General features: G+C 33.5%; 10 protein-coding genes and 1 non-coding gene across 12 annotated transcripts; 6 read left to right on the top strand and 5 right to left on the bottom strand.

The window, feature by feature from the left end:
* The first annotated feature begins 12,178 nt into the window (after positions 1–12,178).
* LOC18106196 (kinesin-like protein KIN-5C) lies at positions 12,179–19,999 on the top strand. The gene is made up of 23 exons (XM_024587220.2): positions 12,179–12,453; positions 12,544–12,673; positions 13,061–13,219; positions 13,324–13,673; positions 13,756–13,894; positions 13,989–14,086; positions 14,171–14,327; positions 14,917–14,986; positions 15,082–15,158; positions 15,285–15,338; positions 15,441–15,521; positions 15,598–15,709; positions 15,784–15,870; positions 15,956–16,131; positions 16,301–16,462; positions 16,562–16,669; positions 16,957–17,115; positions 17,196–17,279; positions 17,348–17,553; positions 17,644–17,745; positions 18,001–18,110; positions 18,631–18,782; positions 19,469–19,999. Exons 1-23 carry the CDS (start codon positions 12,395–12,397, stop codon positions 19,670–19,672), a joined length of 3,036 nt encoding a protein of 1,011 aa, XP_024442988.2. The 5' UTR covers positions 12,179–12,394; the 3' UTR covers positions 19,673–19,999.
* A 110-nt stretch (positions 20,000–20,109) lies between these two features.
* LOC7467572 (pentatricopeptide repeat-containing protein At2g33760) lies at positions 20,110–22,357 on the top strand. Its single transcript, XM_002323386.4, has one exon. It carries the CDS (start codon positions 20,250–20,252, stop codon positions 22,122–22,124), a length of 1,875 nt encoding a protein of 624 aa, XP_002323422.3. The 5' UTR covers positions 20,110–20,249; the 3' UTR covers positions 22,125–22,357.
* Positions 22,358–43,170: 20,813 nt separating this feature from the next.
* On the top strand, positions 43,171–47,116 carry LOC7467570 (beta-fructofuranosidase, insoluble isoenzyme 2). Its single transcript, XM_024587594.2, has 7 exons — positions 43,171–43,459; positions 44,764–44,772; positions 44,890–45,746; positions 45,837–45,995; positions 46,168–46,412; positions 46,523–46,613; positions 46,722–47,116. The coding sequence occupies exons 1-7, from the start codon at positions 43,276–43,278 to the stop codon at positions 46,941–46,943; spliced, it is 1,767 nt and encodes a 588-aa protein (XP_024443362.2). The 5' UTR covers positions 43,171–43,275; the 3' UTR covers positions 46,944–47,116.
* Positions 47,117–53,724: 6,608 nt separating this feature from the next.
* On the top strand, positions 53,725–57,742 carry LOC18109467 (beta-fructofuranosidase, insoluble isoenzyme 2). The gene is made up of 7 exons (XM_024587570.2): positions 53,725–54,028; positions 55,396–55,404; positions 55,504–56,360; positions 56,451–56,609; positions 56,795–57,039; positions 57,145–57,235; positions 57,341–57,742. Exons 1-7 carry the CDS (start codon positions 53,845–53,847, stop codon positions 57,533–57,535), a joined length of 1,740 nt encoding a protein of 579 aa, XP_024443338.2. The 5' UTR covers positions 53,725–53,844; the 3' UTR covers positions 57,536–57,742.
* Positions 57,743–68,008: 10,266 nt separating this feature from the next.
* Positions 68,009–70,262, bottom strand: LOC7465258 (ubiquitin-60S ribosomal protein L40). The gene is made up of 5 exons (XM_002322782.4): positions 70,081–70,262; positions 69,911–69,997; positions 69,711–69,813; positions 68,307–68,373; positions 68,009–68,211 (listed from the first exon to the last, which is right to left on the bottom strand). Exons 1-5 carry the CDS (start codon positions 70,181–70,183, stop codon positions 68,185–68,187), a joined length of 387 nt encoding a protein of 128 aa, XP_002322818.2. The 5' UTR covers positions 70,184–70,262; the 3' UTR covers positions 68,009–68,184.
* Positions 70,263–73,106: 2,844 nt separating this feature from the next.
* On the bottom strand, positions 73,107–82,455 carry LOC7467569 (uncharacterized). Of its 2 annotated transcripts, none has more exons than XM_024588130.2 (8): positions 82,250–82,455; positions 82,066–82,152; positions 81,863–81,965; positions 76,303–76,673; positions 75,985–76,223; positions 75,349–75,461; positions 73,709–73,849; positions 73,107–73,600 (listed from the first exon to the last, which is right to left on the bottom strand). In XM_024588130.2, exons 1-8 carry the CDS (start codon positions 82,350–82,352, stop codon positions 73,345–73,347), a joined length of 1,413 nt encoding a protein of 470 aa, XP_024443898.1. In that variant the 5' UTR covers positions 82,353–82,455; the 3' UTR covers positions 73,107–73,344. The 2 variants fall into 2 exon arrangements, with proteins under 2 accessions (XP_024443898.1, XP_006373840.2); XM_006373778.3 differs by having other exon boundaries at positions 76,303–76,634.
* On the bottom strand, positions 73,107–105,777 carry LOC18106193 (uncharacterized). Its single transcript, XR_008057602.1, has 5 exons — positions 105,477–105,777; positions 105,157–105,395; positions 104,513–104,625; positions 102,407–103,026; positions 73,107–73,229 (listed from the first exon to the last, which is right to left on the bottom strand). It is a non-coding gene; the product is annotated as an uncharacterized LOC18106193 (transcript).
* Positions 86,790–96,625, top strand: LOC7467567 (uncharacterized). The gene is made up of 3 exons (XM_052447947.1): positions 86,790–87,119; positions 95,681–95,919; positions 96,446–96,625. Exons 1-3 carry the CDS (start codon positions 86,888–86,890, stop codon positions 96,560–96,562), a joined length of 588 nt encoding a protein of 195 aa, XP_052303907.1. The 5' UTR covers positions 86,790–86,887; the 3' UTR covers positions 96,563–96,625.
* Positions 88,768–90,338, bottom strand: LOC7470253 (40S ribosomal protein S9-2). The gene is made up of 3 exons (XM_002322777.4): positions 90,175–90,338; positions 89,501–89,882; positions 88,768–89,178 (listed from the first exon to the last, which is right to left on the bottom strand). The coding sequence occupies exons 1-3, from the start codon at positions 90,200–90,202 to the stop codon at positions 88,995–88,997; spliced, it is 594 nt and encodes a 197-aa protein (XP_002322813.2). The 5' UTR covers positions 90,203–90,338; the 3' UTR covers positions 88,768–88,994.
* A 4,960-nt stretch (positions 105,778–110,737) lies between the features above and the next one.
* LOC7465257 (40S ribosomal protein S9-2) lies at positions 110,738–112,308 on the top strand. Its single transcript, XM_002323382.4, has 3 exons — positions 110,738–110,901; positions 111,194–111,575; positions 111,898–112,308. The coding sequence occupies exons 1-3, from the start codon at positions 110,874–110,876 to the stop codon at positions 112,079–112,081; spliced, it is 594 nt and encodes a 197-aa protein (XP_002323418.1). The 5' UTR covers positions 110,738–110,873; the 3' UTR covers positions 112,082–112,308.
* A 470-nt stretch (positions 112,309–112,778) lies between these two features.
* On the bottom strand, positions 112,779–117,543 carry LOC7467568 (sorting nexin 1). Its single transcript, XM_024587692.2, has 11 exons — positions 117,335–117,543; positions 117,069–117,212; positions 116,861–116,996; positions 116,621–116,754; positions 115,613–115,687; positions 114,794–114,953; positions 114,537–114,670; positions 114,335–114,403; positions 114,136–114,215; positions 113,506–113,566; positions 112,779–113,210 (listed from the first exon to the last, which is right to left on the bottom strand). Exons 1-11 carry the CDS (start codon positions 117,344–117,346, stop codon positions 113,004–113,006), a joined length of 1,212 nt encoding a protein of 403 aa, XP_024443460.1. The 5' UTR covers positions 117,347–117,543; the 3' UTR covers positions 112,779–113,003.
* Positions 117,544–121,329: the final 3,786 nt, after the last annotated feature.

The following is a 121,329-nucleotide window of genomic DNA, read 5'->3' as shown; positions in this document are numbered from 1 at the left end:
TTTCTCTCCTGGATTCTTCTGAGAATTATCCTCTGATTGGTTGTGTGCATCCTGTCAACACCCATCAAGATGGTTAATCAGTTATGGACTTGCCTTCAATTGAAACATACCCTTCAAGTATGTTCGGTCATCCACTTTCATGGAGACTATCAAGTCGTCCAGACATGCCTCTCATAACTTGCCGTAAAAGGCTCTTTGCTGCATTCCCGATGCTCTTCTCAATGGATTCCTCTTGGCTTGTCAAATCAGCTTATAAAAAGAAATGATTTGGCATCATCAATGATGTTCATCACCCATATTCATGCGGTGAAGTGCATCTTTAGGTTTCAAAACAAATGGCCCCACAGTCAGCCTTAGTGGGTGCATCCTTCCAACATTCATTCAAATACGACTATGTGATAACATCGTTCAAAAGTCATAGCCATGTTGGGGATGGTAAACCAAGATGAAGATATGAAAATATCTTTCAAGTGCAGCGTTGCCCATCAATTGCTGCTGGGATTGTCTTTGACTAACATTGCCCCCAATATGATCTGAGTTTGCTTGTTCATCTGATTTTCTTTCTTTGAACACCATTGCCCTCAGCTCACTGATTCATCATTTAATCGTCTTCCATTGCCCCCTAGCTGATTTGAATACTGTTTGTTTTCCTTCTCAAGGTCCACTGTATTGCCCCAAGTGGTCAACTTGTCAAGGAGTCTTGAGAAGTGTTGATGTCATTTCTGTCAAGGATTTTGCAAATTCAATCGATGTTTTTCTTGTTTGACAAATCTTCCTTGTTCTGGAATCAAATCTCATCTTTCAAAGATCATGTCTATTCAAGTCTTATTGAAATGAAATCAAAGAGATGTCAATTTTTGAAAAGACCTTTTGAAAATCAAGCTTTTTTATCAAAGACCCAACACACGTTATTCGAAATATACAATCCTTTGATTTCATGTATTTTGAAAACAGAAATTGACCCGTTATAAGAATAAAATGGTTTTTTTTTCATTGTTCTTTGTATCCATTTTAAACTCTGATTTTGGGTATATCTTTTGAGGGTCTGTGATGAGGTGACCTTCTGTGAATTTCAAGAAACAAAAGGCTCAAGTCAAAACTTGAGGATTCATCAAGAAAGATTGTTTTCTTTTTTTAGCACCAATTTTATCAGCATGCATAATAACCAGTAGCTTAATCCATGAAGTCACGACCCTTATGGAACAACTCTTCAAGTTTTGAGATCACCATTTACAGTTCAGATTGCTTACTTGATTAAAAAGGGCTTTTAAAAGCATGTAATGTAGGCTATGGTTCATGGCTATGAAAGAAAGGAATTTCAAAAGCTCAAAAGGTGTTTGAGGGTTTCAAAGACCTAAGATCAACATCAATTATTCATCAACTCTCTTTCTCTTGTTGTCATTGTAGAAAAAGTGACATATAACCTTGTTAATTTCAGAGATCAGAATTCTCTTAACATAGGTCATATTGCTAATCCAAATTTCTTTGATGAATAACCAATATAATCTTTTTGAAGACATCAGAGGCTTTATCCTAGACACACCAAAAGATATGAAACTTGATTTTTTTTTTAACTTTTGGCATTTGTTGTGTCTTTCTTCAATTGAAACCTCTTTTGCCCATCTTAGAATTGATAGGCATTCTCCTTCCATTCCACTTTTTTTTGCTTTTACGTAGCCTTCCTCAACGTTTTCTTGGATGGCCCTCAATCTATGGCTTTTCTTCTTCTAGCCCTTTCTCAATCATTTGACTTTTGTTCTAAGCCTTTCTTTTATACATTAATCATATCAGTGCCTTCAAAATATCTCTCATTTGCCCCCAGTGTGGGGTGTGATCCTAGTCAAGGTTTCTTTTTGAAAGAAAATACTTTACCAGGCTCAAAATGAGACTGCAAGGGATAATATTTCAAGAAATGTGAAAGGATAACAAAGATGGCCTTTTCTCATTTCAAGCAAGGTCGGTTAGAACCGATAAATTTTGACCTCGTCCAGTGTAATGATTTGGACTTGTAATAATTATGATTCACGAGTCCATAACTACCGAATCCACTACATGTCATTATGCATACTGCTGAAACTTAGCTATATGATGTGTGGTTCAGTTTCAGGAGGTATGAGTTCAAAATTGTTTGGTCACCTCATGTCATTTTCAAGCATCGAGTCATTTCTGCAATCAAAATACTTTTAATCTTCAGGATTAATTAATCTTAATCGTATGTTCGAGCTTGATCAAAATATTTTGTCAAAATAGCGTTTGAAAGAAGCATCGCTTGATTTCAAAACAACAAGAAGACAAAGAGAAGACCTGTTTCATTCAAGGATGAGATGTGACCCCAAAACAAAATGCAGAAGGGCAAAAATCCATAACAAAATGATTGACAGTTTAACCCCTTCTTAGATCAGCTCCTCTGGCAATTTTTGTGTCTTGCCAAGCAATTGCGATCACTTGTCATTCTGAGGATATTCTGGTGAAAAAAATGATCGATGATATCATCTTTCACAAACTAAGCTCGATTTTTGAATCTCTTGCATCTGTTCAACCAAAATGGCCGAGGACCCCACCATGACAACACATCTCTTGTCTGGATTGAACCACCTAGAAAACGGTGGTTGCATGGGTTTTGTCGGAGTCAGGCAAAATTCTAGAATCTGGCCGATGCTAGTCGACAAACTTAAGGGGCAGAGGGATGTCAATCTTGGCAAAGACATTTGAGCAATTGATGCTACAGTGAGACCCGACTAAACCACATAACTATGGTTTCCCATCTTCAGAGTCATCTCCTGATTCTACTCCCTTCACAGTTCTGAAATCCACGGTAGAGCTTTCAATCTTTCCCATCTTGATAGTTAGCTCTATTCTTTTGGCAATCCTCACAACATCATGTCAATCTTCCAATGTTGTTGTTGTTGTTGTTTTAGGATTGTTGGAAACCTCTCAATAGCTAGGTAATCCTGGCAGCATACAAAAACAAAAATGTGGGGAATCACACATTGTCAAAACTGGAAGAGAACCTGATGAATCGAAAACTCTTCTGCCTCATCTTCGATTGCTCACAGACAGTGCAACAAACAGACACCTGTAGAGGGAGTTCTCCTCTATTGAAGTTTCAGTCTTCTTCATGTTGTTTAGTCAAGGCTTGTCTTTTCTCCCTACTTTGTATTTCAATGCTGACACTGGCAGGAGAAAATTGTAGACGATCTGAAACTACCACATCCCTTCTTGGATTCCCCACTTGCAGAGCCACAAACAGATTTCTGTAGAGAGAGCTCTGCCACGTTGAAGTTTAATATCTGCTTCTGTTTTTTACAGATCAGCATCTAATGCTGCTGGATCGGAATGGTGCTCACAATAGAGATGGTTGGAAAAAAGGCCAATGCACCAGGTATAGAAATCTAGCAGCTATTGGGTGCTTTTGGAAGATATGAAGGCTTTGAACGACTAACAGTGCAACTGACCAAGAACCAAGGTTGTCATTAGCTAATGACTGGAGGCGTTGCTGCCGTTGTTCATGACTGAAAAAGAGAGATGCAGCTTCAATGGGACGCGGACAAGCAGTGTTCCCACAGAAGACTGTGCAGACATTCTCTTTCCATTTGATGCTCAACACTTGTTCAGGGAGATCTGAGTCTAGCTACTTCACCTTTGATGCTCTCAACTTCATTTTGATAATGAGCCTCTATCTGACAACTTCTTCGCTTCTATCATCTCTCTTCATTCGCGTGTAGCACAGCTTGTGTAGGGGACCTAGTTTTCATCCCAATACATGCATGATAAATGTATGAAATGTAATCTATATGATGAACTGACCCTTCTAGGGGTGACATATGATCACAACTCTTGCATGATGAAACAAGAATCTTGATTCTTGCACAAACTCTACAATGAAAATTTTCTGAGCGACGGTCATTGTGTCACCCACAAGTCTTGAATTCAAGATGCTTCAAGAAGGGCTTGCTCGAATGTAAAACAATGTATACGGAGCATACATCTTAAAGACAGGTTCTAATCTTTTTAAGTGAGACAAAAGGTAGGTTTACTACTTGGTCTCTAAAAAGGGTCTCTTGTTGTTCCAGTGATCGTCCTCGTGGAGGCAATATGGGGGCTTGTAGGCAATGAGATGGCACGTGTCCAACTATTACAAGTCTAAGCACTCAACGAAGAGTTGGGGTTTACACAAACTTAAACCCTGACTAAAAGTCATAAGGTAAGCTGCTAGTCCCCCTCTTAACCTGAAACTTGTGTGTGCTTACAAAAATTACAATATGTGATGCATGAGACAATTCTATACAATGCATGGATAAATAAAATAAAATAAAATAAGACAAAACGCAAAAAACTTAAACACATCAAATACACAAAGCTTAGTCCAATATTGTCAGAAACAGTACCTTCCCCAGCGGAGTCGCCATTCTGTTGCACGTCAAAAAATCAGCGCGGCATCGGCTGGCGATTTTTCTGTTGTTATGCGTTTTGCTTGATTTGATTGGTTCGTTGGAGTCGCCACCTAGTAATTGATTGCGGGCTACTAGGAAACCGAATGTACTGGTCTTGTCAGAGATTCATGGGTAAGGGACTGGTTGTGGTTAGGGAAGGTATTGGCACCCCTAACGCACCCTACCTGAGGTAAGCTGCTTCGTGGACTTGATGTGTTAAAGAAGTTTTAAAAAATTCTGTTCTTTCATCGAATTTTAGAAATACAACTTACGTGTAAGTTCATAATTCTTTATCCGTGAGCAAATCAAAATATTAAATTCTTCTTTATTCTTGCAATTTTATCATACAAAAAAAACATTCATAAACAAAATACAAATCACACATTTCCTTTTCACTATACTTTTCTTTTCTTTCTTTTCCTTTTCTTTTCTTTTTTGTTCTTTTTGTACATCACATTACAAAATTATAAAAAAAATTTAAACACTAAACAAAAAATTACATTACATAATTTAAAACATTACATAATTTAAAAATTACAAAATAGTCCCTAAACTCCAGAAATTGCAGAGGGACACTTCTGGAACTGCCTGAACAGTTCTGGAAAAATGGCGGCGCGTGAAGCCACGCGCCGCCGCTGACAGTGCCGAAATGGGCGGATCTGCCCTGCTTTCTCCTTTTCTCTTCTCAGCCGATGGTGACCTGCAAAATCAACCAAAAACGCAACACAGGCAGTTGATTTTAGTCGTTTTTCTTTGTTGTTTTTTAGATCTGCTCTCGGGTTCTTCTCCCGGATCTGTCCCGTTCGGGTCTGCTGCTATGGATTTCATCTCCTTCTCCTCTGCTTCGGACGGCGCTGCTGGCTGATGGTGGATATGTGGTCGGGCATGGAGATCGGAGGAGAAGCTGTCGTGGCCGGCTGTTGTGGGGAGGAGCTACTGCTGTTGTGGTGCTCGCTGGAGGCCGGCGTTGATGGTCCTCCTTCGTTGCTGTTGTTCGTGGGTCTCGCTGCTGGAGTTGGGTCGGCCGAGAGAGGGAAGAACGGTGGTCGGCCGAGAGAGCCAGAAGAAGAAGGAAGGTGCTGGGAGCAGGGGAGTGAGCAGCCGAGAGAGGGGAAGGTTCCAGCGGCGGTTATGGCTGGAGAAGAGGGAGCGGCCGAGAGGGAGAGAGGCAGAGGGGAAGTGGCCTTGTGTGGGGAAGCTGTGAGGGGGGAGAGGCAGAGGTGGAAGGTCCAGTGGTGGTGGCTCAAGCGAAGAAGGAGATGGGAAAGTCTTTTGGGGGCTGCTGCTTGTGCCGGCTGCTGAGGGGAAGAAGAAAATCAAAAACAGGGGGGTCCAAGGCTGGCGGCCGGTCCTCGATAGGGAGAAGAAAAGGTTTAGTTTTTTAGGGTTTCCCTTTTTTGTGTTGCCTCTCCCAAATTACAAAATGACCCCCCCTCCTTTGAGTTTTCAACCCATATTTATAGGTAAAATTTTGTTCAGGCTTCAAAATTGGTCCCTCAACTTTCTTTTTTTGTAAATTTTGATTTTTCTTGTTTTTTTGTAGTTTTTTGAAAACGAGCAATATCAACGTCGACTCAATGAGGAAAATCAATGATTTTAAAAATGACGTGTGAAAAGTCGAACGCGTTCCAAAAACCTTTGAAAATTTAAATTCTTTTTTAGACGACGTTGAAAATGCTAAAAACGATGCAAATATATAAAAAACATATTTTTTTGGATTTTTGTTGTTTTTCGCTATTTTTGGATTTTTTTCAAAAATTTTATCAAATAGGTGGGTCAAAAATTGGGTAGCAACAGTTCTAATAATGTTCGTTGACAACTTATAGTGATATAAAGGTAGGTTGATTGAACAAACATATTGAGTTATTATCATAGGCTAAAAGAGTAGTTCTTTATGATAAGAATACAAGAAAAAAAACTAATGGTAATTGTCATGATGTGCACGACATCGAATAGTGAAGCTGCCTCCTGGAATTGAAAGGGGTTTTGGGTTTAATCATAAAGTTATGATTTTTAGAGAGTCTCCACCTAATATCATGGTCACTAGGAAACCTAATGGTCTATAAGAATCTAGGTAAGAGACTAGTTATACAAGAAGAAAACGCATCACCTCTAGTGCACCTTACCTATGGTAAGTAGCATTATTAATTGATTATTTTTCTAGGTCATGTTTCTATTCTTTGATCTATCTAAGATTCAAGGAAAATCTCCTTTAATAAGGAACTCTCTATCTTATCGGGTTAAATATTAGCCGATCTAGGACCTGAATTTTAGCATTGCACTTAATTCTTATTTTGTATCTTTAATATATAAGAGTGTACTTTACAATCTAATTTTATACCCTCAAATAATAAAGTCTAAAACTAACTCCTAATGTTTATTGCTATTAATTCATTTAATTTAATAAAAGAAGTATGCATTATATTATAAAATCCATGCCTCAAATATTAATTAAAAAAATTAATTTTTGTGAAATTTTTGGAATTTTGGTCAAACCTTAATAGATAATCATAAACTGGTTATGATATTTATTTTGTATTTTCAAAACATGATAAAAATGCGATTTTTTTTTTAAAGAAAATATGAATGAAAAACAAAACTTTAGAATTTGGCCATATGCATGAAAAAAAACATATATTTTTTTGTATATTTGAAATTTTTTCAAGATTCTAGAGAAAAATTAGGTGTTTTTAATATCAGGCTTGTATCTTACAGTGTAAGTCTACAACACGATATTATGTAAAAACTAGTGGAAAAAAATATGTGAGGGACCCATAAATAACTTCAAAATGGTTCCTGAATGTTTTTAGAATTTTTGAGATTTTTTAAGGACTGTTTGGCTAAACAATAAAATAAGTATAAACTAAAACTAAAGAAAAAGGCAATAAGGCGTGTTTGCCAAACACACCCTTAGCTTAAAATCAGAGGCATTGAAAATATCTTAAGGCTATGTTTGGCAAACATGCCTTAAGGATTTAAATGAGGCCTTATTTCCTTAACAAAAATGGCACAAAATCAAATGCACCCTTAACTTTTTGGTTAGGCCTATAGGCCGGAGGCCCAAGTCTATAAGTACGGATTGGGATTAAGCCCAACTTAACCTGATTTATTGGGTTGACAGACGACCCAACAATCATTTTTTATATGGGTTTGACTTAGCCCAACCATATGGGTTTAACTGAAGTTTAGCCCATACAACTTGGTCACAACCCTAGACTGGTGACCTTGTTGTAACCTCTACAAAATGTGAATTATCTCACGTTTGCATGCTATTTTAATAATGAATTAACATGAAAAGAGAAGAAGAGTTACCTGGACAAAGGGTGCTGGTCACTAGATGGTGGCTCAGTCATTGATGGTGGTGCTTGATGATGGAGGTTAACATTGGTGCAGGTCCACCTGGAGGCACTAGTGGCGATGGAGAAGTTGCACTGGATGAGGAGAAACATTATGGAAGTTGTAAAAGGGGCTGATGTTGCTTGATTTCCTGGGAGAGTCTTGGTCATTGGCTGTTGGTGGCGGCTACAGTGGTGGGTAGTGGTGGTCTAGACGGGAGGAGCTCGTGGCTGCTCACAGTGGCTATTAAAGTGGAGAAGAAAGAAAAAAACCAATTAAAGGCTTTGGTTTTTGGGTTCTCTATTATTACTAAGACTTATGGTTGATATGAAGGTGTTTAAGGTGGTGGTGATGATGTTTATTGAGGTAACCATATTGGAAAATATTGGGGAAGGTTGTTTTTTTTTTTTTCCAAAGAAAATTGGTGTAAGGGGGCTTTTCGTTTCTATCTTTCTTCTTTCTTTTCCTTTTAGTCCCCCACTTTTCATGGCTATCATGAGGTTGGTATTTATAGAGGGTAAGGGACATCACATGGTAATATATCATGGTTGTTCATTCTTCTTAACCTTGATGAGAAACCCCAACAACCTTTGTTGGAAAGGTTGGTTCTACATACGTTTTTAGACCATCTTTGTAGACATATATCAGAGCAAGGGTAGGATTGAAGTAAGTTTGGTAGGGTCCTCGTTCATCAAAAAAATAAGGAGAGCAAACTTTTTGTCATTGAAGTCAAACTAAAGAGGAAATATAGCACCTAAAATTCCCTTTCACATAGGCTGTTTCCCCTTGTTTTGGGAAGAAGACAATGAATAATTTCCAGACGATGTGTCGTCTGACTTTTTTTTTACTTAGCATTGACGAAAACAATGTTATTTTGGTTAAAACACATTGTTTCTTTTAAATGAAACAATGTTGTTTTGGCACTTCTATACTAAATCATGTCATAAACCCCTTTTTGATTTCAACACTTAATCTTTGAGTTTGATCAATTAATTTCTAAATTGAATTATGATTTCAAGAATTAATTCAATTTTTCCCTTGCAAAATTTGAAAAGGACACTATGATTTTAACATGTTTTTTTAACTTGGTCTTTGGTTTTGGATATTTTTAATTTCATTCTTAATTAACCTTCAAACTTCTAATTCCTTCAATTTCACCTGTATTTTTAATCGAATTGGATCTCTGAATTCACGTGCTTTTTGTAAAAAAGTCATTGGTCTTTAATTTCTTCAATTTGACTTTTAATTGACCCTAAATTTTTATTTTCTTGCAATTTTGTCCCTAATTTCACCCAATTGAGCTTGGAAAAATTAAATATGTTCCTCTAAAATTTCAATATTCTCAATTAAGCTTCCAAACTTAAGTATTCACCAGTTCAGTCCCTAATAAAATTAATTTGACCTTTTAAAAATCTAATTAAGTCCTTGCACTTAATTAAATCTTTAAATTTGACTCAAACTAATTCTTAAACTTAATCAAACCTTTAATTAGGCGCATGATTAAATCAAATTGGATTATCAAAAGTTTGTAGACTTAATTTCTATGCAAATTCATCTGATAATCATTTAATTTAATTTTAAATCTGTATTTTCTTTCAATCTTAGGTTTGTTGGGGTATAATTAGGCTTCCAATTTTGTCCAAAATCTTAGTTTGCTTCCTCCACGCGTTTGAAACTCTTCGCAACTTGTTTTGTTTTTTTTTGCCATGTTACCATTCTTTCATTTTTCATTTTTTTTTGTTTTCATTTTTTTATTTTCATTTCATTTTTTTTTGTTTTATGAAAGAAAAAGGCAATTTTTTTAGGAAACCTAAAATTGAGTTATTACAATAACAAGGATGGTGATTGTTTGACAACCTATTCATGATAGGAATGATGTCTATTTAGTAACTTGTTGCATGTAAAAATAGTGGCTGATTTGGCTGCTCATTATATATAAAAGTGGTGACTATTTTAGTAGCGTATTGAAGTGAGTCTAAGGATTGTTTTTGAACAGCAACTTGATGTGTCTAAAGGGCTATTCCGACAGTGTATTGAAGTCAATATAAGAATTGTTGTTGGATAATAACTTGGTGCATTTTGAAGTCTATTTTAATAGCATGTTAGAAAAAGAGGGGGGCTGTTATAACCATGTAAAAGGGTGTAAGTATGGGCCAATTTGAGCATTGTATGTGAAAGAGATTTGAGGACTATCCTGGTGGCCCAATGAGACAAGAATACATGCATCTATGTTTGTACATTATTGGCAATATGGTTGTCAATCCAAGAAGACGATAAGTGTATTGATGTACGTGAGATCAAATGTACATAAAGTATTGTTGTAAGATGAACAATTAAGAATGTGTTACCTTAGACCAAATTAAGTTAAACCAAATATTAAAGGATTAATATAGATAATGAAAATTGATAAATTATTGATTATACTTGTTTGGAATCGTAAGATGATACCGGTATAATGTTTGATTACTTAAGAGCATGCATGATAGAGAGTACAAGGGGGAATTCACTTTCGATCCAACATATGATATAGAGTAAGGTATGTAGAAGAGGCTTATGCCATTAATAAAACCTTGGGGTGAGTTACAATGGATTAGGTTATCGAGACAGATTCTTGAACGACATGTAAATTTCTGGTGGAAAGATATAGTTTGAAGTTACCTTGATTAGGTGATGATATTGTACTCAAGGTTAGTAGAGATTATGGTAAAGATGATGAGTTGATTATGTTACTCTTGAAAAAAATTATGGAGGTTTGTTTTATGGAGAACCATATAGATGTTGTATCTAGTACATCATAATTGTGTTGTGATAAATATCTTATTTAAATTCATATGTTTTGCAGGTTTTTGTTCTAGGATATCACCCGTTGAGACAGGGTACTGATTTTCTAAGTTACAATACCAGGTAGATCATCATAGTGTATTTTACTTCAAATGGATGAGAATTGTAATATGAATAAATATTTGTAATGTAATTGTCTCTTGATGAAAAGTTAAGGTTAAATTATTTAATGTACTTGGTAAATTTTAATAGGTGTGTACTATTATAAATTGATTGGTTGATTTACTGACCTGAGTTGTTGCTTTGTAAAAATTGAGTCTCCATGAGTTGTTATGCAGGTTATTTAAGAGAAGAGAATAATTGTTAATGACTCGAACATAGAAGACTTTGCCGAAATTTTATCAAAATAAGATTACTAAAAGCATAAGATAAGAGAGTGATTATATGATTGGATTGCCAATGCATGACAAAAAAACAATTACCCTGTTTTATCGAAGATTAAGGCTCGTAGTAACATTATGACATTGAAAATTTACAGGGTATTACATGGTTGATTTTGTTAATTGTAATTCGTTTTAGTTGTTGGTATATTAAAAAAAATGTAATGTAATATTAGCTTTCAAAATATTTTATTTTGAATAAGATTTAAAATTTTGAAATTTTATTTAATAGTTTTTTAAACTTGGCTTGGAAATTATTTTAAATCGTTTGAATTTTTTTAAACATTAAAGATTTGAAAATTATAAGCAAGAAATGGAACGATTCTATTGATTCTTCACTTTATCTTCATTTTTTTTTTGACAAACAAAACGAATATTAAATTCTTAACTTCTCATTCGTCATTTCTCTAATCTTTTTTGTGTTTGGTATTGTGGTGTATTATTTTTTTTAAAAGTGTTATTCGCTTAAAAATATATCAAAATAATTTTTTTTCAGATTTTTTTAAATTTTGACATCAGCACATCAAAATCATCGAAAAACACAAAAAAAATATCAATTAATTTTTTAAGTAAAATGCACTTTTAAACAGAAGTTATCACTTTCTCAAACATCAATTAATAAACACTCTTTTATATGACTATAATTCAAACTTCAAAGGGCTATTTGAATGAATAACAAACAATAGATTCTCAACCTCTAAAGATGAAGGTGAGGCCTAGGTGGATTGAAATTATAAATTCAATTGGGATCAAGAAAGTAAAAACTTACTTAATAATAAAGTAAAAACTATTTGATAATAAAATTAAAATAAAAAAATTATAAAGCAAGAACATAACACTCTAGCAATAGACTCATATTGTATACAATGTATATTCATGATATTTTTTAAAAGTATTTTTTACTTAAAAATAAATCAAAATGTTTTTTTATATTAGAACATTAAAATTATTAGAAATTATTAAAAAAATATTATTTTAATATTTTTTAAAACTAAACACAATTAAAATACAAAAACAAACAGTATAGTATACACACACAGAGGGTCTGTAAACATCTATAATATTCCAAAAAAATTGAAATGCATTCGAATAAAAGGAAGACACAGGGACAAAATTGTCAAAGTACAAAACCCGAACAGCTACCATATAAGGACAATGGAGGCCCCGATGCATTTCAAACCGTTGGATTTCATTTTGATTTCGAAAGCGAGCGGGTCTCAAAATTCAAATCGCATCCCCATCTCCATCCCGCTCTCACTCCACATTTTCACACCAAGAAAAGACACAGAGAAAGGAAGAGAAGAGAGATCGCCAGATCGATTAAGAGATTGATCTCTCGAGAGAAGACTGGATCTAGCACCAGAAGTACGCGCGATTCTCTCTCCTCCAGGAAGACAACCAAAAATGTCAGGTCGACACGACAAAGAGAAAGGCGTTAATGTGCAAGTCCTTCTTCGTTGCAGGTAACTTTTTTATTTTGGTTTCTTATACTTATTTTCTTTGTTATTTCTGCTAACAAAGTTTATTATTTTTGTCTGGTTGCGATGTGTTAGGCCGTTTAGCGAGGACGAATTGAGGAGTAATGCTCCGCAAGTGGTAACTTGCAATGATTACCAGAGAGAAGTTGCGGTTTCGCAGAATATCGCTGGGAAACATATTGATAGGGTTTTCACTTTTGACAAGGTGAAGTTGGGATTAAATTTGTTTTTTTTTTAATGTTTAATTTTATTTTTGAAGTTTGGAAAATAACTGTTAGTGGATTCTACACCTCTTTTTGGTTTTGGTGCTTTTAGGGTTTGATTTTATAAGTGGGTCATTGCGGTTAAGGGATTTTAGTGACAGATTTTACTGCCCGGGTTTGTGATTGTGTTCTTTCTGCGCTGGTAGTTTTGAAGTTTAAATGGCTATGTGAATAATGCCTAATTGTATGTTGAATTGTTATCTGCTGGGTTATTTATGTTGTTGTTGTTGTGGTTTGCAGAATTTCTTTTTCTGATATTGAATTTGGTGGGCTGCTTTGATTTCCTTGTTTGTGGCAAGGTCTGATAATTTGTTTAATGCTGGATGTAGGTTTTTGGTCCTTCAGCACAGCAAAGAGATCTTTATGAACAAGCAGTAGTGCCAATTGTTCATGAAGTTCTAGAAGGGTTCAACTGTACCATTTTTGCTTATGGTCAAACAGGTACAGGTAAAACTTACACCATGGAAGGTGAATGCAAAAGATCAAAGGTATAATATGGGACTATCTAATTTACATGTTGGTTTGATGTTTTAAATTTACTATTGTGCAGTTGTCAGTTGATGATTTATTTATGTGATGTAAAATGTGACAGAGTGGGCCTAACGGAGAGCTGCCTCCAGAAGCAGGGGTCATACCTAGGGCGGTTAAACAAATTTTTGATACTCTTGAAAGCCAAAATGCAGAATACAGTGTGAAGGTCACATTCTTAGAACTATACAACGAGGAGATTACTGATTTGCTTGCTCCTGAGGAAATTTCTCGAGTTGCATTGGAGGAGAAGCAAAAGAAGCAGTTGCCTCTCATGGAGGATGGGAAAGGTGGGGTTCTTGTAAGAGGTCTAGAGGAGGAAATAGTAACAAGTGCGAGTGAGATATTCACTCTACTAGAAAGAGGATCTGCGAAGCGTCGAACTGCAGAAACTTTTCTGAACAAGCAATCAAGGTAACGGTTCCTTTTCTTTTCTAATGCTCAAAGGGTGATTATAATGTTCTTGTTGTATAAAGAATCCGTCTTCTTTTTACAGTCGGTCACATTCCCTCTTTTCTATTACAATACATATCAAGGAAGCAACACCTGAAGGTGAAGAACTAATCAAATGTGGCAAGCTGAATTTGGTGGATCTAGCTGGTTCAGAAAATATATCTCGGTCAGGTGCTAGAGAGGTATACAATTTTATTCTGAATTGTTTTTCTGGGATGCCTAGTTAAATTTAAATTTACAACCATCTGATGCTTCGTAATCCTTATTATTTAATAGGGACGTGCAAGAGAAGCTGGTGAAATCAACAAAAGTCTACTTACTTTGGGGCGAGTCATTAATGCTCTCGTGGAGCATCTTGGGCATATCCCTTACAGGTTTTTCCTGCTACCCCAGTTATTATGTTATATCCTACGTTGATTTTTCGTTTGACTTCTATTTACATTCTTGAATTGCTCCAGGGATAGCAAGCTTACTAGGCTACTTCGTGATTCACTTGGAGGAAGAACCAAAACATGCATTATAGCAACTGTATCACCAGCTGTTCATTGCCTGGAGGAGACATTGAGTACACTGGATTATGCACACAGGGCTAAGAATATAAAAAATAAACCGGAGGTTAGTTGTACTGTTTAGTGTTTTAGTTGTTTTAAAAATATTTCTTTAATTGCTCTCAAGTTTTATATAGAAGTAAATGCGCACATGACCACTGGCCATGCACGTAATAGGACCAGAAAATTGATATAGTTGATAGAATTTGGGCGGGAGACTGTCTTTGTGAAGTTTAATAGTTTTTATGTTCCATTGACAAATGTAATTCCTGAATGAAGTATTCTGTTATGCAAGCTAGTGTATTTTACTGCATGCCTATTTGTTTGAGTTGGTTCTGCACCCTGGGATTTTTTCAACTTCAAATTTTAATGTGAAGAATGATGCTAAGATCTCAAAAGACATACATTTATGTATAGCTTAGAATTGCACCTTGCTTTTTAGCGATGAATAGGAATATGTTGTATATATATTTATTCTCTTGAAGACGGATTGGATTGAAATTTAGATATGGTAACTGTTTTGTTGCCTTTCCTATTTGTATTTTCAACCTGCAGGTGCTTATTGGAGCCCTTTATATTATTGAACATTTAAATATAGCTCTATTAGGTCGTAGTTTTTTTAGTCGGTTCATCTTTTATGCCATGACTGTTTGCAGGTCAACCAAAAGATGATGAAATCAACTCTTATCAAGGACCTTTATGGAGAGATTGAAAGACTCAAGGCAGGTGAGGTGCTGCCAGGGGTGATAAAGAGAACATTCCATTGTAATTTATGTTGCCTCAGTTAGCCAAGTTGAAATAACTGTTGCCATCTTGTCCAGAGGTTTATGCTGCCCGTGAGAAAAATGGTGTTTATATTCCGAAGGAGCGGTATTATCAAGAGGAAAGTGAAAGAAAGGTATTACTTCCATTTTACAGAGTAGCTTTGTTGCTGTAATTATATTTATGCCTTCATTTGGCCATTGGATATTTCACTTGTACTAAATCATTTTTTTTGCTCTCGTCATGTCTTTACCATGATCAGGCAATGGCAGATCAGATAGAACAAATGGGAGTTCTGATAGAAACCCACCAGAAGGTTAGTGTGTGGCATTTTGTTCTCTACACAAGGTGTGAATTTATAATTTTTTTGGTTTGAAACTGAAATTTACAAGAATAATCTATGTCATGCTACAAACAGCAATCTGAGGATTGGCGGGACAAATATGATGCCATGGTTCATCAATGTTCTGATTTGAGCAGCAAACTTTGTGCCACTGAGGTGAGTTGGGTTGATTTGTTGTTTAGCGTGGTTCTTATGTTTGAATGGAGTTTTATGAACTGTTAAAAACGTGCAGAAAAACTTCAATCAAACTATCAAATTGCTCACGAGTACTGAAGAAGAATTGAAGAAGTGTCGATATAGTTTGAAAGAGAGGGATTTTATCATATCTGAGCAGAGAAAAGCAGGCATGATTAACTATTATTCTTACATTTTATTGATGTTTTAATGTTTTAATATTGCTCTTGAATTTTCAAAACAGAGAATGCTCTGGCTAATCAAGCTTGTGTTTTACGGTCTGACTTGGAGAAAGCACTTCAGGATAATGCTTCTTTGTTTCAAAAGATTGGTATGTTGTCTTTGATGTGGTTTGAAAGAGTCAACTTTATGGCTATGCAATTGACAGTTGTGGCTATCTACGAGATGCTGTGCAGGTAGAGAAGATAAGCTGAGTTCTGATAACAGATCAGTGGTTAACAATTTTAGAACAGAGCTCTCCCAACAGATCGTTTCTCTCTGTAACATGGTAGCTACATCAATATCTCGGCAGAATGAACATCTTCAGTGTGTTCAGGACCTTGGTAATTCTTTCTTGGACAGGCATCGTAAGGTATGAAGAGTATTTGGTTACAGTTTTCCAGTCTTGTTTTTCTTACTGATTTTGCTATCTGAATTATTGTTGCATTGTTGTTATAGTACTTTAGATTTTGATATTAAGTTGATATTTTTTTTTGTTTTTCTTAATAATCTTACCATCCACGCTTGTCATCTTGTTTCAGTCAATTGAGGAATTGAAGAAAAAACTGTCATCTTCGAGGGCTGTGTATATTTCTCACATTGAGGCAGTGCAAAATGTGGTCCGTTTGCACAAGGCCAGCTCTATAGCTGGCTTAGAGGAAATTTCTTTGTTTGCTTCTTCCAGTGCAGAGTCTATTAAAGATGTAGGTTGCAATTATTTGAATATTTTGTTTTATCATTTTTTCCTTCTTTAATCATTCCATCAACATTTATGTATTTGTTTGATTTTCTTTTCAATTCAGTATCTAGCATCAGAGGCTGGACAGGTTTCTTTCATATTCGATGAGTTTCAGAATACTCTATCAACTCACCAGGGGGAAGTAGCTCTTTTTGCTAGGGAAATGCGTCAGGTTTGATCCTTTATCTTACCTTGTGTTTTTTGTAATTTTTATTTTGGTTTGGGCAGCCAGTCCTAATTTCATTGATACCTAGTGCATGTAGTTTTTTAGTTCTTAATATTTTCCCTAAACACTTAATTTATCCGTAACTTGGTCTTTGTACTTCCTTCATAAGCTTTGAAAACCTGCTTACTGTTGTCCAAATGTGTACTTGTTTTTACCTATCCTAGTTGGATCTTTCAATATAACTTTTGCTGTTTCTTATTTCTTGTTACTTTGCTTTCATTTGGGTCGAACAGCGATTCCATGTCAGTAGCGAGCAAAGAAAGGAGGTTTCTGAATACATGAATGGATTTCTTGATAAGATTTTGGAACAATGCAAAAATCTGGAAAATCATGCGGTGCAAGCTGATGCAGTACAAATGAAAAATATTGATGATTTTCAGAAGGCTTATGAGGTGCGACATGGTAAAGTAACTAAAGATACGAGTGAATATGTTGTCTTCTGCCTTGCCAACTGAAAGCTTGATCCGTACAGGAGCAATCAAAATCAGATGCGGAGAAGCTTGTTGCTGATATCAACCATCTTGTTTCCAGCCACCTTCAGCATCAAAAAGAGCTGGTATTTTCTCTCTCATCTTTAATTTCATACTAGATGTATTGTTCAGATGCTGATGGTTAAGTTAATAGGTGGATGCAAGGCTTGCTGATCTCAGAGAAACTGCCACCGGAAACAAAGCAGTATTGGATGGACATGTTTCTTCGATGGAGTATGTTTCAACAGATGCAAAACGAAAATGGCAGGAATTTTCTATGCAGACAGAGAATGATGCTAAGGATATTGCAGATTATTCAGCTACCAAACATTGTAGAATGGAGTCACTCTTACAGCAATGGTATGTATGGTCTTCTGCTTGTAGTTGGAATCAATATCTTTGATTCTTTGGTTGGAATTGATAAAGTCTGTTCCCTTTTCTTTACTTTAGTGTAAGCACTGCTGGATCAGCTTTCAAGCGCTGGGAGAAGACACTTGACTCTGTGAATGAGATGGGAAACAATCATGTTTCAAAATTGGTATCCCTTACGAGGTACAAATGCCATATTCTCTCGACATCTTCAATGTTTAGTTATTCTTGACACATTCACTGTCTCATAGAACCTACATGTGCATCTTTATAAGGATTGTGGTTTTGGCTCTGGTCATAGAATGCATGGGTCAATATATGATTGCAGCTTTGCCCTTGTTGTTCTGTTGTTGCATCTAATTTTCGTAGTTGTGTCATTAAGTCAATTCCTCATCCTGTCTAAATTCATCCCTTTTCCCTTTCAATGCCTTGGTGAAGAAATGCATCTGACAGCATAGAGCAGCATGATGCGGAGGTTGGTTCTGCACGGGTTACAGCTGAGCAAGATGTGGCAAAGAATTCCGAAGATGTCCTCAAGCACATTGACAGTAAGTTGTATATCTTTCCTTTTCTTCTTTCCTTTTTTTTTTCCTGGAGTATAATAATCCTAACCTTTCACATGGTTAAGATTTCTTTGAAATATTGTATGATAGGTAGTTAAATTGATTAAATTACAGTCTTGTGGCAATTCTATGGAGAGTTTTACAGTGATTCTGAATGTGTTATTTTTGTATTTTTTTTTTTGACAACGACTCTTCCATTAAATATCTCTGTTCAGTATTCCAAATTATCCAGTCTTCTATTCCTTCTGTAAGTGTAGAAGCATGATTTTTGGAAAACCAGATACGGTTTGGAGAACACTGCGCTAGATGTTTAACGTAGTTAATCTACAAGATATTTTTCTTTGAAAGGGATTCTGACTTGTTTGAGCTGGCTTTTTAACATACGCATGCAGATTTAGTTATGCATAGTAGTTGAGGATCAGTGCATTTTGACATGCATTCACATCGAGTTTGTTACTTTATGATTAGGGGCGTGAATTTAATATTGATGTGAATCTGTTTACAGGAGTGTCAGAGGAGGAGCAAGGATCTGTGTCTAAAATCTTGGAGGCTGTTAAAGCTCACTCAAACACGCTGGAGACTTTCAGGGAGGATCACTCTGGTGAAGCTGCAGCTATCGATGATAGAGCAAAGGAAACATTTGAGCAGCAATATATGGTAAGTTGGTTGAGCACACCTGCGCCCCTGTTCAAGTAGTTGAAGGGGAAATAGATCAACTACAAGTTTTAGTAAATAAATGAGAAAACTTAGTTTGATCTTCTTCAGTCTTGGAGATGCACTATTCACGTCATTAACAATTCAAGTGGATGGTGGTGTGTGATTCTGCTTGGATCTCGTTGAAATTTTGCCAATCAATACTGGAATCGACTGATGTGTTTTGAAATTCTTAAATCACATGCTCTAGGGGGTCTAGTCATGCTCATGCATTTATTTCTACTACCGTGTTGAATTACCAAATTGAACCCCATTTAGATGCAAAAATGCATCATTCATGTTATGAGCATACCTGTTGTTTCAGCGGAATATGTTTTACTTGGGCGTAGATAGAAGGATGAAAGTCTTGCTTGCTGAGCTCTGTTGCCAGACATGTAATGAAATTAACAAATGCATGAAACTAACATCCGAATGTTTGCATCTGAAAGTTTAGGTGACGAATAACTGATTAACTGTTTGGGTTATTATTCTGTGTCAATTATTTATCCATGGTAGGAGAGAGTATCTACTAATAATTTACAGCTTTTTTGTTAATGCTTTCGTTTTCCAAAATCTAGCTTGGGGTGAATTTATGGCCTCTACAAAATAAAATTACAGTCACTCGATACGTCTCTTGATCTAACGTGCAGGATTATGAGCCTACAGGCGCAACACCGTCGAGAAGTGAGCCAGATGTTCCTAGCAAGGGGACCATTGAATCACTTCGGGCAATGCCAGTGGAAAATCTTCTCGATGAATTTCGAGAAAATAATACATATGAATCATTTGAGGTCAAAGAACTGAAGCCCTCTCTAATACCACGGTCACCCCTTGTTCAACTGAATCAGCAATAGAGTGGCTGTGTTCCATTAATGTCCCTCCAATGAATGCCGATTTGTATACACACATGATTGAAAATTGCAAGGCTGCAGGAAAGGGTGCGGTGGGGAGGGTGTATTGCTAGTTTCTTGTCTAGATTAATAACTCCCTTCTTGGGATTTAGTAATTTGTAGCTTAACAGAATGGATATTGTAAAGTGAGGCATAAAACTACACATTTGCGGTTCAAGTTTTATTTTCACAGTGGTGGCTCTGCTCAGTTCAGTTCTGCTTATGTTAACGTATTGCATTCTTTGATCACTCAGAGCAGAAATTGAATTTTTGTTGGGCAGGTTTTATGAATCCTTCTGGTTATGAATGCTTTTGGGTCGATGTCCCTGTTGCTTTTGCTGTTGAATACATCAAATTTTGCAACCTTTTCTTATTTGCGTCAGCTGGGTTTTGAGGGTGGGGTATTTCACAGGGCTCCCTCGCCTGTAAGCTCACCTTGGGTACATGAACATATCAACAATATATTTGTAGCTATCATCAACCTCTCTCTCTCTCTCTCTCTCTCTCTTCTTTCTATCAACAATTAACTACTGCTATAGAGATGTTCAAACTAAAAAACCAAGCCATCCTTTTCTCTAACCATGGAATGCTTCGTTTCTTCTCAGCTTCTACAGCTGCTGCAGCCATCTCAGACGCCATACCGCAACCTCAACAATCCACCTTAGATTCCAATGCCCAAATGAAAGACATGATGGATCCTGATTTTTTTATCTCCACACTCTTCAAGTGTAGAAACATATTCCAAATCAAACAAGTTCATGCCCAAGTAACTACCACTGGTATTATTCATGACCTCATTGTTGCTAACAAACTCCTATACATGTGCGCAAAACACAAAGATTTGGTCACTGCTCATCTTTTGTTTAATAAAATGGAAGAGAGAGACCCAGTTTCTTGGAGTGTTATGATTGGTGGGTTTGTAAAAAATGGTGATTATGAACGTTGTTTTCAGACTTTTAGGGAGCTTATTAGAGCAGGGTCAAAACCAGATAACTTTTCATTACCATTTGTTATAAAGGCTTGTAGGGATACAATGGGGTTGATTATGGGCAGATTGATTCACTCCACGGTTTTGAAAAATGGGTTACATTTGGATAATTTTGTGTGTTCTACTTTAGTGGATATGTATGCCAAATGTGGCATGATTGACAACGCTAAGCAGCTGTTTGATAGAATGCCTAAGAAAGACCTTGTAACTCGGACAGTCATGATTGCTGGGTATGCTGAATGTGGAAAACCAAACGAATCATGGGTTTTGTTTGATCAGATGAGAAGAGATGGTTTTGTGCCCGATAAGGTTGCGATGGTGACTATAGTAAATGCTTGTGCTAAATTAGGTGCTATGAATAAGGCTCGGTTAGTTCATGATTATGTATGTGCTAGGAGATATTCTTTGGATGTTGAATTGGGGACTGCGATGATTGATATGTATGCTAAGTGCGGAAGTATTGATTCCTCTAGGGAAATTTTCGATAGGATGGAACAAAAGAATGTGATTTCGTGGAGCGCGATGATTGGGGCTTATGGGTACCATGGACAAGGCAGGGAAGCTCTTGAGTTGTTTCATATGATGTTGAATAGTGGAATAATACCGAATAGGATCACGTTCATTTCCTTGTTGTACGCTTGCAGTCATGCAGGTTTGGTCGATGATGGTCTTCAGCTTTTCTCTTTGATGTCAGTTAGTTATGGTGTGAGGCCTGATGTGAAGCACTACACTTGCATGGTTGATCTCTTGGGGCGTGCTGGGAGGCTAGATCAGGCATTGAGATTGATTGAGAATATGGAGGTTGAGAAAGATGAGGGGATATGGTGTGCTTTCCTTGGAGCATGTAGAATTCATAGACAGGTAGACTTGGCAGAGAAGGCAGCAAAATTGCTTCTCTCGCTACAAACTCAGAACCCGGGGCACTACATATTGCTTTCTAATATTTATGCAAATGCTGGCAGGTGGAAAGATGTGGCAAAGATTAGGAATCTGATGGCCAAAAGGAGGTTAAAGAAAATTCCTGGTTATACTTGGATTGAGGTGGATAACATTATTTATCGATTTGGTGCTGGAGATAATAGTCATCTTCGATCAAAGGAGATCTATGAGATGCTGAAGAGTTTGAGTCAGAAATTGGAATCGGCTGGTTATGTCCCTGATACAAACTCTGTGTTACATGATGTTGATGAGGAGGTTAAGCTTGGAATTTTGCATGCACATAGTGAGAAGTTGGCAATTGCATTTGGCCTTATTGCCACCCCCGACGGAACTCCTATCAGGATTACAAAGAATCTGAGGGTTTGTGGTGATTGTCACTCATTTTGTAAGCTGGTGTCAGCAATCACACAGAGGGATATCATTGTACGCGATGCTAACCGATTTCACCACTTTAAGGAAGGGATTTGTTCTTGTGGAGACTATTGGTAATTGGTTCAAGGACATAGGCTTTTCTATTTTCCTTTTCTAAGCTATTTTCTTTCTGCTGTGATTTTGAATTTGCGGAGAGGGAAAAAAAATAGCTCTGTATTTTTTTTTTTAAATTTTTCTAGAATTCCTTCACAAGATTGTGAAAAAGATCTTTCTCGTTTGTTTTGTGTGGATTGCAATTATAATTTTTTTTACATTAATTAGATGGTGCAAGCGTTAGAGTATATAAGAAACCTTATCTAACAACATAAATTCTAATATTGAATTGGATTTTATTTAATTGTTTAAGCTTCGAGGTTAAATTGATTATTTGATGCAATATTAATGTTTTATTAATAAAACGATCAGGAATTTGAAACTTATCACCTATTCTATTTTCCATCTGATAAAATTAACTGGTAAAATATTATTTGAAGAGTTCTCAAAGTAGCTGTTAATCCAACAGCATATTTGAAGAAGTATGAAACAAATCTCCATGTATCTTTTTTTGTGTGTTCAACTTGTTTGCTTTCTATCTTACATACCAGTATGGGACTTTAATGATATAAAAGTGTCGGCTCAGTTAATTTATTGATGATTCAACTGAGTTCCAGAAAAAAAGAGAGCCTGCTCTCCATTTCCTAAAGAAGAAAGTTGCTTTTATTTTGATCTCTATGTATGCTTTGTAGCTGGATTGGCGGTCTATTAAGCTGACATTTTTGCAGCAGCTAGTGTTCATTTGAATTGCAAAGTGATTGCAAACAAGAGTACACTGCATGTCGTGCCTTTGGCAGAGCAGTGATGGTACAGAACTGGTAATTGCATGCTTTGTGGTGCCATCATTGGTATCTAACATTAATATGGCTATGGTAAACAAGATCAAAACCATACATGCGCCGTCATAGGGTTAAAAATCTGAGCTAGCTAGGTTAATGGAATGGTTTCCTTGAACATTAAGAATTTGATGGATCCACGATCAGTTATTGCAACCAGCGGCTTCGTTTCTGAGTTTTCTTATTTTGGGCCACCTTGAATTTGTGAAGAAATAAAATGGTGTCTGGATTTCCCAAAATTTGTGAATTGCCACGTTAATCTATTGTGAATTGTCCAAACTCAATTCTAGGTTATTTTTTAAAATTCATTTCTTTCCAAAATAAAAGTAAAATAAAATAAAATAAAGGCTGACAATATGGAGAAAGCAGGCTGAAAAATACAACTACAATTTTAGAAAAAATTCAAGGCCTAATTGTATCCCATTATGCCCAAAAATAAAAAAACAATGCAAATCCAAGGTCATATTAAATAATTATTGGACGAATTTGCATAAAAATCAAGTCCAAGAACATAATTAAATTTTTAAGAGGCCAATTTAATTTCATCATGGGCCAAATTAAATTTTAATTATGTTTAAGAATTAATTTGAGTTTAATTGAAGAATTTAATTAAGTGCAAGGATTTAATTATACTTTAAATGAGTCAAATTAATTTTATTTAGAGCTTAATTGGTAAACAAATTAAGTTTGGGGGCCACCACCTCATAAGCATAGATTCTCTTGTCACATTGCTTGTTAGGAGTAATACCTTTCGAGTTGTAAGCTTGAATCATTTTCGCCAAGAGACAGATTTTGCACAAAAGATGAGTCAATGTCCCTTCTCATTAATGCTTGATAAGTTCATTATATTTTTTTGGAAATACAAAATTCACTAGTCTATTTCTTTCACCACCTCTCTAGCCAAAGGTAAGAAGGCAAAGTCGCGGTTCTTAATTTTTCCCAAAAAGGCATTGGTTTCAGCTAAACTTCGGCGATAGCGAATGATGTCCCCTACCACATTTCGCGCATTGATTCTAATAATCCGAGCATGTGCAGCAGCTTCGTCCATTTGCTCGTCTGTCTTGGTCATCTTTTTTATGAGCAACATATTGGTTTTGTTCAAAGTAGCGTTGTTGGCGTCGATTTGGTCCTTGTGTTTTTCCATTGCTGCTAGCTTTTTATCCAAATACTTCATATTTTCACGTTCCGTGTCAAGTTTTATCCTCAGAACTTTTATCTCATTCTTCTTAATTGCTAACTCTGCATCAACAGTCTCAAAACCTTTTCTTTTACTTTCCTCTTTTGCAATCCCAGTCAAACGGCTTTCCAACTCCACATATTTCTTGTTCAAATCCTTATACTTCCCAATTCTATCCATTAGCTCAAATTGAACTTGTGCAAATTTCTCTTGGTAACATTTTGCGCTTCCTTGACAGTTATTAAAGTCAATCTTCAATGCTTCAAGTTCAGAGCAACTTTGCATCCAATCCAAGCTCATCCCTCTTAGCTCCTTCTCACTTTCTTCCTTAACAATCTTCTCCTCACCTAGCTTTAACTCAAGCCTTGTTATTCTCGCACCTCTAGATTGTATTTGCTCATCTAGAAAAGCTCTTCTCTTATCCCCTTCCAGCATCATTTCTTCCAACATTGCCTTGTCTTTTCTGCTTTTGCTCAACTCTATCTGAAGTTTTTCCACTTGTCTTCTCAGCTCCTCTTCATTGTTGACCCTTTTCCTCTTAATAGGCTCTTCTACAATTTGGGGAGATTTGACTCCTACACAAGGTATGGCTGAAGTAGCTAAGTCTCTCCATCTTGCATATCCTTCACTTGCACTTGGATCCCTCAAACCTTCCATCTCAATCAAAACCAGATGCTTCCAATCTCGTTTGATGATCTCCAAAACTTCTTGTGCAATGAGATCTTTGAACAAACCAAAGAATTGAGCAATTCCCATAGTACTTGGAACAAACTACATGCCCTCAAGTTGTCTTACCACAACGGGGCATGAGCATAACTCATGTCGCACGTGTGCGGCGTCGCGACGATCGCCCTCCACACTCAATGTGTGTGTATCTGGTAAATATAGGGAGATAAGGAGTTCTTGTCTTTTTATCATTGGAAAAAATAGAATGGGAGTCGCCACCTAGTATTCTAGTCACTAGGAACCCTAACTGGTCTCAGAGATCAGGTACGAAGACTGGTTGCGTAAAGGGAAGGTATTAGCACCCCAAATACGCCCTACCTAAGGTAAGCTGTATTGTTTTATTTGTCTGATCAAAATCTAAGGGTTGGTCGTGTTTTCTAATTGTTGGTCCTGTCTGTCTAAGATTTAAGAAAAGCCCTCCTTAATAAGGATGTTCTTATCTTAATGGGGTAAAACCTAACCATTCTAGCGTCAAATAAAAAAAACTACGTTTTTAATATCGGGAGTACGTTTTACGTATAAATTCTTAATCCTGGATATTAACAGAAAACAAAATAATTTTTTTGGATTTTTTTTGAAATATTGGCCAAGTTCTCATGACTTTAATAAACTGGTTATTAAAGCCAAAATGCATGCTAAAACATTTTATTTTTTTTGAAGTTTTCTTTGTTGTATGAAAATAGAATATGAGTTTTTTTAGCTTTGAGAGATTTAGCCGTATGCATGAAAACAAAAACATGTTTTTTTTTAATGTTTTGACAAAAACCGGATATTTTAATACCGGATGTGTATTTTTACGATGTAAAAATACAAACCAATATTAAGCAAAATTTAGTAGAAAAATACGCGGAAGAATCAGGGATTTTCAAAAATATATTTTTTTTTGAATTTTTTTTTGGACCAGGCTGGACCCGGCCCACTCATTTTGGGCTGGGCCGGACAAGTCCAGCCCAGTGAACAGTGGAGCACTCTCCACTGTTCACATGCAATGTGAACAGTGGAGAGCGACCGGAGAAGAAGCAAGAGATGGGAACTGACCAGGCAGCGCTGGTGGCTCGCGGTGCTGGTCGTGGTGGCGCTGTCGTTGCGGTGGACGACTGTGGTGGCAGACGATGGTTCTTTTTATTCTCTCCTCTGCTTCGCTACTTATTCTTCCTCTGTTTTTTGTTCGTTCTGTAAACAATATTCTTCCCTCTCCGCGGTGGTCTCGGGCGGTGCAGCTGGTGACGGCCAAGAGGAAGAATGCCGCGGCGGCCGGTGGTTTCAGACAGTGGTTCTCCTTCTTTCTTTGTTTCTACGTGGCTTCCTTTGTCTATTTCTGTTTTTGCTTCTTCTTCTGTTTCTCACGGTGCAGGGGTTGTTATCGATGACAGGGAGGATGGTGGCAGCTGGCGGTGATGATGATGGGGGTGGTGGCGCTGCTGCTGCTTCCAATGGTGGAGAGAGAGATGCACAAGTTGCTGTAGTTTCTCCTTTCTATGCAGATGCACAGGCTTCTCCCTTTTTTCTTCACGAGCGTTGCAGCGAAACTAGCAGGGGAAAAAGATGGCAGGAGGCTGAGGGAGAATGACGGTGGCGTTAGCAATGCTGGGGACGGTGGCGGCGCTGGTGTTGCTTCTGCGGTGGACACTGTTTCAAAGCTGAGGGAGCAGAAATGGTTGTCGGTGAGGAAGGTAGTTTTCTTCTCTGTGCAGAGGCGTAAGCCTCTTTTTTTTTTTGCTGGTCGCTCTTCCCTTCTCCAAAAATGCCCACCCCTAAAAGCTGTCGTTGGTTTCCACCCCCATTTCTGTTCTTCCCTGCCTGTATTTATAGGCAGCCAGGAGAAAGGTTCGCCATACCCTGTTCAAGTGCAGGGCATGGGTCTCCGTCTCATTTTTCTTCCATAATGCTTGCAGGGTATGGTTGCGTGGGTATGGGTCATGCGGGTTTTTTGGGCAAGTGGGGTGGAGAGAGAGAGAAGGAGAATAGCGGGAAACAAAGATTTAAAATCTTCTTCTTCCCTGCCTCTGCATGCGCAGGGAAGAAAGAGAATAGTGCTAAAACGACATTGTTTCGGCTTTTTTTTTTTTTTGAAGAGAATGAAAACAAATTTGGGAGTGACCTAAAAATGGGTTATGACAACTCACATAACCTGTAATCCCTACCAATGGCACCTAACGTCTTTGCCCACAACTCATCAGGACTTTCACTGCCGTTACCCATGGGGCTCTCCACTTGAAATCACTATTAGGCAAACCTTCTAATTTGTCAAACTAGCCTTGGTTGTCTAGTTCTCCCTATTCTTCTTCTTCTACTATCTTCAGGGGTCTTTGGTTGAACCACTAAAAATTATTGAAGACATGCCTTTTTCGTTTTAATATGGCTAACCATCCAGATATACAACAATTGCGTGCAACATCTCATAGCTCCTTTTCTAGTCCTCTTACAATGGTTAAGTGTCAGGATGGTTTCAGCTAAAATAGCAGCCATTGGATTGATTTGTGTATTCTCATACTCTACATAAGCAGTAGCAACATCCAGGCTTACCACACCTGTTTGGCTTGGGAATAACACAAGACCAAATATGCTCAAGGCAATCAATATCTTTTTTTTTTTTTTTTCTGATCCTGACTTTTTTTCCATCTCCGTTTCTAGTATCTTCCATTTCAAACCGGTAGCGTTCTTCTCTAAAAACTTTTCCAAATCAGAGATTTTGAGCAGCCTTGACAGTTCGGGGATGATCTTGTCAGATCTCAAAGGAAAGTAAACCCTATGCAGATGGTTTGGAAACTCAGTCAACATCCCATATTCCTCCATAGTGAGACATAAGTCTATGCTCCTAAAAGAAAAATATCGATAGTCTGGATCCCAAAAGTGAACTAGAGCTCGCACAGCTGGGCTTAAAACTTCTACCTTTGCAATCTCTACCAAGCGTCCATATTTCCTAAGAAATGCAATCTCATCCACATTCTGGAAGTGAGCTATTAACTTGTTCACTTCATTCATAATGCAATTCAGGTTCTTGATTGATGATAGCTTCTTAGCATCGCTTCTAGGGCAGTCTCCTTCAGTCAATTGTGACAGTTCAAAATTTTTCTCATATTCTATGATGGAAAATTTAGCAGTGGTGGCCATTTCGTTCACAAGTCCTGCAGTTAAAAATGCCTTGGGTTTAGACTTGTTTTGATACAAAAAGATATTATAGAGCATACACCCTAAGGATATGTTCTAGTTCCTTTATGTGAGACATATGGTAGGTTTACTACTTGGTCTCTAAAGAGAGTCTTTTGTTGTCCCAGTGATCACCCTCGTAAAGGCAATATGGGGGCTCAACAGATAATGGGATGACACGTATACTAATCACTACCAGTCTAAACACTCAACAAAGAGTTGGAGTTTACACAAACTTAAACCTTGACTCAAGTCATAAGGCAAGTTGCTAGTCCTCTACTTAACTTAAAGTTTAATGTGTGTGCCATCAAAAAGATAATAATAATAAAAATGATGCATGACATGATGCCATAAGATCTTACCCATATCCAATATACCATGCATGACAGGATGTAAAGACGCATACTAAAGCTTTTAAACAAAGTCTTATTCATAGCAAACAAAAAAACAACAAAACATAACATCAATAAAAAAATTACCAAGCCTAGTCCAAGGGTTCCAAGTGGAGTCGCCATCCTGTTGCACCCTCGCATGAGCGCGGCGTCGTGACAAACCCTTCCTGGAGCGGGGAATTTGATTTCAGGATTTTTGTTTTTGTGAATAAGGGAGTCGCCGCCTAGTATTATGGTCACTAGGAAACCTAACTGGTCTTTCAGAGATTCTAAGGCAAGGGACTGGTTGTGTAAAGGGAAGATATTAGCACCCCTAGTACTCCCTACCTAAGGTAAACTACTTGGTGTTTGGTTTGCCTTGCTATGGTGTTGGTGTTCTCTTATCAGTTTTCCTAGGATAGGTTTGCTATGATAAATGGGCTTGGATTCAAAGTCTAAAAGCAAGAATCCTTGGCCAATATAGATCATACCTTTAGATATGTTTACAGAGTGCCAAGAAGAAACCGATGCAGATCTCTTAAAATCTATGTTCGATTTGAAATAAATTTATAACCTATGAATTAAAAGATAGCTAAGATAGAATCTAAGGAGATTCAATGTGCTTTAAAATCTCATTTTTCCCTTAGTATTTCAAGTGTTCGCGACTCGTAAATCGCAAGGAAGAGGGATAAAAATTTAGAAATCTAAGAAAATTCAGAGCGCTTTAAAAGCATATTTTTTCCTTAGTATTTCATACTCTCACGGCTCGTAAACCGTGGAGTTAAAAAAATTGAAATGTCCTCAATTATAATCGAGGCTTCTTTTAAGGATGTGTGATGACTTATTATTCCTAGAAAAATATTTTGGATATTAACCACTTGGAGTTTCTTTATCCAAACATTAACAACGATAATAATAAGTTATTCCCAATAATATTTTGGATATTCATCCCTTTGAGATTTTTTATCAAAATATTAACGGTGAATAATAGATGAATTTTCCTAAAAATACGAATTTTGTATTTTTGGAATATTGGCCAACACCCTTTGGAGTTTTACAAACATGTTGTAAAATCCAGAATGCAAGAAAATAATTTTTGTATTTAAGAAATCCATGCTAAAACATATATATTTTTTAAAACTTCGAATATTTGTTTTTTTTAAAAGAGGAAATTCAAAATATGTTAGGGTATTGGCCGTATGCATGAAAACATTTATATATATATATATATATATATATATATATATATATATATATATATATATATGTATATTTGCCACATTGCGTCGAAAACCGGGTATTCTAAATATGAGGTCTGTATTTTTACAACATAAAAATACAAAAAACAAAACAAAATAAATACATGAGAAAACCAACGATCTTACTCGTTTTTTTTTGGGGCTGGGTTTAGCTCGACCCATGTGGCTGGGCTGAACCCAGCATGCCTAGCCCGGTAACTGGCCCAAACCAGTGACCCGGCTGGGCACAAAGGCATGCGTGAGTTTCCTCACGCGTGCCTTGGCTGATCACTGTTCAAGTGAATTAATTTTCACTTGAACAGTAACAAATGCACTAAGGACGCATGCAGAAACTAGGAATGACAAACCTAGAGGCGCAAACGAAGAAGCTGCAGCGACGTTGAGGGCGTGATGGCTGATCTATCCGTGTTCGTTTGTTTCAGCCCTTTTCCTTCTGTTCTGTGTTTGCGCCCATCTCTTGTTTTTTGCATCTTCGTCCCTCTCTCTCTACTGGTTCATGCACTTTGTTCTCCCCTGTTCTGCAGATTTTACTTGCAGAAAATGGAGCAAAGACCGAAAGGCAGTCCCTGCTTGCCTTAATCTTTTCTGTTGTTCCTTTCTAATCTCCCTCTCCTTCCTCTCCTCTGTTCTCTCTTTTGCCTTTTTTGTTTTTTTTCTTTGCCTAGTGCCACTTGCCTCTCTCTTGTTTCTCTTCTCTTTCTTTTTTGTTTTGTTTTTTCTCCTCTTTTTTTTTGTCCCCCTGCATTTAGGTCAATAGAGGAGGCTTATATATAGCCTATATGCAGCTCCATTTAGGAAACAAACTACACTAATCTAGGATACTATTCCGGGTTACAATCAGCTCAAACAAACTAGGAAAACATGTTATTCTGATTGATATTCTAATGATTCTAGTGGTTATTTTCCATGATTTAAGGGTGCTGAGCTCCTTTTTGCCCTCCCACAGCTGGTAACGTGAGGCCAATTGTTTCCTTCAGTATGAGGCAGGAAAAAAACGTGGTTTGCAACTCCAAAAATTAGGTGTGATGATAAAGTAAACCAGCAGGAATTTGCAGAGAAAAAAGAAAAGAAATTAGGCGGGAAGGTTTGTGCAAAGAAAAAGGAAAGAAATAAGATGGGGGAGGGGTTGTTCTCAAAATGACAATGAACAATACCTTGCTAATTAAATCCTATGGGGCTGTTACATACGCAGTATAGGTTTAAAAATGAAAGATTTGAACGACGTCGTTTGAAGAAGCAAAAATATTCCCATAGCGTGGCAGCAAAACAATTGAAATTATTATGAAGTTTTCTGATCCAGTCATTGTTTTTTTTTTTCAAATCCTTCAACGTAACCAAATAACATCCCAAAATTGGTCATTAATTAACCCGATAAATCCTTGAACATTTAATCGAGTCCCTCGAATCAGACTTGCAAACTCGGGCTGGAATCCTTCTTACGGCAGGATTCTCTACTTTCACGTTAGATATTCAAACATGAATATCTTGAGCTTATGATATCGAAATCAAGCGATTCAAAAGCCCAAATTCATCTACACGTACAGAACTGCAACTTTCATGATGGATCCAAAGTGAGATAAAATCTTTTTGAAGAACAGAATTGCAAAAACTCGGGTTGGAATTCTTCTCGCGGCAGGATTTTTTGCTTTCATGCTAGATATTCAAAAGGAAATATCTTGAGCTTCTGATATCGAAATCAGGGGATTAAAAAACCTAAATTCATCTACGCATACAGGTTTACAACTTTCATGAAGGATTCAAAGTGATATAAATTTGTTTTGAAGAACATAATCTGGCTGCAATCTGGTTGGTCAAAAGGATCTCCTAATCTGATTCAGGAAACTGACAATGCCGAGCATCCCAATCTGACTGAGAGTCTACCATAAGAATAGTGAGCCGTAGGACCTAATAAAGGTGTAGGTCAATTCTTTAACATGTCATGAGTGGCAGAATATAGCTGGGATGGTCAAATATTGCACGAAACCAAGTCAGAATCAAAGCCTAAGTTGGAACAAAAAATTGCGACAGCAACAGAATCAGTTTTTTTAGTGCAAATTCTAAGGGATTTATCCGACCTTAAAGGCCAGATAAAGAATGAATGAATTTAGTATTATGAAGACTCCTAATCAGTCTAAGGAACCTGATGATTTTGGCAGTAAAGGGGGGAGGATAAAGGGGGCAGAAAACAGCTCAAACATGGTTCGAAAAACATTTTTTTCTTCTCTGCTTTAGTCAATTCCTCAACAATCATGAACTAAACTCCTGCATTTGGCTCAAAAGAGGTATACATCGTCTCCAACACGTGGGGTCCAAAAATAAGTAACAACACCAAGGATCAAAGAGAAAAAAACACGCAAATCTAGGGCTCAAATTGAAGTTTCTTCAAGGACCCATTTGCATAAACTTTAAAGTTTGAAGTCGATAGGGGTGCAGATTAGATAAATCAGAAAGAAAAGGACCAAACCGAACTTTGCCAAAACGACGCCGTTTTGGTTATTGTTCATCTTCTCATTCAATTTTCTCTGAAATGACAGCTCAGGGAGGCTACGTTGCAAGTGCATTTAATGCCTTTAACGTCCACCAAAGTTGACTAAACTTGCACGTAATTGATCACCTGACATGTCTCTACAACCACATATGGCCCGTTCAGGCTGAATGAGAAAGAAACGGCCTCGACGGCGGCCTAAAAAAGCTAACTCAGGCAGCCTTTTCCTACAGATTTAACAGCTCACGATGTACATTTTGAACCAACAGTTGGGATCCTTCCCAGCCGAACCAAAGGCCAATATTTGGCACCATTAAAGAAAAATTGTCCCTCTTCCGCCCCCTATAAATATATCTAGATAAATTTTGGTAAATAAATATATAATGTTTTTTTTAAGATTAATCATTAACTTATATATATGAATTTTTGAAGTTAATAGTAAAGTTTTAATTCAAATACATCATCCAAAATATTAAAAGAAAAATTTAAAAGTATATAAAATTGAAGTGAAAGTAAAAATAAATTCACTATTGAAGTTACATCCTTCGATGTTTTATGGAATATAATTCATCTATAATCGAATCTGAATCGATATTGTAGCAACCCCTCAACTGTAATAAAATAACAATCTCATGTCAAATGGAAAACAAAGTAATTAAATTTTTTTCATCTCTCAATTCCTCCTTCCTTCACTTGATTCTTTCTTAGATTAGTGCTTTATAAGTTGGACTTTGTAAGTTTACAAGGTTATTCTCTCACTTTTTTTTTTCCTTGCATTTTTTTTTATGTTTTTCCCTTTCTTTTCTTTCTTTCTCTCTCGCCTTTTTTTTTTTTCGTATTCTACTTCTTCCCAGTTGGCAACATATAAAAGGAAGAACTGATTTGTTTTATTTTTGAATGGCAAATAACCATTTTACCCGTAATAAGTCGTTTTGTTTTTATTTGACGGTTTTTTTTTGTTAGCACTACTAAGCTCCGTTCATCCTAAAATTTTAACCAGATTTTAGTCAATATATTTTAAGACCCCTCGTAAATTTTCAGCTCAATCTGATGGTCGTATTGAAAATTATGCCTAATAATATAAAACTGGTCAAATTGTAATTTTTCATCAAATTTCTGAATTTCTTCAAAACTTCTGAAATTTTAACTCAAGCTAAAGCATCAAATTAGAAGGTTCCACATAAATTTTCAGAATTTTTTGATAACTCAATCAAGAATTATGAATTTTTTTTGTACATAAAACTAGTAAAAAAATATTGATAAAATCTTGACCTGAACTATAGCCCACCCAAGCTTTTAACATGCGTTCGCCCTTGATTACATCTCTTCAGTTTCTCCGGGGTCTCCATCACCTCTACTTAGTTTCAGTAAATTAAAAAATTGTAAGAAGATGAGTGATTACGATTGACAAACTACAAAATAGTATGTCCATAACAAGTGTCCATGCCGACTTGCCTCTTTCTCTTTCAGTTCAAGTTGCCTTCAACTATTGTCTTTGTTTTAGTTTCTTTTGGTGGAGATCGTTGTTTTCCATGTTTGGCATGGAAGAAGGTGTTTTCCATGCTCTGGCATGTTTCTTTTTCTCCATGTGGAATATTGAAGGATGGCTCTATGCTAACATTTCCTTAAACCTATGAACATTTTAAGGATGGCTCTATGCTAACACAAGAGGGCTCTATATCCAGCCATAATAGAAAACTCCATGAAGCGTTTAAAAAGGATTCTCTGCAGGGGGTGAATGCTCTTGAATCTGATGGAATCAATATAACCTGTAGTGGGAAATCGATAATGAATACTACAAAGCTCTTAACTGGATTTGCAATGTCAAGAGAAATAAATGGAAAGATAACAGCCTTCCTTTCAGCTTAGCCAAGTTAATTGACTTGAATGTTACCTATCATCATTTCGCTGATTTTTATGTGTGAATTTGCTATACCGACTCTTCTTTTTTCCATCGTAAATACTCAATGAAGATGAAAAGTCCTTGTAATTATCATGATTTTATTTTACTTTTTATTCAATTGACAATTTTCTTTTTATCAATTTTCTTGGTTTATTTCATTAAACTTATACATTATTCTTTTGATTTATAAATAAATCTTCTTATTTATGCTAAAAAAGACAATTAATGGTAATAATGCCTATATACAATTATTTGTTTTACAGTAAGCAAAAAAATAACCTGACTCGTAGATGAAATGAGCAATAATCTCGTAAGAGATTTGGAAACAATCACATTTGTTGGGTCTAATCACTTAATAAAAAAATAAAAAATATAAATACTGCTTACACTTTTATATAAAAAAAACTCTCTAGCACTGTCAGCATGTTTTTACAATAATTAGATTCAATTTAGAGATTCTGTAATTAATATTATATAGGTATCGTTTCTATTTTTATAATGTTGAGCGTCATTCTCGGACTGCATAATTGAACTGAGAATTAAAAATTGATCATAATTGGTGCAAGATAGAGGTCAAGCTACAAATTGAAGCAAGGTTCTGCGCACATGGTCATAATCTGTGTCAAGTCCTCCTTTTTTTTTTGTTTTTACGTTGAGAAAATTATGATACGAGAGAAAATTCAAGATAATGTCCTTCCTAGCCTATGACTAGATAAAAAATGCCATCCTAGTGAAGGAGAGATTTGCTCACACTTATGTAATATAATACCAATCAGCAAGTTATGATTGGTTGGCTGCTGACAAAGATTATAGGAATTAATGGTGGTATTTATCGTAACTTCTGCTTTTTTAGCTTTTTTTTTTTAAAAAATATTTTTGACGTATAAAAATATTAAATTGATGGTTTTTTGATGTTTTTTTTTTTTATGAATTTGATATAGTAATGTTAAAAATAAAAATAAAACTCATTTTAATATATATTCAAACAAAAAATTATTTTGAAAAACTTCTTACACTGCAATCTCAAACATTCTAAATCTAGGTAATTAACTGCAAGGTCATTGGAACAATTTATTTAGGAAAAAGAAATAAATACAATAAGACAACGAAACAATAGAATTTTTTTTTATTGTTCTCCAAACACCAAAAATAGTTATATGTGTATAATATTATATTTAAAATATTTATATTATGTGTACTTACATTTTAAAAACGCTCATTTTATATAGCATAGTTAAATACTGAAAAATATTTTTTTAATTTATTTTTCATGACTCTCAAACATTAAAATAAAAACTGTTTTGTGTGTGGCAAACCTGGCCACTGTGCACCTCAATGCTGAAATAGAAAGAGAAACAATAATTCTCCTAAATCTAAGGTCGACATGGTTGAAGGAGAAGACATCATTGTTGCGGTTGTTTTTCAAGTCATATGGTGACTAATGAGAGAAATTGGGTGGTAGACTTTGGTGCTACTAGGCATATATGTGTAAATAAAACATTCTTCTTCACCTATACATGTTTTAAGGATGGAAAATAAGTACACCTTGGAGACTCAAGAACTGCAAATATTCTTAGAAAAAGCAAAGTTCTTTTGAAATTGACTTCGAAAAAAACGTTAGCTTGGAATGAGGTGCTGCATATCCTTAATATAAGAGTAAATTTTACCTTTGTGGCTTTTTTGAGAATTTAGGATTAAAGTGTCATTTGAATCTGATAAGATTATAATGACTAAGAACAATGTATTTATGGCAGGGGCGGAAGCAAGGGGGGGCAAGCAGGGGCCCGGCCCCCTTGCAAGACATGTAAATTTTTTATTATTACTGGGTAAGTATGAGGAGGAGTTAATATTTTTTTATTTTAAAGAAGCGGGCTTAAACGTGTGATTTACTTTTGATTTTCTTTCACCTTACTCTTTACCTGCATGGAAAGAAAACAATATAAAGATATTAACTTTACAGAGCCACCAACTCTTTACCTACATGGAAAGAAAATAATATAAAAATATTATTTTGATAGAGCCATCAATTTATCCTAATATAAATTTGTAGTCAATCAAAAATAAAAATGAAAACACAAATTGCGAGCAAAATTTTTCTACAAAAATATTAAAGCAGAACCACTAATTAATTTATCTTTCATCAAACAAAATAAGATAACTTAAATTTAAAATCTATTTTTGTTTTGTTTTGAGATGTTTGTTAATAATTTGATGAAGTTTTTTTTTATAATTCTACTATTTTTGCTTTTTTTTTTTCTCAGATCTGCTAGTTCTACCAATTGTCTTTTGAATTCTTGTTATAGTGATTTTTTTCTAATTAATTAGATATGTTTTATTGGTTTGTTTTGATTATGCTTAGATTTTTTTTATATATTTTGTTTTTAGCAGAGCCACTAAAATTATCAATTTTTCTTACGATATATGCTTTGATTTTAGGTTGAACCATGAACAAAATAAGAAGAAATGATTCTTTTTTTGAAAAAAAAGAAAAAATATTGATAATTCACAGCCTACTAAACGAGCTTTTTCAGCGATGAAAATTGTTAAAACAAGACTTTACAATCGGGTAGAGGATGATTTTCTTGCAAATTATTTGATTGTCTATATAGAAAAAGAAATTGCCGAAAGATTCACAATTGATATGATAATCGATGATTTCTATTCTATAAAAGAACGACGAGCACAATTAAAATAAATATGTAAGAATCATTCTTTATTATTTTTTGTTTTATTTCTAAGTTTATCAAACATAAATAATGCTTCGCTTTAGCTAATGTTTCTTATATACTTTGTATGTTTATATTTGATAGGTATAAAAATCAACAACATTAAAGTGATGGATGCATTATGAAGATGAAATTAATTTCATTGCTTTTACTCAATTAGATAGTAAAGGTTTTATTTTACAACTTATGTATAATAAATTAAAATAAATATTATATTTTATTATATTAATTTTGACCCCCTCTAACATATAATCCTAGCTCCGCTCCTGATTTGTGGGGAATTGATCGATATTGTAACCATGAACTTTTTGTACTCAATGTTGCTAATAAAATGAATGAAAATGCATCTTCTTCTGCTTACTTCCTTGACTTTATTGATCTATGATATGCTATATTAGAATATGCTAGTTTATTTTATTTTAAAAAATAAATTCTTTTGGTTTAATTTCTGGCTTAAATTTTTTATCTATGAACAAATGTGAAATATGTGTTGAAGCTAATATTATTAAGAAAACTTGTGAATATATTAAAAGAGAGATTGAATTACTTAGTTTAATACACAAACTTAAAAATTTAAAGAGGTAAGAAATATTATGTTATCTTAATAATGATTTTAGAAGAAAAACTTGTTGAATTCTGAAGCCTTTGTGTTGAAATATTATTTTTTAAAACAATATCCACTCAAGTTATATTTTATTTATGGTTTTTTATTGTACTTTCTCACAACAAAATCTTGTTTCAGTAGTTAAAGCAGAAAACGTCGGTAGAGCTCCTATTTTGGTTCTATTCCCTACTTTGATTGGGTCTATTTTTATATATGCATTTACGACGAGAGAATTAGAGAGAGGTTGCAGAATCATTTTTGTATTTTTGATTGGTGTTCTTTCATATATATATATATATGCATGCTGTCCTTGCTAGAAGATTCGAAAATGATGTTGCAACAATTATTTTCTTTCATCTACTTTTTTTTTTCCTTCTATTTTATTGTGTTCTATTGTGTTTTTACTATAGATTGTAATAGTGCGTGCGCAATTTTGGTTATGGAGCTGTTGGTTGGATGGGTAATTTGAGTTTTTTCATGGGTGCGTGCGTGTTTTGAGACCCCTTTTCTTTATGTTAGTGCTTAGGGACGTGGATGAATAGCCACTGAGTTTTGTTCTCTCTCTTTCTTTTTTCTAACGGAGGCAACATGATGCTGTTTTTTAATGAAGCTCGCTACGTACTGAGAGAGGTTTTTGGGGTAAACATGGCATGCTGTCATCTCAAGAATTAGGAACTTTTGTAAATCTTGGTGTTGTGCTTAATATTACCATGACTAGTCATGAATCTGAGAAGTTCTCTTTCAATTTATTTGGTTGCTACGTGTGAGTTGGAAAAATGGACAGAAAGGCAGTCACTAGGGTATAATTCTGCTTTCTCCAGCTTGCAAGCCAAGAGACCATCAGAGCAAAACGCTTTGAGAAGATTGAAAGCATTGGCTTATATAGAAAAGCAGACCCGTAATCCTCTTTCTAGAATTACTTTTCTTGTAAAATGATGGAGACAACTTATTGTTAGTTATTAAACTTGTTTATCAAGATTAAGTGTATTGAAGTTAGTTCAATGAATAATCATCCACATTAGAAATACTATGAATCTAGAATTACTATGAATCTAGTAGTACAATGAATCTAGAGTAAGTATTGAAATGTCTAATATTAATTAAGTACTTTGAAGATTATAAAAAACATTTTATAATGTCAATATATATTGTATGGATTTGATAATGAAAGGTGTGAGAATACCATTGTTTAGTGTATTGTATTCCACCAAATTATGTGAGTTGTGATCCCTCCTCTGTTCAATCATTTGTTTTTTCCAACACTTATTTGAGAGCAGAATAAAGAGCTTTGCACACCAGTGCCTACGCTAGATCTGCAAAATTTATGTATCATACCATTACATCTCTTCAGTTTCTCCGGGGTCTCCATCACCTCTACTTAGTTTCAGTAAATTAAAAAATTGTAAGAAGATGAGTGATTACGATTGACAAACTACAAAATAGTATGTCCATAACAAGTGCCCATGCCGACTTGCCTCTTTCTCTTTCAGTTCAAGTTGCCTTCAACTATTGTCTTTGTTTTAGTTTCTTTTGCAGGAGATCGTTGTTTTCCATGTTTGGCATGGAAGAAGGTGTTTTCCATGCTCTGGCATGTTTCTTTTTCTCCATGTGGAATATTGAAGGATGGCTCTATGCTAACATTTCCTTAAACCTATGAACATTTTAAGTGCAGTCTTTCAATACACAAGAGGGCTCTATATCCAGCCATAATAGAAAACTCCATGAAGCGTTTAAAAAGGATTCTCTGCAGGGGGTGAATGCACTCGAATCTGATGGAATTAATATATCCTGTAGTGGGAAATTGATAATGAATACTACGCACAAAGCTCTTGACTGGATTTGCAATGGCCATGCGGCCATGCATTTCAAGAGAAATAAATGGAAAGATAACAGCCTTCCTTTCAGCTTAGCCAAGTTAATTGACTTGAATGTTACCTATCATCATGTCGCTGATTTTTATGTGTGAATTTGCTATACCGACTCTTCTTTTTTCCATCGTAAATACTCAATGAAGATGAAAAGTCCTTATAATTATCATGATTTTATTTTACTTTTTATTCAACTGACAATTATCTTTTTATCAATTTTCTTTTTGTCAAATGAATCATAAAAGATGGTTTTGGTCAGAAAAAAAAAAATCCCAAAAAGTTTCCTGTCACGTACGGCGCACAAACATTATCTTATATTCTTTATTGATTTTTCGTGTTAAGATTACCAAATATCATTTATTTTTATTTAAACTTTCTTTTATGGTTATGATAAACTATTATTCACGAACATTTATTTTGGTTGAGAAATGTCACGGAAAAAAGGAATGTATTAATACGAAGAAGGTTTGATTAAAAAGATATTTTGTTTTTTTTATCTTATTTTCAAATTGTTCAATTTTTTTTTATATTTGTTTTGGGTGCTCGAATTTTGTTTGAATATACATGTCTCAGAAATCTATTTATAAAAAAAATACATTAATAAAAAAAAGGAATTCTAATAATCATTAAACGTATATATACATTATTCTTTTGATTTATAATTAAATCTTATTTATGCTAAAAAAGACAATGGTAATGATGCCTATACAATTATTTGTTTTACAGTAAACAAAAACAATAACCTCGTAGATGAAATAACCAGTAATCTTGTAAGAGGGTTGGATATAATCACATGTTGTTGGGTCTAGTCACTTAATAAAAAAATAAAAAATCTAAATATCCTTAATACTTTTATATTTAAAAAAAATTTAGCAAACCATCTTGAAGATGATCCAGTGATAAGAGTTTGGGACTAAGAGATTTGCTTCTCCTGTGATTTCAGGTTCGAGCCCTGTGGTTGCTAATATGATGGCCACTATAGGCTTACATGGTCGTTAATTTCAGGATCCGTGGGATTAGTCGAGGTGCGCACAAGCTGGCCCGAACACCCACATTAATCTAAAAAAAAAAAACCTCTAGCACTGTAAGCATGTGTTTACAATAATTAGATTCAATTTAGAGAATATTCTATAATTAATATTCTATATATTGGCATCGATCGTTTCTATTTTTATAATGTTGTGCGTCATTTTCGGACTCCATAATTGAATTGAGAATTAAAAATTGATCATAATTGATGCAAGATAGAGGTCAAGCTACAAGTTGAAGAAAGGTCATGCGGACATGGTCATAGTTTGTGTCAAGTCCTCCTTTTTTTTTGTTTTTACGTTGAGAAAATTATGAGACCAGAGAAATTAAATTCAAGATAATGTGATCCTTCCTAGCCTATGATTAGATCAAAAATGTCATCCTAATGAAGGAGAGATTTGCTCACACTTATTTAATATAATACCAATCAGCAAGTTATGAGTGGTTGGCTGCTGACAAAGATTATAGGAATTAATGGTGGTATTTATCTTAACTTCTGCTCTTTTAGGTGTCTTTTTTTTTTAATTTTTTTAAGTACATAAATATTTAATTGATGTTTTTTTATGGTATGTTTTGTTTTATATTTTGATGTGGTGATGTTAAAAATAAAAAAAACTCATTTTAATATATTTTTAAATGAAAAGTTATTTTGAAAAGCTTTTTATTTAGAGACCGTACGTTTGGGAACGCGGTTGAAACGACGTTCCCTTAAATTTTAATTTTTTTGGGCTAAAAATTAGTTTTTTTATATATTTTCAGATCATTTTGATGTGCTGATCTAAAAATTAATTTTTTAAAAATAAAAAAAAATATCATTTTGATATATTTCTAAGTGAAAAATACTTTGAATCGCAACCGCTACTAGAATCTCAATGGAACAATTTATTTAGAAAAAAGAAATAAATACAATAAGACAACGATACCAATAGAATTTTTTTTTATCGTTCTCCAAACACCAAAAAATAATTATATGTGTATAATATTATATTTAAAATATTTATATTATATGTATACTTACATTTTATAAAACAAAAAATATATATAAATATATGATATAATAAATTTTTTTCCCTATCTCTACACTTTTCATATCTCATTGTTTTTCATATAAGTGATCAAATAATTACATTTAATGTTTTATATAAATTTTAAAAAAAAATCAAAACAGTTATTTTCCATACTATAGTTAAATACTAAAAAGCATTTTTTTAATTTATTTTTCATGGCACTCTTACACATCAGAAAATAATATATTTTTTAGAAGATTTTATAAAAAAAAAACCACCTTAAAAAAAACACTTTGGCCAAACGTAACAAGAAAATGACGCAACTAAAACAACAATACTTAAATCCATAAATCTAAATCTTGTCACGTTTTTTATTTTAAAATTAGCACAAAGAAATTCTTTTTTTTTCCTCCCAAACTGGAACTGGTCGCACATTTCATTATTTTTTTTCCTGTCTGGCACAAAAAGTATAGTAGTTAGGGTGATGCATCTACTGCTTTATAGTCGGTACTGATATTTATAGTGAATCGAAAAAGAGAAACTACAAAATTAATTGTTTTTTTCCGATCACTCTTCTAGTCTTAGTCTTAGTCTTATCTTCTCGTAATGTTACGAGAAGATAAGACTAACTAAGATTGGACAAAACACTTTCGTAGTTTCTCCTTTTCGAGTCACTCTATAAATATCAGCACAGACTACACACTCTACAGTAGCTGCTTACTATGATTGCTTCACCTTAACTATTATGTTTTTTTTTTTCATTTTAAAAATATTTTAAAAAAAATTTAATTTTTTTTATTTTTTTCTTTGTTTTAAATTAGTATTTTTTTTTTATGTTTTCAAATCATTTTGATATGTTGATGTCAAAATAATTTTTTTAAAAATAAAAAAATATTATTTTAATATATTTTTAAAAGAAAAACACTTTAAAAAATAATCGCTATCACATCTCTAAACATTCTCTAAAAATCATGTCGTGCTTGTATGACATGTTAGAAAAAAAAATTCTAAATAAATAGCAAAGCGAGGACCGATATTTGAATCTTTCAAGTATCAACTTGAAGTTCAAAACCCTTGCCTTTTTTCTTTTACTTTTGAACTAAAAAAAGTTAAATTTCTTGCTCATGGCAAAGACTAGGGAGAAGGAAGTTTCGGGACATTATTTTTCTTCCCAATATAGACATTGGGCTTTTTTACGATAAATATTCTATATACCACTAATAATTTTTTATTTAAATTATTTTTTATATCAATCTTATTATTAAGCTATGCATTTGAGATTTTTCATCGCCTTGCCAAACCCAGGCACACGGGTGTGTCGTTGTCGCCAAACCCAGGTGTTGTCGCCAGGCCTGGGCACCTTGAGTGTGGCGTTAGGTGCCTTGGGTGTGGTGTAGTCACCAGACCCAGGCGCCTTGGGTTTGGCGTGGTCACCAGATCCAGGAGCCTTGGATGTGTTGTTGTCGCCAGATCCAAGCGCATGAATCTGGTTTGGTTGCCAGGTCTAGATAACTTAGGTCTAACATGTTTGTCAGATCAAAATAATATGAATCTGGTATGGTTAGCCGACCCAAAAGAGTTGATGATTACCCAAGTCTACAATAACATATGTTTGACATTTCTATCCACCATTACAATAACTATTTATATTATTTTCTGATCGACAACATGTTTACCATATCTAAGTAAATAGCTAAGCGAGGACGGATATTTGAATCTTTCACATATCAACTCAAAGTTCAAAACCTCCCAAAATAAAAACTAACCATCCGCTAAGTCAGCAAGTAAACGGCAAATCCACAAACTAATATTTGTAAAGGTCAACATCGTCTAATTGGAGACTTCTTAATTATCCTTTTCAGTCTCTAATAAGAGCCTAGAAAACCTCTATATATATCCACTCTCCAAGCACGTAAACTCTCATTCTTAGCTCTTTCGATATTATTCATTGCAAAAAAAAAAAAACTCTCTTCCTTCTCTGCTCTCTTTGTGATTCCTGGTTTTCTCTCGTGGACGATAATCATATATATATCAATGATGGCTATGCCAAACACTCTCTCAGTTCTTGCTTTGTTTGCTTTGTTTTTTGTGCTAAGTAACAATGGAGCCGAGGCTTCTCATAAGATTTATCCTCAGTTTCAGACTCTTAGTGTTGAGAACGTGAATCAAGTCCATAGAACCGGGTATCACTTTCAGCCTCCTAGGAACTGGATCAACGGTACATAAGCATCTTCTTTTCTTTCTTTCTTTCTTTCTCCCATACAATGCAAATAGCAATACCTATAATATATTTCTTTAAAAGGTAAATAATATACGTTGCCTTTTTAATCTTTTTTTATGATCTTTTTGTTTTGTCTGTCTTAGATTCTTAAGTGTAGTAGGGATAAAGCTTTAATTGTTAGTCAAGATTTCAAATTTGATCTCCACGTGCATTTTTTTAAAGAGATATATTACCTTAATTGTTAGTCAAGATTTCATATTTACTTATTACTCTATTTTCTTGTCATGAATTATTATTTTAATTAAAGTGAAGATTTGAATTTTCAACTTTTTTTTTTTTGCAAATGTTTTTAATAATTAAAATTCGGGGGGTAGGCAGTACGTATATAGTAGGGATAAAGCTATATATATATATATATATATATATATATATATATATATATATATATATATTAAGGTGTCCATATTTTGTCATGTCTCTCTGTTTTTGTGAATGAGATGAAAACTCCTTGGATATTAGACAAGAAGATGGTTGAAAATTGGACATTAAAGATGAGGTTAGTGGTTATATAGGCAAATTAATATTTGCATTGCGAATGTTCTTTTTCGAACAAGAGGTAGGGATTTATATCGCCAAGGTTGACATTGAAGGCAAAACCCTAATTATGTATATATATAATCTATGTCTTTTTGTTTCTTTGTAATCGTGTTTATTGCCTGCATAAAATTGGTGGGTCCTTTTTGGTCTTCAAAAATAAATGGCCGGGCACCATTAATAGAGACAAAATGACTCTTTAGTATGCACCATAAGTATATTCAGACACAGTTTTCATATGACTCTATAGTATCTATTACTTGAATTTATTGCGTTCACATCTTAGGAGAGTGAGATCCAAACTTCACCTTAGAAAAGGGGAAGAAGCACACGCATTGATGAGCCAAGCTTAATAACTTGGGCATATGTTGTTAAATAATTATTATTATGAAGAAAACTAGGGAATCTGGTGGGATAATCCTATATGAATCATTGCCAGGACAGATTATTAATTGTTTTCAATGGCATGACATGAGGTTTTGATGTTTTTGTTTGCCTTTAAAAAAGTTTGTACCATTTTTTACTTGCTGGGAACGTTCCTCACTAGTTCTGTTCAGCTGTTGTGTCAAATTTTATGCATTGATTAATGTTAGTGTGAAAATTGACTTCAACAATGATGGCTAACTTTTGTTTTTTTGTCTCCTTCTTGGGTCCATGATGCTTTTGGGTGCGGCTCAAATTGATTGGGGAAAATTTATCGACAATAGATCCAAATGGTAAGCCAATTCAACAAGAACCTGATTGGTTTCATGGCCAATTCAACAAGTATATTCAGACAGATTTCGAATCAATCCTAATCCTGATTTTGATTGTTTTACGTGTGCTATGAGCAGCACCTATGTACTACAAGGGGCTATACCATCTATTCTACCAATACAACCCCAAAGGCGCAGTGTGGGGTAACATTGTTTGGGCTCATTCAGTTTCAAAGGATTTGATCAATTGGGAATCCCTTGAGCCTGCACTCTACCCTTCTAAATGGTTTGATAATTATGGATGTTGGTCTGGTTCAGCGACAATCCTTCCAAACGGTGAGCCTGTTATATTCTACACGGGTATTGCCGATAAAAATAACAGTCAGATCCAAAACTACGCAGTACCCGCAAACTTGTCGGATCCATATCTTCGTGAATGGGTTAAGCCCGATGATAATCCGATAGTGAACCCGGATGTTAGTGTAAACGGTAGCGCGTTCCGTGATCCGACCACTGCTTGGTGGGCTGATGGGCATTGGAGGATTTTGATAGGCAGCAGGAGGAACCATGTAGGGGTGGCATATTTGTACAGGAGTAGGGATTTGAAGAAATGGGCCAAGACCAAACACCCGTTACATTCAGTTCAGCGTACAGGTATGTGGGAATGCCCAGATTTTTTCCCTGTTTCATCATTCGGTGAAAATGGGCTGGATCCTTCAGTTAATGGACAAAATGTGAAACATGCATTGAAGGTTAGCTTAGACTTGACAAGATACGAGTACTATACACTGGGTACTTACGATAATAAGAAGGAAAAGTATTTTCCTGATGAGGGCTTAGTTGATGGTTGGGCTGGTCTTAGGTTAGATTATGGAAACTTTTATGCTTCTAAGACATTCTTTGACCCAAGTACGAATAGGAGGATTTTGTGGGGCTGGGTTAATGAGTCTGATGCTGTTCAACAAGATACGAACAAAGGGTGGGCAGGAATTCTGGTAATACTTGGTGGAATTTATTGTTAACTTTTTAGAAGTCATTTTTATTGGTTAATAACATTTTATGTCTTTTTTATTGCGTTGTTGTAGTCGATTCCTAGGAAGGTATGGCTAGATCCAAGTGGAAAGCAATTGCTGCAGTGGCCTGTTGTAGAATTGGAGAAATTAAGAGGGCACAATGTTCAACTGAGCAATCAAAAGCTCAACCAAGGTGATCATGTTCAAGTTAAAGGCATCACTGTTGCTCAGGTTTGTTTCTTTGTTTGCTTTATATTTTTCTTTTTAGAAAAAATTGGACATTTAAGTTCAAGAAACAATTACTGAAAAAATATATCAAGTCAATGTTTTTTTTTTTTACCTTGAATGATAGTGAAGTTAAGCTAAGATTTTGCTGATTAATTGCTCTGCATATATTTTACAGGCTGATGTTGATGTAACCTTTTCTTTCCCAAGCTTGGACAAAGCTGAGCCTTTTGATCCAAAATGGGCTAAGCTTGATGCACTTGATGTATGTGCCCAAAAGGGTTCCAAAGCTCCTGGTGGACTTGGGCCATTTGGACTCCTGACATTAGCTTCAGAAAATCTTGAAGAATTCACTCCTGTCTTCTTTAAAGTATTTAAAGCAGTAGACAAGCATAAAGTTCTGTTGTGCTCTGATGCAAGGAGGTTTGTGTGATAACTTTTCTTCTCTTCTCTTCTCGGGACACATGTTCTCATCCTAATTTTGTCATCAACCTCTACTAAACATGGTCTGTATACCTGGCTTCTTTAAACAGCTCTTCCCTAGGTGAAGGACTGTATAAACCATCTTTTGCTGGATTTGTTGATGTTGATTTAACTGACAAGAAACTTTCGCTCAGAAGTTTGGTATGATGGTCCTTTCATTATCCTAGTTTGAAACAATACTTGCTCTTGTTATGTTCTCATTTACTTAACTATCTTAATATACTTTTGGTCATTACTCGTTCTTTCCAGATTGATCACTCTGTTGTAGAGAGTTTTGGAGCTGGAGGAAGAACTGCCATCACATCCAGGGTTTATCCAACCATTGCAGTCTTTGAAAAGGCTCACTTGTACGTGTTCAACAATGGCAGCGAGACCATCACAGTGGAGAATCTTAATGCTTGGAGTATGAACTTACCTGTGATGAATGTCCCTATAAAGAACCGAGGGGGAGAGAATCCACGCAATGAATAATAATAAGGAAATGAATTAAGAAAACCTAATATTTATTTTAGGAAGGATAGTTATTTGAACATTGCGGTGTTGAGATTGTGTAGTACACCACAAAGAATAATTCATCCCCTTTTGTTCTCGTGTAATTCTCATGTATATATATAAATAATCCTCGTTTTATTTTTTCTTTGCAATTAATCTTTTTATTTTTTATTAATATTTTCTTAGGTCTTTCTTCAAATATATTTCTATAAGAAATATAATATTTTATAGAAGTATTTACTAAGACAACCTAGATCCTTTCATACATTATGTTAGATTAAAAACAATAATCACTTCAAGGTCTTGAAGAAATATTTAAAAAATCGTAAAGTAAAAGAAATATAAATGAATGGAAAGGAAAAAAAAGTATGGATTTTATTTTCACTTTAAAGAGATTCTATGAAATATATTTATTTCATACATTTTTAATTTAGATAGAAATCAAGAAAATCTAAAGTATTACAATATCAAGAAACATTTACATTTTTGGAAGTGAAACGTGAGTAGAAGTTATAGACAACTCTTCATACTTTGTATCTAGCAAATTTTATTTAATTTTCTTATATTATTGAAAATTCTTGAAGAGTCTTTTCAAGAATCATCTATCTCACTAACAAATATAAAAAAAAGACTTAAATGATCCTATATTAAAAGTTAAATTAACAAAATGATAGCGTCATAATAAATGCAAAGGACCTACATGTTCTAAGACTTTACGATGAGTGAAAATTTAGAGGGTTGGAAAAGCAAAAACCTTTAGGGTTGATTATGTAATTGGATAATTAGAATTGAAAATTATATTTATATTGAATGATTTATTGGATGTTTTGATAATTTCTAATTTATTGACTGCAATTTCTAACCAAAAGGAAATTTAGCTTCCATTCTCCAAACTTTTACAAATGAAAAATCTTCTCTTTTTTTTTTTCTTCTTTTGTTTTGTCTTTTACTAGCTCTTACAAAAACAAAATTGATTCTTGAGAACCCTCACATTCTTATATCATGTTGAGGTATTATAGAAGAAAAAACTACAAAATTTAATCCAATTTAGTGTAATCAATTAACATGTTGGTTAACTATATTATAAAATATAGGAAAAAAAAATTTCTATATAAAATTATAGATACTCTTTCTAATCTTTCATTTGGCATGCAAAATTGATGAAGCTATTGTGAATGCTAGATTTTATATTTTTAATTTCAAACCTAGATCTTTATTTAGTGATTGAAAATTAATTTTCAATCAATATTTAATCCAAATGGGTAACTACTGAAAATATTGTATAAAGAAGAAACTGTTAAAATCATTGTATAAAGTAGATTTTAGAATTGAAAAAAAATACTTGAATCATATTAAAGATGTATCCCAGGGAGATATGATTTCATTTTCTTGGTTCATTACTTTGTGCTTATTTAAATTTCATTACCTTTTCACGTATGTACATCTTTGCTTGCTTAAATGACTTTGTACTATAAATATTGTAAAGAGTGGACAACTATCATAACTTGATTTTGACCTCCAATTCCAAAAAAAATTCAAAAAATTTTAAAAATGTAAAAAAAAATGTAAAAAAGAATATGTTTTTGATGCATTTATTCCTATTTTATAATTTTCAACGTCTTTTTTTAAAATCAAATTCAAAGAATTATGTTTTTGATGTATTCATATCCATTTCATAATTCTTGATACTTTTCATATCGAATTGACATTAAGTTTTCTTTTCTAAAAAATCCAAAAATAAAATCAAAAGTAAAACAAGAAGCAAAATAAACAGAGTTCAAGTGGAAAACAAGAAAAATAAGGGATCAAAATAAAAAGGAGTACCTTGGGGACCAAATAGCTAAAGAGAAGATGACAAGATTTGGGCATTATATATAAATGAGTGACATGTAGAGAAGGGGAGGCAACCACACATATAAAAAAACATTATTTATCATCTCTTCCACCAAAACCCTAACCAAAAAAACATCATTCATCTTCTCTTCCACCAAAACCCTAATAAAAAAAACATTATTCAACATCTCTTCCTCCAAAACACTAGCCAACATAAATATTTTTGAGATAATATGAGCTAAAATGTAAAGAAATAAACCCTAGAAGAACACTATTTATATTCTCCTACTTTTCTCTCATAAAAACCCTAACCTTGTCTTTCTCTCTCTAAAGTCAAAACTTCCCCATTGATTTCTCTCACACACCACCATTTTCTTCACCTCGAAGCCCTTTATAAAATCCCTTGATCAATCAAAACCAATAACCTCTGTATCATCTCTCAATTGAAGAAAAAAAAGAGAGTAACACCTATTTCATCAAAAGTGAGAGAGTCATAACCATCATGGCTCTACATTGTTAGATCTTTGTCATTGATGAGAGGTGGCCTACACCTCCATCATAGGAAGAAGGAGCATGGCCTAGCACACCCTACGGGTTCCTCTACATGTTGTTCAGACACTAGTGGCACGTGGAACAAAACGTCAAAGTTGACAGCTCCTTCCTAACATGTGACAATCATACGTCGCCATTGATTTTCTTCTTTCCAACAAGTTTTGCCATTATTCCATACCCTTCCAATCCTTTACCCTTAGAAAGTCCATTTCAAACCTAAAACCTCTCTTGAATATTTATCTTGCTTTATTATCGATTTTGATATGTTTTGTGAAGAGATTCTAGGAGGTGTGATGTTTATTGGATTAATTTTGTGTTGGAATGATATTGGCCAAATCTTTTAATCTTGCATACTCATTCTCATGTGTAAGGATTATGTGGAATAACATGCTTAGACTTGATTTTAGCCTTGTGTATGTGTTTGTGTCTATTAATTATTGTAATCTTATACATGCAAAATTAGGGCTCTTATGTGTTTATAATGCATTTGGTGGATGGTTACCCTTGTTCAATTTTCATCCATTTTATTAGTATCACATGATCCTCATCATTCAAAACATAAAAAATAGAATTATCACCATCAAATTATACATATGGTCAACCCTCTCACATATTAAAAAGTAAAAAAAAAAAAATACATTCTTGCACTTTTTTTTTTAATTTACACATGTTTAGCTAACTATTGATGTCATTTCAGTATTTTTATGTATGCATTTAAAAAAAATCTAAAGATATTTTTCATATTGCATGCATCCATTTTGGGTTTTATAGCATATTTATAAAACTCATAGAAGTTTGACCCAAATTAAAAGGTTTTCAGAAAGCTGACATCCCAAAAATTCTTTCCTTTTCAAATTCACGATGAATAAATGTTTTGTTATTCACTCGTAGTATTTGAGAAGATAGACTTATAGAGAACTGTTATTTTGAATATTACAGAGAGTAACGCCTCTGCTTCTTTGTTTCAAATATACCATCATTTTAAAATTATTTTTCGGTCTAATATTCATCGATAATACCTAAGTGTCATTCAAAAGTTTTAATAAAATTATCAATCTAATATTCATCGATAACAAAATGATGAGTATTGGTAAAAAAATATAGTCTAATATTCACCGATTACATCTAAGTATGAATCATGAGTATTAAGCCTTTTATTCAACAAACATTGCGAGTGAAACTAGGTGTTATAGGAAAAGTGAACCTCATCGAGGCACCATCCATAGACCTTTCCTAAGATTCAGGATGGGTTTAATGAGCCCAATATAGGCCCATGAATCCTTTACTAACATGACTTAATTGGCAATTAGTCACAGGCCCTAATCAGGAGTGACTGACCTTAAAAATATCAATTCACCAAGTGTTATTGAAAGATAATAATTGAGAGGAAAAAATGAATCGGAACATAGAATGGCTAAGTTTAATCTTCAACCAAGAGTTTGACTTATAGCAATAAACCTAGTATCACCATGTAAATAGACCACTAGTAGATAAGGCACAACTATTAAAAATAAAAGACAAGATTAGTAATAAATATAGGATACTTTAGGGTGATAGTATCTTCTCTCCAGCATGATTAGTCCCTTACCTCATATCTTTGAAGATTAGTTAGGGTTTTTAATAATCATAATACTAAGTGGTGACTCCTCTTTTTATTTTTACCTCATTCTCAAACAAGCTTTTATTTTTATGAGCTCGATACGATGTCAGGTGCAACAAATTATATTTCTCTTGTATTAAAATTTATTTTAATTTGAGAAATCTATTTCTTCTAGATTTTATCTCTATTATTGATTTTTTTTGTACAAAGATTCTTCTCTAGGTTTTGTCGAGTATAGCAAGATGAAAGCCTTTTCTATTCCTAACTAGAGAATACTGATTCCTTATATTTACTTGGATATAAGATGTACAAGTCATATCGTGTGTGTTTGTTATTGGTGAAATAATATATCTTTATAAAATAAATTGTCCTTTAAAAAAGTGAGTGAAATTAGACATTGTGAGTGTGTCATATTTTTACTAAATAAATCAAAATTTTCTTCACATATGATTGTACACTAAAGAATATTAAAATGTAGAGAAATTCTACTCCAGTTTTCTCTTGACAACTGAACAATCATATGCACCAAATTAAATGAGTCCTATTATACTTAGAAGGACTACTTTAATATTAAATTACAATGAACCTTTTATACTTCACTAGCTTTTTATAAAATAAAAAGTTGAGGAAATTTGCTTAATTTCATGTTAAAATTGTTTTTTACGATAAGTTTGGGCTTATTTTCATGTGTTGGAAAGCACTTAAATATCATATGCAAATTCGATGAGATTTTTCAACCGTCAAATATCAAATTAATGGAGGATTAACATGGTCAAATATTGATTATATTTGAGAAGAAATTGATAAAATTAAAAGACTTGAAATTCAATTGATCATAAGGTAATATATTGGGATTAAATTGAAGTTTTTTACTTTTTTATTTTTTATTATATATAGATGAGTGACATGTAGAAAAGAGGAGGCAACCACACACATAAAAAAACATTATTCGTTCTTTTCGGGTAACATGTGCAAGGTCGTCTAGCGATCAAATGCCTCCTTCCACCACAGCGTTTGATTCATCTCGGCATCGTCTCCACGATGAGACAGCATGTGTATCCAAACATCTTCTAGTTTGGCTCTCGGTGACCTTTTTTTTTTTTTCCCCTTCTTTTATCTCTCCCCTCAATTTATTTGCTACACTTAAAAACATTTAAAAAAGCCCTTTAGTTGTTTATTCCTTTAGATTTGGTCTCTATTCTTTTGATTACTATTTTTTTTATTTGAAATAATTTATAAAATTAGAATTTTTTTTCAGTCTCACCCCCTTCAACTTTTTTCAACTTTCAAATTTGGTTCTCGGTCTTTTAATTGTTATTTGTTTTATTTGAGATATATTCTTAAATTGATTTTTTTTTTACAATTTCATCCATATTAAGTTTTCTTCCCCTAACAAATTTGGTCTTCATTCTTTTGATTACTATTTTTTTTTACTATGGTAAGTTTTTAAAATTTATTTTTTTATTTCATTCTTCAATATTAAATTAGCTGAAACTAGGCTTCTTGATTGAGTTTGGATCTAGAATTTCATGGGTTACTTGTTTTAGATATTAGCTAAAGTTTAGGAGGTTCATCTGTGTTTGTTTTTTTCTTTTTCTTTTTCTTTTTAAGCTCATGTTTTTTCAGTTTTATCTTTTAAAATTTATTCAATTGAAGATTGAGCTCCATTATTTTTATTTTTTTTGTTTTTTATAGAATTTTTCACTAATTTTTAAAATGACATGGATTATCTTAGTTCTTTTTTTTTTTTGTAGTTCTTTCTTGAATTTACTGGCAAATCTTTTAAATTGATATTTTTTTATGATTTCATTCTTTAACATTAGATTTGTTGGAAATTAATTTTCTTTTTCAATTTCATCCTTCAAGGTTAGGCTACGTAATTTTCTTCAATTTCCTTTCTATTTATTTATCTCGGTCTCATCACTTAGACCATGAGTTTGATGAGTTAGCCTGGATTTTCTTGGTTTTTTTTAGAATTGCTTTTTTTTTAATTTAATTGTTATGTCTTGTCCTTCAGTATCGGGTTATTTTAGAATTGAGTTTTGTAATCTTTTTCGATTTGTCTTCTATTAGATTATCTCATTTGCATGATTTGAGTCGTAGAGTTTAGTTTACTTACCTGGTTTGATAGGATTTTTTTATCTTTTTTTTATTGATTTTTTTTTTCAATATCATCATTTTATATTAGATTTATTTGCAACTAGACTCATAACTTGACTTGACTTGTATGTTTATAATACTCATTTTGATTTTTGTTTTTTTGTTTTTACTTTTTAAAATATATTTTTTAACAGATAAAAAAGTGTTAGGGAACGTGACACAGCACGGGTCAACAGATTTAGTAATAACTATATTTATGAGTCTATCAAAAATATATTTAGTTGTAGACTTGTATGTTTATCATACTCATTTTGATTTTTGTTTTTTTTTAATTTTTAAAATATATTTTTTAACGGATAAAAAAGTGTTAGGGAACGTGACACAGTACGGGTCAACAGATTTAGTAATTACTATATTTATAAACGTTTATGTGAATATTGTGATTTACAATCCAAATAAATAGCAAAGGGAGGACCGATATTTGAATCTTTCAAATATCAACTCGATCGAAGTCCCAAAATAAAAACTAACCATCCACAAAGTCAGCGAGTAAACAGCAAATCCACAAACTAATATTTGTAAAGGTCAACATCGTCTAGTTGGAGACTTCTTATCCTTTTCAGTCTCTAATAAGAGCCTAGAAAACCTCTATATATATCCACTCTCCAAGCACGTAAACTCTCATTCTTAGCTCTTTCGATATAATTCATTGAAAAAAAATAAAAACTCTTTTCTTTCTCTGTTCTCTCTCTTTGTGATACCTGGTTTTCTCTCGTGGATGATAATCAAATATCAATGATGGCTATGCCACACACTCTCTCAGTTCTTGCTCTGTTTGCTTTGCTTTTTGTGCTAACTAATAATGGAGCCGAGGCTTCTCATAAGATTTATTCTGAGTATCAGACTCTTAGTGTTGAGAACGTGAACCAAGTCCATAGAACTGGGTATCACTTTCAGCCTCCAAGGCACTGGATCAACGGTACATGAGCATCTCCTTTTCTTTCTTTCTCCCATGCAATGCAAATAGTACTATCTATAATATATTTCTTAAAAAATATAATATAATATACGTTGCCTTTTTAATCTTCTAGGGTATGACCTTTTTGTTTTGTTTGTCTTGGATTCTTAAGGGTAGTAGGGCTCCATCTCGATTCAGTTCTTCTTCCTAAGAAGATGCTATTAATTTGACATTCTTTCTTCCTTTCTTTTTGCCTGCATCGTGCTTACATAGTCCAACTCCACAAGCGCTTGTTCTAAGAGAGATATCACTTTAATTGTTATTCAAGATTATTTCAAATTTACTTATTACTTTATACTCGCATATTTTTGCAAATTTATTTGGGACAAAGCTATCAAGATGTTCCTTTTGGTCTTCAAGAATATATTGCTATCAGTCTATTTAATTCTCTTCTCCTGTTGTACTCTTTTATATCTGTCATGTTATTATTAATTCATTGATTATATATATTATTTCATCGAAAAATATATGGTTTTGAGGTTGTGATTCCATGTATATAATTTCATCGAAAATAGTCTTATAGTAACAAATTAACCGTCGCCATAAGTTAAATTTGTACACGACAATATGCGGGTTCGTGAGGTTTTGGACAAACAGGAAAATAGCACATGTCTTTAGATTTTCTACACAATTAACCTTTTAAACTCCGAAAAGGTGGCACCAAAAGGTACTTGGATGCGCGGAAGTCTTTCTTGTCCATTCAGCATCCTACATGCAGCCGTGCAAATAGTGGGCTATCGGTGGTGCTAATCCTTACAAGGACCACTTTTTTTATTCTTTTTTCTTCTTTGCAAAGTTGACGTACTGGTCTGTGATCCTTTCCTTGTTGACATTGAGGCAGTTTTGTATTGGTTACTCTTTAAATAACACTTGCTCATATATACTTGAAAAGGGTTGAACAGACTTCATCATGTTGGTTTTCTCTTTAAAAATAGAAGGAAAGATTCAAGAAGAACTGGTTTAGACTGGGGCACATGCTGTTAAATAATTATTATGAAGAAAAGTAGGGGATCTGGCGGGATAATCCTATATTAATCATTGCCAGGACAGATTGTGGCCAGCGCAATATTAAGATTTTCAATGGCATGACATGAGGTTTTGATGTTCTTGTTTGTCTTGAAAAAAGATTGTACCATTTACTTGCTGGGAACATTCCTCCCTAGCTCTGTTCAGCTATTGTGTCAAATATTATGCATTTATTCATTTTTGAGTGAAAATTGGCTTCAACACTGATGGCTGACTTTTGTTTTCTTCTTCTTTTTTCCTTTTTGGTCCATGATGCTCTTGGGTGCTGCTCAAATTGATTGGAATAAATTTATCAACAATAGATCCAAACGGTAAGCCATTCCAACAAGAACATGATCGGTTTCATGGCCTCCAGTTTTTTAATCAATCCTGATTTTGATTGTTTTATGTGTGCTAATATGTATGAGCAGCGCCTATGTACTACAAGGGGCTATACCATCTATTCTACCAATACAACCCCAAAGGTGCAGTGTGGGGTAACATTGTTTGGGCTCATTCAGTTTCGAAGGATTTGATCAATTGGGAATCCCTTGAGCCTGCAATCTACCCTTCTAAATGGTTTGATAATTATGGATGTTGGTCTGGCTCAGCGACGGTCCTTCCAGATGGTGAGCCTGTTATATTCTACACGGGTATTGTGGATAAAAATAACAGTCAGATTCAAAACTACGCAGTACCCGCAAACTTGTCAGATCCATATCTTCGTGAATGGGTTAAGCCTGATGATAATCCGATAGTGAACCCGGATGCTAACGTAAATGGTAGTGCATTCCGTGATCCAACCACTGCTTGGTGGGCTGATGGGCATTGGAGGATTTTGATAGGCAGCAGGAGGAAACATAGAGGGGTTGCATATTTGTACAGGAGTAAAGATTTTAAGAAATGGGTCAAGGCTAAGCATCCGTTACATTCAGTTCAGGGTACAGGTATGTGGGAATGCCCAGATTTTTACCCCGTTTCATTATCCGGCGAAAACGGGTTGGATCCTTCAGTTATGGGACAAAATGTGAAACATGTATTGAAGGTTAGCCTAGATATGACAAGATACGAATACTATACAATGGGTACATACGATAAGAAGAAGGACAAGTATTTTCCTGATGAGGGCTTAGTTGATGGTTGGGCTGGTCTCAGGTTAGATTATGGAAACTTTTATGCTTCTAAGACGTTCTTTGACCCAAGCACAAATAGAAGGATTTTGTGGGGTTGGGCTAATGAGTCTGATGATCCTCAAAAAGATAAGGACAAAGGGTGGGCAGGAATTCAGGTAATGCTTGGTGGAATTTATTGTTTACTTTTTAGAAGTCATTTTTATTGGTTAATAACATTTTATGTTTTTTTTATTGCATTGTTGTAGTTGATTCCAAGGAAGGTGTGGCTAGATCCTAGTGGAAAGCAATTGCTACAGTGGCCTGTTGCAGAATTAGAGAAATTGAGAGGGCACAATGTTCAACTGAGCAATCAAATGCTTGACCAAGGCAACCATGTTGAAGTTAAAGTCATCACTGCTGCTCAGGTTTGTTTTCTTTCTCTGTTTGCTTTATATTTTTCTTTTTAAAAAAATTAAACATTTAAGTCCAAGAAACAATTACTTAAAAAATATATGAAGTCAATATTTTTTAAGTAATTATTTCTTACCTTGAATGGTAGTGAAGTTAAGCTAAGATTTTGCTGATTAATTGCTCTGCGTATATTTTACAGGCTGATGTTGATGTAACCTTTTCTTTCTCAAGCTTGGACAAAGCTGAGCCTTTTGATCCTAAATGGGCTAAGCTCGATGCACTTGATGTATGTGCCCAAAAGGGTTCCAAAGATCCTGGTGGACTGGGGCCCTTTGGACTCTTGACATTAGCTTCAGAAAACCTTGAAGAATTCACTCCTGTCTTCTTTAGAGTATTTAAAGCAGCAGACAAGCATAAAGTTCTTCTGTGCTCTGATGCAAGGAGGTTTGTGTTATAGCTTCTCTTCTCTTCTCTAGACATATGTTCTCATCCTAATTTTGTTATCAACCTCTACTAAACATGGTCTGTATACCTGGCTTCTTTAAACAGCTCTTCCTTAGGTAAAGAACTATATAAACCATCTTTTGCTGGATTTGTTGATGTTGATTTAACCGACAAGAAACTTTCGCTCAGAAGTTTGGTATGGTCCTTTCATTATCTTAGCCTGAAACAGTACTTGCTCCTGTTATGTTCTCATTTACGTAACTATCTTAACATACTTTTGGTTATTACTCTTTCTTTCCAGATTGACCACTCTGTTGTAGAGAGTTTTGGAGCTGGAGGAAGAATTGCCATCTCATCTAGGGTTTATCCAACTATTGCAGTCTTTGAAAAGGCTCACTTATACGTGTTCAACAATGGCAGCGAGACCATCACAGTGAAGAATCTTAATGCTTGGAGCATGAACACGCCTGTCATGAATGTTCCTGTAAAGAGTTGAAGGGGGGAAGAATACACTCAATGAATAATAATAATAATAACAAGGAAATGAGCTAAGAAACAATAATCGTTATTTTGGGTAGGATAGTTATTTGAAAACTACGATGTTGGGACTATGTAGTAACACTGCAAAAAACAATCCAATCCTACTTGTTCCTTTGTAATTCTCTTCTCATGTATATAAATAATATTTCTTTTTTCTTCACAATCAATTTTTAATTTTCAATTAATTAATATTTTCTTTGATATTTCTTGAACAAACATATTTCTATGAAGACAACTTATACTTTCTCAAGGATCCTTTCTTGTATTATGTTAGACATTAAAATAAAAAACAAAATCAGTTCAAGTCTCGAAAGAATATTGAAAATATTGTGAAATGGAAAAGATATGAAAAAATAGAGAGTAGAAAACAAAGAATTAATTCCATTTTCACTATCAAGAGATCTTATAAAATAGATCTTTTTCATAAAATTTTTTATTTAAATGTGGAAATCAAGAAAATTTCAAAATTATAGATTGTCTTTCTAAATAGTTCTTTTATTTGGCACTCAACATTGATGAAGGTATTGTGAATGATAGACTTTGTACTTTTATATCAAACCAAATCTTTAAGTATAGATTAAAATTAATTTTCAATCGATCTTTAATCTAAATGGGTGATTGCTGAAAACTTTGTATAAAATAGTAATTATTAAAATCATTGTATAAAAGTATATTTTAGAATTCAAAATTAGTTGAATTGTAAAAGTTTGAAACACGTAATTAATGAAAGCATCTAAGTAGTAAGTCCACCCAAAATACATTCTAAGGCTTTTTATGTTTTTACATTTTAAAATTGTTTTTGAAAAAATTTAAAATTTTTGTATTTTTTTCTTTACTTCAAATTAATATTTTTTGTTTTGATGTTTTCAGATCATTTTGATGCGCTGATATCAAAAATAATTTTTAAAAAATAAAAAAAAATCATCTTGATGCTTTTCCAAATAAAAAACACTTTGAAAAACAAGAACCACATTCCTAAACAGGCTCTTAGTCCGCGTCCTTTTCTTGATATGTTACACTTTTTCTATGTTTGGATTTTAAGCTCACATCAGTCTTTTTTGCTTCATGCAAAGAGTTTCTTCTTATTATAGTTATATTCTCACTAATTAACTAAGAGAAAAACTTGGGATCACACCTCTAAGTCCCTAACAATAGAAGAATGTCTGTTCACACTCCCCAAGATCCAAGAACACCTTATTTGGTCATCAAGTCACCATACATGAGCACCACAACTTCTTCATCTATTTCCATATATTAATTATATATGTTGTGTATTAAAGATGCAGAGCCCAGTTAGATATGATTTTATTTAGTCACCATACATGAGCACCCTAACTCCATACCTTATTCACGAAGGTAAATTTGTTTGCTGGTTAGGAGGATAGCAAGTTACAAATCATATCTCAGTAGGATATACAAGTATTTTGTTTCTATACTATGATATTCATAAATGGAGTAGTTAATAAATGAAATAATTAATGGTAGATTTGATTTATTTTTTTTAATAAAGGCCATCGAAGCTAGAAGCTAGAACTCATTGAACACTATGGTGTCAAGATTGTGTAGTAGTACTCCATAAAGAATAATCCAACCCTTCTTGTTCCTGTGTAATTCTCAGGTATATAAATAATATTAATTTTATTTTTTCTTCACAATCAATAATCTTTTTATTTTTGATAAATATTCTCATGTCTTTCTTGAACAAATTTAAATATATTTCTGCAAATAAAATATAATATTTTATAGAAGTATTTACTAATAATTTTTTAGATGATCTATACTTGTCAGGATCCTTTCATACATCATGTTAGATATAAAAAGATTCAATATAAGTCTCATAGAAATATTGAAAAAATCATGAAATGGAAAATATCCAAATTAATGAGTGGAGAGCAAAAAACAAAGAATGAATTCTATTTTCACTTTAATGCTTGGAGCATGAAGATGCTTGTGATGAATGTTCATGTAAAGAGCTAAGAAGGGAGAGAGTCCACTTAATGAATAATAATAATAATAATAATAATAATAATAATAATAAGAAGAAGAAGAAGAAGAAGAAGAAGAAGAAGAAGAGCTAAGAAACACTAATCATTATTTTGAGTATGATAGTTATTTAAACAATGCGACGTTGGGACTAACTGCAAAAAATAACTCAATCCTACTTGTTCCTATGTAATTTTCACGTATATAAATAATATTCATTTTCATTTTTCTTTGCAATAAATCTTTTTATTTCTGATTAATATTTTCTTAGATATTTCTTGAAAAAATATATTTCTATGAAAAAAATATAATATCTTGTAGAAGTATTTACTGGTAATTTTTTAGACAACCTATACTTGCTCAACAATCCTTTCATATATTATATTAGATATTAAAAAACAGTTAGTTCAAGTCTCATTGAGAAAAATCACTAAATGGAAGAAATTTGAATAAATGGAAAGGAAAAAACAAAGAATGGGTTCATTTTCACTTTCAAAAAATGTTATAAATAGATTTATTTCATAAATTTTTCATTTAGATAGGAATCAAGAGAATTTAAATATTCATTTGTATAAATATCATCATCTCCATTTAGAAAGTCGTATGCTTTGGAAGAATCTTGTATATTTTAGGAGTTGATCTTGAGGAGAAGTTATAGACATCTTTTTATAATTTGTATCTACGGCACTTCACTTAATTTCCTTATATTATTGATTATTATACTTGGGCAACATTTCTGGTGCACTTATAGGATCCGAAATTCTTGAAGAATCTTTTCAAAAATTCACTCATCTCAATTCAAGGTAATCATTTTTAGTTTGATTTGGTTTTTATTAAAAAAAAAATAACAAAATTAAATTTTTTTATATAAAAAAAAAACCAAAACCGGTTCAAACCGACTGGTTTCGGTTTTGTTTTTTGGATAAAAACCGGTTCAAACCAGTTTGGCTTGGTTTTGGCTCGGTTTTTTCTGGTTTTTTTGGTTTCGATTTGGTTCGGTTCGGTTTTTTCGGTTTCAGACTTATAAAACTAAAACCGAACCGGTCGGTTTTTTCAAAATTTTAATCAATTTTTTTTCACGGTTCGGTTTTTTTTGTTATTTTTTTTTATTTTCTCGGTTTAATCAATTTTTTGGTTTTTTTGCTCCCCCTAATCTCAATAACAAAAAAAAAAAGGAAGATTTGAATGATTCTGTATTAAGAGTTAAATTAGCTAAAGGAATGTGACATTATAATTGGAAAGGACTCACGTGGTCTTAGACTTTACCATGAGTGCGATTTTAGAGAGTTTTGAAAGCAAAAACCTTTGGGTCAATATTGTTATTTGATAATTAGAATTGAAAATTATCCTTACATTGGATGTTTTATTACATGTTTTGATGTTTTTATGATTTCTAATTTATTAACCACATTTAGCTTCCATTCTCCAAACTTTTACAAATGAAAAATCTTCTTTTTTATTTTTTTTATTTTTTTTACTAGCTCTTACAAAAGAAAAAATTGATTATTGAGAACCCTTGCATGCTTATATCATTTTGTGTAATTGATTATTTAATAAATTGGTTAGCTATATTTTGAAATACAAGCAAAAAAAAAAAACATTGGCATATAAAATCATAGGTAGTCTTTCTAGACAATCCTTTTATTTTGCATACAACTTTGATAAAGCTAGTGTAAAGGCTAGGTTTTAGACTTTTAAATCTAACCTATATCTTTATTTAGTGATTAAAAATTATTTTTTGATCAATCTTTAATCCAAATGAGTAACTACCGAAAACAATGGATTTTTGTAATATTTAGTAGAGTTAATATTATATTTTTGTAATAATGGCCATCAAAGCTAAGACTCTTATCTATAGAATGGGATTTTAAAAGTATTATTTTATTTTATTTTATTTTATTTTATTTTATTTTATTGCATATCTCAACTTAAGACCATGGATTGGATATACATATCTTTTTTAGGTGAATAACTATGAGCTTTTTTTGGTTGATCAACTATCCGAAGAAGAAAAAACAAGTACACTAATTAGTAAAATTAATGAATTAGCAATTGGTGGGAACACAACAAATTGGAAGCAATAGTATATTAATATCCTTTAAACTACCAAAAAACTATACCATATGATCCTTATATCAAGCAAAAAAAAAAAAATCATGGGGAATTATACCATTAATCCATTGCTTATGCAATTTCAAATCCTCATTTTGGTCAATGGCCACGTAAGCTTTTATTTAATGGAGTACTCTTGGCCTGGCGAGTATCTCATATTGTGGTGTTTATTAGTGATGTTATAGCATATATTTACATACTAATGAAAATCATTATGTTGGAGCTTTTTATCTATTGTCGTATATATGCGGTGTCGCAGTGAAAATATCCACCCTCAAAATTTATCTAATATGGCAAATGTGGGGAGACAATGAATTCTTGTCTTTTATTAGTGGAAAAATAGAATGGGAGTCGCCACCTAGTATTTTGGTCACTAGAAACCTTAACTAGTCTCAGAGATCGGGTATGGGAACTGGTTGCGTAAAGGAAGGTATTAGCACCTCAAATATGTCATACCTAAGGTAAGCTGCATTGTATTGTTTGATAAAATTTAAAGTTTTGTTGTGTTTTCTAGTTGTTGGTCCGTCTATAGTTTAAGAAAAAGTTCTCTTCGGTAAAGAAATCTTTATCTTATTGGGTAAAACCTAACCGTTCTAACGTCAACAAATAATTTAATATCTGAAATATGTCTTATGTATAAGGTCATAATCCTAGATATTAAAAGAAAATAAAATAATTTTTTTGAAATTTTTGAAATATTGGCCAGTTCTCGTGACTTTAATAAACTGGTTATTAAAGCCAAAATGCATGCTAATATATATTTTTGAAATTTTCTTTGTTATATGAAAATATGAAAATACAATATGATTTTTTTAGAGACTTTGTCATATGCATAAAAACAAAACATTTTATTTTTTTTATTTTTTTATTTTTTTATTTTTACGAAATCCAGGTATTTTAATACTGGATTTGTATCTTCACAGTATAAAAATATAAACCAATATTTCAAAATGCAATAAAATATTTGCGGAAAATCACATATTTTTTAAAAGAACTTTTTTATGGGCTGGGCCCAACCCGGCCCATGCGGCTGGGCTGGACCCAGCTGGTTTTTATCCGCAAGCGTGCGTGAACAATTCACGCACGCCTGCTAGCAAGCTGCTACAGTCACGGTGTAATTAATTTCTAAGTGCACAGTGTTTTGTGCATTATCTTGCAAAGCTGGAGTTACCTGGAAGCAAGACTCAAGCAGCAGCATGTTTTGGACCTATATTTTCCCCTTTTCGTTTGCTTTTCCTCCAGTTCCTCTGGTTCGTCATCTTCTTTTGTTTTTCCTTGCTACTGGTATTCGTGTTTTTTCCAGTTTCTCTGAGCTTGATCACGGATACTGCAGTTTTGAAAAAGGTTAACAGTCCCTCTCCTTTGCAGTTGCAGACGAAGAAACGGTGTGAAGGGCTGTTCCAACACTGCTTCCTCTCCTTGGTTTTGTATTCTCTCCTTCCTTTCTTCACTCTGCCTCCCTGTTTTTTATTTCTGCCTCTCTGTTTCTCCCCCCCTTCTCCTATGTTTTCTTCCTCACGCTTTCCCTCTCTGTCTCGTCTTTTTAATTCCTCCCTTCTTCTCCTTTTCGTTGTGCAGTGCTGGTGTGTTTGTGATGGATAATGGCAGTGGCTGCTAGACGAAGTAGTTGATGAGCTGACGATGGCGTTGGCAGTGCTGGTGCGGCTCTCTCCCCTCCTTTTTTTCTCCCCACTGTCACCTCTCCTCTCTCTTTTCTCCCTTTGTTCTCTTTTTTCCTTCTGTCGTTCTCTCCTCCCCCTTTTTCTGCTTGGTCCCTCCTCTGGCTTTTATAGCCAGAGGATGCATGCGTTATGGCAGGCATATGGTAACGGCCGGCGTGCATTATGGTGGTGAGGAAATCAGCCGCGAGACATGCCCTTGATTGCAGCTCCACCGCTCCCCTTTTTACAGCAGAAACCGTTGCTTGAAGACAGTGAGCAGTGTGCAGTAATTCATAATGCAACGGCGCCGTTTCAATCTCAAAATGATATTTCTGATTTGGTGCTTGGATGTTTTTACTATTTTGTAATCAAGCCCCCCTGGAAAGGTTGTAATTGGATCCTTTGATTTTAGCGCCTTTTCCGGTTTGGTCCTTGGTTTCGGATTGTTTCAATTAAGTCCCTAATTGGCCATCAAACTTCAATAACTATGCAATTAAGCCCCTGATTTGGACCCCAAAACTTTAATTTCATCCAATAAAAGCCTAAATTGATTTTAAAATCTATTTTTCTTGCAATCAAACTCTCCATAAATTCAATTAAACCTTAAATAAAATTTAATTGAGTCCATAAACATCTGATTTTAGACTTTTTTTCTCAACTTGAATTTTCTTTGTCAACAGAACTCTTATAATGTCAAATTTTAATTTTTGTATTTCTGAACCTCCTCAACCAATTTCTAGTCATTTTATGGGATTTCCAGCATCCTTTTCTCACTCCTATTTTTTTGATTCCTTCCGAATATATTTTTTGATATGTATTTTTTTGTATTTTATTTATTTTTTGTGGGGAACCCAAAAATGAGTAACAACATCTATTATTTCTTTTAGTCTTATCCCTATTTTTTATTGAATGCTTTTGTTTAGTTTGACTATTTGGTTATATTTTATCTACTTATTTCTATTTTACCTTTCTAGAACTAATTCTCCAAGGAATTTCATTACAAACATTCCAAAAGATTCTTTCTAATCTAGGGTTCTTCAAATAATATAATATCTCATATTGGATAAATCTTTAAACCTACCCCTCCTTTTATTAAAACTATAGAATATTCTTGTGAATGATGGTCAATATCGAGTACATAAGTATTTAGGATAGACTATCCTAATAATCATTAATAAAGACTTTTATAAAATACTTTATTTTTCACAAAAAAATATAGTTGCTCGAGAAAAACTTATGGATAGAAATAATATATTATAAATAGAAATAATATAGATAGTATTGTCTATAATGATAGAGAAATAAAAAGCTTTCTACAACCTTTTTTTTATTCATTTATCTTTGATGGGAGGCTTTCTTGATGCAATAAAGCATTTATCTCATTGTCATTGAAGTCACAAAAACTTATATAAAGTGATTCTTTATAATGACAAGCTCCAATTAAATGATAGGAATTGCAAAAAAAATTTATTTCATACATATATTCTTATTAGCATCAATTTTGTCATTTTGAAGAAATTAACCCATGTCTTTTCAACCTATTAGTTCTATTGAAGTAAGCAGAAAGATTAAGAAATAGAATCATCTTATTATGATATGATTATACTACATCAATTCATTATGCATGGGTGATGAAATTGTTTTCAATTTCAAGAACTTTTCGCAAATATGAAGTGAATGGATAGAAACTTTAAATGAAAAAAAAAACTATAAGTAAGATAACAAAAAATCTTATAGATGTTCAATTCTAGATCATAATATACACTAGTTACCTTTACCATTTTGTATAATTTAAGAAAAATAAAAAGAGATGGTTATTTTAATGTTCATCACCTTTCAAAATATTATTCATTGCAATAGTATTTTTTTTATCATAGGTTTTTTCTGTTTTTTTTTTCATCTATTTTTTTCTAATTTTATCGTTCAATATTTGGTTTATTGAAAATTGAACTTCATGATTTATTGTAGTTTCTATCAGAGTCTTATGACCCGTGTCATGGGTTTGATGGGTAAACCTGACTTGAGTTTTTTTTTTTAATTTTTAAATGGTATTTTTTTTCAATTTCATCATTCAACATTGAGATAATTCAAAATTAAACTTTATGATTTGTTTTGATTTGTTTTCTATAAAGTTATCTTAATCTCATAACTTGGGTCACGAGTTTTATGGGTTAACTCAAATAGACTCAAGTTGTGTTTTATTGTTATGATTGGGTTTTTTTTTCTTTCTAATTTCATCATTCAACAATAGATTTAATAAAAATTGTTTAATGGAAATTGAGATATATAATTTAGGTTAATGGAAATTGAGATGTATAATTTATTTCAATTTGTGTGTCCTTTCTTATGATTGAGTTTTCTTTTAATTTCATCATTTAACAATAGATTTAATGAAAATTGAAATATATAATTTAGTTTAATGGAAATTGAGATAATATAATATAGCTAAAACATATGAGGAAAGCATTGTAGCTTTCCTCACATGTTATTGTGAATTGCTACAATGTTTTCCTCTTTTTTTTTTTCTTTTTTTTGTTTTTTTTTTTTATTTTTTTTAAAATTATTTTTGTTGATTTTATTTTTTTAATATTGAGCTCGTTAAGAATTTAACTTTGTAATTTGTTTTTTAAAACATTATGAATTGCTACAATGTTTCTCCACATAGTTTTTTTTTATTTATTTTTTTCAAAATTGTTTGTCGATTTTATTTTTTTAATAGTGATCTGGTTGAGCATTACAGCTGTAATTTTTTTCACAAAACACTATGGATTGCTACGGTGTTTCCTCACATGGTTTTTTTTGTTTTTTATGAATTTTTTCAAAATTAAATTTGTCGATTTTATTTTTTAATATTGAGCTGGTTGAGAATTTAACTTTGTAATTTTTTTCCTTAAAACATTGTGGATTGCTATAGTGTTTCCCCACATGGTTTTTTTTTTATATATAATTTTTTCCAAAATTATCTGTCAATTTTATTTTTTAATATTGAGCTGGTTGAGAATTACAATTATAATATGTGGGGAAAACACTATAGCTTTCCTCACAAATTACTGTGGATTGCTACATTGTTTTCCCCACATGGTTTTTTGTTATTTTTTTATGTTTTTTTTCTAAAATTATATTTGTCGATTTTATTTTTTTAATATTAAGCTGGTTGAGAATTACAATTATAAGTAATACAAGACTAAATCATGTGGGAAAAGCACTGTAGCTTCCTCACAAAACATTATGGATTGTTATAGTGTTTCCCCACATGGTTTTTTTCTCTTTTTTTGTGTTTTCTTTGTTGTTATGATTTTTTTAAAATTATCTTTGTCAGTTTTATTTTTTTAATATTAAGTTGGTTAAAATTGAACTTTGTAATTTTTTTTCTTTAAAACACTGTGAATTGCTACAAGGTTTCTTCATATAGTTTTTTTTTCTGTTATGATTTTTTCCAAAATTGTCTTTGTTAATTTTATTTTTTTAATATTGAATTGGTTGAGAATTACAATTACAATAAAACTAAATCATGTGGGGAAAGCACTATAGCTTCCCTCACAAAACACTGTAGATTGCTACAGTGTCTTCCCACATGGTTTTTTTTTCTTATGATTTTTTTTAAATTATCTGTCGATTTTATTTTTTTAATATTGAGTTGGTTGAGAATTACAATTACAATAGAGTTAAATCATGTGGGGAAAGCATTATAGTTTTCCTCACAAAATATTGTGGATTGCTACAGTGTTTCCCTACATGATTTTTAAAAAAAATTATATTTGTCGATTTTACTGGAAAAAGCATTATAACTTTCCTCACAAAACACTGAAGATTGTGAATTGACTCCATTACACCTTCAGTTTCTATTACTTATCTAGCGCTGGTTCACAATTATAACATTATCAAGCACATTTGTTTTATAAGCCCGCTGCAACATGAGAGCATGCCATCTATTATAATTCATTTTAATTGTGTTTGGTTAAATATTGTCTCAGATCTTCTTTTTTTAATGTTTTTTTTAATTTAATTGTTTAATTTTATCCTTCAATAATAATAGATAAATTAAAAATTATCTCATAACCCGAATAATAAATTTTACAAATCAACTAAAATCAATTTTTTAAAAATAATTTTTTTTAATTTCATTTTATTTTTTTAATTTTATCATTGAATATATTATTATTTTAACATTAAAAAAATCATGAATTTTTCAAATTAAACTAATTATCTAAGACTTGCCAAATCATCTAAATATAATTATAACCTTCATACAATTCAAATTTTTTTTCTAGAAAAACATTAACTCCATAATATTTTTTAAAGATAGAAAAATTTAAAATTTAATTTAGCCCTGTGCAGTAATCTAGTATATTATTATATTTGTATAGATTTTGTAGAGGGACGCATTTTCTTTGCTTGTCCACTAGTTAGTAGTTCCAGCTTCTTCATGTTGGGTAAGGCAGCTCGCAAGGCTCGTAGTCTCGAGGTTCTATTCTAATCTCATCTATGCATCATTTTTTTTACACTCAATAGAAGTTTAAGATCTATAGCATACACTAAATATGCAGTTAAAAATAAAAGTCCTTGGAAATGGTTTGCTTACTAACATGTGTTTAGAGAGAGAAGGGAAAATCACATAAAAAATTATCACAATCACACAAGATAAAACACGGCATACGGTTAAGACGAGGGAAAAATCAGAAAACATAATATATTGTAAATATCAAAATAAAGACAGCAAAATCTTAATAATATTCATGTAGATTAATCACAGGTTGTCTTAGTAAATCCAGATTCCACAACAATGACAAAAACAAGTCCAAAATCTCACACTCGAATTCATCCCAGGCACAAATGCAGTGATGATCCTTTACTTGATCTTCTTCTTGGGCCTCAACTGCAGGAAGTAGAAACACAGGGTTTCCAGAACATGAGAATGTACATAGTGGAAAATAAAACAAAAACACAAGGCCAAATTCAACATAAAAAAACCTGATTGCTATGACCGCACTTCTTCTTCCTACAGTTGACAGCCCTGGGATGCAGACGAGCGTAGCACCTGGTAAAAAAACAGATCAATTAGCATGCACACCACCGCTGGCAAGGCGCAACTAATACAGCTAATTTAACATTAATCTGTTCTGAGAACAAATTGAGCAGATAGACAAACAATTCCATATAATACCCCATATAAGAACAGAAAAGAGAGGCAACAATAGCAGGCAAAGAAAATTTCATCCAAATTCAAAATGCATTTCAGTTGCAGCGCTCAGTTTGGAATTTCAAAACACAACAGACAAGTGACAGCTCTCTAAAGGCATTTCGTGTTTACCAATATGATAAAATTCAAACATACGAGTTCAGAACTATACTTTTTCATCTCATCATGATAGCTGATGTGATGACAGAGAGGTTTTGAAAATGAAGCAAAAAATGAAATTGAAGACCAAAGAATTAGAGGAAGAAAATTGAAGGTTAGATAACTGTCCATGACAGTACACAGGTCAATCCCCCTCCCTTGTGCACCGGTATATGATACAATATACATGTACATATATAAAATTATGAGCCACCCAAGGAAATCAACTGCGGGTAAATGACCCGGTTGATCAGGAATATAAAATGGAAAAGGAAATAAATATCAGGACTAGGATGCTATCTATTAAACCTGACACAGTAAAAGAGAGTTCAACTAAGTCCCTCTAATGACACCAAAAAGAGTAATGATTATGATTAATGGAACATAATATAAAACAAGCAATCTGCTTTCCAAACAAGTCGTGGCGTGACTATGAAAAAAAGTTCAGAATAAAAAATATAAATATGTTCTCCAGAAACAAATATATGATATGAGATCCATTTTCACAGTATCATAACAACACATTTACTAGAGAAGTGAAAAGAAATTGCATTATCCCATGAAAACAAAAACATTTATATAAAAGAAAAAACAAAATATTTAATCTACACAGAAGAACAAAATGTACCAACCATGAAAATCAACTGGCCGCATATCAATACCAGCTGATAAAGTTGAAGAATGGAAATCAATATCGGGAACTTATATAACCTCTAAAGCACTCTTAACAGCAGTAGAGGCTAAGTTAAGTCCCATAGAAATAACAATACCTCAAAACAAGCAAGACACACAAACACACATATTTTTAAATCCCAAACATTCAAACATCACAAGCACATCTTTGGCATACTGAATTCATATTTTGCAATCAAACTGTGATTAAAAGCTAAACTAAATATTTAAAGGGCTCTTATCTCTTTCATTGCTTATATTTTAAGATTAAAGAAAATTATGATGCAAAAGCAGTCAGATAACACTTTGCAAAAGAAGCATAAAGCAACACATTAAACTTAATGGAAAAAAATCAAACAGCGTACTTGCGGCAAATCATCTTCTCTTGATTGTATTTGCGCGCCAAGGCCATCAAAGAAGGCTCGATAATTCCTCCTCTAAGCCTCAACACTAAATGAAGTGTTGATTCTGAATGAAAACACAAACCAAAATAAATTAATAATCATTTCATGAAAAAGCCAACTTCACAAATACTAACAATCAATTCAAAAAAAGAGAAAACAACCTTTTTGAATATTGTAATCAGCCAAAGTTCTGCCGTCTTCCAGCTGCTTTCCAGCAAAAATCAACCTTTGCTGGTCCGGTGGAATCCCTTTTCCAATAAAAAAAAAAACTCACATTTTTACATTTACAGTTTTGAAAGAGTCGGAGATTATAAGGGGGGGCAAGATGTACCTTCCTTGTCTTGAATTTTGGCCTTGACATTATCGATGGTATCACTGCTCTCAACCTCGAGGGTAATGGTCTTGCCAGTTAGGGTTTTCACAAAGATCTGCATCTTTACTTGCTCTCTATCTTCCACTCTTGAAAATGAGAACGGCTGTGTTGTTGGGTGTCATTAGGACTTTATAGCATGCTCAGCTAGGGTTTTCGTTTGGGGAGACTGACGGCTAGAAGACTTCAGCATGGTTATGGGCCACATGGGCCTTTTCACACTGATTCGGTTTCTAGCAAGTCCAATGTAGAGGTCTCAAATTCGAAAGCCCAACACGAACTCGTGTTAGTTGCCTCTACTTGTAGCCGCGGTTGGCAAGGGTATTCATGAATTGAGCCTTTATTTTATTTATATTCTATCCATTCAAATATTATATATATATATTAAAGATGGTTTTAGGACAAAACAACTAAATAATGCAGGATTGGTTTAACTTATAAATAGTGAACTAGATTAATATATTTTTACTTATTTTATAACATTTTTATTTTGTAGTTTAATTAGTTATGGCATGTTTTTAAATAGTTAAAGATCACATGATCAAGCTATGATGGGAACAATATTATATTTTATAAAATAGATGATATGTTGTTTATGTATTTTTTATTTTAAAAAAAAAAAAAAAGAGGAGGTCGTTCACATCTTATTCCAACCTTCTAAAAAGAAAAAAAATTATCCAGAAGCATGGGCCTGTTTGAGGTCAATGTCCTTGGTTTTTTAGTAATAGGTGCAATTATGCTGGATTACTCAAACTCATACATCTAATCTTCTTTTTAGTTTGTACTTTAAGTTTTTTTTATATCTTTTAGTTTTTTTTATAAAAAAATCATTATTTAATATTGAATTTTTATAAAATTTTATCATTTAGTATTAGATTGATTAAAAATTGATTTTTATATTTTTTTTTATCATATAATAAAATATAAAAAATTAATTCGACCCAATAGAATCCATTACAGATTTAACAAGTTAACTAAGGTTAATCTGGCATGTTTTTTTTTTTTAAAAAAAAACATGCTTAATTAATAAGGTCATATCAGAACAACCCCTCACACAATTTAATTAAAAATTTGAGCTAAGTAAAGAGTTGAGTCAGGAATTCTCAAATTTAAATTGATATATCAAGTTTAATTACAATGCTAAAAAAAAATTACAATCTAAATATTATAGTCTAAAAAAAAACAAAACGTTTTCCGAAAGCTGAAAATCTAATAAATAAATAAAATGAATCTTCTATTATAACATATTACTCCTATTGTGGCACCTTCTCCTTCCTCGACCACATGAAGGAAAAAACAATTATTTCAGAATTTATTATAACAATACAGTGGAGGAAAAAACAAAAAAAAAACACAGTAATTAACTCAAATAAAAAAAAATGATAAAGATTTAATTAGTATAAGACCTCGTTGTTGTGGCCACCCTTCTTCTTCAGACAGTTGTTTGTCCTAGGAGACAGATGAGCATTAAACATTACATTAAAAAAAAAAAACACTGAAGGGTGTGGGAAAAACCTGTTCACCCACATCCAATTTCAATGTGGATTACCACGGTGCTAAAAGAACAACTTCTTGGCTGCTGGGCAATAAATACAATAAATTTAGTTATTTATTTAATATTCACACAAAAAGGCTAAAGGATTAATGGATTTTGCTTAATGGATGGTGGGGGTGATAAACTAATAGGCATTAAATGCATTGTCAAGAAAAAATAAACTAAAGGATTAATGGACTGTTGAGGGGGCACTCTTTTCCTTTTTTTTTTTTTTTTTTTTTTATATCCAGATCAATTTACACGTATCTCGAATAATTCCTCAAAACCCTGAAATTAACGATCAATCTTCAGTGATTATGAGATTTGTGGTACTGATAACTTCTAAAAATCAAATTTAAGATCTGACCAATTAAGATATGAATATTTTGACATTTTTTTTTTTTAGAGAGAGGATAAGAGAACATGGAGAGAAGGGGAAGAGCTTTTGCAAATCCTAAAAGGAAAAGGTGGAGAAAAAAAAACAGATTGATCAACGATTTTCAATAAGAAGGAACACAGGGAGGGGAGACGACCAGCCTCAAGAAGGGTAGGAAGAAATAAATACATTGCTAAAAAAAACCCATATTTTTTTGTTGAGAAAAAATAAATTAATAAAAAAATAGAATGATTATATAAGTCTATAAAAAATAAATTATAACAAATAAAAAAAACTTAATTTTCAACAAACCTAATAATAAATCTTTTAAAGATGAAACTGAAAAAAATCAATTAAAAAAAATCAAAAAAATAAATCAAGTTAATTTAATAAACTCATGATCCAAATCATGAGACCAGGATAACAATTGAAATCAAATTAAAACAAATTATGAAATTTAAATCTCAATTAACTTAATGTTAAAAGATGCAATTGAAAAAAAAATCAATTAAAAAGAGCAGGAAAAAAACTCAAGTCAACTAAAGTTAACCCGCTAAACTCATAACCGGAGTCATGAGATGAGAATAACCTCATATAAAATAGACTGAGACAAATCACGAAATCTAATTCTCAATCAATTAAAAAAACTCGAATCAACCAATCAAGTTAATATATTAAATATGTAGTCCAGAACATGAAAAGATAAAATTGAAACTAAAAAAAATAGAGAAAAAAATAAAAAAAATAGTATTCTAAAAAATAGTATTGTGTGAGATAAGGTATAGTAAAACCCCCCCTTCTCCTTTAAATTTTTTTTTTTTTGGTTAATTGTTATAGTCACACTTATTTCTATAGTCAGCAGCCAAACAAGTATATGTTATCACACCAACGGAAGGAAAATAGAGGTATCACAATTTAAATATGTCACATAGATACAAGCATTCACAGATGCAAACACCACCCAAGAAAATCATCTAAGAAAATCATCTACAAGTATATGAAGAGTATTGTTAACTAACAGACATTAAATAGTCTTTAAAAAAATAAAAATAAAAATTCAAAAATTGAAAGCAAATATTACAGGTAATTTGCCTTCCGTTATGGTTGTTTTTTATTAGGCACTTAACCATTCCCAAACATTTACTTGCAAAGAAAAGATCAATTATTCATATTGTTCAAGCATGACTAGAAAAAATCAACCTCTTGCATCACAGTGGGAAAAAACAGTACTATCCAAATGATCTGGAATACTGGTAATTTGATCATACTTTTATAGCAAATCTGACTTACAAATCACAACCTAAAATCCATACGATTATGTCGAAAGGGAAGCCATCCTGGGAGTCACAATCTCAAGAAGTCCCTTTGGATTGTCCACATGAACCCAGTGCCCTGAATTTGGAAGAACATGAAGCGAGAACTTCCCCTCAGATTCATCCCCGGTCCGGCTAGAAAGGCTTTCAAGTCGCTGAATTAAATCTGGATCCCAGCGGTCACTCTTCTCTGCAACCACTAGCCCTATCTCCATTTCTTTTGGTGGATGTTCCAGCAAAGACCAATATGAAGTCTCCCTACAAAATTTTTATATTCACTATTTAGACCGTCAATGTCATTATTTATATTCCACAAAGGAAGGCATTTAAATTTGATTGATTCGATAAAAAAAAATAAAGGTTGACCTGTAAGAGTTGAACATCTGGATAGCACCTTTGAGATCAAAGGCCCAACTCTCTTGCTCTCCAGATTTCTTGAGGTTGCTTCCAATCCATTCTGATAATGATTTTGAGAAACCAAGTTGAATCATGTGGTTCACAAGCCAGCTGAAACCATAATCATCCCGGGGGAGGGGGGGTTAATTTGATACCGTGAAAAAACTGGGAGCCACAGAGACACTGAACCTAAAGCATAATATACTCTTGTATCTGCTTGCTCATCCTTCATGAATGATATAAATTGATTTACTCTCCCAGATGATGTTTTCTAATAGAAATTCCATTCCAAGAAATACCACAACTTGTGCATTTTATCCACGATTCATAAAAGATAAGGAGATTTTGGGCTTAGCTGAAAGCTTCAAGCAATACTTGATCATGCAATTTCATGCTAAATGTCCAACATTACATTGTCTAGGCTAAAGAGTGGAGAAGGGAATTAAATAAGCAGAAACAAAGATTATGCCTGGTCTTGATTCAATGTGACAGATGTGGAATGGAGCCTAATTAAATAAAAGAAAAGAAAAGATAAGGATGGCAATGGATACTCACGGATTGGATTTCTAACATATTCAAACTTATATACAAAACAAATAGCCCAACTCTATCCATTACCCATTATATAAGAAATTTTAATATCCATACTCAATTCATCAAGCTTCAGGCAATTGTTACCTGATTCTTATTTAGTAATCCATATATAATAAAAGAGTATTATATATATAAAATTCCAATGTATATATTTCGGTTTGGGTTTGGATCAGATTTTGGGTTGAGTTTAACAATATTCATACCCTAACTATTAGCCATTGAGTAAAGAAATTTAGATATTCATACTCAATCTGAAACAATAACTATCCAAAAAAACCCACTCACTCGGGTTAGTGAGTATCCATCATATTTGAGTTAGATTGTCATCCCTAGAAGAAAGTATTAAATAAGAGAAAGTTCTCTCATCTTGTAGGAAGAATATCATCACATAATTATCTATGATTGTTTATGTTGTAGCAAGACCATTTCATTAACATGGAGGGAACTGGCTAGTAATATTAAAAGGATTCCTCTTTAGATAATAGCTATTGTAACTGGAATTTTTGTGATTGGTTTAATAGATATTTTCTTATATGGCAAACTTTGTATTTAAACATCTGTTCAATTGTTTGATGTCGTGAGTCCTGCACTTCTACAGGAGTTCATATTCATATCAGAGATGAGGGCCCTTTATTAACAGATTCCATATGAATTTGAGCTCCAGAAAGTAGAGTAATTCCAGGCTTTAAATAATGGTCTATATCACATTAGTGAATACATGAGTGCAGCATGAGCACCTATTGATCTGCTCCAATTCCAGGGTTCTGCCTATGAAGAAGATTAAGAACTTTAATTTCCACCAGAACTATAACAATTATCATATATGAGAACTAATCCTCATTTGGAAATTGGATTACAAAATGGTAATCTAGTTCCAAAAACAAACAACTATGCCGATGCCTGCATCTATATTTCCTAAATAAGGTGATACTTGGCCCACAAAATGCAGTAATCATGCAAGTAAAACCAAAAACAAAAATAAAATGTCAGATCAATAACATGATAGAAACATTTACCTTCGTGATGGGATTGGTGAGGGTAAACTATGCAAGGTCCTCAAAACTTTTTCAACTTCTCCATCACTATATTCAGGACTTACTTCTACAGGCACAGAATCCAGTACCCACAGCTGTTCTGCACAAGGAATTAAACATTAAAGAACAGAAATGACCTCATGCCCAAACACAACAAGAATTTATCAAACAAACCCAGAAAGATTTATATACTTAATTGACCGGTATAAGACACGGAACACACATTCATCAGTAATGACAGATGAAAATAACTACAAGAGCAGAAGTGAAATGCCATCATTCAAAATCACTTCACATGATCAACTTAAACAGCAGATACGATAGCTAAAACAAACAAACAGTGAAACTATATAATTCATCTCATTATTCAACATACACACACTTCACCTAACAACCCATGAAAACATCAGATCCCTTCAAGGATCAACATTGATTCAAGTTTCATTCCGTTATATAGTTTACAGTGCAGCCAATTATTGAGAAATACATGCAAGAAAAAAAAATCCGTCAATTCATTTCACAAGAATGACAAAACGCCCACTTCAATTTCCACTATAGAAAGAAGACCACACCAGTTTGTTAAAAGATAGTAATGAATCTTCCAATGAAAAAGAATACCTGTTTAGGAAAAGAAACAGAATGACCATAATCACCACGAGTGCAGCTCTCAGCAAATTGCAAAGCAACTTTGCCTCCCATAGAATGACCAATAACAACATCGGGCCATTCCCAACCTTTCTCTTTCACCAAATTAGCCACATCCATAGCCGCATTAAACATATTATGAGGTGGGTCTAATCCCTCTATATCAACAGATTTGCCATGGTTCCTCATATCCACAAGCACCATCCTCCACTCTATAGTAAATAACCAAATCAAAATCAAGAATCCAAAATATAGAAAAAGAACAAAGAAAGTAAGAGAGCGATAGTGTACCAGAAAGAGAGGAAGCGAGATTGCGAGAGAAAGAACGCCAGTTGCGACCAGAACCTAAGAGCCCGTGGAGAATGAAAGCTGTAGGCGCGTCAGGTTTGTTGGGTGAAGATTGGATTTCTTCGAAAGCTAGGGTTTGGAGAGTGCGGGTATTTTTGTAATGAAAAGGTGGAGTTCGAGAGTTGATGAATCGAGTTATGAGGTTTAGACACTGTTTAGTCTTAAGAGTAGCCATCTTACTAGAGTTTGAGGTGAGGTCCGCCATTTTCTTGGAGAGATAATTTTCTCCTCTCTTTCCAAGACTCTCTGTCAGTGGGGGATGGTGGTTTCTCCTCCTTGAACAACGCAGAGAATGATAAACGATGTCGTATCCTCTTAAAATTATTGGATACGCAATAGAAACCGTTTAGTACAGTAGTTGTTTTTTTTGTCAAACTACTTAGAAAGAATAGTTTTGTTAGTCATATAGGTTTTTTTTTTTTTTTACACTGGGGTCACATGTAGTTTTGTTCAAACCTTACTTTTATATAAACTAAAATAATATTTTTTATTTATTTTACATGTATAGTTTAAATTAAACATTTTTTTAAAAAATTACAACTAAAAATGTTATTTTTACCTATTTTTTAAAAAAAATTACCTATTTTTTTTAAAATTACAACCACAAAAACTATTATAATATTAAACACATACTAAGTTAAGACTCCATTTATTCGAACAAAAACATTTAAAAATGTCTAATTCATTTGGATATAAAGGTGAAGATGGTATTTTTCAAGACACTAGACTTAATGGTGTAAAATAAATTAACAATTAAGTAGGAATTATGCACCAATTTCAGATTTTATAAATTAAGGTTCTTGAAGGAAAATTTGGGGGAAATGTAGAAATTGTTAGAATGAGGTTAGTTAAGCTAACAGAAGATGTTCTAAACATGAAAAACACATAAGATTGTTAAACAAAAATCATTGACTCAAAAGCTTGAGTGGCCGGCCATGTGAGGATGGAATGGGGAAGGAAAGGAATTCTAAAATTTAAGTTGATGAACACTTATAGTATGTATAGAATGTGGACAAGGAGTTAATGAGGTAAGAAAAATCAGCTAGAAAGAAAAAGGAAATCCTTAGTCCCTTTAGACTAAGCTCGGCCAAGAGCCAAATGGAGGGAAAGAAGAAGAATTCTGGTGTGTTATATATTTTCATGCATGAACCAGTTATAGTAGAAAACTCACTTAGGAATCGCCGACGAATCCTGGACAGATTCGTCACTCCCGTTCTAGAGGATATTCGAGTCTCAGGACGACACAATTTAGGAAACATCTCTCATAGAAATTGTAGCTTGAGATGTTATCTTTCTAATGAATCCAACCTCGCTCAATTTAGAGCTCTAAAGCTCCGAATATAGGTAAATATATGAAGGAAGGTTGAACTGTTGTCCCTGCTAGCAGATTCAGTGAGAAATGATAAAATGGGAAATGTTATCCGTGATAAGGGAAAAAATCGGTTTCCTTCCTATTAAAATTTTTCTAACATCGAATCTTGACATCGGAAGGGGGTAAACCACATTTGAAAATGAAATTGATGATGTGCATAATGATCTAAAACAATGAAACGTGAAGAGTAAATGTTGTTGTTGTTGCCTTGCCGTTTGCAAAATGAAAATTGGATACGAATTCAAGAGTAACCATCGGGGGGGTACAACAACAAAGGAGCGCAAATCGAGCATCAGTGGCAAGTAGGTGTTTCACACCTATACTCTCCTTAGTTAAGAGTGAAACTAGTATTCTATTTTATTTTAGAATTTAACACTTGCGAATAAAGTTAAAGAAATGAAAGATTTGATGAAACGAACATGGATTGAAATTTGATTTTAGTTGTGCACTTATGGACTTCGATTTCAAATAATGAACTATAATGATGAATCTAAAACAACCACCTCTGGACTTGATTAGTCGATCCCAAATATGGGTGGCTAATAATGTTAGCAAGTTTTGCTAACATCAGCATGATCTTGATGGAAATATAATGAATGTTGAACTTGATTGACTATTCGGGTTAAGAGTAGTTAATGATACCGACAGACAATGTCGATATCGGCAAACCCAGGATAATTTGATTAGCTTCCCAAAAAGGAAGCTAATGATGTCAAAAGATCTTAGCATCAGCATTACCGGAGAAATCTCCAAGGTAAGGCAGGAAAGAATTGATTTATTATTTCGGGTTGGAAATAGTTAATGGCAGCAACCAGTAAGTTGGTGCTGACATTACTAAGGATTTGATTAGTAAGTCCTGGTAAAGGCAATTAATGACACTAATAGAAATTATTAATGTCGGTAGTAACCTTCCTAAATTTGGGATAGGGTAGTAAGATGGATGTACCCGGTGAAGAATAATGGATAATAATCGTAAAAAGAAAAATCATAAGTGAGTTACGGAATGATAGGCTCTAGATGTAATAAAGGAAAATTTTAGGTGTGGGTTTCCAGGAAAACTATGATTGTGTACCATCGAGTAGTCAATTATATATGTATATACATGTATTTGTGACTCTCCCTCATCTCTTCTGTATTTTTACTTTTAATATAATTATTTTCATATTTTGATATTGCAAGTCCGTCACATTCAAGCCAAGCCAGGAGTAGCGTCCTAGGTTTCTAATTCTTTTTGTATGAATTAGGAAATTCATGTTTCTAATTCCTTTTGTATAAATTAGGAAATTAGTGTTTCTAGTTCCTTTTGTATGAATTAGAAATTAAAAAAAAATGTCAATGCATGCTGCCCTAGGTAATTATATGACTAGAATTGTATTAGTATCTCTTTATATTAATCATAGAGATTTCAAGATTCTTAATATTTTATGCTTATTAATATATTAATGTTGTTTATCCATGTTTGACTACCATTTTGTATGCGCTTGTAAATGAGAAGAAAAAATGAATATGTGAGCTATCATGCTTGTGACTAGTAATGATAGTGGTTACGATGCAGTATGAATATGTTATGATTGCGGAATGAGCATAAAATGAGTACAAGATAAATTTTCGATAACTTGAGATTTTCCCAGTATAGGGAAGACTTTGTTGAAATTTCGGTAGAAATTTTGATAAATCTTAAATATGTCGGCGAAAACAAAAGGAAAAAAAATACCAAATCATTACTAGTCACCATTTCATATGCTGGAAAAAATAACAAAACTCACTTTTTTTAATGCAATAATTGGCTTTTGATCCAGCACGCAGGGCCTAATGACAATCTAAAAGGGTTTTGTTAGCCGCATTATAAACAAAAAGCAAAAGAAATAATTAATAAGGATGTTGTCACGTGGATTGGTAGAAAAATGTGTTTTTTTTACTAGTGATAGGATAAAAACATTTATTGTGATTTGAATAAATAGATTATAAATATAAAAAAATCCAATCTTTTCATCCTCGTTCCATTATTTTTATTATTAAAATAAAAAAGGATTTTCATATAAAAATACAGTAATTGCTTAGTTTTTCATTATATATTAGAATTAAAGTCATTATGGATTAAAACAGTGAAATGATCATTCTATAATTTAAAGAAAAATCTTTAAACCCTCTATTAGTAGTGGAACAATCTTTACTTTATTGTCTAAAAGTCATTTTTGAATTGTACAAGGACAATGAGGTCTTTTCATATTTTATAAGTATAGTAAAATGACTTAATCATTCTTAAAAGATATATTTTTTTTAAACTTGGCTTTAGGAGCTTTTTTGTATTTTCACTTTTTAAAGAACAATAAAATGATCCATTTACTCTTAAAAAAAAAAAAGAATTGGCGTTTAGGGGTTTTTGTGTCTTTTCATCATGTTTTTTTTTGTAATAAACAAGTTGATTGAGAAGCACTCTAGTAATGAAATAAATAAAAATATTATTTTTTTTAAAGGTGGTTGACACGATGAGGTCCACCCCTGTAATTTCTCAACCAACTCTTCAATTATTTTCATTCAAATCTTATCCTTATTATTTTGAGTACTATTGATTTTATTTAAAATAGTTTATAAAATTGAATTTATTTTTCAATTTCATCCTCCTTTAATTTTTTTATCTATCATATTTGGTTCTCATTATCTTGATTGTTATTTCTTGATTTTCTAACCTTATCTTGATTTATTTTATTTCTCAATTTCATCCATCATTACTTTATTTCATTTAATTTTTATAACGGATTTGATTCAATCCCTCATTACTTTATTTCATTTAATTTATACCAAATTTGATCTTCATTCTTTTTATTTTTTTTTTATCATTTTCTTGATTTTTTTTATTTTTTAATTTCATCCCTCGTTGTCTTATTTAATATATTTTTTATACCAAATTTGATCCTTATTATTTTAATTGCTATCTATTTTATTTTTTAAATCTAGATGACTGGAAATTGTGCTTTGTAATTTTTTCGGGTTTGCATTCCATGGGGTAACCCGGTCTTATGACCCGGGTCATAAATTTTGAAGATTAACCTGATTTGACTTCAGTCCTTCTTTAGGTTTTTTTAATAAAAAAATGATTTTTTTTCATTTTCATCATTTAAAAAAATCGAGCGAGGTTGGATTCATTAGAAAAATAACATCTCAAGCTACAATTTCTATAAGAGATGCTTCCTAAATTGGGTCGTACTAAGACCCGAATATCCCTTAGAACGGGAGTGTTGAATTTGTCTAGGATTCGTCGGTATATGATACAATATACATGTACATATATAAAATTATGAGCCACCCAAGGAAATCAACTGCGGGTAAATGACCCGGTTGATCAGGAATATAAAATGGAAAAGGAAATAAATATCAGGACTAGGATGCTATCTATTAAACCTGACACAGTAAAAGAGAGTTCAACTAAGTCCCTCTAATGACACCAAAAAGAGTAATGATTATGATTAATGAAACATAATATAAAACGAGCAATCTGCTTTCCAAACAAGTCGTGGCGTGACTATGAAAAAAAGTTCAGAATAAAAAATATAAATATGTTCTCCAGAAACAAATATATGATATGAGATCCATTTTCACAGTATCATAACAACACATTTACTAGAGAAGTGAAAAGAAATTGCATTATCCCATGAAAACAAAAACATTTATATAAAAGAAAAAACAAAATATTTAATCTACACAGAAGAACAAAATGTACCAACCATGAAAATCAACTGGCCGCATATCAATTACCAGCTGATAAAGTTGAAGAATGGAAATCAATATCGGGAACTTATATAACCTCTAAAGCACTCTTAACAGCAGTAGAGGCTAAGTTAAGTCCCAGAGAAATAACAATACCTCAAAACAAGCAAGACACACAAACACACATATTTTTATATCCCAAACATTCAAACATCACAAGCACATCTTTGGCATACTGAATTCATATTTTGCAATCATACTGTGATTAGAAGCTAAACTAAATATTTAAAGGGCTCTTATCTCTTTCATTGCTTATATTTTAAGATTAAATAAAATTATGATGCAAAAGCAGTCAGATAACACTTTGCAAAAGAAGCATAAAGCAAGACATTAAACTTAATGGAAAAAAATCAAACAGCGTACTTGCGGCAAATCATCTTCTCTTGATTGTATTTGCGCGCCAAAGCCATCAAAGAACGCTCGATAATTCCTCCTCTAAGCCTCAACACTAAATGAAGTGTTGATTCTGAATGAAACACAAACCAAAATAAATTAATAATCATTTCATGAGAAAGCCAACTTCACAAATCAAACTAACAATCAATTCAAAAAAAAGAGAAAGCAACCTTTTTGAATATTGTAATCAGCCAAAGTTCTGCCATCTTCCAGCTGCTTTCCAGCAAAAATCAACCTTTGCTGGTCCGGTGGAATCCCTTTTCCAATAATAAAAAAAAAAAAAACTTACATTTATACAATTACAGTTTCGAAAGAGTCGAAGATTATAGGAGGGGATGGGAGGGCAAGATGTACCTTCCTTGTCTTGAATTTTGGCCTTGACATTATCGATGGTATCACTGCTCTCAACCTCGAGGGTAATGGTCTTGCCAGTTAGGGTTTTCACAAAGATCTGCATCTTTACTTGCTCTCTATCTTCCACTCTTGAAAATGAGAACGGCTGTGTTGTTGGGTGTCATTAGGACTTCATAGCATGCTCAGCTAGGGTTTTCGTTTGGGGAGACTGACGGCGAGAAGACTTCAACATGGTTATGGGCCACATGGGCCTTTTCACACTGATTCGGTTTCTAGCAAGTCCAATGTAGAGGTCTCAAATTCGAAAGCCCAACACGAACTCGTGTTAGTTGCCTCTACTTGTAGCCGCGGTTGGCAAGGGTATTCATGAATTGAGCCTTTATTATATTTATATTCTATCCATTCAAATATTATATATATATTAAAGATGGTTTTAGGAAAAAACAACTAAATAATGTAAGATAAGGATAAAAAACCAAGAAATAACAATCAAGATAATGAGAACCAAATATGATAGATAAAAAAATTAAAGGAGGATGGAATTGAAAAATAAATTTAATTTTATAAACTATTTTAAATAAAATCAATAGTACTCAAAATAATAAGGATAAGATTTGAATGAAAAAAATTGAAGAATTGTTTGAGAAATTACAGGGGTGGACATGAAAATCGACGGGGAGAGAGAAAGATGAAGAAAAAAGATCATCGACATTAATTTTATGGTTCGTTGACTACACGCGTTGTTCTGGAATGGAGAGGTCACTAAGTAATTCGAATGTTGGCCTAGAATCAACTATTTGGGCTTTGGACTAGCCCTTACATGTTGTCTAAATGACTTGACCTCACTGTGTCAACCACCTTTTTTAAAAAATAATATTTATATTTATTTCATTACTAGAGTGCTTCTCAATCAACTTGTTTATTACAAAAAAAAAAACATGATGAAAAGACACAAAAACCCCTGAACGCCAATTCCTTTTTTTAAAGAGTAAATGGATCATTTTATTGTTCTTTAAAAAGTGAAAATACAAAAAAGCTCCTAAAGCCAAGTTTAAAAAAAATATATCTTTTAAGAATGATTAAGTCATTTTACTATACTGATAAAATATGAAAAGACCTCCCTATCCTTGTACAATTCAAAAATGACTTTTAGACAATAAAGTAAAGATTGTTCTACTACTAATAGAAGGTTTAATGATTTTTCTTTAAATTATAGAATGATCATTTCACTGTTTTAATCCATAATGACTTTAATTTTAATATATAATGAAAAACTAAGCATTTATAGGTTTTTAATGAGCATTACTGTATTTTTATTTTCATTTATAGGTTTTTAATCAGCATTACTGTATTTTTATATGAAAATCCTTTTTTATTTTAATAATAAAAATAGTGGAACGAGGATGAAAAGATTGGATTTTTTTATATTTATAATCTATTTATTCAAATCACAATAAATGTTTTTATCCTATCACTAGTAAAAAAAACACATTTTTCTACCAATCCACGTGACAACATCCTTATTAATTATTTCTTTTGCTTTTTGTTTATAATGCGGCTAACAAAACCCTTTTAGATTGTCATTAGGCCCTGGGTGCTGGATCAAAAGCCAATTATTGCATTAAAAAAAGTGAGTTTTGTTATTTTTTTCCAGCATATGAAATGGTGACTAGTAATGATTTGGTATTTTTTTTTCCATTTGTTTTCGCCGACATATTTAAGGTTTATCAAAATTTCTACCGAAATTTCAACAAAGTCTTCCCTATACTGGGAAAATCTCAAGTTATCGAAAATTTATCTTGTACACATTTTATGCTCATTCCGCAATCATAACATATTCATCCTGCATCGTAACCACTATCATTACTAGTCACAAGCATGATAGCTCACATATTCATTTTTTCTTCTCATTTACAAGCGCATACAAAATGGTAGTCAAACATGGATAAACAACATTAATATTACAAGCATAAAATAGTAAAAATCTTGAAATCTCTATGATTAATATAAAGAGATACTAATACAATTCTAGTCATATAATTACCTAGGGCAAAATACATTGACATTTTTTTAATTTCTAATTCATACAAAAGGAACTAGAAACACTAATTTCCTAACTCATACAAAAGGAATTAGAAACATGAATTCTCTAATTTATATAAAAGGAACTAGAAACACTAATTTCCTAATTTATACAAAAGGAATTAGAAACATGAATTTCCTAATTCATACAAAAAGAATTAGAAACCTAGGACACTACTCCTGGCTTGAATGTGACGGACTTGCAATATCAAAATATGAAAATAATTATATTAAAAGTAAAAATACAGCAGAGATGAGGGAGAATCACAAATACATGTATATACATATATAATTGACTACTCGATGGTACACAATCATAGTTTTCCTGGAAACCCACACCTAAAATTTTCCTTTACTACATCTAGAGCCTATCATTCCGTAACTCACTTATGATTTTTCTTTTTACGATTATTATCCATTATTCTTCACCGGGTACATCCATTTTACTACCCTATCCTAAATTTAGGAAAGTTACTACCGACACTAATAATTTCTATTAGTGTCATTAGTTGCCTTTACCAAGACCGACTAATCAAATCTTTAGTAATGTCAGCTCCAACTTACCGGTTTGTGCCATTAACTATTTCCAACCCGAAATAGTAAATCAATTCTTTCCTGCCTCACCTTGGAGATTTTTCCGGTAATACTGATGCTAAGATCTTTTGACATCATTAGCTTCCTTTTTGGGAAGCTAATCAAATTATCCTGGGTTTGCCGATATTGACATTGTCTGTCGGTATCATTAACTACTCTTAACCCGAATAGTTATTCAAGTTCAACATTCATTATATTTCCATCAAGATCATGTCGCCCATATTTGGGATCGACTAATCAAGTCCAGAGGTGGTTGTTTTGGATTCATCATTAAAGTTCATTATTCGAAATCGAAGTCCATGCTCGTTTCATCATATCTTTCCTTTCTTTAACTTTATTCGCAAGTGTTAAATTCTAAAATAAAATAAAATACTAGTTTCACTCTTAACTAAGGAGAGTATAGGTGTGAAACATATACTTGCCACCGATGCTCGATTTGCGCTCCCTTGTTGTTGTTGTTGTACTCCCCCCGTTGTTCCTCTTGAATTCACAAGTAAATCACATTAATTCATGTCCAATTTTCATTTTGCAAACGGCAAGGCAACAACAACAACATTTACTCTTTACATTTCATTGTTTTAGATCATTATGCACATCATCAATTTCATTTTCAAATGTGGTTTACCCCCTTTCGGTGTCAAGATTCGATGTTACAAAAATTTTAGTGGGAAGGAAATCGGTTTTTGCCCCTATCACGGATAACATTCCCCATTTTATCAATTCTCACCGAATCTGCCAGCAAGGACGACAATTCACCCTTCCTTCATAAATTTACCTATATCTAGAGCTTTAGAGCTCCAAATCAAGCGAGGTTGGATTCATTAGAAAGATAACATCTCGAGCTACAATTTCTATGAGAGATGCTTCCTAAATTGTATCGTACTGAGACCCGAATATCCCTTAGAACGGGAGTGATGAATTTGTCCAGGATTCGTCGGTGATTCCTAAGTGAGTTTTCTACTATAACTGGTTCATGCATAAAAATACATAACACACCAGAATTCTTCTTCTTTCCCTCCATTTGGCTCTTGGCCGAGCTTAGTCTAAGGGGGCTAAGGATTCCCTTTTTCTTTCTAACTGATTTTTCTTACCTCATTCACTCATTCTACACATACCATAAGTGTTCACCAACCTAAATTCTAGAATTCCTTTCCTCCCCCATTCCATCCTCACATGGCCGACCACTCAAGCTTTTGAGTCAATGGTTTTTGTTTAACAATCTTGTGTGTTTTTCATGTTCAGAACAACTTTTGTTAGCTTAACTAACCTCATTCTAACAATTTCTGCATTTCCCCTAAATTTTCCTTCAAGAACCCTAATTTATAAAATCTGAAATTGGTGCATAATTCCTACTTAATTGTTAATTTATTTTACACCATTAAGTCTAGTGTCTTGAAAAATACCATTTTCACTATATCCAAATGAATCAGACATTTTTAACTGTCTTTGCTCGAATAAATGGAGTCTTAACTTAGTATGTGTTTAATATTGTAATAGTTTTTGTGGTTGTAATTAAAAAAAAATAGATAATTTTTTTAAAAAATATATGTAAAAATAACATTTTTAGTTTAAAAAATAGGTAAAAATAACATTTTTAGTTGTAATTTTAAAAAAATGTTTAATTTAAACTATACATGTAAAATAAATAAATAATATTATTTTAGTTTATATAAAAGTAAGGTTTGAACAAAACTACATGTGAACCTAATGTAAAAAAAAAACCTATATGACTAACAAAACTATTCTTTCTAAGTAGTTTGACAAAAAAAAAAAAAACAACTACTGTACCAAACGGTTTCTATTGCGTATTCAATAATTTTAAGAGAATACGACATCGTTTATCATTCTCTGCTTTGTTCAAGAAGAAGAAACCACCGTCCCCCACTGACAAAGAGTCTTGGAAAGAGAGGAGAAAATTATCTCTCCAAAAAAAGGGCGGACCTCACCTCAAACTCTGGTAAGATGGCTACTCTTAAGACTAAACAGTGTCTAAACCTCGTAACTCGATTCATCAACTCTCGAACTCCACCTTTTCATTACAAAAATACCCGCACTCTCCAAACCCTAGCTTTCGAAGAAATCCAATCTTCACCCAACAAACCTGACGCGCCTACAGCTTTCATTCTCCACGGGCTCTTAGGTTCTGGTCGCAACTGGGGTTCTTTCTCTCGCAATCTCGCTTCCTTTCTTTCTGGTACACTTCATCGCTCTCTTACTTTCTTTGTTCTTTTTCTATATTTTGGATTCTTGATTTTGATTTGGTTATTTACTATAAAGTGGAGGATGGTGCTTGTGGATATGAGGAACCATGGCAAATCTGTTGATATAGAGGGATTAGACCCACCTCATAATATGTTTAATGCGGCTATGGATGTGGCTAATTTGGTGAAAGAGAAAGGTAAGGAATGGCCTGATGTTGTTATTGGTCATTCCATGGGAGGCAAAGTTGCTTTGCAATTTGCTGAGAGCTGCACTCGTGGTGATTATGGTCATTCTGTTTCTTTTCCTAAACAGGTATTCTTTTTCATTGGAAGATTCATTACTATCTTTTTATCAAACTGGTGTGGTCTTCTTTCTCTAGTGGAAATTGAAGTGGGCGTTTTGTCATTCTTGTGAAATGAATTGACGGATTATTTTCTTTTTTTTTCTTGCAAGTATTTCTCAATAATTGGCTGCACTGTAAGCTATATATCGGTATAAAACATGAATCAATGTTGATCCTTGAAGGGATCTGATGTTTTCATGGGTTGTTAGGTAAAGTGTGTGTATGTTGAATAATGAGATGAATTATATAGTTTCACTGTTTGTTTGTTTTAGCTATCGTATCTGCTGTTTAAGTTGATCATGTGAAGTGATTTTGAATGATGACATTTCACTTCTGCTCTTGTAGTTATTTTCATCTGTCATTACTGATGAATGTGTGTTCTGTGTGTCTTATACTGGTCAGTTAAGTATATAAATCTTTCTGGGTTTGTTTGATAAATTCTTGTTGTGTTTGGGCATGAGGTCATTTCTGTTCTTTTATGTTTAATTCCTTGTGCAGAACAGCTGTGGGTACTGGATTCTGTGCCTGTAGAAGTAAGTCCTGAATATAGTGATGGAGAAGTTGAAAAAGTTTTGAGGACCTTGCAAAGTTTACCCTCACCAATCCCATCACGAAGGTAAATGTTTCTATCATGTTATTGATCTGACATTTTATTTTTGTTTTTGGTTTTACTTGCATGATTACTGTATTTTGTGGGCCAAGTATCACCTTATTTAAGAAATATAGATGCAGGCATCACCTTTTTTGTTTCGTGTACAAATTTGAAGCCTAATGAAGAACAACAGGAGCGAAACACGAAAAATGTTCATCCATGTCTTCATACTCTAGATCCTCTCTTCCATTAAGATCTTCACATCTCCAAATCATTTTTACATTATGATGCAAATCAATCAAATTTTTTGCCTGCGGTGGTTTTTTCCAAGAACTGTAGTGGATTGTTGTCCTAGTTTTGGGTCTTCCCACCTGCAAGAGATCGGAAAGGCAGGATTAAGAAAGAAGACGGTTGTTCATGATCAAAGATGTTGTTCGGAGATTTCAAGGCATGATTTAGGTAGATTGATTCCCCAATGATCTGGAGGCAGGAATTCTCCTGCTGCCTGGTGAAACTCTGATTTTTCTTTAAAAAAGAGAATAAAGATCATGCAATTACAAGTCATCCTGTATCATTCCAGTGTTCTGATCATGTTCACGCATTCGCCATCTTCAAATGTGAAGCTTTTTTGTACGTTGGAGTGAGATCTCCACCAACATTCGAATTTTCAACTTGCAAACAAAAGGGAAGATAAAATACTACAAATTTAGTTAAGGCGTAAAACAAGGGCTAGCTAGATTTATCAAGAAAACAATAAATTCCAAAGGCAAAGACAAAGACAACGACAAAGGTAATCTCAAAATGGTAACACACCCTAATAACTTAAAGATCCGCGCATAAACCTCTTTTATCTTAGGATACCAAAGAGATTGAAAGTCTTAAACAAACTTTATAAGATTAACAAGAAATTCACTGTCAAAGAACATGACTGCTCATTCTTCATCTTCTTCATCTCCATCTCCACCAGATGCTTTCTTGGCTGCAGACTTCTGGTTCTTTCGCTTCACTCTACCAGGACGTCCACCACCAAAGGGACTTGTGAGAGAGAAATCAATGTGCTTCTGCGAGTCCACCCTCACCATGAAAGATGGAATATTGACCACCTGCCTCCCAACCCTGAAGGACCAAGGGAAATATCAATGAAAAAAATCCAGAATCCAACTGTAGCATGCCAAAACACAAGGCAGATCAGGTCAAAATAGTTTTATATATATATGAATTGAAAGTTTTGACAAGCAAATCTCAAGCTCTGAAATCACAGGACCTTTAGCATGGATGCGAATTCCGAAGAAAAGAAGTCAAAACCTTTATAACCAGAAAAACAAGAAGACGAAAAGAAACTACTGTTCAAAAAATAGGAGATGTACACAATTGCATTGATTATCTAACCCAAATACATCAGCTCAATCAACATAAGAAATAGAATTATTATACATACCTAATGTGCTTCTGTTTAATGAGAACTCGGGCATGGTGGATCGACTTAGCCATACCAGCCTTGAAAACAAGTGTCTGGAGGCGGCGCTCAAGAAAGTTTTCCACCGTAAGAGCCAACACGTAATCCAGCTTGTTCTGACTCTCCTCCAAAAGCCCATACCTATTCATCCTCCTCAAAAGCGCCTCACCCTCAAAGATACGGCGTGAGTTCTTCTCATCAAGGGTTAGAAGCATTCTGGCAGCATTACGAATGCGACTCAATGCATACTGGACCCTCCAGAGTTCCCTCTTGGCACGGAGCCCATACTCTCCGACGAGCTTCAGCTCAGCATCCAAACGTTCCTTCTCATAGGGACGCCTAGGTTTCTTAAAAGTTTTCCCGTCTATAGAGAAACAAAGAACACCAAGTTCACTTTTATTATTCAACTCATCAAACCAAAATCAATACGCAGAGCCCAAATGATAAGCACTATTGGGTACAGAAAATTGAAAGCTAAATTTCAAAACTCTCAGTTAAACAACACGCATCAAATTTTCCGTCTTTCATTCACTTCATAATTTGCAAACAACAGAAGATAGAAAAATAAGCTAAAATAAGTTCAAAATCAACAGAAACACCTCGGAAAATTAAGTAACTGGACTGAAAAGTAAAAGAAAGATAGATCGGTAGCTTACAGTTGCGATAGAAGGACACATGCACCATGCTTGTTGACTGCCGCCTGCAAACTTAGGGTTTAGGGTGGCGATGAACAAGGATGGAACATGTATTTATCTCCCCATATACCCTAACTTATTTGGGCTGGTGTTATATCCAATTGGGCTAAAGCCTCAAACCTCTTTCTTTTGTTTTTGTTTTAATGTTTTTTCTCAGTATTTACTGGACCGCTTCAAACTCGCTAGCTTTAACTAGGTTAATTTTTTTTCTAAATAAAATAAAATGTTCAAAATGATAATAGTGATTTTAAAGGGGTTAAAAAACATAGGGTTTAGATAAGATAATTGTTTCAAATGAGTTCAATAAGACTAATTAATTTAATAATATAATTATAAAAAAATAAATACATTTCAATATTATAAAAAATATCCTCTAAATAATCTAAAAGGTCTTAATAATAATATTTGATAACAAAACAAAAATTAAATGAGAACGGGATTACTTAAAAAAAAAAGAATAAAAAAGGTCTTAATTACCAATAAATTAAATATTGAAGGATGAATTGAAAAGAAAAATTAATTTTAAAAGAAGATAAAAATATATGACTCAAGTCAGCATGCTGAATTCACGGTCTAATTATGAGGTTAAAACAACCTTGCACAAAAAATATTGAATAAAACAATGAAAGACGAAACTGGAAAAAAAAATTAAGAAAAACATGAGTTAACTCAAGTTAACTTGATTAACTCATGACTTAGAATATGAGATCGGGATAACTCTTAAAAAAAAACAAAAAAAAATCACAAAGCTAAAGGCCTGATAACCTAATATTGAATGATGAAAATGGAAAAAAAAATCATTTTTTTTATAAAAAAAACCTAAAAAAGGACTGAATTCAAATCAGGTTAATTTTCAAAACTCATGACCCGGGTCATAAGACCGGGTTACCCCATTGAATGCAAACCCGAAAAAATTACAAAGCACAATTTCCAGTCATCTAGATTTAAAAAATAAAATAGATAGCAATCAAAATAATAAAGATCAAATTTGGTATAAAAATTATATTAAATAAGACAACGAGGGATGAAATTAAAAAATAAAATAAATCAAGAAAAAGATAAAAACAAAAAAATAAAAAAAAAAGAATAAAGACTAAATTTGGTATAAATTAAATGAAATAAAGCAATGAGGGATTGGATCAAATTCGGTATAAAAATTAAATGAAATAAAGTAATGATTGATGAAATTGAGAAATAAAATAAATCAAGATAAGGATAGAAAACCAAGAAATAACAATCAAGATAATGAGGACCAAATATGATAGATAAAAAAAATTAAAGGAGAATGAAATTGAAAAACAATTTAATTTTATAAACTATTTTAAATAAAATCAATAGTACTCAAAATAATAAGGATAAGATTTGAATGAAAAAAATTAAAGAGTTGTTTGAGAAATTACAGGGGTGGACATGGAAATCGACGAGGAGAGAGAAAGACGAAGAAAAAAGATCATCGACGTTAATTTTGTGGTTCGTTGACTACACGCGTTGTTCTGGAATAGAGAGGTCACTGAGTAATTCGAACGTTGGCCTATAATCAACTATTTGACCTCTGGACTAGCCCTTACATGTTGTCTAAATGACTTGGCCTTAACCCCGTGTCAACCACCTTTAAAAAAAAAACAATATTTATATTTATTTCATTACTAGAGTGCTTCTCAGTCAACTTGTTTATTACAAAAAAAAAAACATGATGAAAAGACACAAAAACCCTTGAACGCCAGTTCATTTTTTTTTAAGAGTAAATGGATCATTTTATTGTTCTTTAAAAAGAGAAAATACAAAAAAGCTCTTAAAGCCAAGTTTTAAAAAATATATATATCTTTTAAGAATGATTAAGTCATTTTACTATACTGATAAAATATGGAAAGACCTCTCTATCCTTGTGCAATTCAAAAATGACTTTTAGACAATAAAGTGAAGATTGTTCTACTATTAATAAAGGGTTTAATGATTTTTCTTTAAAGGATAGAATGATTATTTCACTGTTTTAATCTGTAATGACTTTAATTTTAATATATAATGAAAATCCTTATTAATTAACACATATCTTTTAACACATTTTTCTATCAATCCACGTGACAACATCCTTATTAATTATTTCTTTTGCTTTTTGTTTATAATGCGGCTAACAAAACCCTTTTAGATTGTCATTAGGCCCTGCATGCTGGATCAAAAGCCATTTATTGCATTAAAAAAAGTGAGTTTTGTTATTTTTTCCAGCATATGAAATGGTGACTAGTAATGATTTGGTATTTTTTTTCCTTTTGTTTTCACCGACATATTTAAGGTTTATCAAAATTTTTACCGAAATTTCAACAGAGTCTTCCCTATACTGGGAAGATCCCAAATTATCGACAATTTATCTTGTACATATTTTATGCTCATTCTGCAATCATAACATATTCATACTGCATCGCAACCACAATCATTACTAGTCACAATCATAATAGCTCACATATTCATTTTTCCTTCTCATTTACAAGCGCATACAAAATGGTAGTCAAACATGGATAAACAACGTTAATATTACAAGTATAAAATAATAAGAATCTTGAATCTATATGATTAATAGAAAGAGATACTAATACAATTCTAGTCATATAATTTACTTAAGGCAAAATACATTGATATTTTTTTAATTTCTAATTCATATAAAAGAAACTAGAAACACTAATTTCCTAACTCATACAAAAGGAATTAGAAACATGAATTCTCTAATTCATATAAAAGGAACTAGAAACACTAATTTCCTAATTTATACAAAAGAAATTAGAAACATGAATTTTCTAATTCATACAAAAAGAATTAGAAACCTAGGACACTACTCCTGACTTGAATGTGACGGACCTACAATATCAAAATATAGAAATAATTATATTAAAAGTAAAAATACAACAAAGATAAGGGAGAGTCACAAATACATGTATATACATATATAATTGACTACTCGATGGTACACAATCATAGTTGTCATGGAAACCCACACATAAAATTTTTCTTTACTACATCTAAAGCCTATCATTCCATAACCCACTTATGATTTTTCTTTTTACGATTATTATCCATTATTCATCACCGGGTACATCCATTTTACTACCCTATCCCAAACTTAGGAAGGTTACTACCGACACTAATAATTTCTATTAGTGTCATTAGTTGCCTTTACCAGGACCGACTAATCAAATCCTTAGTAATGTCAGCACCAACTTACCGGTTGGTGCCATTAACTATTTCCAACCCGAAATAGTAAATCAATTTTTTCCTGCCTCACCTTGGAGATTTTTCCGGTAATGCTGATGCTAAGATCTTTTGACATCATTAGCTTCCTTTTTGGGAAGCTAATCAAATTATCCTGGGTTTGCTGATATCGACATTGTCTGTCGGTATCATTAACTACTCTTAACCCAAATAGTTAATCAAGTTCAACATTCATTATATTTCCATCAAGATCATGCCGATGTTAGCAAAACTTGCTAACATTAATAGCCGCCCGTATTTGGGATCAATTAATCAAGTTCAGAGGTAGTTGTTTTGGATTCATCATTGTAGTTCATTATTTGAAATCGAAGTCCATGTCCGTTTCATCATATCTTTCCTTTCTTTAACTTTATTCGCAAGTGTTAAATTCTAAAATAAAATAGAATACTAGTTTCACTCTTAACTAAGGAGAGTATAGGTGTGAAACACTTACTTGCCACTGATGCTCGATTTGCACTCCCTTGTTGTTGTTGTACTCTCCCCGCGGTTTCTCTTGAATTTACAAGTAAATCACATTAATTCATGTCCAATTTTCATTTTGCAAATGGCAAGGTAACAACAACAACATTTACTCTTTACGTTTCATTGTTTTAGATCATTATGCACATCATCAATTTCATTTTCAAATATGGTTTACCCCCTTCCGGTGTCAAGATTCGATGTTACAAAAATTTTAGTGGGAAGGAAATCGGTTTTTGCCCCTATCACGGATAACATTCCCCATTTTATAAATTCTCGTCGAATCTGCCAGCAGAGACGACAGTTCAACCTTCCTTCATATATTTACCTATATCTGGAGCTCTAGAGCTCCAAATCGAGCGAGGTTGGATTCATTAGAAAGATAACATCTCAAACTACATTTTTTATTAGAGATGCTTCCTAAATTGTGTCGTCCTGAGACCCGAATATCCCCTAGAACGGGAGTGACGAATCTGTCGAGGATTCGTCGGCGATTTCTAAGTGAGTTTTCTACTATAACTGGTTCATGCATAAAAATACATGACACATCAGAATTCTTCTTCTTTCCCTCCATTTGGCTCATGGCCGAGCTTAGTCTAAGGGGGCTAAGGATTCCTTTTTTCTTTCTAGCTGATTTTTCTTACCTCGTTCACTCATTGTCCACATTTTACACATGCTATAAGTGTTCACCAACCTAAATTTTAGAATTCCTTTCCTGCCCTATTCCATCCTCACATGGTCTGCCATTCAAGCTTTTGAGTCAATGATTTTTGTTTAACAATCTTGTGTGTTTTTCATGTTCAGAACATCTTCTGTTAGCTTAACTAATCTTATTCTAACAATTTCTGCATTTCCTCCAAATTTTTCTTCAAGAACCCTAATTTATAAAATCTGAAATTGGTGTATAATTCCTACTTAATTGTTAATTTATTTTACACCATTAAATCTAGTGTCTTGAAAAATACCATCTTCATCTTCATATCCAAATGAATCAGACATTTTTAATTGTCTTTGTTTGAATAAATAGAGTCTTAACTTAGTATGTGTTTAATATTGTAATAGTTTTTGTGGTTGTAATTTAAAAAAAATAGGTAATTTTTTTTAAATAGGTAAAAATAACATTTTTAGTTGTAATTTAAAAAAAAATGTTTAATTTAAACTATACATGTAAAATAAATAAAAAATATTTTTTCATAAATAAAAAATATTATTTTAGTTTATATAAAAGTAAGGTTTGAACAAAACTACATGTGAACCCAATGTAAAAAAAAAAAAAACCCTATAGGACTAACGAAAGATACGACATCGTTTATCCTTCTCTGCTTTGTTCAAGGAGAAGAAACCACCGTCCCCAACTGAACAGAGAGTCTTGGAAAGAGAGGAGAAAATTATCTCTCCAAGAAAAGGACGGACCTCACCTCAAACTCTGGTAAGATGGCTACTCTTAAGACTAAACAGTGTCTAAACCTCGTAACTCGATTCATCAACTCTCGAACTCCACCTTTTCATTACAAAAATACCCGCACTCTCCAAACCCTAGCTTTCAAAGAAATCCAATCTTCACCCAACAAACCTGACGCGCCTACAGCTTTCATTCTCCACGGGCTCTTAGGTTCTGGTCGCAACTGACGTTCTTTCTCTCGCAATCTCGCTTCCTCTTTTTCTGGTACACTCCATCGCTCTCTTACTTTCTTTGTTCTTTTTCTATATTTTGGATTCTTGATTTTGATTTGGTTATTTACTATAGAGTGGAGGATGGTGCTTGTGGATATGAGGAACCATGGCAAATCTGTTGATATAGAGGGATTAGACCCACCTCATAATATGTTTAATGCGGCTATGGATGTGGCTAATTTGGTGAAAGAGAAAGGTTGGGAATGGCCTGATGTTGTTATTGGTCATTCTATGGGAGGCAAAGTTGCTTTGCAATTTGCTGAGAGCTGCACTCGTGGTGATTATGGTCATTCTGTTTCTTTTCCTAAACAGGTATTCTTTTTCATTGGAAGATTCATTACTATCTTTTTATCAAACTGGTGTGGTCTTCTTTCTCTAGTGGAAATTGAAGTGGGCGTTTTGTCATTCTTGTGAAATGAATTGACGGATTTTTTTTTTCTTGCAAGTATTTCTCAATAATTGGCTGCACTGTAAGCTATATATCGGAATGAAACTTGAATCAATGTTGATCCTTGAAGGGATCTGATGTTTTCATGGGTTGTTAGGTGAAGTGTGTGTATGTTGAATAATGAGATGAATTATATAGTTTCACTGTTTGTTTGTTTTACCTATCGTATCTGGTGTTTAAGTTGATCATGTGAAGTGATTTTGAATGATGGCATTCACTTCTGCTCTTGTAGTTATTTTCATCTGTCATTACTGATGAATGTGTGTTCTGTGTGTCTTATACTGGTCAGTTAAGTATATAAATCTTTCTGGGTTTGTTTGATAAATTCTTGTTGTGTTTGGGCATGAGGTCATTTCTGTTCTTTTATGTTTAATTCCTTGTGCAGAACAGCTGTGGGTACTGGATTCTGTGCCTGTAGAAGTAAGTCCTGAATATAGTGATGGAGAAGTTGAAAAAGTTTTGAGGACCTTGCATAGTTTACCCTCACCAATCCCATCACGAAGGTAAATGTTTCTATCATGTTATTGATCTGATATTTTATTTTTGTTTTTGGTTTTACTTGCATGATTGCTGCATTTTGTGGGCCAAGTATCACCTTATTTAAGAAATATAGATGCAGGCATCGGCATAGTTGTTTTTAGAACTAGATTACCATTTTGTAATCCAATTTCCAAATGAGGACTAGTTCTCATATATGATAATTGTTATAGTTATGGTGGAAATTAAAGTTCTTAATCTTCTTTTAACCAAAGCCACTTGAGATCCCATCTGGTGACCTCATTCAACTGGAACTAAAAAATATGTGTGGCTTGGTCAACCTGAAATCCCATCTGGCGATTTCCCTTAACCAAAGCCACCTGAGATCCCATCTGGCGACCTCATTCAACTAGAACTAAAAAATATGTGTAGCTCGGTCAACCTGAAATCCCATCTGGCGATTCCCTTTAACCAAAGCCACCGGAGATCCCATCTGGCGACCTCATTAAACTGGAACTAAAAAAATGTGGGTAGCTCGGTCAACCTGAAATCCCATCTGGCAATTCCCTTTAACCAAAGCTACCTGAGATCCCATCTGGCGATCCCTTTTAACCAAAACCAAAGAATATGTATAACTCGGTCAACCTGAAATCCCATCTGGCGATTCCCTTTAACCAAAGCTACTTGAGATCCCATCTGGCGATCTCATTTAACCAAAACAAAAGAATGTGTAAAAAGTGGTCTCATTGTAATGGGTGACCTACTCAGGTGGAAAGAATGTGAAAAATAGTCTCATTATGATGGGTGACCTACCCAGATGGAAAAAATGTGAAGTGCGGTCTCATTGTAATGGGTGACCTACCTAAAGAAAAAGGAAAGAGTGGTCTCATTGTAATGGGTGACCTACCTAAAGAAAAAGGAAAGAGTGGTCTCATTGTAATGGGTGACCTACCCAAGTGGAAGAATGGCCTCATTGTAATGGGTGACCTCCCAGAAAATATTGGTCTCATTGTAATGAGTGACCTACCCAAGAAAAAAGGATCGCGAGGGCTCAAAGGCTCACTCAAAAGGAGGTAGGGTTAGAAAACACATTACCTGAGAAATGGTGGCTTAAAGGCGTACACAAAAGGAAGTGAGGGCTCAAAGGCGCACTCGAAATGAGGTAGGGTTAGAAAACGCACTACCCAAAAGGAGATGATGAAACACCGATCTGACAATGCTAAAAACAATGCATTATGATGAATATGCATGCACACATACCTGATAAATATAGGTCCCTATTTCTTCATGGTGTCGTTCCTTTCTCAAAAGTTGAAGTGTTGGCAATAGACTTCGATGGCTTTTTCGCTCTTGCTTACTTGAGTCATCTCTTATGATCTTGACCCCTAGAAAAAACTTGATATCACCATACTTCTTTGTCCTCCGCCCTTTATCTTAAGGGTTGTCAATTTTGCCCGACATTTTTTTTAGGAAGGGAATCTTGGAGCCAGCCCTATCATGCATTTTTTTTTTATTGCCCTTTAGCTTGATCATGCCCCCAAGTATTCAAATCAGGTTTGGGGATGAGGTTCTGCGAAGGAAGGTTTGACAAGGAGTTGTTTTCATGTAATTTTTTTTTTTGGAATTTCAAAGCTATTCCAGACACATAAATCCTTTTGACATCGATTCAAAGCAAACTCATTCTAAAGAAATTCAAGTGATTCCTATGGAGAGGTTATCAGAAGTGATGAAAACTTTTCTGTTTTGCTTTTGGTGAACAATGTGAAGTGACACTTGGTTGGTCAAAAATGGTTCAAATTTCAATTTGAGGTTTACAGAGAACCGATTTTCAAAGCATTTGTTTTATTTGCATGAATAATGATTTGGTTCGCATGAGAAAGCATTGCCTACCGATCCAAATTGCTTGCCTTTGATCGAAAAGGGCTTGATTAGGCACGTAATGTAGGCTTGGGCTATTGGTTATGAAGAAAAAGGACATTTACAAGCTCAAAAAGTGTTTAAGGGATTTCAAGACTAAGGATCACTTATGCTTGTTTCTTGACCTTTTGTCATTTGAATGTCTTTCCAAAATTGATCTATCGTGCCTCTTCTTTTTGTTTTTTTGTTTTCTTTATTTGGTTTTGAGCATCATCATATTGGGTTTTTTTTTATGCTCAAAATTTTTGGATCCTTTGGATTTTTCTTCATGCCCCTTAGCTTTGTTCGGGCACCTTTGATGATTGAGAATTTTCTTTTATGCCCCCCAGTATTGCTTGGGCACTTTCAATCATTTTGGTTTTTTCTATGTCATCGCACTTGCCCCCAGTGTGGGGTGTGATCCTAGCCAAGGTTATTTATCTCAAGAAAAGCATTAGGCTCAAAAAGGGGACTGCAAATGATATATTTTAGCCTCGTGAAAAGATTATCAAAGATGACCTTTTTTCATTTCAAATTCATACATTTAGGATCGGTAAGCCTTGCTTTCATGCGAGTATACAATGTGATTTCTCATTATTCATTCAAATAAAACTCAGCTTTTGGAGTCACTTCATGGGTTTTTTTTTTTGGTTTTCTAGGTGTATGCTTACCTTTTTAAGGAATTGCTTGAATTTCAGAACTTGTTTGTTTGAACAAACACCAACATGATTTCTGCTTTTGTACTAAACTTTGAATTCCCAAAAATTCTTGTGAATATGTATGATCATGCATAGCTTTGGAAGAAAGAGGAAATACACCCAAAGATTATTGGTGTAATGGTTTCATGCTTAAAGGTTATGCTCAATATGTTATTTGCATGAAACAGCAACAAATATGAAGATATATTATAAGCACATGATCTTCTTAACAATAAAGGCTCATTTGACAAGGAAAGTCTTTTGGAATTTTGAGTCAAATTACCAACAAAAACTGGAACGGGTTGAAACAAAATCAAGAAGTTTTGCAGGCATGATCAAACAGAGGTAGTGTTTTTTTTTTTACAGAACAAGAATAGGCTCCATTATGCACCGGTGGTGCAAGTCCCCTTCGGTTGGCCTTCCCACCAAAGCTTTTGCAGAAATACATGATTGTGTCGAGGCTCTTGACCACGTTTGCCCCCAATTTCTTCGGGCAGAGTCATTGTTAGGTTTTGAACAAAGATGATTGGTCGGTTGGAAGGAACTTTCATAGAGTTATTTTTCAGTATTTGCTCGAGTAAGCTAGAGGCGAGTCACACTTGTCTTCAGAAACTCCAACCCTTCTTCAAAATGGACGTTACGGCGAGCACACTTTTCATCTTCCGTGTTTTTCTCTCAAAGTCGGGTGTTGTATACTCGTAGGGGACCTACTTTTCATCCCGGTGCATGCATGACAAATGTATGTAATCTATATGATGAACTCGCCCTTCGAGGGGTGACAATATGGTCGTAACTCTTGTATGATGGAACAAGAATCGTGATTTTTGCCCAAACTCTACAATGAAAATTTTCTGGGTGACGACCATTGTGTCACCCACAAGTCTTGAGTTCAAGATGCTTCAAGAAGGGTTTGCCCTGATGCAAATAACGATAGCACATACAACCTAAGGACAGGTTCTATTCATTATGTGAACATGGGTAGGTTTTCTATCTGGTCTCAAAAGGATCTCATATCTGCCCAGTGACGTTCTTCGTAAAGACAATATGGGGGCGTTGCAAGGAATAGTTAAGGCACGTATGCCCACCATTACCAAGCAGGTACTCAGATATGAGTTGGGTGTTTCACGCATCTGAACCCTGACCAATAGTCTTAGGGCAGATCGCTAGTTCCCCACCTAACCTAAAAGCTTGTGTGTGCTTTCAAAATTAAAACAAGTGATTTATGAAACAATTCTATAAAATGCATGGAAACAAAAACATTAAAAAAAGATAAAATTGCAAAAACTTAAACACATCAAATACACAAAACTTAGTCCAATAATGTCAGAAACAGTACCTTCCCCAGTGGAGTCGCCATTCTGTCGTACGTCACCCGCGCGGCGTCGGCTGGCGATTTTTGTTATTTCATTTGGATTGATTGGTTCGTTGGAGTCGCCACCTAGTAATTGATTGAGGGCTACTAGGAAACTCGGATGTACTGGTCTTGTCAAAGATTCACGGGTAAAGGACTGGTTGTGGTTAGGGAAGGTACTAACACCCCTAACGCACCCTACCTGAGATAAGCTGCTTCGTGACTTTGACGTGTTAAAGAAGTTTTAAAAATTTTATCTTTTCATCGGATATTAGAAATACAACTTACGTATAAGTTAATAATTCTGGACTGTGAGCAAATCAAAATATTAAATTCTTCTTTATTCTTTGCAATTTTATCATAAAAAAAATTCATAAACAAAATACAAACACCACATTCACTTTCACTATATATTTTTTCTTTTCTTTTCTTTTCTTTTCTTTTTTGTTACATCCACACTACAAATGATAAAAATTCAAAACAAAACAAAAATTACATTAAACAATTCAAAAATTACCAAACAGCCCCTAAAAAATCCAAAGCCTTCTGGAATCTGCAGGAACAGTGTTGAGGAAGGTTTCTGGGTGCGGGAACAGTGCTGGAACAGTGGCGGCGCGTGGGTTCACGCGTCGCCGCCGATGAAGGTGACAGAACTGGTGGATCGGGAACGTCTTCCTCTTCTCTGTCTCCCTACGCCGGCGGTGACCTGCAAAACAACCGAAAACACAACAGGCAGTTGATTTTAATTTTTCTTTCTTTTTAGTCCAGATCGGTTCACAGCCTTCTTTCCCTTCTCCTTTTTCGGGTCTACTTCACTGCGGGTCAGTTTATTATGGGTTTCGTCTTCTTCTCCTCTGCTTCGGGTGGCAGGTCTGGTGGTTGTAGAGGGGGTGGCGGCGTTGAGGATCTCCACTCCTGTTGGTTGCCGCGGCGGTTGGGTTTGCTTTTGGAGGAAGAAGGCACTGCTGCACGGGGAGTGGGCCATCGCTGCTGGATGAAGAAGGCGAGCAGATCTGGTGGTGTCGGGTCATGGTGGAAGCGGACAGGGCTGGCTTCGGGCTGTTGTTCTGGCCGTTACTATTGAGGGAGAGGCTAGTCTGTGTGCAACCAAGAGAGGGAAGTGGTGGCTGCTGTGGTGAAGGAAAATGGCGGTGGACAGGGGAGCTCTCTGAGTGGCGAAGGGTTGGCTGGCTTTGTTTCTCTGGTTTTAGCTGGGGAAGGGAAAAGTGAGGGGGAGCTGCAGTCGGGGAGGCGGCTGGTTTAGGTGAGAAAAATCTCAATCGGGGAAAATGTGGGGGTCTGATATGGCGGGGGGCCCTTGGCTCTCTCAGGTTCTGGAAGAGCCAAAGCCAAGGACCCCCGGGGAGACGGCGGCTATGTTTTTCAAAAGTGATAGGTTTAGGTTTAGGGTTTTCTTGTGTTTTTTCAATTGTGCAAAATTGCCTCCCCTTTGTGAATGAGTTGGAAACTCTTATTTATAGCAAAAAATGTTGCTAGGTCCCCCAAACTTGGTCCCTCAACTTCTTTCTTTTTGTAAATTTGATTTTTCTTAATTTTTTTGTATTTTTTGAAAATGAGCAATATCAACGTCGAATCAATGAGGAAAATCAATGATTTTAAAAATGACGCGTGAAAAGTCGAACGCGTTTGAAAGACCTTTGAAAATTTAAATTCTTTTTAGACGACGCTGAAAATGCTAAAAACGATGCAAATATATTAAAAAACATATTTTTTTGGATTTTTGATGTTTTTTTGCTATTTTTGGAGTTTTTTGAAAATTTCCCAAAACATGGGTAAAAAATTGGGTAGCAACAGATGCCCCCTCTTTACAATGCTTACGAAGCAAAACTCCTTAATGTTTTGCATTAGTAAGCTTTGTAAAGAAAAACTTGTCTTCCTAACTTGTTAAATCCACTCATCTAAATCAACCTGTTGCATCACAGTGGAAAAAAACAGTACTATCCAAATGATCTGGAATACTGGTAATTTGATCATACTTTTGTAGCAAATCTGACTTACAAATCACAACCTAAAATCCATACGATTATGTCGAAAGGGAAGCCATCCTGGGAGTCACAATCTCAAGAAGTCGCTTTGGATTGTCCACATGAACCCAGTGCCCTGAATTTGGAAGAACATGAAGCGAGAACTTCCCCTCAGATTCATCCCTGGTCCGGCAAGAAAGGCTTTCAAGTCGCTGAATTAAATCTGGATCCCAGCGGTCACTCTTCTCTGCAACTACTAGTCCTATCTCCATTCCTTTTGGTGGATGTTCCAGCAGAGACCAATATGAAGTCTCCTTATAGAATTTTTATATTCACTATTTAGACTGTCAATGTCATTATTTATATTCCACAAAGGAAGGCATTTAAATTTGATTGATTCGATAAAAAAAAATAGAGGTTGACCTGTAAAAGTTGAACATCTGGATAGCACCTTTGAGATCAAAGGCCCAACTCTCTTGCTCTCCAGATTTCTTGAGGTTGCTTCCAATCCATTCTGATAATGATTTTGAGAAACCAAGTTGAATCATATGGTTCACAAGCCAGCTGAAACCATAATCATCCCGGGGGAGGGGGGGTTAATTTTATACCGTGAAAAAACTGGGAGCCATGGAGACACTGAACCTAAAGCATAATATACTCCTGTATCTGCCTTCATGATTGATATAAATTGATTTACTCTCCCAGATGATGTTTTCTAATAGAAATTCCATTCCAAGAAATACCACAACTTGTGCATTTTATCCACAATTCATAAAAGATAAGGAGATTTTGGGCTTAGCTGAAAGCTTCAAGCAATACTTGATCATGCAATTTCATGCTAAATGTCCAACATTACATTGTCTAGGCTAAAGAGTGGAGAAGGGAATTAAATAAGCAGAAACAAAGATTATGTCTGGTCTTGATTCAATGTGATAGATGTGGAATGGAGCCTAATTAAATAAAATAAAAGAAAAGATAAGGATGGCAATGGATACTCACGGATTGGATTTCTAACATATTCAAACTTATATCCAAAACAAATAGCCAAACTCTATCCATTACCCATTATATAAGAAATTTTAATATCCATACTCAATTCATCAAGCTTCAGGCAATTGTTACCTGATTCTTATTTAGTAATCCATATATAATAAAAGAGTATTATATATATAAAATTCCAATGTATATATTTCGGTTTGGGTTTGGATCAGATTTTGGGTTGAGTTTAACAATATTCATACCCTAACTATTAGCCATTGAGTAAATAATTTTAGATATTCATACTCAATCTGAAACAATAACTATCCAAAAAAACCCACTCACTCGGGTTAGTGAGTATCCATCATATTTGAGTTAGATTGTCATCCCTAGAAGAAAGTATTAAATAAGAGAAAGTTCTCTCATCTTGTTGGAAGGATATCATCACGTAACTATCTATGATTGTTTATGTTGTAGCAAGACCATTTCATTAACATGGAGGGAACTGGCTAGTAATATTAAAAGGATTCCTCTTTAGATAATAGCTATTGTAACTGGAATTTTTGTGATTGGTTTAATAGATATTTTCTTATATGGCAAACTTTGTATTTAAACATCTGTTCAATTGTTTGATGTCGTGAGTCCTGCACTTCTACAGGAGTTCATATTCATATCAGAGATGAGGGCCCTTTATTAACAGATTCCATATGAATTTGAGCTCCAGAAAGTAGAGTAATTCCAGGCTTTAAATAATGGTCTATATCACATTAGTGAATACATGAGTGCAGCATGAGCACCTATTTATCTGCTCCAATTCCAGGGTTCTGTCTATGAAGAAGATTAAGAACTTTAATTTCCACCATAACTATAACAATTATCATATATGAGAACTAGTCCTCATTTGGAAATTGGATTACAAAATGGTAATCTAGTTCTAAAAACAACTATGCCGATGCCTGCATCTATATTTCTTAAATAAGGTGATACTTGGCCCACAAAATGCAGCAATCATGCAAGTAAAACCAAAAACAAAAATAAAATATCAGATCAATAACATGATAGAAACATTTACCTTCGTGATGGGATTGGTGAGGGTAAACTATGCAAGGTCCTCAAAACTTTTTCAACTTCTCCATCACTATATTCAGGACTTACTTCTACAGGCACAGAATCCAGTACCCACAGCTGTTCTGCACAAGGAATTAAACATAAAAGAACAGAAATGACCTCATGCCCAAACACAACAAGAATTTATCAAACAAACCCAGAAAGATTTATATACTTAACTGACCAGTATAAGACACACAGAACACACATTCATCAGTAATGACAGATGAAAATAACTACAAGAGCAGAAGTGAATGTCATCATTCAAAATCACTTCACATGATCAACTTAAACACCAGATACGATAGGTAAAACAAACAAACAGTGAAACTATATAATTCATCTCATTATTCAACATACACACACTTCACCTAACAACCCATGAAAACATCAGATCCCTTCAAGGATCAACATTGATTCAAGTTTCATTCCGATATATAGCTTACAGTACAGCCAATTATTGAGAAATACTTGCAAAAAAAAAAGAAAATAATCCGTCAATTCATTTCACAAGAATGACAAAACGCCCACTTCAATTTCCACTAGAGAAAGAAGACCACACCAGTTTGATAAAAAGATAGTAATGAATCTTCCAATGAAAAAGAATACCTGTTTAGGAAAAGAAACAGAATGACCATAATCACCACGAGTGCAGCTCTCAGCAAATTGCAAAGCAACTTTGCCTCCCATAGAATGACCAATAACAACATCAGGCCATTCCCAACCTTTCTCTTTCACCAAATTAGCCACATCCATAGCCGCATTAAACATATTATGAGGTGGGTCTAATCCCTCTATATCAACAGATTTGCCATGGTTCCTCATATCCACAAGCACCATCCTCCACTCTATAGTAAATAACCAAATCAAAATCAAGAATCCAAAATATAGAAAAAGAACAAAGAAAGTAAGAGAGCGATGGAGTGTACCAGAAAAAGAGGAAGCGAGATTGCGAGAGAAAGAACGTCAGTTGCGACCAGAACCTAAGAGCCCGTGGAGAATGAAAGCTGTAGGCGCGTCAGGTTTGTTGGGTGAAGATTGGATTTCTTTGAAAGCTAGGGTTTGGAGAGTGCGGGTATTTTTGTAATGAAAAGGTGGAGTTCGAGAGTTGATGAATCGAGTTACGAGGTTTAGACACTGTTTAGTCTTAAGAGTAGCCATCTTACCAGAGTTTGAGGTGAGGTCCGTCCTTTTCTTGGAGAGATAATTTTCTCCTCTCTTTCCAAGACTCTCTGTTCAGTTGGGGACGGTGGTTTCTTCTCCTTGAACAAAGCAGAGAAGGATAAACGATGTCGTATCTTTCGTTAGTCCTATAGGGTTTTTTTTTTTTTTACATTGGGTTCACATGTAGTTTTGTTCAAACCTTACTTTTATATAAACTAAAATAATATTTTTTATTTATGAAAAAATATTTTTTATTTATTTTACATGTATAGTTTAAATTAAACATTTTTTTTAAATTACAACTAAAAATGTTATTTTTACCTATTTAAAAAAAATTACCTATTTTTTTTAAATTACAACCACAAAAACTATTACAATATTAAACACATACTAAGTTAAGACTCTATTTATTCAAACAAAGACAATTAAAAATGTCTGATTCATTTGGATATGAAGATGAAGATGGTATTTTTCAAGACACTAGATTTAATGGTGTAAAATAAATTAACAATTAAGTAGGAATTATACACCAATTTCAGATTTTATAAATTAGGGTTCTTGAAGAAAAATTTGGAGGAAATGCAGAAATTGTTAGAATAAGATTAGTTAAGCTAACAGAAGATGTTCTGAACATGAAAAACACACAAGATTGTTAAACAAAAATCATTGACTCAAAAGCTTGAATGGCAGACCATGTGAGGATGGAATAGGGCAGGAAAGGAATTCTAAAATTTAGGTTGGTGAACACTTATAGCATGTGTAAAATGTGGACAATGAGTGAACGAGGTAAGAAAAATCAGCTAGAAAGAAAAAAGGAATCCTTAGCCCCCTTAGACTAAGCTCGGCCATGAGCCAAATGGAGGGAAAGAAGAAGAATTCTGATGTGTCATGTATTTTTATGCATGAACCAGTTATAGTAGAAAACTCACTTAGAAATCGCCGACGAATCCTCGACAGATTCGTCACTCCCGTTCTAGGGGATATTCGGGTCTCAGGACGACACAATTTAGGAAGCATCTCTAATAAAAAATGTAGTTTGAGATGTTATCTTTCTAATGAATCCAACCTCGCTCGATTTGGAGCTCTAGAGCTCCAGATATAGGTAAATATATGAAGGAAGGTTGAACTGTCGTCTCTGCTGGCAGATTCGACGAGAATTTATAAAATGGGGAATGTTATCCGTGATAGGGGCAAAAACCGATTTCCTTCCCACTAAAATTTTTGTAACATCGAATCTTGACACCGGAAGGGGGTAAACCATATTTGAAAATGAAATTGATGATGTGCATAATGATCTAAAACAATGAAACGTAAAGAGTAAATGTTGTTGTTGTTACCTTGCCATTTGCAAAATGAAAATTGGACATGAATTAATGTGATTTACTTGTAAATTCAAGAGAAACCGCGGGGAGAGTACAACAACAACAAGGGAGTGCAAATCGAGCATCAGTGGCAAGTAAGTGTTTCACACCTATACTCTCCTTAGTTAAGAGTGAAACTAGTATTCTATTTTATTTTAGAATTTAACACTTGCGAATAAAGTTAAAGAAAGGAAAGATATGATGAAACGGACATGGACTTCGATTTCAAATAATGAACTACAATGATGAATCCAAAACAACTACCTCTGAACTTGATTAATTGATCCCAAATACGGGCGGCTATTAATGTTAGCAAGTTTTGCTAACATCGGCATGATCTTGATGGAAATATAATGAATGTTGAACTTGATTAACTATTTGGGTTAAGAGTAGTTAATGATACCGACAGACAATGTCGATATCAGCAAACCCAGGATAATTTGATTAGCTTCCCAAAAAGGAAGCTAATGATGTCAAAAGATCTTAGCATCAGCATTACCGGAAAAATCTCCAAGGTGAGGCAGGAAAAAATTGATTTACTATTTCGGGTTGGAAATAGTTAATGGCACCAACCGGTAAGTTGGTGCTGACATTACTAAGGATTTGATTAGTCGGTCCTGGTAAAGGCAACTAATGACACTAATAGAAATTATTAGTGTCGGTAGTAACCTTCCTAAGTTTGGGATAGGGTAGTAAAATGGATGTACCCGGTGATGAATAATGGATAATAATCGTAAAAAGAAAAATCATAAGTGGGTTATGGAATGATAGGCTTTAGATGTAGTAAAGAAAAATTTTATGTGTGGGTTTCCATGACAACTATGATTGTGTACCATCGAGTAGTCAATTATATATGTATATACATGTATTTGTGACTCTCCCTTATCTTTGTTGTATTTTTACTTTTAATATAATTATTTCTATATTTTGATATTGTAGGTCCGTCACATTCAAGTCAGGAGTAGTGTCCTAGGTTTCTAATTCTTTTTGTATGAATTAGAAAATTCATGTTTCTAATTTCTTTTGTATAAATTAGGAAATTAGTGTTTCTAGTTCCTTTTATATGAATTAGAGAATTCATGTTTCTAATTCCTTTTGTATGAGTTAGGAAATTAGTGTTTCTAGTTTCTTTTATATGAATTAGAAATTAAAAAAATATCAATGTATTTTGCCTTAAGTAAATTATATGACTAGAATTGTATTAGTATCTCTTTCTATTAATCATATAGATTCAAGATTCTTATTATTTTATACTTGTAATATTAACGTTGTTTATCCATGTTTGACTACCATTTTGTATGCGCTTGTAAATGAGAAGGAAAAATGAATATGTGAGCTATTATGATTGTGACTAGTAATGATTGTGGTTGCGATGCAGTATGAATATGTTATGATTGCAGAATGAGCATAAAATATGTACAAGATAAATTGTCGATAATTTGGGATCTTCCCAGTATAGGGAAGACTCTGTTGAAATTTCGGTAAAAATTTTGATAAACCTTAAATATGTCGGTGAAAACAAAAGGAAAAAAAATACCAAATCATTACTAGTCACCATTTCATATGCTGGAAAAAATAACAAAACTCACTTTTTTTAATGCAATAAATGGCTTTTGATCCAGCATGCAGGGCCTAATGACAATCTAAAAGGGTTTTGTTAGCCGCATTATAAACAAAAAGCAAAAGAAATAATTAATAAGGATGTTGTCACGTGGATTGATAGAAAAATGTGTTAAAAGATATGTGTTAATTAATAAGGATTTTCATTATATATTAAAATTAAAGTCATTACAGATTAAAACAGTGAAATAATCATTCTATCCTTTAAAGAAAAATCATTAAACCCTTTATTAATAGTAGAACAATCTTCACTTTATTGTCTAAAAGTCATTTTTGAATTGCACAAGGATAGAGAGGTCTTTCCATATTTTATCAGTATAGTAAAATGACTTAATCATTCTTAAAAGATATATATATTTTTTAAAACTTGGCTTTAAGAGCTTTTTTGTATTTTCTCTTTTTAAAGAACAATAAAATGATCCATTTACTCTTAAAAAAAAATGAACTGGCGTTCAAGGGTTTTTGTGTCTTTTCATCATGTTTTTTTTTTTTTGTAATAAACAAGTTGACTGAGAAGCACTCTAGTAATGAAATAAATATAAATATTGTTTTTTTTTTAAAGGTGGTTGACACGGGGTTAAGGCCAAGTCATTTAGACAACATGTAAGGGCTAGTCCAGAGGTCAAATAGTTGATTGTAGGCCAACGTTCGAATTACTCAGTGACCTCTCTATTCCAGAACAACGCGTGTAGTCAACGAACCACAAAATTAACGTCGATGATCTTTTTTCTTCGTCTTTCTCTCTCCTCGTCGATTTCCATGTCCACCCCTGTAATTTCTCAAACAACTCTTTAATTTTTTTCATTCAAATCTTATCCTTATTATTTTGAGTACTATTGATTTTATTTAAAATAGTTTATAAAATTAAATTGTTTTTCAATTTCATCCTCCTTTAATTTTTTTTATCTATCATATTTGGTCCTCATTATCTTGATTGTTATTTCTTGGTTTTCTATCCTTATCTTGATTTATTTTATTTCTCAATTTCATCAATCATTACTTTATTTCATTTAATTTTTATACCGAATTTGATCCAATCCCTCATTGCTTTATTTCATTTGATTTATACCAAATTTAGTCTTTATTCTTTTTTTTTTATTTTTTTGTTTTTATCTTTTTCTTGATTTATTTTATTTTTTAATTTCATCCCTCGTTGTCTTATTTAATATAATTTTTATACCAAATTTGATCTTTATTATTTTGATTGCTATCTATTTTATTTTTTAAATCTAGATGACTGGAAATTGTGCTTTGTAATTTTTTCGGGTTTGCATTCAATGGGGTAACCCGGTCTTATGACCCGGGTCATGAGTTTTGAAAATTAACCTGATTTGAATTCAGTCCTTTTTTAGGTTTTTTTTATAAAAAAATGATTTTTTTTTTCCATTTTCATCATTCAATATTAGGTTATCAGGCCTTTAGCTTTGTGATTTTTTTTTGTTTTTTTTAAGAGTTATCCCGATCTCATATTCTAAGTCATGAGTTAATCAAGTTAACTTGAGTTAACTCATGTTTTTCTTAATTTTTTTTTCCAGTTTCGTCTTTCATTGTTTTATTCAATATTTTTTGTGCAAGGTTGTTTTAACCTCATAATTAGACCGTGAATTCAGCATGCTGACTTGAGTCATATATTTTTATCTTCTTTTAAAATTAATTTTTCTTTTCAATTCATCCTTCAATATTTAATTTATTGGTAATTAAGACCTTTTTTATTCTTTTTTTTTTAAGTAATCCCGTTCTCATTTAATTTTTGTTTTGTTATCAAATATTATTATTAAGACCTTTTAGATTATTTAGAGGATATTTTTTATAATATTGAAATGTATTTATTTTTTTATAATTATATTATTAAATTAATTAGTCTTATTGAACTCATTTGAAACAATTATCTTATCTAAACCCTATGTTTTTTAACCCCTTTAAAATCACTATTATCATTTTGAACATTTTATTTTATTTAGAAAAAAAATTAACCTAGTTAAAGCTAGCGAGTTTGAAGCGGTCCAGTAAATACTGAGAAAAAACATTAAAACAAAAACAAAAGAAAGAGGTTTGAGGCTTTAGCCCAATTGGATATAACACCAGCCCAAATAAGTTAGGGTATATGGGGAGATAAATACATGTTCCATCCTTGTTCATCGCCACCCTAAACCCTAAGTTTGCAGGCGGCAGTCAACAAGCATGGTGCATGTGTCCTTCTATCGCAACTGTAAGCTACCGATCTATCTTTCTTTTACTTTTCAGTCCAGTTACTTAATTTTCCGAGGTGTTTCTGTTGATTTTGAACTTATTTTAGCTTATTTTTCTATCTTCTGTTGTTTGCAAATTATGAAGTGAATGAAAGACGGAAAATTTGATGCGTGTTGTTTAACTGAGAGTTTTGAAATTTAGCTTTCAATTTTCTGTACCCAATAGTGCTTATCATTTGGGCTCTGCGTATTGATTTTGGTTTGATGAGTTGAATAATAAAAGTGAACTTGGTGTTCTTTGTTTCTCTATAGACGGGAAAACTTTTAAGAAACCTAGGCGTCCCTATGAGAAGGAACGTTTGGATGCTGAGCTGAAGCTCGTCGGAGAGTATGGGCTCCGTGCCAAGAGGGAACTCTGGAGGGTCCAGTATGCATTGAGTCGCATTCGTAATGCTGCCAGAATGCTTCTAACCCTTGATGAGAAGAACTCACGCCGTATCTTTGAGGGTGAGGCGCTTTTGAGGAGGATGAATAGGTATGGGCTTTTGGAGGAGAGTCAGAACAAGCTGGATTACGTGTTGGCTCTTACGGTGGAAAACTTTCTTGAGCGCCGCCTCCAGACACTTGTTTTCAAGGCTGGTATGGCTAAGTCGATCCACCATGCCCGAGTTCTCATTAAACAGAAGCACATTAGGTATGTATAATAATTCTATTTCTTATGTTGATTGAGCTGATGTATTTGGGTTAGATAATCAATGCAATTGTGTACATCTCCTATTTTTTGAACAGTAGTTTCTTTTCGTCTTCTTGTTTTTCTGGTTATAAAGGTTTTGACTTCTTTTCTTCGGAATTCGCATCCATGCTAAAGGTCCTGTGATTTCAGAGCTTGAGATTTGCTTGTCAAAACTTTCAATTCATATATATATAAAACTATTTTGACCTGATCTGCCTTGTGTTTTGGCATGCTACAGTTGGATTCTGGATTTTTTTCATTGATATTTCCCTTGGTCCTTCAGGGTTGGGAGGCAGGTGGTCAATATTCCATCTTTCATGGTGAGGGTGGACTCGCAGAAGCACATTGATTTCTCTCTCACAAGTCCCTTTGGTGGTGGACGTCCTGGTAGAGTGAAGCGAAAGAACCAGAAGTCTGCAGCCAAGAAAGCATCTGGTGGAGATGGAGATGAAGAAGATGAAGAATGAGCAGTCATGTTCTTTGACAGTGAATTTCTTGTTAATCTTATAAAGTTTGTTTAAGACTTTCAATCTCTTTGGTATCCTAAGATAAAAGAGGTTTATGCGCGGATCTTTAAGTTATTAGGGTGTGTTACCATTTTGAGATTACCTTTGTCGTTGTCTTTGTCTTTGCCTTTGGAATTTATTGTTTTCTTGATAAATCTAGCTAGCCCTTGTTTTACGCCTTAACTAAATTTGTAGTATTTTATCTTCCCTTTTGTTTGCAAGTTGAAAATTCGAATGTTGGTGGAGATCTCACTCCAACGTACAAAAAAGCTTCACATTTGAAGATGGCGAATGCGTGAACATGATCAGAACACTGGAATGATACAGGATGACTTGTAATTGCATGATCTTTATTCTCTTTTTTAAAGAAAAATCAGAGTTTCACCAGGCAGCAGGAGAATTCCTGCCTCCAGATCATTGGGGAATCAATCTACCTAAATCATGCCTTGAAATCTCCGAACAACATCTTTGATCATGAACAACCGTCTTCTTTCTTAATCCTGCCTTTCCGATCTCTTGCAGGTGGGAAGACCCAAAACTAGGACAACAATCCACTACAGTTCTTGGAAAAAACCACCGCAGGCAAAAAATTTGATTGATTTGCATCATAATGTAAAAATGATTTGGAGATGTGAAGATCTTAATGGAAGAGAGGATCTAGAGTATGAAGACATGGATGAACATTTTTCGTGTTTCGCTCCTGTTGTTCTTCATTAGGCTTCAAATTTGTACACGAAACAAAAATTTGCAAAGGAGTCAACTTGTACAACACCAGAATAGCAGAACTTCCCAAACTCTATGGTTTTTACAAAGCAAGAGCTGGGCCCATCATTCCTAAGAACGAAGAAAAAAGTGAACAAGTGCTCACTTTTTGATACTCTCATTATGAGGAACATGCTTCGAGTTTTGGAAGAAGACTTCTCCAAGCATCTGCAATGCTATTTGCCAAACGTGCCTGTCCTTTTGCAAATTCATGGAAAGCAATCCCCATATCCAATGTTTTCTGTTCCTGAAAGCGCACAATTTCTTCGTTCATCAGTCTCACAATTGTCTCAAACCTTCTTGTCGCTTCCTCACTCTCTGCTTTCAGCTGCATGAAAACCAACTTTTAGTCAGATAACTAAGAGATAACAAAATGGTTGTTTGAAAATGGTACATGTTTTTTTAAATGTTTTTTTGCTTGAAAATACATCAAAATATATTTGTTTTTAATTTTTTAAAATTTATTTTTAATGTTAGCATAGCACATCAAAACAATAAAAAAAACACAACTTAATTTGAAGCAAAAAAAATATTCAAAATTTTTCAAAAACACCGTTCAATTGCAATCCCAAACACCTCTAAGATTTCTAAGGTGCACACATGCTACTAGTAAGATAACTTGCCTCCCTGTATTCATGCTCCGCTTCTCCCACTTTATCAGAACGTGTTAGCATAAGTTTGTCTCTGCAGTAATAGATATAAATTAGAAACTCCAAATATCATCTGGCTATCAGCAAAAACTGACCACCTAGGAAAAAGGGGAAAAACTAAACAATAAATGACCGCTTCAGTGATGCATCAAGCTTCAGGATTTATTAGCCTTTCTTGAGCGTTCCCAGTGGAGGATATTTGACTACCATGGCAAGTCGTAAATGTGAAAAAAATGTAACTATTCACTATATCCACATTGTATTAGATGCTAAAAGGCCATCTTTACTGCACTATCTAAATGCAGCATTGTTACCGATTGAAATATGATAACAGAAACTTATGAGTATGGAACCTAATCAAATACTTTCATTGCTGCTTCTTTGCTAGATGACACTTGTATTTACAAACTTAATTCAAGTAGCATCAGAGAAATCGTAGCTTAAGTCATTACAAATAAAGAATTATCAGAGTATATTAATAGGAATCGAGAGAAAAGGCAAGGTTCTGTCTCTAGCAATGTTTGTGATCATTCCACATGGTACCATTGAAATCACAGATAAAATAAAGTTACAAGAACAAGGAAAGGAGTAACCAGGACATACAGATTTATCTCTTTCAACTTCATTGTTTCAGCCAGTTCACACTGATGCCTAAAGGCATTGGCCCGCTCGGTGATGGTAGCCTGTCAGAATACCAGGATAGCAGAATCAGCTTCTAAGAAAAAGTCTACACACACAAAAACAAAAAAGGAGGATACAAAAATAGGAAAAAGGTAGGGAGAGAGAGGCAAGCCAAACTTGCCTTAATAGATTGAACAGCACGAACATAATCTTTCAATGGTTCTTCAAAATTCATTAAAAGTTGATGTGCCTGGAAATTTATAGAACAATCTCAAGGATTTAAAAAGAAGCTTTTTAACTCCATCAAAAGCCCATGCACACACAGAGAGCATAAAAAATTGCTGAATCTGGAAATGAAAGGCACGAATTGACTAAAAGCCTACCTCCTTCTGCAGCTTAACTGATAGTGCCTCTGATTTAGTTCCAAGGTCAGAAAATGCCTTTCCTAGGATATCTCCTTCACAAGCACCAAGGAGCTTTGCTGCCTTCCCGAAATCCAATAGAGATTGCCCTAATTCTGACAAAATATGTGGACAATCAAGCTATAAGAAATGATGCATCATAATATGTCTAAAAGAGGTGAAACATGAAAGAGACGTGTCATGGGTTAACATGTAACAATAACATAAACCACTGTTACCTCTATGTCGCTTTACAAGACGATACGCATGCTTCTGAGCTTCAGCCAAGTGGTTTTCAAGCTCAAAGATGTAATGTTTCAGCTTTTCATATTCAGGATTCGATTCTTCAACAGGTTTTTCCTTACCAAGAACAACATCACTCACTTTAGATTGCACGTCCTGCAAAACATTGGGACCATGATTGCCAAACTGACAGTGTGCTTGTTTGAATGGTGCATACTGTAAATTTCAGTGCACAAGAGTAGTTGACTACTTTCTCGTGTGCTAAACTTCACCAACAGGTAGTGAAAAGGATTTTTAATAACTATAGACAGTTGGATCTGAGGAGACCTGAAACCAGTCATCTAGAAATATACACTAACCCAACCCGAAAATTGTACAGTGGAAGTGGTAAAAAACTATCTTAAAACATCCACACAACAGAAGCAAAGCATCCAATGAACTAAGAAATGATCATCCAACTTCAGTGATATGCTTTCGAACAAGATGGATCTAATGTCTGATTCATTTGGTAATTAACATGTTATATAAGAGAAATCATAATAGGGAAACAAGTCTTCAGATGTTATGTGACATTGTTCAAGCACTAGAAAATTAGGGCTGAATCTCACGGGTCGATCAGCAAAAGAAGACACGCTAACTCATCATACCTTGAAAATTTGCATAAAATCAGCAGGTTTCTTCTTCAATATTATATAAGAGAGTTCATAATAGGGAAACAAGTGTTCAGATGTTACATGACATTGTTCAAGCACTATAAAATTAGTGCTGAATCTCACGGGTCGATCAGCAAAAGAAGACACACTAACTCATCATACCTTGAAAATTTGCATAAAATCAGCAGGTTTCTTCTTAAATATACCAGTCTCTTGAGACCTTAATCTCTCCATTGTCTGAAAAATAGGTAACAAACTAATATTATATTAAAAACTCGCAGTTGTACTCTATAGATATCTAACATGCAAGAAAGAACAGGAATCACAAAAATTTATCATCAACAACATACAGGTTAATTTTTAAATTACATGCTGGAACTAACATTATATGAATCAATGGAGCTGCTACATCCTATTTTAATAACCCAAAAGGAATTCATCATCACATGTAAGTAGTTGCTTAAGAATGTTTTTATCAATTGTCTATAAATAAACCATTTCTCCATGTAAAAAAGGGAAAAGAAAAAACTCATGATAAAACAGATAGCTTGTTAGCATTGCAACTCTTCAGATGATTTGTGTGAAAATGGTACGTGTGCAACAGTGTTTGCTTCTGGTAGAGTGATAAATTTGGGAATGATACAAAGGTGATCATCAGATATGCAGTCTCAGCCACATGACTCCTGATGAAAGCCTTTAACCTGCCAGTGCCATTCACTGTGCTTTCTGGAAAGTTACTAGGGAGACGAATTCAAGTGAAAAGGCGTGGCAACTAAGCCATATTCCATTTTACCCATGTTTTTTATCCTATCGTTTGATCCCTTTTTCCCTAAACATGTCTCAAAACATTTTATCAATTAGGAAGAATATTTACCCTGGCAAAAGGATCCACTCCGCGGGAAATGAGAAATTAAATGATTTATGACATTCACTGCGTGCTTGCTGCTACATTATAGATAACTTAGGAGCATACATGCTCATTCCTTTATAAGAAGTAACTCAGTTATTTCACAATATTGGATGAATTATTGATACTTGGGTTAACAAGAAAACTAGGGAAAGATAATATAGAAACAAATAATAATTTCAATTGAGCATATCCATAAACTCTCACAATCAGCACCAGGAGAATGCTACTGGGTAAACAGTAAATGATAGAATCTCACCCACCTCTTCATCTGCCTGCAAAAAGGTCCTTAAATCCTCACTTTGCTGAAGCTCTTGATGTGAAGCTATCCTATTAACAAATATGTCCAGCCCTTGTCTCCTCATCTCAATAAATTCAGCACTAAACCGAAACTTCTCTGCATCACCACCATCAAATAAATTTCACATTATTATCCACTGATTATTTATATATTTATCTTTTATCTTTTTTTGCAAATTAACGAAAATTGATCAATTCCTTACCGACAGCACTCTTTTCTGGAAGAGGAGGAATAAAAACACCCTTGAACTTGTCGAAAAGTCGATCACGCAACCAAACAAAATCGCGGTAACGCCGAATCACAATCTTCTCGTGCCCTTGGTATTCCGGTAAATTAGTCTACACGCCAAAACAATTTAATTATAAACCCTAGGACCTCCATCAATTTAAACAAGTAGACGAATACCTTACCTTGGTGATAACGCGATAAGAGATGTAAGCCTGAACGCCATTCCCTAATTTTACAGGATCTGTCACCGAAACCGATAGATAAGGCTGCGATGACGGAGATCTAGGGCTTGGACTCCCCGATTGCTGTTGATCCATTTTATTAATCTCAACAAACAAACAAACAAACACACAAAAAAATGAGATGCAATTAATAAACTGTGAGAGTATTTGTAAACTGATTGAGCTACAGAGAAGACGATAAGGGAAGTGGCAGATTCGTAATTTACCGTGGAAAACATGGCCCTTAGTTAATTATATTTATTTGAAGAAGCTGGGGGTTAGTTAAGAGAACTGAACACGGCGCGCTTTTTTATGAGCCGAGCAGAAGCAGTTGTGTAATTGTGTTTATTGATGATGCTTAAAATGCGCAGGGGTGCGTACCCTACCCAGCTGGAGGATCCCGCCTGTTGGAGAGAGCAGAGACAGAGAGGTGTCAAAAATGAGAGGGACACCTTACACCCAGGCTGGGTGGTTTAAGCCGTTGTTTTTTTATTTTTTATTTTAAATTATTATTTTTTGATATTTTTAAATAATTTTGATATACTTAAAAATAAAATTTTAAAAATAAAAAATATTATTTTTATATATTTTAAAATAAAAAACACTATAAAATACGTCTTTTCATGCATTCGTAACACGCAGTGCGATAATTAGAAGCTGAGTCGTGTTGGATGGTGCAAGGCGACACCGTTTCCACCTGCCGAAGGGATTTTTTTTGGTCAACGAGGGTCGCGTGGCGTGTAGATTCGTGCTTTCATGTGGGCCCAGCTAGCGAGACGTGTATTCTACATTATTAATTAAGGTCCAAATTATAATTCAGTCCTTATATTATTGTACAATTATTAAATCAGTCTTCAAACTCGTTGATTTTATAACTTTACCACTTCTATATTTTATAAAAAATCAGTCCATGGAGCCACCATTTTCATTGAAAATACTAAAAAAATTACAACCCAAGCCTCCATCTCTCTTTGCCGACCAAACCTCTCAACGTTTCTATTCTCAGTAATGAATCCTCTCTATTTAAATTCAAGCAGGTCATTGTTGATCACTAGAATCTTTGATTCTTTAATCGGTCTCTCCTTGCTTTCAAAATCAAAATTAAGAATATCCTCTTCTCTATGTCTTTTTTGCATTTTTATGACTTTTTTTTTTCTCAATATCATATTTATCTAATAGTGTGCTTGATTTGATTGTTGGGAAAAGCCAACAATTTTTTTTAATCTTGCAAAATCCAGTTGAATTTGAAATTGATTTGACGGGGTTAATGTTTTTTTATGTGGCAATTTTCTATTATTCCAGGATTTAGGCGACAATACACCGCAGGGTAAATTTGGTGTAGCAATAATAATAATAAAATATTTAATTACTTCAAATAAACATAATTAACCAATAATATAATTAAATTACATAAAGTAAAGAGTTATGGGATAAAAATTTCAAACTCATTTTTAACGTAGTTCGACAAGTCTACATCAACACCTCAAGTACCAAAACATACTTGAGTATTATATTATTTCACTAGTCCAAACTTAAAAAAGTATAATAGTCACTTGATGAATCCACACCAATATTTTTACATCACTTGAAGATATTCCCTCTCCAAGATTTTTCCTTGATGAAATTCCCTCACCAATACCAAGAGTTTTATCCCAACTCTCAAAGGATTACAAGAATGATTTTGCTCACAACAAAACTCTCTCAAAATAGTAGGTGATACAATTTAAACTCTAGTATTTTTATAACTCACTTAATAGCACTTAAGATGTTTGAAGGTGTTTAAGTATAGTGAGTATGACAATAAACACTTTAGTGCTAGAATATAAAAATTTAATTTAGCACAACCTTAGAGTATGATAGGATTGATAATCTCTTGCTGGTTTTGTTTCCTAAAATTAACTAAAAGCCTAAAATGCGTGTGGGATTCACAATGCAAAATGCATTGGCACTGTGAATGGACTGCCTTTTCTTGTCTTTTTTTTTAATTTAGTCCTTATTGGATCAAATTATAAGCCAATTTATTGAGAGAGGATGGGGTTGAAAGATGGGGGATCAAAGTAAAAAAACACGTAGGGAATGTGTGGCTTTAAAAAGTTTAGGCAAAATATTTATTGTAGTTCTTATACTTTATAAATTATACATATTAGATCCCTTCAATTTCTGAAATTAAAGAAAAAATTATCAATTTTGGTCCCAAACTTCATTTCCTTTATTTTTTGGCCCTTAATATCAGAGAGGTGAGAAAAAGTCACCAAAACCCGATGGTAAATAGAGAAAATTTTTGTTGGCACCGATTCCGGCCACCAAAATAATTGAAATTGGTGTCAATGTTTTTTTTTTTTTGACGAGGGAAGCTCATATTAAGGTTTTTTATACCTTGAGATTGCCAAGAAAATCAAATATGATCTTGGTAAGATTTTTGGTTTTGGGTTTTAGGATGATTTGTTTTTGTTTTTTAGATCATGAATGAGTTTATCAAGTTGTCTATAATGTTTTCTAGGTTTTTTGGGTAAAACAAAAGTAGGTTGAAAATTCAGTTTTTGGGTTGAAAAAACCACTAGCTCTGTTTTTCCTGCCACTAAAATGGCTGGAAACTAAGCAATACAGATCAAGGTTGTCAATTTCGTTTCGATCTGTGTTTCGTTTTTTCAATTGGAATGGAATGTTTCAGTTTTGGAGTGTTTCGGCGTGCCGTTTCGGGGTTGTACTGTTTTTATATGTATATATATATATTCAACAAACATAATTCAAATTCAAGATAAATTAATTATAAATTATGCAATACAAACACAATGCCAAACAAATATAATTTCAAATTTTAAAATATTTCTAAATAGTCAAGATTAAATAGATCTTTAACTTAAAGTAATTCAACTTAAACAAAATATCAAAATATTATGAAAGTAAAATGTTTTAACACAAATATTTTAAATATAAAGTTAAGTCAATGTTATCAAGGCTAATGGAATCTAAAGCATCTCTTGTTTTGCTCAAATTCCTACAAAGTATAAACATGAATATAAATCATATATATTAGTGATAAATCTAATATTTAAAAATTAATATCATTGTTAATGAAAATAGTAATAATAATTTTCAATATTATTATTAATATCATTGTTATTGAAAATAGTAATGAAAAATAGCTTTTTATAATTGGGTGGTTTAATTAATAAAATTGAACAAGATTCAATTTGATTCAATGGCTTTTCAAGAGCGGAACGAAATATGTGGAATGAAACTGGAACATTCCGGGTGGAATTTAGCCGAAAAATCCGGAATGGACCGAGATTTAAAATGAGATGAAATTTGTTCCGTTTTTTGAATTGGTATGGAATGTTTCGGCCATTTCGGGCGAAACGGAATGGAATTGATAACCTTGATACAGATGACGTGTTGTCTGACTTTTTTTAAAAAAACAAATTAGGGCAGACAACCCAGATGCATAGAAAAGAGCCCAATCTGCGGACTACAACAAAATAGGTTAAGTGGGCTGACCTAGCTTGTTAGGCCTAATACCGCTTGACCTTTTCTTTTCTTTTCTTTCTAAATTATTTTTTTTCTATTTTTTTTAAATTAATGCTTTTTTATATATTTTTTTAATTTTTTAATTTATATTTAGATTAATACCCCTTCTTTCTTTTATTTTGTTTAGAGAGCTTCTTTTAAATAACAATTATTTTTTTGTTATGCATTTAATTTTTGAAGAGGTTTTTCTTGTTCATCTATAGTTTTTTTTTTAATCTTTTGTATAGATGAATTTTATTTTTGAAAATAAAAAAATATTTATTTTCAGATAATATTTATAATATGTGCAACCTTGCATAATATTGTTGTCCCTTTTATTTTATTCAATCAATTTAATGTGTGTTTCTATTTCTATTATCATTTGATTTATAAAAAAATATTATTTTAATAAAAAAATTTAGAAAACACAACCAGGTAAATGTCTGGTCTTGCGATGTTAAATATCTTGATCTGCACATGTCTGTCGATTTTTTTAGTTATTTTTTATGGTTTTTTTATTTATTTATCAACACACATAATTCTTGATTTATTTGATTACATGTATGTATAAACTTTTTGATTTTCACTGGGAAATTTTTTTAACTTTAAAAACTTGTCGAAAAAGCCTGTATATAAAATTTCTTTTGTTGGAAAAAAATATCTGACTTGCACTTTGTAGCAGGTCAAGTATCTAGCTAGTAGCTTCTATAATATA

This window comes from Populus trichocarpa, chromosome 16 (genome assembly GCF_000002775.5).
Source record: "Populus trichocarpa isolate Nisqually-1 chromosome 16, P.trichocarpa_v4.1, whole genome shotgun sequence".
Classification (NCBI taxonomy): Eukaryota; Viridiplantae; Streptophyta; class Magnoliopsida; order Malpighiales; family Salicaceae; genus Populus; species Populus trichocarpa.
This window is presented reverse-complemented; position numbering and strand designations above follow the sequence as displayed.

What these genes read in the sequence shown, in the direction of transcription:
- LOC18106196 (XM_024587220.2), top strand. Translation starts at nt 12,395, where the DNA reads ATGTCAGGTCGACACGACAAAGAGAAAGGCGTTAATGTGCAAGTCCTT. An exon ending in CTTGGGCATATCCCTTACAG is followed by an intron (nt 14,087 to 14,170) that starts GTTTTTCCTGCT and finishes GAATTGCTCCAG; the next exon opens with GGATAGCAAGCTTACTAGGC. An exon ending in ATCTGAGCAGAGAAAAGCAG is followed by an intron (nt 15,710 to 15,783) that starts GCATGATTAACT and finishes TTTTCAAAACAG; the next exon opens with AGAATGCTCTGGCTAATCAA.
- LOC7467572 (XM_002323386.4), top strand. Translation starts at nt 20,250, where the DNA reads ATGTTCAAACTAAAAAACCAAGCCATCCTTTTCTCTAACCATGGAATG.
- LOC7467570 (XM_024587594.2), top strand. Translation starts at nt 43,276, where the DNA reads ATGATGGCTATGCCAAACACTCTCTCAGTTCTTGCTTTGTTTGCTTTG. An exon ending in AAGGGTGGGCAGGAATTCTG is followed by an intron (nt 45,747 to 45,836) that starts GTAATACTTGGT and finishes GCGTTGTTGTAG; the next exon opens with TCGATTCCTAGGAAGGTATG. An exon ending in AAGGCATCACTGTTGCTCAG is followed by an intron (nt 45,996 to 46,167) that starts GTTTGTTTCTTT and finishes TATATTTTACAG; the next exon opens with GCTGATGTTGATGTAACCTT.
- LOC18109467 (XM_024587570.2), top strand. Translation starts at nt 53,845, where the DNA reads ATGATGGCTATGCCACACACTCTCTCAGTTCTTGCTCTGTTTGCTTTG. An exon ending in AAGGGTGGGCAGGAATTCAG is followed by an intron (nt 56,361 to 56,450) that starts GTAATGCTTGGT and finishes GCATTGTTGTAG; the next exon opens with TTGATTCCAAGGAAGGTGTG. An exon ending in AACTTTCGCTCAGAAGTTTG is followed by an intron (nt 57,236 to 57,340) that starts GTATGGTCCTTT and finishes CTTTCTTTCCAG; the next exon opens with ATTGACCACTCTGTTGTAGA.
- LOC7465258 (XM_002322782.4), bottom strand. Translation starts at nt 70,183, where the DNA reads ATGCAGATCTTTGTGAAAACCCTAACTGGCAAGACCATTACCCTCGAG. An exon ending in TGATTACAATATTCAAAAAG is followed by an intron (nt 69,814 to 69,910) that starts GTTGTTTTCTCT and finishes GTTTTCATTCAG; the next exon opens with AATCAACACTTCATTTAGTG. An exon ending in GAGAAGATGATTTGCCGCAA is followed by an intron (nt 68,374 to 69,710) that starts GTACGCTGTTTG and finishes TTTTTTTACCAG; the next exon opens with GTGCTACGCTCGTCTGCATC.
- LOC7467569 (XM_024588130.2), bottom strand. Translation starts at nt 82,352, where the DNA reads ATGCAGATCTTTGTGAAAACCCTAACTGGCAAGACCATTACCCTCGAG. An exon ending in TGATTACAATATTCAAAAAG is followed by an intron (nt 81,966 to 82,065) that starts GTTGCTTTCTCT and finishes TGTTTCATTCAG; the next exon opens with AATCAACACTTCATTTAGTG. An exon ending in GAGAAGATGATTTGCCGCAA is followed by an intron (nt 76,674 to 81,862) that starts GTACGCTGTTTG and finishes AATAATTTTAAG; the next exon opens with AGGATACGACATCGTTTATC.
- LOC7467567 (XM_052447947.1), top strand. Translation starts at nt 86,888, where the DNA reads ATGGCTACTCTTAAGACTAAACAGTGTCTAAACCTCGTAACTCGATTC. An exon ending in TCTCGCTTCCTTTCTTTCTG is followed by an intron (nt 87,120 to 95,680) that starts GTACACTTCATC and finishes TATTTACTATAG; the next exon opens with AGTGGAGGATGGTGCTTGTG. An exon ending in CTGTTTCTTTTCCTAAACAG is followed by an intron (nt 95,920 to 96,445) that starts GTATTCTTTTTC and finishes TGTGCAGAACAG; the next exon opens with CTGTGGGTACTGGATTCTGT.
- LOC7470253 (XM_002322777.4), bottom strand. Translation starts at nt 90,202, where the DNA reads ATGGTGCATGTGTCCTTCTATCGCAACT. An exon ending in TGTGTCCTTCTATCGCAACT is followed by an intron (nt 89,883 to 90,174) that starts GTAAGCTACCGA and finishes GTTTCTCTATAG; the next exon opens with ACGGGAAAACTTTTAAGAAA. An exon ending in ATTAAACAGAAGCACATTAG is followed by an intron (nt 89,179 to 89,500) that starts GTATGTATAATA and finishes TTGGTCCTTCAG; the next exon opens with GGTTGGGAGGCAGGTGGTCA.
- LOC7465257 (XM_002323382.4), top strand. Translation starts at nt 110,874, where the DNA reads ATGGTGCATGTGTCCTTCTATCGCAACT. An exon ending in TGTGTCCTTCTATCGCAACT is followed by an intron (nt 110,902 to 111,193) that starts GTAAGCTACCGA and finishes GTTTCTCTATAG; the next exon opens with ACGGGAAAACTTTTAAGAAA. An exon ending in ATTAAACAGAAGCACATTAG is followed by an intron (nt 111,576 to 111,897) that starts GTATGTATAATA and finishes TTGGTCCTTCAG; the next exon opens with GGTTGGGAGGCAGGTGGTCA.
- LOC7467568 (XM_024587692.2), bottom strand. An exon ending in TTTTGCAGGCAGATGAAGAG is followed by an intron (nt 115,688 to 116,620) that starts GTGGGTGAGATT and finishes CCTATTTTTCAG; the next exon opens with ACAATGGAGAGATTAAGGTC. An exon ending in CGGAGCATGAATACAGGGAG is followed by an intron (nt 113,211 to 113,505) that starts GCAAGTTATCTT and finishes GTTTTCATGCAG; the next exon opens with CTGAAAGCAGAGAGTGAGGA.